The sequence below is a fragment of the Lygodium microphyllum genome, chromosome 3 (genome assembly GCF_053477565.2).
Source record: "Lygodium microphyllum isolate KBCC chromosome 3, Lygodium_microphyllum_v1.1.10, whole genome shotgun sequence".
Lineage (NCBI taxonomy): Eukaryota > Viridiplantae > Streptophyta > Polypodiopsida > Schizaeales > Lygodiaceae > Lygodium > Lygodium microphyllum.
In genome coordinates this window covers 128,623,510-128,767,688 of record NC_141137.1, presented here as the reverse complement: position 1 = coordinate 128,767,688, position 144,179 = coordinate 128,623,510, and the positions used below count along the sequence as shown (strand labels likewise).

General features: G+C 40.3%; 1 long non-coding RNA gene and 1 pseudogene across 12 annotated transcripts; both read left to right on the top strand.

Annotated features, from left to right (window-relative positions):
* The first annotated feature begins 36,636 nt into the window (after positions 1–36,636).
* Positions 36,637–140,040, top strand: LOC148038888 (uncharacterized). 12 transcript variants are annotated; one of them, XR_015690342.1, is made up of 7 exons: positions 36,637–37,756; positions 37,842–37,904; positions 58,144–58,210; positions 58,330–58,391; positions 58,470–58,536; positions 108,732–108,883; positions 139,437–140,040. It is a non-coding gene; the product is annotated as an uncharacterized LOC148038888 (long non-coding RNA). The 12 variants fall into 12 exon arrangements; XR_015690335.1 differs by lacking the exons at positions 108,732–108,883; positions 139,437–140,040 and adding exons at positions 98,259–98,567; positions 98,880–106,904; XR_015690334.1 differs by lacking the exons at positions 108,732–108,883; positions 139,437–140,040 and adding exons at positions 98,242–98,567; positions 98,880–106,904.
* LOC148038889 (uncharacterized) lies at positions 113,333–118,563 on the top strand (annotated as a pseudogene).
* Positions 140,041–144,179: the final 4,139 nt, after the last annotated feature.

The following is a 144,179-nucleotide window of genomic DNA, read 5'->3' as shown; positions in this document are numbered from 1 at the left end:
TGAGAGGACCAAACACTCTAAACTTAGAAGCCTTACAATCTATCTTGGGATTGTATCTATTAGTTTATTCTTTCCTAGGTTAAGAGTTGTAAGCTGGGTGCAATAGAACAAAACCATAAGTACAGAGGCTTGTAAAATATTTCCATCCAAAAAAACCTCAAGATTCACAAGCTTATTGATATCCTTTGGAATCTCATCATCTAAGAGATTGTTACCCAAACCCAAATGTTGCAAATGAATAAGATTCCCCATAAGAGGAAAAAGCTCACCTTCAATGCAATTATTGTCAACTTAAAATGTAAGTAGGGTAGTGGAACTCGACAACTCATCTGGTATCAATCCAATAAAATTATGTAAGCCAAACTCTACAATCACAAGTGGAAGCTTTGCTAAATATGGTGAAATATCACTAGTTGAATAATTATTTTCTAGAGGTATCTCTCTTAGATCTGTGTAACCCTTGAAGTTATTAGTTAATAAGTTGAAGATCCCCACTTCTTGATATGTTAAACGGGCAATTAGCATACCAATATATGATGCGGTCTTGATTGATTCGTATCATGTTGTCCTATGTTGTATTTGGCTCAATATGAGGGATTACATCATGGATCAAGCTACCTAGAGCATTTGGAGTTTCTAATAGTAGTAGGAAGTCATGGTGAGAAGCCACCAAAGGTAAGCCTTTATGATAGCCTCTTAGCGATTGCAAGTAGGATGGATGCATAAAGCAATTTATTTGGGAAGGCCTATCACATTAATAGAAGTTTTGGAAAGGAAAAAGTTCTAGCCTCTCTTAATGCACATTGTTACACAATTAGTATAATGAGCTATATCATTGAAGTTCCTTTGCTCAGAATCATAGCTTTATATACATTTATCTAGTAAAATTAGAAACTCAGTTTAAATCCAATACTCCCTACATGGTAACTAGAAAAAATTCATACTTTTACTAGGTAAGAGTCATTTTACTAGTTATAGTTTCATTCCTATATAGTAAAATTAAAAACCTCATTCATTTACTAGATGTGGGTATTTTTGCCATCTAGTCTTGACTAAAGTTCCTTGTGACACTAACTATGAATGCTTACTATCCAACCCAAAATTGTTCTATTCTTTGTAAAATAGGAAAGTGAAAACTATAAAGAATCAACTCTACAATCCGGGGGTCCACCTGTAAGAAATCATCTATATAGCATGTGTTCGAAGGATATTAAAAAATACCCTATCTTTATATGCTATAAGGCCTTAAAATGATTCCTTTTACTTTACTAACCCGATAGATTTTTTTCAAATTATAATTTTAAAACCTCTTTTGTTAATATAATCTTGTAATTTTTATTGAATATAATACCCTTTCTTTTGAACTCATGCAATATCTTATATGTTCTATAAGGTGGGCTCCTCAAACTCTACAGTATGTAGCTCTCATCATGTTGTTTGTTTTGAGCTCTAAAACATCTCAATACACTGTCGTATGCAAAAGTTATGGCCAAAATATGAAAGTGATATCAAGCTGCCATAGTTGTCCACGACTTTTGCTGCATGCTTTGTATCCACTCACAATCAATAGAAATGAATAGAATGGCTCCAATGTAAATTTATTTTCTCATTTTGTTGTGCATATTTTTGACAGGAAGAAAATGGAAGAGAATGTTGATTTCTCTTCTCTATTCACCAAGTTGTGCATCAATGTTACTCAATCTTTTTAAGCATCCAAAGCCAAGTTATTTTACATCCAAAGTTGTGCATCAATGTTAGTCAATCTTTTTGAGCATACAAAACCCTTTTCTAAGTATCCAAAGTCAAGTTGTTTTGCATCATTTCCAACCATTTATGGCTTCCCAAATCAATGCCAAAATGGGCCATGGCAATCCTAAATTGAGCCTCAATGGCTCAAGCACCACATATCAATTGAACCATTTTTATTAATAATAAAGTATTATTCAATAAGAAATAATTATCACAAAAAATAGTGAAAGAACATTCCAAGGGAACCCAACTATAAAGTACAAGGCCATTAAAAACTCCAAGGGACCCAGTATAAAATATTGTGCTACTACTAGTTGACATATATATTATGGAATCATCCACTAATAAAATCACCTACATACACAAGAGCAGGTATCATAGCCTAAAATGACAGGTGTTTTCATCCAATTTCTACCCACCAAGGAAGAACCATTTAAGTCCATCATTCCCTTGAGAACATGTCTTGTACATATAGGATAACCATTTAAGACCATCATCCATGTAGCTAGTGTCTTGTGTCAATAGAAATGATCAATGTTTCTTTGAGCCAGGATTCTTTATAAAGGCTTGGATGCATGTGATTTTTGTATTTTTTAAGTAGCAAGTCAACCAAGCTAGAAGCATTTAATCATGAATATTCCCTAACATATTCCTAGGATACTAAAGTTATATACCATGTATGAAGCTTTATAAATGAGTCTCATTATTAATAAACCTATGATCCTTATTGGATGGGATCATCAAGAGTAGATTATCAAAGCTATATATAAGGATCCCTTATAGGCTCTTGGTCCTACGGAAATTGCTAAGAGAATAAGATGCTTTTTATTTATTTATTTTTATGGATTTTTGTTGTCTATTAGTGTATGATCATGACTTATTATGCATGGTTCCTCATATGACATTGGTTGCATTGTGCTTGGTACATAGATGGCAAGAAACTAATGTGTTTTGTGTAGCAATGAGCAAATTATTCGGTAGAGTTAAATGAATTAATTTTTTGAGTTTTATTTATTTTTGGGTGCTTTATTAGTATGGTATTATTATACTTTTCTAGAGCACTTCTTAGTTCAAGGTTATTATATACACTTCACCTATGTCATCTTCACATATCAACAACAAAAACTTCATTAGATAGGCCACTGAAAATTTTACAACCTTCAATAGTTCAATGCCACATAATTTTTTAAAATAGTAATTATTTATTATAGAATTTTTAAAAAATATTATTAACAAAGCTTGATAACCAAAGCTTTGTTAGAAGAGATTTAAAGAACTCAAGTAGCCAATTGTTTTCTAAAGGAGGGGAAATTATTATTACTAGCCAATTGTTTCTTGCTAAGGTTTCAAAAGAACATGTATAAGCTATTGTTCCTATGCTCCTTGCAAAAATTCTTTTTGACAAACACTTATTCATTTGTAGAGAAAATTTAGTTTCAATTGCAAATATTTATATTTCATCAAAAGACTATTCACACATAGGAACTATATCTTGTGGAGATTTTTTATTTTCTCGGATTCCTTGAAACATTGTTCCAATGCATGGGCTTCTATTTTCACCAATATTGAGACCTTCTAACATCGATGAAGTAAATATGAAGTTTTCTCTTCTTGAGGTAAGATTATAGTCGCAAATTGATCTTCATCAACATAACTTAAACAAAGGTACTGAAGTGTTTCAAGAATGGATAAGGCAACAAAATTTATCCGTGCAAGACAAGAATGATCGCATTGCTCACATCCTATAAGGTGTCTTCACAAAGCACAACAAACCAAGAAGCATCATAAAATTAGTCATAAGTCCCTTCAATTTTCTACATTTGATGATAAAAACGATGGAAATTTTGTTTTGTCTTGTTGAGCTAGTTGGATGACTACTTCGATGAAGAAGATTTTTTGAAAAAAGATAATATCAAGTGTGCCACCAATTATAAAGCATCACTTTGGTGGAATGTCCTTCATCATAGAACAACTGAGCAAAAACATGGAGTGAGTTTTAAGAAAAAGTCAAAATCTGTCCTTCCATATCATTCCTATATTCATAGAAGGTATACTTGTGTAAATTTGATGTGGCTACCTATATCAAAAGATTTTGGCAATGAATTTTACTATTTTGTATGCTTGAGAAAGTTTATAAGAACATGCTGCAACACAAATACAAATATAATCTTCAATCCAGTATCCAAGCATATCTAGATTCTCTTAAACTCACTTCTATTTAGGATGTCTTTTCCTATGCTCGTGACGCAAAGTCCAAACCATCATCCAATTTCTTCATGGAAAACAATCTAATCCATCTCGATCCTTCAATGATAACTAACTACAACCCAATTCTTATTGCCCTAATCTTTTTCTGACCAATCAATCTTTAAATCTCCACCCAAAAAGTGGACCTGAACAAAAGTCTAGAGATAACAAGGCTAAATCCCAAACTACAAATCTCAATGCCCAATGCAAAAGATTCATGTCTATTTGCTACCATTGTGAACAAGCGGATCATTTTCGAGTAAATTGCCATGTGAAACTTCCATTCAACAACAATGATACCACTCTTCAATTGCACAACATCAAGGAGGTACGTGATTACACACCAATTGAACTATAGATTCCTTAATGAAATAAGAGGTATCAAATGATGGAAAATCAAGTGCGCATATCTCTTTGCATATATTTAAGACATAATTTCCATAATTTGGTCATTATTAATTTACAATCATGCCTTTTGGTCTTAGAAATGTATTGACTACATTTGCACAAATGATGAATAGAATATTCTTAGATTATCAAGGTTTTGTTATTCTTCTCTTTGATGATATTATTATTTTTAGTAAGTCAAAAGAGGAACATAAGAAGCATCTTAGAATTATTTTTAATTTACTGCATAAAGTTCTCTTGTATGCAATTCCTAACAAGAGTTTATTATTTCAAAATCAAATTGAGTACTTAGGATATATAGTTTCTGTTGAATAAATCACTATGGATCCAAAGAAAGTTCAAACAATAAAAGATTGGCTATTCTTAAGAGCATGTACAAAGTTAGATATTTTCTTAGTTTAGCGGGTTTGTATAAAAATTTTGTTCAAAATTTTTCATTGACTGTCTTACCCTTGATTATGTTGTTGTGTAGAAACATTGTCTTTCAATGGGATCCTAGCTAGTAGAAGTCTTTTGGCATCTTAAAATATCTTTTGACTTATATACATATATTCCAATTGCTATATTTTTCTTATTCTTTCTTTTTAGTAGTAACCAATGCTACCAGTTCAGGCTTAGTGTGACGATGTTGTCCTAGTCCCACTAATCTGTAGACGATAGGTCCGCAGATGAATCCTGCACAAGTAACATGGTTTGCAAGGCATGCAACACCATGTCTCATCTTCTTGAACATAAAGGAGAAGACAAATCACAAGATATGCCAAGAATACGCCATCGTGTCACAGCATGCACCCTCCGTAGTGTCATGTTGTGCCACGGGCCATTATGCCTTGATATCCCTCCCGCATCGTCATGGCTCGCTCATAGCATGCATAATGCATTTGTCTAACTCGCACATGGGTAAGTTGGTGCTTGGAGCCACTGAATTGCACCACGGAAGAGTTCCGAGAGCTCACAAGGATCCACATTCAACCATCTTGGACCATGGCGCCGCGGGGGCGACATGAGTCAAATCCCACCTCTCCTTTAAAAAAAGTCATTTCAACTTGAACTCGAAACAGGGGGCCTAGCTGCCTCGCTCAAAATGAGAACCCTGCATGCTGGGAGGGCAAAAACGATGGTTGCTCCATGAGGCCTGGCCACCATGGAGGAGGGGCATAGGTGCAATTTTAATGAAAAATGAATCCCTATTGCCCACCAAAGCTGAAAACTTAAACCTTCAGAACAAAATCATAGCACCTATGATAAGGAACTATTGGCTATAGTGCATGCCTTAGACATATGAAATTTTTTATCTTATGGGATCAAAATTTCTTATCAAAATATATCAACAAGTCATCAAACTTTTATTGAACCAACACTACAACAGAATGGAAGTAGAGACATGGAGGTGTGAATGTGTAAAAGCAGGTGTGTTTAAATATATGATTATATTAGTGTTTATCCTCATGACGACATCAAGTGTTCTCACACAAATTTATATGTGCTTCTAAATGCATAAAAAAGTTTCGAATATTAACGCATACTTAGGCATATTTATAGATGTGTGAAGTTTGATAATCTCTACTATCATTATAAATTGTAAATGTAGCCTTTGCATATTCTTAAACACATTTTTTACATGTTTTAACAGAGCTTTTATCAACATTTTTAAAACTAGTTTAATAGTGTGTTTAGAAGCAAGATTATGAATATATTTATCAACAAGCTTACATAAATATATTTATAAATATTCTTCAATTAAGGGCATTTATGGGCACATTTTTCCTTGCCTTGAATAGCCACACCAAACATGAATTTAAATGTGTAGCTGATGATAAGAAAATGAAAGGTGCGAAGAAGTCATTTTTAATTTTAATTTTTCTTATTTTTCTTCTTCTTCTTTCCCTTCTTTTTTTCTTTTTCTTCTTTTCTTCTTCTCCTCCTCTTTTTCTTCTTCTTCTTCTCCTCCTCGTCCTCATCCTCTTTTTCTTCTTCTTCTCCTCCTCGTCCTCGTCCTCGTCCTCGTCCTCGTCCTCCTCATCCTCGTCCTCGTCCTCCTCCTCATCCTCCTCCTCCTCCTCTTGTTTTCTTATTCTCGTCTTCTTCTTACTACTTCTCTACTTCTTTCTTTCAATAGTTAAACTAGTTTAATTTTTTATTTTGTTTGTTTTTAAAAACGAAAAAACAAAAATATAAACTTGCAAGCAATGGTAGTGTTAAATGTGCAGATAATCACATAGTTAATTGTGTAGTTCATCATGTGAATTATAATACAAATAATAACATACATATTAACGTAAATAACAGTGATGATAATATCCATGCCAATCTATTTTTGCATTTTGATATCTATTTATGGTCGACCTTGAAAAGGTCTAATAGTAGGTGAGGTAAATGTATTGAAGGCATAGGTAGAAGATTGATTACAACAATAAAGTGCAAGGATACATTGGAGCTCAATAGGGGTAGGGAAAGAGGATGTATTTTTTCTCCATCTTCATACATTGAGCACATATATCTAGATTCAACATGCAAGGAGATATGTTATACATTCTCTAAAACTAGTCTTTATTTTGTTTTATTATTTTTTCCTATCACCTTATTTCCATGTTTCTCCATATGTCAAGACATGAGGATGCAATCTATGTATTTTTATAGTAGAAGCCATGGTGTTTAGGTTCATTCTGGCTTAGGTATTTGTGAAAAAAACATAATTCTTCCCTAACTTCCCAAAGTTTCTCAAGCCTAAGGCTTTTAGCAAAAAATGGATTAAAGAACTAGGGAGTTGCTTGTTGCAAAACTATGGTAGCAAACCCCTATTTTTAAAACCAATATTAAGTGCATTATTTGCATGTTTATTTGAGTGTTTATATGTGGATCTTTCGATGCATGTATCATATATTAATAGGTATCTAAATTATCAGGAATCTACATATGGAGCACGTTTATTAGGGAAAAATAGCATGTTTATATTGCGTGAAATAAGCATGATTTCGGATGTAAGTCTTTTTCTAGGTTTTTAATCATAACTATAGATGTGATTATAAGTTTTTTGAGCTAGTTCAAAAATGTGTCAATTTGGTCAACTATGGCTCGTAAGTCTTTGAAGTATAATTAATCATCTCTGACTACCATATCAAATGGACACCCTTCAATCAAAACATGCATCCAATGATACAATACAAGCTTGGACATATGTGGTTGCATATGCATTGAGTTGTAAACCTAATGAAAGTGCTTCTTCACATTATGTGCTTGGTTTTGATAAGTTAAACATGTGTAATTGAATTATATTTCTATTGTTGAAGTTCAAACTTTTGATACCATGATTTCTATATATACATTAGATTTGATTTTTTTACTGTATAGCATAGATTTTACAATAGAGTATCATTATTTTTTATCATTATATGTATCTCAATGGATTCATGCATTTTCCTTGTATTATTAAAGAAGTCGTGTATTAATGCACCGTTTACAAACATTGCAATGAATGAAATGCATGTACTAGCTTATATGGGATATAGAGGCATTTGATCTACTATATTTCCGTGTAAGAAATATTTTTACTAGCTTACAATTAAGTATAAGATTGCTAAATTTATATATGAATACATTGTGTCAATATTGTAATTCTTCATCATACGGTAGCAAAGATTAATTGAGATTTGAATCAACTCACAAATTGGAAGAGCAAAGAGAATAGAGAAAAAGTGCATGACATAATCAATGAATAAAATCTCCCCCCACACATGAGTGAGCAACTCTGTAATATATACTTATGGACTTTTTATTAGCTTTTTTGCTCAAAAACATTGAAATGGTATCTCTTTTTGGACTCTTAATTTTCTTTTCTTGCATGATATACTTTTGCCTAAAAATATCAAATTATAGAAATATTTTAATATTTTTACAATTAGCTTTTCTAAAATTTCTTGTAAATAGATTATAACTAACTAAATAATTTGTGTGCATGCATACAATAACCTTGCACTTAGGAGTGCTTACCAAAATATAATAATCTTGTGTTGTTGATAAAGCATATAAAAATAAATAAAACTCGTACGTTATGACATGCTCTACTAAAAATATTAATTAATCTAAGTACTTTGTTTAATAATTTTCTCACCACAATACAAGATACATTAGTTCCTCACTATCTACCTACTAAGCACAATTTGACATGTGCCATATGTGGATCCTTACGTAACAAGTTATATGATTATATGTCAAATAAACAAAAAAATCCATTAAAAATAAATAAAATTTGTTTTATTTTTGTAATAATTTTCATAATATTCTATTGTAGTCCTTCATCATACAATAATAAAGATTAATTGAAAATTGAATCAACTCACAAATTGTAAGAGGGAGAATAGAGAAAGATTACAAGACACAATCAATGGATACAATCTCCTCTCGTGCATAAGTGAGCATCTTCTCCATGTATATATTTATGAAATATTTATTATGCTCACTATATATTAAAAGGGTATCTCTTTTTGGGCCCTTGCTTTTTTTCTCTTACACAACATGCTTTTCCTTAGACATATCAAACTATAGACCTATTTTAAGATTTTTACAATAAATATAATATTTTATCTTTAAAAAATAAAAAATTACAAGTAAATAATTTACACATGTACACATACAACGACTTTGTGTTAGGAATCACCTTTAAAATTTTAATAATCATGTTGATAAGGTATCTATAAATAATTAAACCTTGTGTGTTGATATGCTTTACTAAAAAATATTAATTTACCTAACTACATCTAATAATTTACTTACTACAACATAAAACATAATTCACTCACCTAATAATCTACTCACCATAATACAAAATACATTAGTCTCTTATTTTTTATCTACCAAGCACAATGTGACCAATAGTATACGTGAGCCCACACATAATGAGTCATAATTATGATTTATAAATATAAAGAAAATCCACCAAAATATCTTATTTTAATAGCAAATTTCACAACAATGCTTGAGGGTTTAAAAGCAACTATCCTTAGTTGATAAACAAACAAAATTACATGGATAACCAACCGCAAACTAGTGCTACCTCATGTAGTGAATTTGCACTACATCAATGAGGTTATCAAAATATAAATGTACTTCTTATGTAGTGAATTTGTACATATCTTATAAAAATAAGGTAACTATATATTTTCACAAAATACCAACTCATGTGATAAATATATGTTTATTAGACATTAATGTGATTATAAGAGGTAGGTAGTTATTAGACAATCATAATTCAGAGTTAGCATTGTAATGAATCAAGCTGAGAGGAGAGAGGACAATAACTGAAGAGAGACAAAGAGAGCAAAAAGAAGAGAAAAGAAGACTAGAAGAGGAGAGAGAAAGATAGAAAAGAGAAAAGAAGGAAGGGGAAAGCCATGGAAGCAGGAGATGAAGGTGAAGAGTATGTTCTTGATAATAACTTGTTACCCTAATCTAGGACTCTTACACCTTATATACCCCGGTCAGTGTGATTGGGTGTCTAACTCCTAGTCGGTGTGTATCCCGCTTGTTACAATCCATCCCCACCCTGAAGATTTTTGCCTTAAAAAACAAGGAAAAGTAGAGGGGAGTGATGGGTGAGCTAAGGGAGGGTTACAGAGTACTACTCTGAGCCCTTTTACAATGAAAATTGGGTGGGTAAAGATTAAGGATAGCATGATGTCCCGAACAGGCCTATTGAAGTAAATGGGTCATAACTTTTAATAGGCTACTCCAAATAGGGTGTACCACATGTCAAAACGAAGCTTATGACGAGTACTTTTAGCCTATGCAGGAGGCACATGTCTAAGATTTGGGTAAGTACAAAAATGTTCTAAAGCAGTGTGCAGTTTGCAGGCAAAAAGTAGTCAAATGGGGCATGACCAGCTAGGCTTCAGGCCATGGGGTCTCTTGGAGATAGGGGAATTCATTAACAATGGTTATTGGGCACCAAGAGGCTTCTTATAGGGGTGGGCCTTGCCATTTGATGAGGTATTCTTTGATGGACCGAGACTGTAAGTGCTTATTGCACTACCCAATGATGGCCTCAGGGATATACTGAGTGATGTCTTCTTCATCTATTGGGGGAGGAGTTCTTCCACATAGTCCACTGAGGAGCCCATGAAAGGTTTCAGTTGGCTGACATGAAACACATTGTGGACCTTGGTGATGGGGGGAAGATCTAAGTGGTAGGCCAAGTCACCAAAACTCTTCAAAATCTAGTATGGGCCATAGAAGCGGTGGGCCAGCTTGTTATTGCTACCCTCTTTGAGAGTTGAGTAGTGGGACTTAGGCACTTTTAAAAGGACCAATTCCCCTTCTTGGGACTCCAAATGCCTTCATTTCTCGTAAGCATAGAGCTTCATGTGTGTTTGGGCCTTCTAAAGGTTTACTTTATATTGCTGAAGAAGTAAGGCTTCAACTCAGCCTCACTCTGAGGGTTGATCTTATCCTTAAGTAAGATTGTGGGGACAGGAACCTTATACCCATATAAGTCCTCAAAAGGGAAAACTCCCATGCTAGAGTGGGTGGAGTTATTATATGCAAACTCAGCCAAGCGGAGCCACGTATCCCAACTAAGTTGTACATCATGGCAAAAGTGCCTCAAATATGTTTCAAGCCATTTGTTTACTCTTTCAGTCTGGCCATCAGTCTCAGGGTGGTATGCATTGGATGGAGCAAGCTGGGTCCCCATGGAGGCAAAAAATGTCTGCCAAAAGTTGCTCATAAACTTTGCATCCCGATCATGGACTATGACTTGTGGTAAGCCATGAAATTTGAAGACATTTTCCCTAAATTGAGTGGCCACCTGAGAGGCAGTGTATTGGGTCTTAGTGGGGATAAAGTGGGCACCTTTGATGAGACGATCAACTACCACATAGGTGTTGTTCCACCCTTTTTTGGTCACGAGAAGGCCAATGATAAAGTCCACTGTGATGTGGGTCCATTTCCCTTCAGGGATAGGGAGAGGCTATAAGAGGCCAGTGAGTCGGAGTGTATTGTCCTTGTTCTATTGGCATGTAACACACTTGGTCACAAAGTCCTTAACATCCCTCCATAAGCCTTTCCAATGAAAGTTCTTGGCAATCCTGTCATATGTTTTGAAGATACCCAAGTGACCAGCAATAGGGCAATAATGCATCTCTTCCATTATCTTCTGCATGAAGGGTGGTGTGTGGGATGGCAATCTTGCCATGGGACCAAACAAGACCATGCTTGAGCTAATTTTGGGAGTTTTCAACCATGACACCATGCTGTAATTTCTAGAATATGTGGCTGAAGTTATCATCTAACACGTAAGCCTCCTAAAGCTCTTCAACCCAATCATTGTGCAATTCTAAAATAGAGGATACTCTGCATGCCCACATTTGAGAGAGTGAATCAGCCACAATAGTATCATTTTCCCGAGCATGTGAAATATCAAAGTCATAGTTTTGTAAGGTTGCCACCCAACACCTTTTCTTAGGAGTCAAAGTGGACTGAGTCAAAAAGTACTGGAGGATTCGATGGTCACTTTTTATTTGTGATTGCCATACAAATAGTGGTGCCATTTCTTGATGGCATGGAGGATGGCCAACATCTCCTAGTCATATACATTCATTTGCATCTTCTTCTCATCAAGCTTGATGCTCTCAAATGCAATCATACCATGCTCTTGCAACAATACTGCACCAATATCCCTGCCACTAGCATCACAATGAATGGTAAATAACTTAGAGAAGTCAAATCAGACAAGGATGGGGGCAAAAATAAGCGCTTCCTTTAACTATTGGAAGCTATGATCAGTCATGGCATCCCAAAAGAATGCCTCCTTTTTTAAGCGATCAATCAAAGTGCTCCAATGGTGGCATAGTGCTTAATGAAGCATTTATACAATGAAGAAAGACCAAGGAAGCCATGCAAGGAAGTGGTGATGGAAGGAGTGGGCCAGTCCCTAATAAAATGCATCTTCTTCGAGTCAATCTATATGCTATTTTTTATTATAATGTGTCCCAAGTACTCCACAGATGTCTGCATGAAGGTGCATTTTCGCTCCTTAGCAAAGAGTCGATGCTCTCTCAATATGTCAAACACCCTTCTGACGTGTATCAAGTGCTCCTCAAATGACTTACTATCCCAGGGGTCCACTAGGGTTTACCGTATGACACCACGTGAGTGTAAGGGAGGGGGTTATTTAAGGGAAGGAATGTACATTTTATAAGGTAAGGTCCCATAAATAGGGGGTAGATAAGGGGTATTTTCATATATTTCTTGCATGCAGGTGACGTCTCCTTATTACTACTAGTGAATCCCCCGTGCTTATTGTAAATGAGAATGTCATCAAAGAAAACAAGCACAAACTTGAACATAAAGGGTTGTAGGATTTTGTTCATGAGGCTTTGAAAGATGGGAGGGGTGTTAGTCAACCCAAAAGGCATAATTAGAAAACGATAAAGTCCACGATCTCCTAGAGGCCGTTTTGACCTCATCTCCCACCCTCATACAAATATGATGGTAGCCAGAGCGCAAGTCAATCTTAGTGAAAAAGCATGCCCCTTTCAACTCATCTAGCAAATCATCAATCTATGGGATGGGGTAGCGATTCTTCACCATAATTTTATTCAAGTCTCTGTTGTCAGTGCACATGCGAAAGGAGCCATCTTTCTTCTTGACTAAGAGGACAAGGGATGCATAGGGGGAAGAACTCAGCTCAATGAAACCCATCTTTAACAACTCCTTAACTTGCTTTGCAACCTCTTCACACTCACATTTGGAGAGTCTATAAGGGGGCTTGTTCACGGGATTGAAATGGGGCTCTAAGTCTAAGTGGGTGGTCCGCTTGTCTCGTAGGGGGAAGGAATGTAGGCATCTGAAATAGATCAGTGTATTCCTCAAGTAAGGCCTGCAAGGCTGAATCATTAGATACTGCAGAGGGCTACCAGAATTGTCCTTATTCAATTGCAAAATAAAGATTTGTGACCGTTTCTTAAACTCCTGTTTGAGTTGCTTTGTTGTAATGAGTTGAAAATCAGCATGATCTTGAACTCCCTCTAGGTGGATAGGTTGTCCATGCATCACAAACTCCATGTAAAGCTGAGAGAAGTCCATAGCAAATTTTCCCAATTGTTTTAGCTAATCACAACCCAAGACAACATCAATGGGGCCCATATCTAGGGCAATCAGATCAACTAGTGCCACATAATTTTCAACCAAGCATAAGGGAAGTGCAGGACATACATGTGTGCTAATTTCTTCTTCTCCATTTGCTACTTGGACCTTCAAGGGATGATGTAGTGCCATAGGGGTGCATTTCAATAGATCAATGGCTGATTTATATACAAAATTGTAAGTGCTACCACTATCCACAACGATGAAGACATGCTTTGAATTGATACTACCTTGAATGCGAAGGGTGCTGGGGCTTTGAGAACTCATCCAAGCATCCAAAGAGATCAAGCAAAGGAAAGTGGTAGGTGGGTGGGATGTCAAATCAAGTATCCGTGATGGATCATTGCCCGGATCAAAAGGAAACCCATCCTCCGGGTCATAGAATTGCTCGTGATCAGCATCCTCCATAGGCTCAGCCTAGTCAATGGAAATGTCATCCTCCTTGGTATTGGGCCAATCTTCTATTGAAAGGTGATAAGGATCAAAGCTTGCTTGGAAGTGAGCTATGGCAGAGAGCAAGAGTGAGAAGAGCGAGAGACACAAATGGAAACTCTAACAGTCACAATGTGTGGCTAGGCCTTCCTTTATTCAAACTGTCACTAAAAGAATAAATAATAAACTAACAGTGAGACGGGTGCCCGCCACCTGCAGTGTGCAGTGGCGGGTAATGTCAGTGTAGTAATACACGGGCGGCTAGGCAGAGGTACCTTTACCTCGAAGCTTGCTTGGAAGTGAGCTATGGTAGCAAAGAGCAAGAGCAAGAAGAGAGAGAGACACAAATGGAAACTCCAACAATCATAATGTGTGACCGGGCCTTCCTTTATTCAAACTGTCACTAAAAGAATAAAGAATAAAGTGACTGACGGGCTCCCTCCACTTGAAGTGTGCAGTAGCAGGTACTATCAATGTAGTAATACACGTGTGGCTAGGCAGAGGCACCTTTACCGCCAACAACCTCCCACTTAAAGGTGAATCTATCCCAATGAGAAGTGAAAAGAAAAAGAAAAGATAGTACAATGTACACATGTACAAAAAGATTAGGAAAAACATCATCTCATCTAATGCCCATTAGTCTCCTGAGGAAGGCAAAGCGCTTAGTAGTGAGGCTTTTCATGAGCAGATCTGCAAGATTTTCATCAGTGGAGATCTTGACAAGGTCAACAAACTTGTCCTCCACAACGCCACGTATGAAGTGATACCTCACCTCAATGTGTTTCGTTTTCGCATGGAAGATCGAATTATTGGCTAGTTCAATAGCACTCATAGAATTCGAATGCAGTGTAGGTAAAGTATCAATCCCAAGGTCATAAACCAAACGGCCCAACCATATGGCCTCCTTGCAAACCTCAGTGGCCACAACATACTCGACCTCAGTGGTAGAGAGAGCCGTACACTTCTGAATCCTGGACATCTAGGAAATAGCACCTCCATCATAGGTAAAGACATAGCCGGAAGTGTACTTCCTACTATCTGCATGTCTTGCATAATCGAAGTCTATGTAGCTCAAAACTCCTGTATCTTGGTTGCCATAGCAAATACACATATCTACTGTGCCCTTCAGGTATCTCATGATACCCTTTACAACATCCTAATGCTTTTTGCCAAGTGTAGCCATATAGTGTGCCACAACACCAACTGCAAAGGCAATATCTAGATGTGTGGCTATCATGGCATACATCAAACTGCTCACGACTGATGCATAAGGGATCTTGGCCATCTCGGCCCTTTGCTCATCCGTCTACGGACAATCGACATGTGAAACCTTCACATAAGAAGGTAATGGATAGCGAATAGGCTTTACGTCCTACATGCGAAAATGTTCAAGGACTTTATGAATGCACTCCCTCTGTGAGAGGTAGAGTAGTCCTTGATGCCTGTCGCGCTTAATGTGCATACCAAGAATGTGAGAGGCTTGTCCCAAATCCTTCATCTCAAAGCTCTTCTTCAACTGAGATTCAAGAGCATCTAGCTCATCATGAGCTTTCCTTGCTATCAGCATATCATCCACATAAAGTACCAAAATAAGCAAATGAGCCATCACAGGCTTTTTTCATGTAAAGACAAGGATCCGTAGCACTCCTGTTGTAGTCGTGTGACTGCATAAAGGCATCAAACTTATGATACCACCCTCTAGGTGCCTACTTCAAGCCATAAAGACTTTTCTTCAACTTGCACACTAGGTACTCCCTGCCAGGTTCTACAAAGCCCTTAGGTTGCTCCATCTATATCTCATCATGCAAATTCCCATGCAAGAATGCAGTCTTGACATCCATCTAGTACAAGTCCAAGTCAAGCTATGCGACTAAGGCCAAAACCAAGCATAGGGTGGTCATCTTGACCATAGGAGAAAAGACTTCATCAAAGTCAACTCCATGCTCTTGTTTAAAACCCTTAGCGACAAGTCTTACCTTATAAGCCGGCTTGGGGTTTCCAGGGGTAATTTTTAGCTTTTACATCCATTTTCATGGCAAAGCCTTCTTACCTTGAGGCAGTGTAACCAAATTCCAAGTCATATTCTTGTGCATGGAGTCTATCTCAGACTACATAGCCCTCTCCCAAGAGTGACTGTCACCCCTGCACATATCCTCATCATAGATGAGAGGCTCTCCTGCATCTATAACCAAGACATAATGCATTGAGAGTCTCATGGTAGGCTCTGTGCGGCCAGTCCAACACCCTGGCCATGTGTACCAACTACTGCTACAAGATGTCCAATTGGCTACGCAGGAGCACATGGCTTCTCTTGGAATATAACCCTGTGTATCTCTACCACCTTCTCAAGCTGCCGATGTATCTTGTCTTCATGGAAGACTACATCATGAGATTGTGAATGACTTTCCGCACTTGCAGATCCCAAAGGTGGTAACCTATCTCGCTTGCATCCCCATAGCCAAGGAATTTGCATTTGATACTCTTAGGATCTAACTTAGTATTCTTGTCTTTGGGCACATGGCAGAATGCCTCACATCTAAAGACACGTAGATACGCATAAGACAGAGGTATCCCAGTACATACCTTCTCTGCAACCTGAAAATTCAAACCACTAGAAGGTGATCTATTTATGACATGCATAGCTATACTGGCTGCCTCAACCCAAAAGCTCTATTGTAAGCCTGCATGGCTAAGCATGCTGCGTACATGCTCCTGGATGGTTCTATTCATCTGCTCAACCAAACCATTTTGGGTTGGGGTATAGGGGGCAGTTAACTGTCGCTTAATACCCCTCTCGTCACATAGTTTCTCAAAAGCACGTGACACTTATTCTTTCCCATTGTCAGTCCTAAGGCATTTCAGTCTATGCCCAGTTTGGTTCTCGACCAATGCAAGCCATCTCTAAAACACAACCAAGACTTATAACTTAAGCTTAATGGGGTGAGCCTAAACTTTATGCGAAAGATTGTCAATGAACATCACAAAATACTTTGCACCACCCCCATAGATTGACAGGGCATGGGTCCACAAACATTTGAATGTACCAATGCTAGGGGCTCACTCATGCGTGTCCTACCAACCTTCTTATGTGTATTCCTAGTCTGTCTGCCATAAAGGCAATGCTCACATGAATCAAAACATGTGTAGTCAAGGGGCAGTAAGTACCCAAGGGGTCCACTAAGGTTTACCGTATGGTACTATGTGAGTGTAAGGGAGGGGGGTTATTTAAGGGAATGAAGGTACATTTTATAGGTAAGGTCCCATAAATAGAGGGTAGATAAGGGGTATTTTCATATATTTCTTGTACACAAGTGACGTCTCCTTATTACTACTAGTGAATCCCCCGTGGGTAAGTACTGCAAACTAGAAAGCATTTTCATTCCCTTCAAGGACATATGGCCTAAACGGGCATGCCAAAGAGATACATGTGGGATGGAACCCACTAACAAAACATGGTCAATAGAGGACCCATCAACTACAAGAGGATAGAGGCTGCTCGCTTTGGCACCTCTAGCAAGCACAAGTGCCACAGGTGATCTTCCAGGTAGAATCCCCAAATGAAACATGAAACCCAGCATCATCAAGATGCCCTGCAGACATAAGACTGCGTGTAAGTGCAGATACATGACATACATCCTATAGTAGAAAAGTACTATCAGTAGAGAACTGCAGCTGTATATCCCCAATGCTAACAATAGCAAGTGACCTGTCATCACCCAAGTGAACTGAACCACTAGAGACAGTGCGGTAGGAGTGGAACCACACATGGCATGGTGCAACATAAAATGAAGCACCAAAATCCAAAAGCCAGCACTTCGTATACATAGAGTGAACATCGATCACAATGATGTAGCATCACAAGAACTAGTTGCAAGTATGTACTCCCCATCGGAGTCATTAGTCTACATGACATTTATCTCCTTGATTTTCACATTGGATTTCATAGGTATAATGCTGCAATCAGAGGACTTTTCCTGTACTTTTTCTTTCCCCTTCTCTTTGCACTTCTCATTGTGCAACTCATGACACTGTGGGCATATATGACTCTTTTTTCCGCAATGATGACATGTCACATTAGCATTTCTCCCATGAGACTTACTACGCGACTTAGACCTAGACTTTTGTGAGTCTCTACCATGGCCATTCCCATGGTCGTTCTTGCCATTACCATCTCTGCTTCTAAAAGTCAAAGCATGCGATACACGAGAGGCATCCAAGTTCTTATGGTTTATCTCTTCCTACTACAGAAAAGCACTCTCTACATCATGCAAGTTCAAAATAGTAGCAGAGCACATTAGGCAGTGCAGAATACATCCCATGACTCACTTAGAGTCCCAAGCAAAAACAATGGAGTAACCTCATCATTAAAGGTAATAGCCTACGAAGTCAAAGTCTTGAGAATAGCATGGAACTGGCTCAAATGAGCAGACATTGTCATATTCTCTTTTATGCACCGGTCCATAAGTTGCTTCAGCCAATACATCTAACTTGTTGGACTTTTCTTGTCATAGAGGTTCTTAGTTTTATCCTAAAGCTATCAAGCACTTTGTGCTTCCTCAACCACACAGTAATGCATATGTTTAGTCAGAGACAAGATGAGGGTGGACTTGCATAACTCGTCAAGCTCATCCCATTCGTCATCAGTCATAGTTTCAGGCTGCTCGTCATGCATCCTTAGTGGTTTTATCTATGATTTTTGCACCAATACATGCCAAACTTGGCTCTTCCAATAGGCATAATTCGTACCATCAAGCTTAGTGATGTTGAAGATAGCACTATCAGTGGAATAAGAACCCATAATGCAATCCAAAATAGTGCAGACAGTTCAAAACTACTTGTTGTTTTCTACTGTAAACAGTCAAAATGCCACCAAAATCTAAGCAAAATGACCACAAAGAACTGATAACTAATGTTGTTGTCCACCAAGTACCATCAAAAGTACATAAAATCAAAATGATTCAGCATGAAAATTCCACACTAGTCCATACATAACTACTTGCTGTAATAAATTACAGCCAGGTATAATGAGAGCAAACTATATGCAAAATCAATGTACCAAGTCAACCACTGACTGTCAAAGCATAATTAGCATCAAGCGGGCATAAATCAGCATATAATAGTCATACGAACATCAAGCAAACACCCAAGCATGTCAAACGAATCCGTTAGTAAGTCGGCACACCCCTTGTATAATAGGGCAAAGTGTACACAACGCTGGCAAGACCTGACACAAAGAGGTTTATGCTTAGGGAGTGCGAAGCCCAAATCAGCTCAAGTACATGTATGTAGACCATGGCATATCAACCATGCAATATCCAAGTGAAGAAGATCCCAGTCTTAGAAGACTCAAGACTCAATAGCATAAACCACCTGCTCAATGTCTATCAAACATCCAACAATGTTCCTGTTGCTGGCACAAAAGCCATATGGATCAAGCCAAGAAGCTCAAGAAAGGCATATGAGAGCACTAGTGATGAAAGATCCAAGATGAGACATCAATAAGACATCATGAGCATATAGGCTCTGTAGCCTCCAGTTAGCGCATCCATAGACATCAACTGTATCCTAAATACAACTCTAGTAAGACAAGAAATATCCCAAGCAAGTTTTGGGAAGCTAGATGCAAGCCAAGGCAAGACACTAGTAGCAATCGGCTCCAAACAACTCCAAACAATGTAACTAGCATGTAGTATGGCATAGGTCAAGCATGTCAAGAACGGTTAGATATATGTAACATACATGCTACATGTACATCCAAGACAGAGCATCAAATACATTCCAAAGCTGAGCTCAAGCTCAAATGAAGATCCAGAACCAAAGACAAGCTCATTGTCATATCTCGAAGGTCAATACTTCATTGTATATCCCAAAGACATAGCCCGAAACTAATAGGCATAACCAAACTGGAGGTAAAATAACCTGTCAACCAAGGTAGCATAAATCCCAACCAACAATGAAGTGTCTGTATCCAAATCAAGGCTCAATAGCTCTCAAATAGCACATCCAGGCATAAACCATGATGACCAAGCATCAATACATCCAATAGGACACCTGAATGTCAATAAAGAGCATTATGCATAAGCCGTCCTTGATAAAACCTTGCTGTACAACAGTAAATCCCTACAAAAATCAAGCTATGGAAGCTCAAACCAAGTCCCAAATCATCTCAAATCATTGGGCAAACATCCCCAAAGCATTTGGGCATCAAATACCAAGCCTTGTGAGCATTACATAAGCTAAGACCATGACATTTTCTTGTTATAAATTAACTCAAATCTGTTGCAAAAAAAGTTATGATCAGAATTTGATAGATCCGACATCGCCATTGCATTCGAAGCATGCAAAAACCCCAAGTTAGACTATTATCTTGCCTAAATTAGGTTCTGAATGCCTAACATATGAGAAAAAATGGGATTTTTTAGTCAGATTTTGGAACATGCGCAAAAAAAACGTGAGCCGCTAGTATGGGGCCTATTGGGTATGCTAAGGATAAGGGGGCAAATGGGGGCATACAAGGTGCCCAATGAAGCCAAGGAACACCTGCAAGGAGTCTATGAGGATCGAGGAGAGACGGGAGATGATATCTTACCTCGGGGGGAAGAAGCCATGGCTAGCATTGAAGCTCCAAGCTCTAGGTTTTTAATCTAGGCTGAAGTAATGCCGGTCCAAGCTCCATGATCAAGCTTTGATCCAAAGCTCTAATACCAATTGAAAGATGAGAAGAATCGAAGCTTGCTTGGAAGTGAGCTATGGCAAAGAGCAAGAGCAAAAAGAGAGAGAGACACAAACAGGAACTCCAACAGTCACAATGTGTGACCGGGCCTTCCTTTATTTAAATTGTCACTAAAAGAATAAATAATAAAGTGACGGTGACGGGCGCCCGCCACCTGCAGTGTGCAGTTGGGGGTATTGTCTGTGTAGTGTTACACGAGCGGCTAGGCAGAGGCACCTTTACCCCCAACATCTTCCATGACATACATGCTATGAACTTTGACCTTAGCTATATTGTATGGGCATTTGGAGGCATGATCAACAATGTACTTATCTCCACACTTAAAGCGTAGGCCCTTTTCCTTTCGTTCCTTCACAACATCCGGGGAAATGAACTGTTGGCTTGCTGGATCCATGGGAAGGTGATGCAGTAGACTGTTTATTTTCAACATACTTATTCTCAGCATGTTAGAGCCAAATGTTGTCCCAAAAGTGTCCATTTTTCTTTCAACATCATGGAAGGCAGGGTAAGTGGGTACTTTGGGGTTGTTATTAGGCATAGAAGTGCCTCAAAAACCACATTTGTATGGGGCTGATCGTGAAGAAATGCAGGGTGGTCCAACACCTTGCTGAAAATGTTCATTCTTACGGTACTTTCTTGCATATCTCTTAGCTAATTCAATTGCATCAAACACTATGGTAGGTTTTTGGGCCATGACATCTATCGATAGGCTCGGTTCCAATCCATAGATATACTTGTACAATTTAGCGTCATTGCTAATGCTCTCCACATACATGGTCAAGTTCATGAACTGATTTGTGTACTCATGTATAATGAGGTTACGTTGGTCCAAAGTGTACCATTGTCTTGCCAACCGCTCTTTTTCCATCGGAGACACAAAAACTTGGACCATATGCATTTTGAAATCTTTCTAGTCAATAAACTGATGATTCTCGCAATTGATATATTGCCACCATGTGTGGGAAAATCTTTCAAGTGGAGAGAAGCAAAAAGTATTTTCTGATCATCAGTGCAAGTGTAGATATTGAGGTAGGACTCCAACTTGGATGTCCATTCCTCCAAGTCAAATGGTGAGGGGGATTGCCCATTGCACTTCATTAGGATTATCTTGTCATGTAGATCATTGGGGCCATGTTGCCCATACATCCCTTGGTGGCCATACATGCCTTGCTGTCCATACATCCCATGTGGTGCATTAAGCCCATGTTGTCTGTTATAACCATGTTTTCCATGATTGTCATGCTAGCCATTTATACCATATTGTCCTTGATGAGACTAATTCATATGGGGTGCATGGGGCCTCCTAGGGAGAGCGGCGGAAATCCAACCAAGGGTGGGAGAAGGCCTCAATGTGATGTTAGCTGCATGCTGGACAAGGGAATTCAACAGGGGCTCATCATGCACATGAGAGGGTTCACCAATCTCATAGATAGAAGGGAAAATTCCTTTAGCACCAAGTATATCTTGTGGACCATGCAACGATTCTTGATGTGGAGGACGTCTAGACTCATGCCTAGACTCATTGCCTTGTCTTGGGATGAAGCGGTCGTTAATTGAGCAACAAGAGTAGTGAGCTGCTCCAAGGGCTATTGATTCTTCGAGTTTGAGGGAGCTAAGTGCTCGATTGCTTCATCAAACTTGGACATCATTTGGTGTGGTTAGTGACCATGTCAATATCCCATTCCATATGACAAAGCTTATGCTGACAGAGGGTGTGATTGAGCACAGTGTACGGGTCCGTTTTGGGTGTTTCCTCCTATATATCACCATGGTAATCTTGTGCCGAGCTTGGTTCCTCATTCACGGAGGTCCATGAGTCTCTAATCTCCCTCTGTAGTTCTTCTTGGGCCTTGCTTTTTCCTTTTTGGCAAGCCATCTAGATGTAGTCCCCATAGGACCTACTCTCAGAGGGGTGTAACTTTTTGTAGGAAACTCCGATTGATGAGATTTTTGGTTCAAGTCAAAGAAACAATGTCCTCTTCGAGATGAGCTATTAACCTTTGTGATAGAAAATTATTTGAATTTTCTATAATGGAAGCGGCCGCCATCTGCACATTGTCCACATTGACCCTAGTGCACAAAAATGTGAATAACTTTCAAACCATAGCTCCGATTGGGAAGATTTTTTATCCAAATAGGAGGGGACAAGCCCTCTTCAAGGTGAGCTATAGGGTTCACTTCTAGATTCAAAACAATTTTTTTTGCAATAGAATCTTTGTGACTGTCCTGTAGGACTGTGATCGAAAACACTACCTATATCTTATTGCAAAAACCTTACATGGATAGAGCATAGTCCGAGAGGCCTGATCAACAACATCAATAGCATATTGAACATATTGAGCATTATCCCAAGCATCATTGCATATCCATCTTCTCTCTTGTCAATGCATAAGTGAGTTCACTGCCATACATCTCTTTTGACTACATGCATTTCAAGTGTTATACATGGGTGCCATGAGCATTGTGGGGGTGTCCAAGGGGTATCATTGCATCAGGGAGAGTGGAGCTTATAGAAGGTACCTGCACCTGCATACAAGTATCGGGCTCTGGATTACTGGGAGGTGGGTAAGGTTCCCCCCGGGCCTAATTGTGCACCCCTTTAGGGTCTTAATTGTGGTAAGGGAGGGTCACCTCTCTTTTGTCTTACCACCTCCCCTGGCATCGGCCTGCAATCACTACAAGATATAGGCCTTATATCGATGTTAAAAGCGACGAAAATGTAAATAAAGAAATTTACCTCCATCGTTGCAAAAAGCATCATTTTTATTAGCGACGCTATAGAACAATCGATATTAGCGTCGTTATCAACATCGCTATTTGCGTTGATATCATACCGATGCAAATAGCGACGTTGATAACGATGCTTTGAGATGCTAATAACGATACCAATAACGACGTGTGCAGTAAATTTGCGACGCTAATAGCGACATACTTTCTGTACTCTGTACAATGCTCGTGTAAATAAAGTCAAAGTGTACTTAAATCATAACATTGATACATGAAATAAATACATGATCGCATAATAAAAGTGACTGATACAATCAGAGCAAGATATCACTACTACATAGAAAATGTCTACACAGATCACGTGACCAAAAAAGAAGGGTATGTGAGCTCCAGGGATCCAAGGGCGAGCTATAGATCATCGCCATCTGAAAGCTCGTCCTGCCGCAAAGGTGTATTGAACGAACTCTGCAAAAAAAGAAACAACTACACATCAGTCCAACATACAATAATGCATTCTAATTAAACATGATAACTACGGACAAGAAAGATGAGTGACTTACAAGGCCGCCGCATCCATACGATCGGTCGATCGATACAGTGAGACCATGCCTCTCTGCATATCGAGCCTCAAGGCCGGTCAAATCGCGAGTTTTAATGGAGTGTTGCAAAGGAAACAAATACTAACTGTTAGAAACACCATTGTCAGTACAAGGGATATTGTAAAAAAATAAGTAAGCAAAACAAAAGAAAAACTTACAAAGTCCTCTAGATATGTCATGTGGCTGTCACTCCCAAGATGATGGACCACTTCGACCTCTAGTTGTGCCCTCGCCGCCTTGCGCTGCTGTATCCAACTTCTTGGAGAATCTGTAGCCTCCTTCCTCAGTCAGCGCCAGTCGTCCGTGTCTAGCCACTCGGGCTTTGCAGCCCCACTCTTGAGTGCCTTGCGTGCATCCGATCGTCTATATGATATATATGCATGCATGCACTCCATCATCCAGCTTGTAGAAAACCTATCTGTTGTGGCTGGTACTAGAAACTCCTCATGCAAGGATGCTATTATGTAGTCCTTGCTCCCCTCTGATATATTTTTCCAATGATCCAAGACGTTGTGTCAAAAAACTTGTTGGCACAACTCTCTCATGCGAGCTATTACCCTCCCCTCATCATTCATGATGATGGCTCCTGACTTATCATCTACAAAAGGTAGGCATACCCCTCTGGGGTATGTCGAAGATAGGTCCTCTCCCACCTGCGACCACGCTCCTAGGCATATCCAAGAAACCCCTATACATTTTGTGTATAGACCGGGGTAGTATCTATTGGAGTAGCACCCATAGGGGTGCCACTTACAGACGGTTGTGAGCAAAAGCTGGAGTGACTGGAAGAGACATCCCCACAGGTGTGACAAATCCCGAAGGTGACGCAACTCCAGCTGAACGATGAGACATAGACACCGCCTACGTGCCTCCACAGCAACCACCTGAGCCATGCTCTCTGGAATCGCCACAAGAGTGAGGAGTAGCACTTGTATCCCGAGTCGACCGCGGGCTCACTGTATCCGTATCTCTACAACATCCCCTTGACCCTAAAGCACTCCCTTTGTCTAACCCAGGTTTGGAGCGTTGACCTCGTCTTCTTGAAGTTGAAGCATCTGATCGCGTTGAAGTAGATCTAATAGAGTGGCCCGACGATGTTCGAGACAGCTCCTGGTTTTCCATGTCTCAGAATCTCGCCATCTGATCTGAAGACATGCATGTAAAGATATCCTGCAACTCCTCATCGCTCATTCCTTGACTCATTCTAATGATCTAAGTATCCACAAAGATTACCTGCACATACAAAAAATGATGTTAGCATAATCAATTTAAATCATACAAAGCACGGTAATATAAATCTTTTAAAAATGATCTTACTTAAAATGCATATCTTATATACCCTTATAAGCGATTAGTCAACGAATTGAATAAATGGATGCTCCAAGTATGAAGTATTCTATGGTTCCATGTCAATCTCCTGACACAACTCAGCATAAACTGGAAGGTCGATAGACATGTCATCACAAAAGAATGAGTCCACCTCGTTCTCAAAGAATTCTTGGACTCCTATATTTCCATCATTGTTACCCGATGTTGGCTCCTCTACATGCTCCAAGCTTTCGGTGGCCTCCACTCCTTACAATATCAACCCCTCTATGTGTATATTATCCTCATCTATGCTCGGAACATCGCTTTGATCATATACTCTCGCACTTCGAGGAGCTGAAGGTATAACATATCACCATCGAGCTTGTCGAGGGTTTGGATAGAAGATTACATGTTCACAAACACGTACAGGAGAGATTTAACTATTGTGACATGTTTCATGTCGTAATACAATTAACAAACAAATGAGTTCATGCACCTATTCACAATGGGTCAGCGCAACACAAATGTGTCGCACAAATCCGTCCATTTTTTTCGGAATCTATTTCGAGAAATCCAGATGGACCTCGTCGAACTGTTGCTCTAGCTCCTTCAAGTATCACTTTGAACCACTACACATCGAATAATATCATGGATTAGCTATGGTAATCCACCGTAACAATACTTTGTAAGTTCCCAAAATACTCCATCTCATCTATAACCGTGTTTGGATCCGTTGCTCGTCATCGGTTCTCTTGCTCAAACCTTGCCATGATACCAGAGTCTATTGTGGAGCACATTTTGTCAATACACTCCACGCAGAAATGCCGTCCGTGCGACTACGTTGTACTATATATTGAAATACTCAATTATTTGTCACATATAAAATATGGATACGACAAATCCTAAACACGTCATCACCTTTTGGACTACATCCCCTCGAGAATTCCGACTCCTCGGTTGAGACCCCCGCCCCTTCGCAAGATACTGCGGTGAAAGCTCCATGCAACCATCGCGTTGATATAAACTGTAGCATCTCCTCCATGCCCTCGGGATATCGAATCGGTCAATGGCGTGTACTACGTCGAAATTCAGATCCTGCTTTCTCTCAATCTTGCCTAGCTTGCTGGTACCTGGAGAGCCACGTCTCCATAGAGGCATGGTGCAACAGACAAAAGTGATTCACTTTCTCCTCCATTGCAGCATCCATTCTTTTTTCTACCCCATTTCCAACCACCATGTTTCCGGTCAGTCTATCATCATTCTTCAACGACCATAGCATACTGTTGTCTGGATCCACCGTTGATAGCCATTGTGAAATATGCACTAGTGTCTTAAACACCAACTAACCTTCAGCCATGCTACCTTCTGGCCGAGTCCGTTGTTGTACAAAGTCTTTCAGGGTTTTCATGAAGTACTCCAAGAAGAACATCCATCGCGTATGGACAGCTCCAGCAATCTCCACTTCATCTACAAGATGCACAAGAAGGTGGATTTGTATCATGAGCATGCTGGTAGGCAGGTATTCTCAAAGAGATAGACCGTCTTCACTGCTCCCTGTCTTAGGATTCAATGCGGATTCAATAGAGGACGTCTTAATCTCCTTCTGTGAGATCCATTGTACTAAAGTCGACAACCTGTAAATGGCCCTGCATATTTCTAGAGTAAGGCATCCTGCAATTGCGATCGGTAGTACAAACTGTCACAAATGAGAAAGCATTATGAACAATGACTACACTCTAAATAGCAAAATGTGTAGGCCACTTACAATCCATTTGTAGTACAAACCTGACATATCTTATGCCAATCATGGGATTTTAGCCCTGATAATTGGTCGTCTTTAGAAAACACAGACTTGAGAGAACGCATCATACCCGTCGGAGTGCGGATAGACTTGACTATTTGCTTCACAATGCGCTCTTCTTTAGTGGACAAAACCCAAGGAGCGTGAGATAGCTGTATGTGACCATTAGTAATCGACTTCGACCAAAGTGCCGTCATCTTGCCTACCTCCTTCAAATCCATTCGTGCCTCTATAGTGTCTCTCTTTCGTGTGATATGGTCCCATAGCAAGCTGTCCACGTTCTTGAAAATATGCATAGGATCCAATAAGTAGTCAATTTGTAAGTAGGTTCAATATGGTAACTCATAGAAAACTGAGAATTATCGCATTCCGTTTGGATGTGACTCCACGTGGATCATTTTCAGCTTGTACCATCTTTGGGCATTCATACGTATTAGAGATCGTCCAAGAAAACCTTCCCTGAGTTCATGACCCTCTGGCAAGAAAGCGGTGTGTCCTTGATATATCATCTTATTTATGGTTCGTGACCTTCGGGAGTCTAATTGTGGCCCGCACAATGGACATGCATGATAACCTGAGGTAACTAGACCTGTCCCAACACCTCTATCCAATGAATAGAAACTTGAACGAGCTATGATAGATATTACCAACGAGAAAGGAAGCTTATTTACTTGAGCACTCTCCGAATCCTAGAAATTCATGCATCCTCCACATGAGAATGGCTCGAATATTGGCGGACCGTCGATCATCGTACTTGCTCATATCTTGCGCGGTGACCCCCTCCTCCCACAGAATCTTAAGCTCATTGACTAATGGACGAAGATACACATCCATATTTTTTACTTTATAGTAGCCGAGGACGAGTAAGCTAAGGATGAGATGTCCTTTCTTCGTAGAAAGCCATAAAGGGATATTGTAGTTTACAACGACTATAGACCACACACTATAAGAAGTTGAGCGCAGACCAAATGGATTCACGCCATCCATTGGAAGACCAAGCTGAAGATTCCTTGGCTCTCGAGCAAAGCGTGGGAAGGTAGAGTCAATGTGGCTTCATGTGTGTGAATCTGCTGATATTCGTTAAGCTCCATTTTTGGACCTATTCTGTACATGCCACATTGTCAAGCTCGCCATGTCGGACGTATGAAACATGTGGTTTATGTGGGGGATAAGGGAAAAGTGTCTAAGAACTTTTTGAGAGATGGTTTGCCCTTGCAAGTCCTGTCAATACTTGTGAGAACCACTCTTTGAACATGTCTCCATAGTCTCGTATTCTTCTCGAAACAGTATGCAATCGTTGATACATGCATGGATGATGTTGTAGTCCATGCCAAGCTTTTGTAAAACATGTCATGCATCATCACGAGACTCATGCATGGTATTTGTAAGTGATAATATATGATACTTCAGTAACTTGAAAAAAATCATAAAACACCTTGAAAAAGCACAAATATTTTTAATGATATTGTCGAAAAAAATTCAACGAAGCATACGTACAAGGTACCGGATCAACTCAGTCACACTCGCATTGCTCTACCCGTATTTTGCTTACACACTTAGAAGTGCAAGCAGTGTCTTTAGGTGAGATACTCGACACCCATCATATAATGGTATGGATGCTTCCTCTTTAAGCAAATTAGAAGTCTCGCCATCCATGGAAATCAATGTATCGATCATTACCTCCATCTCAGGCTCCAAGATTGTAGGTAAGTCTCGAAGGCTATCTCTCTCCTCTAGTATTGATGGTATAGATTGGGTAGTACCTTCCAAGTGGTGGATTGGCTCAAGCACTCCATCCATCGCACGCCCACGAACTCTTCTAATTGGCCGCAAAGGGTGTACTCCTCCTTGGGACAAGACGTCACCTCCCTGGATAGAAAATTTGTAAGCCATACCCAATCTTTTTGTATATGGTATTCAATTAGCTTACGAGTACAATGAATGATTGATATTAACTTTTCTTACCATTTGTTGAAAATCCAAGATTGTCTAATCAATTATCTCAAATTGAAACTCACAGAAGCGTCATACGTGTTCTATAGACAATCGACGTTTTCGTCTAATTGCCAACTTACATTGAGAGCAAGGACATGGGACACGCTGATTAAGATACGCCTCTCGATCTGAACATCAAGACCTTCATTCTTTTTCATTTTGTCTACGTTACGACAAACAATTTGTTTTTGTTATCATTTTTTTTCTTTCTTAAATTATTTGAGAAGGGATTTATTCTCTTGTAACTTAGCAAAAATTAACGTATGTAAAAGTCTCCACCCACCCACCCACAAATTAACATATGTTGAAGTGTTTCCCGTCTTGTAGTATTGCACCGGATCTCGCCACCATTGTCTCCATTCATTATCTCCTCTCCTTCCATCTCTCTCTCTCTCTCTTTCTCTTTCTTTATTATGCTATATATTTATTCTCTCTCTCTCGTTCCTTCTTCCTTTTTCTCTTCCTCCCCCTCTCTCATTTTCTTTAACAAAATATATATATCTCTCTACAACAACAACAACAACAAAAAATATGAAAACCACTACTACTACTACAACCACGACCACGACTATGACCACAACCACAACCTTACGACCACTACCACTACCACTACCACTATAAGACAAGAAAAGACGAAAAAACAACAACAACTACTACTACTATTACTACAATAAATAAGAAAACTAAACAACAATAAACAAGAAAAGAAAACAAAAACTACTACTACTACTATAACAAACAGGAAAACAACAACCTCTCCCTTCTCTCTCTCCCTCCCTCTCCCTCTCCCTCTCCCTCTCTTTCTCTCTTTCCCTATTATGTTTAATGTTTTCTCCCTCTCTCTCTCGTTCTTTCTTTCCTTTTCTCTCTTCCTCTCACTCTCTCATTTCCTCTCCCTCTCTCTCTCTTTCCCTATTATATTTAATGTTTTTTCTCTCTCCTCTCCCTCTCTCATTTCCTTTTCTCTCTTCCTCTCCCTCTGTCATTTCCTCTCCCTCCTCACCCTTACCCTTTCTTTCTCTCTTTCCCTATTATGTTTAATGTTTCTCTCTCTTTCCTCTCTCTCTCTCTCTCCTCTCCCTATCTCATTTCCTCTCCCTCCCTCTCCCTCTCCCACTCCCTCTCCCACTCCCTCTCTTTCCCTAAACTGGTTTAATGTTTTTTCTCTCTCCTCTCTCTCTCTCTCTCTCTCTCTCTCTCTCATTTCCTTTTCTCTCTTCCTCTCCCTCTCTCATTTCCTCACCGTCTCCCTCTCTTTCTCTCTTTTTCTATTATGTTTAATGTTTCCCTCTCTTCCTCTCCCTCCTTCTCCCTCTCCCCCCCTCTCTCATTTCCTCTCCCTCTCTCTCTCTTTCTCTCTCATTTCTTCTCCCTCTCTCAATACACATGAATTTTAACAAAAACAAGTAAAAGAGAAAGAGAAAACACAAAAACAAAGCAAGAAGGAATAATGCACTCACCCGTAAAGGCTCAAAGAAGGGTTCGACGGCTCATCTTTGCCATCCGTACACTTCCTCCTCTTCTTCGCGAACGGCGGCGATGGTGGTGGTGAGAAGCCTTCTTTCTCTCTTCCTCTCCCTCTCCCTCTCAAATGTGAGATGTTCACTCTTTCTTTCGTATATGTGTGCAAAATAACACACTCGGGTTTCGGCCCGTGTTTTTTAAATCTAAGTACCGTCGCTATTTGCATCGCTACTTGCGTTGCTATTAGCATCGTATTTTGCGATGCTAATAGCGATGCCCCTATTTTGCATCGAAAAGCGCCGTTGCTATACCTCCATATTCTTGTAGTGAATCAGCATGAGATGCATTGGAAATTGGGGCTTATCCAAAATCACAAGACAAAATGGGGGTTAATGTCAACCAAGATAATGAATTTTAGGAAGAGATATAATGCATGTATACAAAGGGGATTTAGCTACTAAGTCAAAGTAATTTTTTAATCTCTCCAAATAAGGGATTAAGCTCGGAAAGTGGCTAAATTTGAGAGATTAAGATCAAATTGACATACCTCTTCAATGCTTGGGGAGATCGTTGAGGCATAACTCATCAAGACCAATTGGTTGGAGCATTCCCATGGAAGAAGACTTCAGCAATTCGAATGCTCTCGATGATGATGATGGCTCCTATGCTTGTTCCCGAGCTGGAGCTTCAAGAAGGAAAGATTTAAATGAAGCTTTCATAGCTACCCCACAAAAATCTCTACATGCTGAGCTACATGTCTTCAATCCGATTAGGGAAGGGCAAAAAGGGGTTGAAGGGTCTCTTGAGGGCTGAGCTCTCGAGGCTGTGGGCTAGGTGAAGAGCTTGAGTTGAGCTTTAATGGCTACCCATATGCAATATATAGTAGGCTACTTGATCATGGAGGTAGGCTAGACAGAGAGGGGTCAAGTTTACCCAAGGGACGGGGGTTTGCATGCCCCAGGGGTTTTGGACCAAGGCTCCAAGCAAGGCAAGAGTAGAGCTAAGGGCTGGGGAAGCAAGCAGCTAAGTGCAAAATGCACTGCACTTTGCAGGCTGCTGCATATTGTCCCACATGGTCTAATTCTGGTCACCATGGTGTTTGCCAAGCAAGGAATCACCTTGGGGAGCTTGTGGGGTGGCTGAATGTTGAGGCTAAGGGGGCTAGTTGCAATAGGAAGAAGGGATATGGGGGCAATCGACCATGGAAGCTTGAGGCAAAAGCTTGGTGGGGAATAGAGAGAAGTCTAGAACAAAAAGTAACTATGGTTTTCTCCTCCTCTAAATTGCTGAACCTCCAACTTGCCCTGGGACCCCTAAAATTTGCATGAAAAGAAGTGACGACTTGACACTTTAACCATTTTACCTCCAGATATGTTTGAGTCTCTAGCCATATCTCCTGCTTGCTCCAAAAAGCTGAAGTTAACTATAGTCCTTATTGCTGTACATGTACTTGTAAGTTGAGTAATTAGGGTTTTTGAGATTTGAGAAGAAAGAAATGGGAAAGAAGGAAAGGACCAAAGCTTGAAGCTCTGATACCACTTGTAATGAATGAAGTAGAGAGGAGAGAGGAGAAGAATTGAAGAGAGAGAAAGAAAACAAGAAGAAGAGAAAAGAAGACTAGAAGAGGAGAGAGAAATATAGAAAAGAGGAGAGAAGGAAGAAGGAACCCATGGGAGTAGGAGATGAAGGTGAAGAGTATGTTCTTGATAATAACTTGTTGCCCTGATCTGGAACTCTTACACCTTATATACCCCGGTCAATGTGATTGGGTGTCTAACCCCTAGTCAGTGTGTATCCTGCTTGTTACAAGCATTGACTTTGGAATCCTCTAGGGTTCCTCATAGAATGGTATTTGTATTTAACTAGATACCTATAATACCGATGATCAATTTTACTAGTGGTTTGGTCATAGTCAATGATAAGTCCAAATATGAGAATTTATGTATTTTCCTCTTATAATGGAGGGTCATCTATAACTAGAGTTATTTGTGGGATTCCCTTACAAGATTTCAACAAATTAATGTGAAATGAATTATGAACCTACTAATGAGAAGGCTTTATCCAATCTGAATGCATTATCATTGATCTTATGAATAATATAGAATGGCCTTGGAACTAGTCTAATTTTAGAATGCCTTTCAATGGATTCCAACCTCCTCTTTTCAATATGCAATCAAACTAAATTATTTTGCTAGAATATAATGATCGTACATTTTTTATTTGTCTAGCCTACATATCTCAATTAAGGTTAGTAATATAGAAATTACTATAAAAATAAAGTACTTTTTTAACATTTTAAATGGATTCATTTTTTTAATTTGCCACATTATCATGACTTATTATGCATGGACTCATGTATAACATTGGTCATATTGTTCTTAGTAAATAGATGGTAGGGAACTAATGTTTTTGTGTTATGATAACTAGATTATAATGTGATGTTAAGTGAATTAATATTATTTATTATAATGCCTATCATAGCACACGAGTTTTATTTATTTTATGATGCTTTGCTAATGTAAGATTATCATACTTATGTAGGCTGCTTAGTTCAAGGTTATTTTATGTACATATGCAAATTATTTATTTCGTTGTAATCTTTTATAAGAAAGCTTATAAAGGCTGAAATATTATATTCATTGTAATAAGAACACACTATGCATATGTAAGGTTGTTAATTTGAAAGATGAAATAGTGCCATATAAAAAGAGGGATTGACTTCTATAAAGGGATGCAAAAGGGATTCCATCTAATCTTCAAGAAATGTAGAGAGGGGTTTTCCAAAATACACACAAACATACCTCTTCAATGCACATGCAATATAGTGGTTTATATATTAACTCTTTTAACTCTAATTTATTCAATATTCTTTTGGTATACTCTAGCATGGGAGAGCCAAATTTATCTAATCCTAAGGACTAACACCTTCTAAGCATTGTCCTCCATTTGCTCAATTATACATTTCTTTTGGTTCATAAAATATTCATTTCTCACATTCTATCTCTTATGTTTTCAATTATACCTTTAGTTGGCTTCATAAAGTTTTTTTTCTCATGTTTCGTGTCTCGAACTTATCTTTTGCTCTACATTCTATCGTGTTATGTTTTGTTTCAAGAAGGTTGGTAGCACAATCTTTGATATATCTATATTTAACATCATGCAAATGCACACCTAATGCTTGGAATGACAAAGGGCAAATATATACATGAAGGTGACACTATAGAGGTGTTCTTACAAAATAATGTTTTTTGTTACATTGCATTTTGTGCCAACATCCACGAAGAGATGCATGAAGAGACTGTTATATATGGAGTCTATTGCTTTGTGGATGGACATGTAGGTCGAATGGCATACAGTTATCGACAAAGTCCCTGTCAAAATATGATAAAAATAGATACATGGAGAGTTGGACATATGTAGACCGAGTTATAGGAAAATGAGAGTCTTATGGCCTTGCACTTAAAAGTTTGTTGGGTTGATTTATATGTGGACATAAAACTTGCAAATTTGAGAGAGTAGATGTAAGAGAACCAGGATTCTTGATAGTCCATACTACCATGATAAAGACCTAAGGAATACATTACACTATGGAGTACTTAGAAATAATGTCGGCAACAAAGCAAAAGCACTACATGCATGTGAAAAGTTATCTACAAGTAATGAACAATTGGAATAGTGTGGTTAGGTCATAAAGACCATATAAACATAACATTGGGTACATGTAGTCCTATCATATGAGGTAACTACAAAGGTGACAATGTCGATTTTTCACACCTTCACACACATATACCATGCATCCATGTACATAACCCAACTTTTTGTAAAACTAAAGCTTTAGAAAGCTAAAGTTGATAGAGGAGAAAAACCTATACTAGCGCATAAAAGGTAGACAATTTTTCTCTTAAGAGTGATGTTGTGGGTTTCATTAGACTAAATTTGATAGAGGAGAAAAACCTATAATAGCGCATAAAAGGAAGACAATCTTTCTCTTAAGAGTGATGTTGTGGGTTTCATTAGACTAAGATATTCCCAAGTTTCAAAGCCTTCTAATGGTTAGATCTTATAATTGTGAAGAATTAACATCATGAAAGATTTATGTGAGTCTACATACAAGAAAAGGTTAATATATTCAAAATTTGAAGCATCATGCTAGAAGTGCTTTTGTTTATAAGTAGTGGATGTAGACCACAAGGAACAATGGACCCTTTCTTGGAAACTTGGGATGCAAATTTATGATCATTAGTGGCAATTTAGAGGGAAACTACTTCCATGTAGCAATGTGAGAAAAAACAAGGTAGAAGATGTCCTTGCTAATGAGGATAGAAGACATTTATTTTACAGTGAGTTGGAATGGAGAATGAAGATATCTTTGCTTCAAAACTTGGCAAATTCATTTGTGTTAATTTTGTAATATTATTTCCATAATATAATTGCACATGAATTAAAGAATTTGGTGAATGCATGTACAAGTTGTCATAAGTCATGAATGTGGTATACAACACCGTTAGGATTATTATTGTGTGGCTGTTCACAAACTACTTTTGAGGACCAAATTTGAGAATTTATTAAACTTTTTGTAAAGGATTCATAGGGGATTGTAAAGCAACATTCTTGACAGAATTGTTTCGAATGTAAAGTGATTGTCCCTAAACCCTTTTTCGTGAATGTAATCATTTTTTTTTTGAATAGGAGGATTAAAGCAAACATCTACTTTTTTCATAGGGTTAATTTGTATATTGAATCATAAAGTTATGAACTAGTTTCTTTTTGTGTGTTAATTCTATGAACTAGAAATGAAATTTGCTCTCAATCCATTCTTGAAGCCAAGTCAAACCATATATTGATCATAATTCATGAAATCCTTGAAGCACCTCCTTTAGGATGCATGTGGGTAGCTCAAATGAGTTGAGTGTAGGTGTTGGGTTAAGTTTTACAACCTCAAGAGGTATGAAACTTGAAAGGATGCTTAAAAGCAAAACTTTTAAGAGGGCTGGGCCCTCGGAAGGAAGAAAGGAAGGGATTGAAAGAGTCACGCGCAGGTTTTTGGTCCGTGAATCCGTGCCAAATGGCCACTGGCCACAGAGAGGTAGAGAGTGGGGGAAAAGGAGCCTCAGAAATTAGAATTTCAATGAGAGAGAGAGAGAGAGAGAGAGAGAGAGAGAGAGAGAGAGGGGGGGGGGGGGGGCGGGGGGGCGGTTAGCGTTTCAAAGCTTCACGTCGGTTGTCGGTATCCTGCAAATCGACAAGAATAATATTATAGAAAAATGGGACAAACGCGTCCAAAAATGTGCGTGCGACTTTTTCATCGTTGTACTATAGCAACTAGCATCGCTGCACTTGTGGAAGTGCGCATGCTGGCAGTTGCACAGCAGGAATGCGGGGCGAGGGGGGGGGGGTTGTTCAGTTCGATGGCGGACAAATTGCCCCCATCCAAAAGCCTGATAATATTGGGCAACTCTAGGCTCTACGTTATGCTGTGCACTACATATTAATGTGACCCCTACCTACATCACGCAAACCATTATTCTTTCCTAAGGCGCATGTGTTCAGTGGGGCTCCCAGTTCCAACTCCCTTCGCTTCAGCCTTCAAAGTTCAACCTGTTTCGATAGGTACCTACATATATGTCCGTTGCCTCGAGAAGGCAGGCCGCACATGATGAATCATCTCCCTCTTTCTCGTTTTAGCAAATCAGTCCCTTTTCAAGATTAAGGGGTAGATTAAAGGACAATTGTACTTAAGCAGCTCGCAATCATTGATGCGGGCTTCTGCATTACTTTTGTTCCTTTGGTTCATCAGTAGGTTCCGATGACTGATTACATTAGTATAATTGTTATTCGGTTCCTATTTGTGAAATGGGAAATAGCATAAAAAGATTATGTAGCTTTTCCCGTATCCTGGCTTCCTCTTTTTACCAAATATCCCATCCAAGCGACACAGTCGACAAGAAGCCTACTGGCGCGGTCCACACAGGGAAGAACAGCAGGGGCAGGGAGAAGAACGAGAAGACGAAGCAAATTAAAAGGTCTCTAAATCAACAACAACAACAACAGCAGCCTCTGACAAGAAGAGCATCCAGTTTTTGTCGTTGCGTGGGTTTTTGCTTTCCGTGATTCTTCCACCTCTCCCCCTCTCTCAGCCTGAACTTTGAAGAACCGGCCCCCCGCCCTCCCCCCCCCCCCCTCCCTGAAAGAGTTATAAAAGGATATGGGAGCTTATATATCGTTGCAAACTTAGCTAGGGTTTTACCTTCACCTTGTGGCTGCCCTGCTTTGCCACGTTTGGTTATCGCTTGCCCAAGGGCAGAAGAGAGAGAGCACAGCCCTAACAAGCGCAAGACCTAGGAATACAAGAATAGCTTGTATGTTTACCGTCTGTGGTATACATGCACATGTTTGCTTTGTTCTTTTAGTCGCTGCTCTTGTGCGGGGCTGTGCTTCCTCTCTTCTACCGTTGCTGCCGGCGCTCTGACTTTTGTGCTCCTGCTGGATCGTCCTCACTTCTGCTGCTGACTTCCAGGTGTGCGTTCTCTTTCTGTGGTGAGTGCAGTGGTAGGTACTATCAAACTGCTGCGGACAATCCTGGAGAGAGAGAGAGAGAGAGAGAGAGAGAGACTCAGAATACGAGGATAGGGAGCCGCCGTTGATCAGTAGAAGTCTTTTCAAATGGAACTCTCGTTCTGAGTGTACTTGATGCGCATCTCTCTCTCTCTCTCTCCTTCTCTGTCTCTGTGCTCCGCCGCGTGCACTGCTGTCACTGCAAAGCTCAGGATCTGTGACGACCTTATCTTTTCAGTCTATTCTTTCGACAGTCGCATTACCGGTGGAGAGAGAGAGAGAGGAGAGAGAGAGAGAGAGAGAGAGAGAGAGAGAGGCAGGTCAGGGTTTAGGCTGCTTCTCCCTAACAAGATCTGCAGAATATATTGTAGCGAACTTCGAGGATCGAGCAACCTCTTGTCATCCCTTTTACAGCCTCTCTCTTCACATCGTGGCTTTCCTGTCTCTCTTTCTTCACTCTCACACACATACATACGTATCACATGCTTCACGACATCCATTCCGAATTCTTTCTACCTGTTCTCATATTTCTGCAAACATGTCGACGCTTCCTCCAATCGTGAATAATGAAATTGACAAGTGATTCTTTTGTTGTCGGTAAGCTGAAGGCTGAAATTTATGGTCCGTTTGAGCTAAAATTAGAAGTTCCCCTGTTAACATTTCATATCGTCAATTTCTGCAGGCCAAACAATTGTTGATGGTTGGAGAATCTATTAAGACATCTGAGGAAACATATTGGTGAGAGGTACTGTTTCTGTGAGCGATTTGTATTATCATTAGGTCTCTGTGGTCTGGTTTTTGTTTCCGTTGTGTGCGTAATCAGATATCACGAAGAGCTATCCTGAGGTTACTCGAGAACATATTGGTGAGAGGTACTGTTTCTGTGAGCAATTTGTATTGCCATTAGGTCTCTGTGGTCTGGTTTCTTTTTCCGTTGCGTGCGTATTCAGATATCACGAAGAGCTATTCTGAGGTTACTCGAGTTACCAAGTCCTCTATGGTTGATCACTGCATAATTTGTGATTCAATTTTATCCATACGGTTTCATCGTCACACCAATAGTCTTGCAATATTGCATACTACCATGGGTAACCGAGCGAATGTTATCATCAACCGTAATATTTCTAAATTACCTGGTCGTAATCACGCATAAATGTATCATTCTCTCTCCTTCATCAAGAATCTGAGTATGCAGATGCCAGACCTGCGTCGCGTATTCGTCAGAGACTCGGATATATGAGTGCTGGATGAAAGTAATGAGGCTGCAAGGGATTTGATTGTGATGCTTTTGTCGTGGAGTGAAACTGCAGTTATGATTTACTGCCTAGCAAGTGGTATAATACGAACTAATGAGGCGGCAGGGGATCTGATTGTCATGTTTTTGTCTTCGAGTGTAGCAAGTGGTATGGTACGAACAAATGGGGTCGTAGGGATTAGGTTATCGCGTTTTATCTTCCTTTTTGTATGTGTAACGCAGAAAGAACAAGTACTTGTATAATATTGAATAATTATATATATGCTGCTGTGGGTCCATTTTAGGTTAGGCCTCATCTAGCTTTTGTCTCGTTGGTACATTCTGATAGAGATTCATGTGGCCCCTAATTCTGTGTTACTTTTCTCCATCTAATGCATCCTTTACCAACCTAGTTTGTTGATGTGTCAAGTTGCCAGGGCCCTTGAAGTTGGAAAGAAGCTATGCCTTATGCCTTTATTGGCCAAATCATGATGGTAGAATTCAATTGTGTCTATTAAAGGTTAGGGCTCATCTTGCTTTTGTCTTGGAGGAACATTCTCATAGAGATTCATGTGGCCCCAAAATTTGTGCTATTTTTCTCCATCTAATGCATCCTTTACCAACCTAGTTTGTTGATGTATCAAGTTGTTAGGGTCCTTGTAGTTGGAAAGAAGTGATGCCTATGGTCTAATCATGATGTTAGTATTAATTGTTTCCAATACGAAATTTCGGAGGGAGGTGATGATAATCCTTGTAGTTGGAAAGAAGTGATGCCTATGGTCTAATTATGATGTTAGTATTAATTGTTTCCAACACGAAATTCCGGAGGGAGGTGATGATAATAATTTGACAAGGATGATTTTTGAACATGATGTTGACCAAAAGCTTTCTTCTTCATCTAGATACGTGGAATGTAAAAATCTCTCCCTTTGGATACATATAAAATTTACATTTTTATAGTGTTACTATCCTCTTGGGGTAAAAAGCACCTACATAGTAAGCAAGGTTGTGAGAACTTTCTATGATAGCTCATATCCTCATTTTGTGGGAAGAGAGTTGAAGTTGCTTCTTCTTGCATCCAACATTGAAAAGTTTTCACATTGTTGGAGGGGGGAAGAAGAAGTTGAAACTCATCACATTTATCTTAGAAGCTGCGAAAACTTCAAAAAATTTATATTGTATAGCATCAATGTATTCTTGAGGTAGGAAAGCATTAATAAGTAAGCAAGGTTGTGAGCACTTTCTACATAAAGGGTTTCAAATAGGAGGAATGAATAGATCTACATATCTCAACTTCTTAGGAAAGTTTGTATCCTCATTTTGTAAAAAGAGGCGAGCTTGATTATTCTTGCATCCAACACTTAGGCTTCACTTCTTTCGAGGGTGGAAGGAGTTGTAACTTATCATGTGCCCCCTTGAAGGCATGATATTTTTATAGAACATACCATGTTCTCAACCTTTTTCATAGCCCCTTGAAGCCATGAAATATTTATAGAACATACCATGTTCTCAACCTTTTTCATACCATATTTTGGTGAAAGTGTCATAAGATTTGGCCAATTAATTGTAAGGGCTTTGTTAAGAATGGTGACCCATCTAGTGGACTCTTATAGTAGTAGGCAAGAGATAAAGTTTCTTCTAATTCAAGAGGCTTTAAACAACATTAATTAAATGTAGAAGTGTTTTGATTAAATAGAGTGGCTACAATCATACAAGGCTAAGAAATGACAATTATTCATGCATCAAGTTGTTCCACTAAGGGCACCTTGCATATTCATCATGTATAATATGGGCCCAAATCATTTTTGAAAATATTTGATATTAAAAGCATGTGTCTTTTTGGAGAAATACCTTGCATATTCTTCATCTATGATATGGGCACAAACCATTTTTGGAAACACTTAGTATCGTAAGTATATGACTTTTTGGAGAAATAGCTATATGACCATAATTGGTGCTTTTGGTTGTAATATGGCATTTAAACCATGTTCAATCATGCTTCATACTTGTGCATATATTACATGTAGGAACATAGAACAATAATTGTGTTTTAACACAATTCAATTATCTTAATCTTGATAAATTCTTAGTTACCACTACTATGCCTTAAGGTATCTCACAAGACACTCCACCTTCTTGTATGCACTTTGTAACTTTATCTCTAGCTACAGTCTTTGTGTTTCATGGCTTCTAAATTTTCATAATATATATGATTGTCCAAAGCCCACTCAACTTCTTCATCATACACCCTTAAGTTAGTGAGATTCTTTAAAAAATACAAGATAAGTCTTGTTGATCTAATCCTTTTACAATGGTAATTTTTTTAATTATAGAAATTGACTATACCATTTCCCTTACAATGGGGAAATATTGAATCATTAATAGGCTCACCAATCCTTGCTTCAATTACTTAGCAAAGTGACTTAGCCATTTGTGGCTATGATCCTCATTAATGAAAGATTGGAGGTTAGCCTGTATCAAGATATACATCACTCATTTCAAGTGTACGAAGTGCCTTAATAGCGCTCTAAGATTTTGCAAGGGAGCTAATTCTTACTAGGGTTGTCATCTCTTTTTACACACTAGATCGACTCAAATTATATTAATTTAAGATGAAGATGTTAAAGTATTAAACTAGTTTTGGGGCCTACTAGTGAAATAATTCTAGAACCTATTATTTAGCAAGAAAGTTTGGTAGAGTAACTATGCATCTATCAAAGATTAGATTTTTTGTGTTCATCATGTTATACTCGTTTTTGGGTCTATTATCTAGTAAAGTTCGGTAGATTAACTATGTATTTTTTAAAGATTAGCTCTTTTCCTTAGGGGCCTTAATTGACATACAACTTAGTTGTGTCAAAAGCCTAGACTAAATATGAAAGTGGTCACAAATGTGATTGCATTAGACATATTTGCTAAGTTGAGACTAAAATGTATAGCATAATACACTTTGACAAAGATACAATGACGATAGAGTCACATCACCAACTAAGTAAGTGTACATAGAGTAGACTAAGACTTGGGAGTGACTTATTGCATATAATCTTGTTGCTTCTAGGTTAGGTATTTTATTCATGTAATGAAGTCTCATTCTTGTGACTCTTCTTGGAGTTGGCTATGGCCACTAGGCTTCATTGGTGGGCGTTTGCTATTATTGCCTCTAGGTCAGGTCCTTTAGCATGATTGGCTAGTGAGTTATTATTGCATTTTATCAACTAGCATGTTGTGATAGTTTATCAGAATGGAATTGAAGCATGTCTAATTTGTGGATTGTCTAGTCTTACTTTTATATTTAGTTAGAATTTCTTTTTGATTTTCTTAGAGGTAGTTGAAATCAAGCCAAGTCACTCCTCATTCAACCAAATTTTGTAGTCAAAATTTTGCTTGTATGCTTAATGAAGGTTCCACTTGGTCATATTTAGTAGGGAATTTATTTATATTATTTGTTTTTGGGGTTTCATGAGGGTGGAATATTTGACTTAGCAAAAAATGAAGTGCCCATTTTCTTTGCTCCCTCTTCCTCTCTCCAATTGAACCTCTGTTTCTATTACTCTATCCATTGTCCGTTTGTTACGCTTCAAATTTAGTTATCTAGAAGGGAAATGTAAGGATGAAAGAAGTGTAGCAACGACAATGATTGAGCCAAAGTTGTAGACGAGACTACAACTTCCACATCCAACACTATTGTAATCTTTAACATGTGGTATGCTCTAGGTACATATGTAGGTCATTTTGCTACTAATTCAAAGCCCACAAGTGTAGAATATGGTGTCCTTTGTCCTAAACACTAATTTATGGCGTGCTCTAGCCCTCAAATTTGACGGTTGCAACACCCTTCAAAGGGGTTTTGACCCTTCTTTAGAATGCTAATAACTTATGTGACATTCAAAAAAAATGCGCTTCATGAGAATGATCTTCAACACTTATGTGACATTCAAAAAAAATGCGCTTCATGAAAATGATATTCAACAATTGAACTGTAAAACTTTTATGAACTTCCAAAAGAAAGTTGGAAAATAGAATCAACCTTCAGAAAGGATGACAAAAAATTTTACACTTTTTAAAATAAGGGTACGTTCTGATGAAACACTTCAAATAAATTTTTAAAATATAATAATGATTTTAATTGCAATTGTGAAAATATTCATTGATATTATTTTAATATGCAAAAAATAAATGGTTTTTAATGAGAATGACAAATGCGTCCTCTCTCCTCTTAAATTTTAAAATAATGAATCATGATCATTATCTACCATCAATTTGACACCCACCTTCCAAAATCTTTTCCTATCTCCCCTTTTCCAAATTCTTCTCCTCTCTCTCTCTCTCTCTCTCTCTCTCTCTCTCTCTCTCTCTCTCTCTCTCTCTCTCTCTCTCTCTCTCTACATCCAACGAGTCTTGGCTCTCAACTTTCCATCCACCCAGGTCCTAGAGGATTGCACCCACTACCTAGGGGCCGATCTTCATTTGCCATCAAGACTCTTCAAGAGCATCTATCGTTGAGACTCGAGCTGTGAGTAGAGCTCAAGCTGTGGCAACATGCGTCGAGCACCTCTCTCCCTCCTCGAATCTCTCAAGGCTCACAAGTGGCTCTAAGTAGGCTCGCCTTTGGGCCCTCGATACTGCCGGAGTCCCATCCTTGCCTTCTCCCCGCTATAGCACAACAACAAGCTCACCCCTAGGCCCTCGTGACTGCCCAAGTCCCATTCTTGCCTTCTCCATCGTTGGCACAACGATAGGCTCGGCTCTAGTCCCTCGAGTCCCATCCTTGCCTTCTCCATCAATGTCGTTGTGCCAACCTGCACATAGCAGCAACAAACACTCTCTCAGCTCATTGTTACTCTGATTTCGATGTGCCTCAGTCCCCCCCAATAATGCTCCAAGCCTTTATCCACTCATTCTCCTTCTCCAATGTCCCACATATGGAGAAGGCTTGAGTCTCTACTTCATGTGCAGGCAATAGGTCCGTCTCTCTCTCTCTCTCTCTCTCTCTCTCTCTCTCTCTCTCTCTCTCTCTCTCTCTCTCTCTCTCTCTCTCTCTCTCTCTCTCTCTCTCTAAGAAGGCATAGGTTGACAACTAGGCTACCAAGCTCTAGCATCGAGTGTGATGTCAATTCTCCATCTTGCTTGTGGACGTGCAGGCACCAAGCCTTTCTTAAGGCCACAAAATTGGTTGACATAAACCAGGTACAATCCAAACTTCATAACATATATTGATAATAGTAACGCAAGCTTTCAAGGATCTTGATTCTCCACCTTGGTCTAGTAGCTCTTTGTTGTGCTTGAGTAGCAAGCTCAAGAGCTCTCGTTTCCATACCTTTACATTTTTGTGAATACTCTGAATGGAACATTTCCATCTTTTCTTTGATGAGTCTAGTCTTCTCATTCTAACATACATCTATTTCCATGAAACATGCACTTTCATCTTGATTCTCCATCTCTATTCAATGCACAAGTAGACAACCAACAATCTCTATTTTTGAGAAGGTGTAGGGCCCACACAACAAGTTCTTCCAACTAGGCATCTTCATCTCTCTCTAGTCTACTTAGACACAGCTAGATAGCAAGCTCTATGCTCTAGCAATCACAACCAAGCCCCAACAACTTCATTTGCCTTAGGCACAAGTCACAAGTGAGTTACTGTCATGTTTTTTGTTAATGCATGCATACCACATATGAATAGATAACTTTCAATCAACAAGACTCAACACTTATACTATCATTACCTACATGGTTTAATCAGTCCCTCTCACTCTCTCCAACTAGGTGTTTGCATAAGACTCGTATGAAGAATAGGTAAGCTACAAACTTAAAGTTGTCATAAGCAAATAAGTAAGCTTGCTCTATTTTATGTGATAGTAATTGAGTATGATGTATCAATGATAGCTCTCTATTCTACAATTTCATCCACATGATTAAATTTATCAAAATGTAACGAAGGGAGTGGATGTGTATGCATATCAAGTGTTGCATTTGTTTAGGTTATTTATTTACATGTTTTTTTATTGTATGCATGCTAGTTTTTAAGTCTTGTTAATATGTTATTTTAGGATAGGAAGGCCTAGAAAGGATAAGTGTCAAAAATTGCTTGAGTAGATCAGGATTACTTTTCCAAAAATCTTCATTTTGTAAATCCTCAATTGCATATTAATCTAATCCAACTTTAATTGTGTTAGATGTGGATCGACTGATCTACTCTCATACTACAATATATGATAGCTGAAGTAAACTTTAAAAAACATCCTTTAACTTAGAAATGCCCATGAAAAATGTGCTTATCTAATGAAGGTTGTTCCATATTTTTAGCCATCATTTTTGAAGGGCAAACTTTTTTTTGCCTTCAAAAAGAAAAGACATGGTACCCTTCAAATTTGAGGGCTGGCGTGCTCTTTGTGAGAATTCTTAACGTAGAATGTGCTGTATTAAGAGTCTAGGACTTGTCGCTACTGATTGTGGGCTGAATGAATAATCTTGTGACTTATGCACAAACGCAACACGAATCACCTGACGCAAAACTACACCTAGGCCAGGAGACGAAACTAGGTAGCTCAACCTAGCTCAAGACTCAAGAGGCCAATTAGCACGTAGGTCACATTTATACTATAGAAGTCGACGTGCTAAAGAAGGAGGACTTTCTTGCTACATCTCGCAGACACTAAAGTCGAAGTTGGAAAGCGTGTATGGATCTATAAGTATAGTGCACTTCTGTACGTGACCTTTTGCGACACCATAGCATAGCATGGAGGACTGTTTCACCGTGTGAGAGAAGCAGATGCAGTCTCGCCAGCAAGTCGTCGTTTTGTGCATCGGGCAACAAAACTGTTAATATTAATCAAACTTCTACCGTCTGTGTGAAAATAAGTCAAAACTTGTGTGAGTCGATTTGGCACATTTTAACGGACAATTAAAAGCAATGAGTGGTTGCGTAACTTCACTATTGTGGTGATGCAAATCATCATCGTCGTGGAAGATTTTCAAATCGAGGGGTGGTGGTCCGTGTCTGTTGTCATCCCCCGTTTGTGAGCGCCGTCGGTATTTTTAAAAGAAATCGTGTCCCAGCATTTCAAAATTCAGTCTATTTGTAGCTTGTCAGGTGCGTTTTCCTATGTGGCAGGCACATGTGTGCGCAGTTCAACTTCAGCCCATCCTGGGTAGGTCGGCAGCAGGTTGGCCAAGTTGGCCTACAGTCGACTGGATCTGGATGCCTCTGCCTATACGGGTTGATTCCCATTGTGCTTCCCTATCTCATTGCAATTATCACTCTCTTCTTCCTCATCTTCATCTCCTCATCATCGCTTGCACTTTGCTCTCCGACTACTTTTTTTAATCAAAGTTTTGTACCTCCCATTCTCTTTGCATTTGTTCTCTTACATTCTCTCTCTCGTTGTTCCCGTCCAATGGCTACCCTAGCGGTAAGCCGCCTTCACCCACTGAGACACGATTCCAAATCTCCTATTTTCTATATCTATAACATGTAGTACATGACTATGTCAAATGTAGGATTTGAAACCCAAGATCTTCTTGTCACCACACCTTGAACTTAACCAACCAAACTATGCTTGTTTGGCCACATTATGTCTGTGTATATGTGTAGTCATGGTATCTAGTCTTGTCTTGTCTTCCATTATTCTCATGTTCTTTGGTCACCTTGTAATCTCGCAATACGAGATCTTGTCTAGTATTGTCTTTGTATTTTGTTCATCCTCTTTGAGGGAAAAATTGTAATACTGATATCTTGTATCCATATCTACGGTTTCGGGTTGTGGGATCCTCCATACCCTATCAAGTCTTGTTGTCTATACCTATGGTTCTAGGTTGTGGAATTTTTAGTATCTTATTAAGTTATCATTGTATGTGGGATTATCTCATATTTAGAATTCTTGTAACAAATCTTGCATCTAGTCTAGTCTCTCGGTTTTAGTCTAGTGCTCCTATAATAGTTTGGCAAGGCTACTTTTTAGCCCTACTAGGCACCATGGAGGTGATCCTTGAAAGAATCATGGCCTCCCTTCAAAACCTCGAACAACAAGTTCAAGACTTGAATGAACGTCAAGCCCAAGTTTAAATAGAACACCATATGCATCTAGGTCCTACACTTTATCAACTCTCAACAAGAGGAGCCAAGATCAACATGCCATAGAAGTTTAATGGTGATCGTTTGAAGTTCAGGGGATTCCTACAATAAGAAAAGCTCTATATCCACATGCAACTAGATAGGTATCTAGATGACACTTCCAAGGTGGGATTCATTAGGAATTTGCTTTCTGGTCAAGCTTTATGATGGTTTGTTTCAATCTTGGAAAAGAATATGCCAATACTTCATAACTATGAGGCATTTCTTGGCGAGCTCACTTCCACATTTGGAGATATAGACATTGGTCAAGTAGTAGAAATAAAACTTTGGAAGCTACGACAAGGTAACCACCCTGTTTTTTCTTATGCATCTGAATTCAAGCAATTAATCTGTGACCTCACTTGGGATGAGGAGTATTTTATCAGCCAATTCGTATGGGGGCTTCGAGATGACATCAATGACCTCATGCTCATTATTCTTGAGGTAAAAACACTCAATGATTATATCATGGTAGCCATCCAATGTGACAATAGATTGTTCGAGAGAAAGCAAGAAAAGTGAGAAGAATTAAGGCCTCACCAATGTAACCTAGTCCCAATTAAAGTCCCCCATTAGAGAAGAAACCAAGCTCGAACTGATGCAAATAGGTAATATTAAATTCCAGCCCTTAACCCCACAAGAAAAGTAAAGATGAAGAGATAATTATCTATGCCTATGTTGTGGAAACCTTGGACACATCGCCTTAAATTACCCAAATAAGAGAGTAAGAACTCCAAGAGTTACTGCAATCACCCTCAAGCAAGAAAATGAGGATGTCCAGTTGTCAATGAGATTGTACAACACCGGACCTTGATATAAGAAAGTGTCTCTTGATTCCAGCCACACCCATGGAAACTTTTCTTATCACAATCCAGATGATCCTGCCAAGAAAGACTCTTTTCCTCAAAGCTCTCCTCGACTCTGAGACCTCCACATGTTTCATTGATGATTGCTTTGTGAATATATACTAGATTCCAGTACTCCAAAAGACCAATCCTACCCGACTGAAGTCATGGATGGAAGACCTCTAGCATGTGGAGATATTACCAAGAAAGCCCAACCCCTCATGGTGACTCTTAGTGATCACAAATTTCATGTATGCTTTAACCTTATATCCAATCCCGTAAATCCAATCATCCTTGGGATGCCTTGGCTAAAGAAACACAACCCATAAATTGATTGGGTTAAGCAAAAGATTACACGCTATGAAAATCAAGGAAAGTTGGTATATCTAGGAGCCAATGCCTTTATGCACATATCAAGGCAAGAACCAACCTACGCGATATATCATATACCAACTCAAGAATCTAGTAAGGATGAGTTAGTGAAGCTACCAAGCAATTATCAAGAATTTCAAGATGTCTTTGAAAAAAAAATGCAAATATCTTGTTCGAGCACAAAGCATATGATTGTGCTATAGAACTCCATGAGGGGACTCAACCACCTTTTGGACCTATCTATAGGCTATCCCCTGATGAACTAACTGAACTACGCAAGAACATTGATGAGAACTCAGCCAAGGGGTTGATTAGGCACTTGAAGTCTCCTACTAGATCTCCAATTCTATTCGAAGAAAAAAGATGGGTCACTTCGAATGTGTGTCGTTTATCGAGGACTCAACAAGATAATAGTCATGAATCGATATCCTTGCCATTGATACCCACACTCTTAACACCTTGGAAAAGCCAAAATCTTCACAAAGATTGATCTACAAGAGGTTATAATCTTGTATGGATCAAAGAAGGAGACAAATGGAAAACAATCTTTTGCACAAGGTATGGTCACTTCGAGTTTGTTGTCAAGCCATTTGCTCTCACCAATGCTCCTGTAGTGTTTCAACATATAATGAATGATATCTTCTGAGAGCATCTAGATGATTTTGTAGTTATATGCTTGGATGATATCTTGATATTCTCAAAATATCCAAAGGAGCATGAGCACCATGTAAAATTAGTTTTGGAAAAGCTCTGAGAAAAAGGACTATATGCAAAACTTGAGAAGTGTTTTTCCATCATATAGAAGTGGAATTCTTGGGGTATAATGTCTCCCAAAGAGGAATCTTCATGGATCCCAAGAAGATCGAGACTATTCTTGATTGGTAGACACCCACATGTGTCCACGATATCCAATGTTTCCTTAGCTTTGCCAACTTCTATAGGATATTTATCAAGGATTACTCAAATACAGTCACACCACTCATAGGAAACTCAAAGTTCTCATGGATCCTAAAAGCCAAGAAGGCCTTCTAGACCCTAAAGACCACTTTCACCACATTGCCCCAATTCTAGTCCATTCAAAATCTATAGAACAAGCAAATCAAGTCTTAGTATCTCTACCGCACCATCAACTACCATCAGAGTGATTGGTTTGAGCTCTTGCCCTTTGCCAAAGTTTGCTTATAATAATAGTAACCATGCATCTACCAAGCAAACTCCTTTCTTTGCAAACTATGGCTAATATCCAAGGATGGATGTACATCTCTCCAATCAAGTAAAGAACCCTGCCGCCTGAGATAAAGCCTAACACCTAGTTGATATCACCAAGAATTTAAGCAACAAATCCAAAAGGCTCACAATTACTACAAGCACTATTCAAACCGACATTGTCTCCAACATCCAACATACAAAGTTGGTGATAAATTATGGTTACTCAAGCATAACCTCTAGACAACAAGACCCTCCACCAAGCCAGACCACTAGAGATTTGGGCCTTTTACTATTGTAGCCCAAATCAATCTAGTTGCTTATCGACTATAACTCCCCAGCACCATAAAGATCCACCGAGTCTTTCATGTTTCCTTGCTTGAGCCATACCATACCTCACCACCACCGAGGGGGGAGAGATCGAATCCCCCACCACTTGTCTAGATTGAAGATCATGAAGAATTTAAGGTCAAGCATATCTTGGACTTGAGGATATTTCAAGATCGATTGGAATACCTTGTTCACTGGAAATTTTATAACATTAATGATCGCACTTGGGAACCTAGAGAATATCTCCAATGAGCACCTCTCAAAGAATTTCGTAAGAGGAATCTAACGAAACTTGGATTAAACCAGCAAAAAGCCGCTCCTCATGGAACTCACCGCTAGAGGAGGGGTTGACCACTAGAGATTTGGGCCCTTCACTATTGTAGCCCAAATCAATCTAGTTGCTTACTGACTTTGACTCCCCAGCACCATAAAGATCCACAGAGTGTTTCATGTTTCCTTGCTTGAGCCATACCATAGCTCACCACCGCTGAGGGGGGAGAGATCGAATCCCCCACCATTTGTTTGGATTGAAGATCATGAAGAATTTAAGGTCAACCATATCTTGGACCTGAGGATCTCTCAAGATCGATTGGAATACCTTGTTCACTGGAAATGTTATAACATTAATGATCGCACTTGGGAACCTGGAAAATATCTCCAAAGAGCACCTCTCAAAGAATTTCGTAAGAGGAATCCAACAAAACTTGGATTAAAACCAACAAAAAGTGGCTTCTTGTGGAACTCGCCGCTAGAGGAGGGGTTGATGTCATGGACAGCGCACGATTGTGTATGGATTAATTCTTACTCATGCCATATGGATCCATGCCCCATGTGAACACACCCTTAACAAGACATCCTTGAGGCAACCATGTGAACCCAGCCTTGCCATGTCATCATAGAACCTTCTAAAAGAATTGACATGCCATTGCTTGCATAATCAATGATGTCATCTTAGAACCTTCTAGAACATATATCATGTCATCGCTTGCATCATCAATGATGTCATCATAGAACCTTCTAAAAGATATCCCATGTCATCACTTGCATCATCGATGATATCATCATGAAACATTCTAGAAGATCTTTAGCGGCCCTTCAATAACTATAGAAGGAGGGAATCGCCATAGAGCTCCCCAATCTTGCCAATGCCAGTCTTGGGAGCTTAAGGAGTCGAGACCTCCAAGTAAGTAAGTTCAAGTTCGAGTTCTAATTCTTGTCCAATCATGGTATGTAGTCTTGTCTTGTCTTCCATTATACTAATGTTGTCTTGTCACCTTGTAATCTCGTAATATGAGATATTGTCTAGTATTGTCTTGTATCTTGTTCATCCCCATCGAGGGGGATCTTGTAATTCTGATATCTTGTAGTCATACGTACAGTCCTAGGTTATGGGATCCTTTATATCCTATTGAGTCCTATTGTCTATACCTATGGTCTCAGGTTGTGGGATTTTCCATATCTTATTAAGTTATCATTGTACCTTGTGCCCTTGCATGGGATTATTTTGCAATCAAAATTCTTGTAACAAATCTTGCATCTAGTCTAGTATCTGGAGCATAGTCTAGTGCTCATAACACTATGGATATAACTTGCAAGATTGTGCTCGATAATGTAGAGCCTTCACCTTGTACGATCTCATATTTAACTCTTGTGAATATGTAATTTGAGGTTCCCTTTTGCCTTTTAGTTTCTCTTTTATTTCTTTTAAGTTGTGCAATCAAGAGTAATGTCATATAGTTTCTATTAGAGCCAACTTTTGACAATGTAGGTAAGAGTAATCGGAGTATTGGAACTTTATAAATTTTGATAATTTAACCAAGAGTAATTGGAGTTGTAGAATTTTAGATATTTTTCTTTTTCTACATTTGTTATAGTTGGATTTTTTTTCCATAGCAGGGGCTTCATATGTAATGTACATGGCCCTAGTTAGTAGGCTAGAAGAGGCAACCCTTCGTAGTCACTTGAACATCTTTCTGTAGGTGGCATTGGTCATCAACACCATTGGAACCCCATGGGATGCATGGACTTAGTTGGTTAGTTTTTGAGTCTATCTCACAACAAAATGTGAAGGCCTCAACCCAATGGGACCAAACCTAAAGGTTCCCAAAGTTGTAAAGTCACCCTAAGCGTATTGTAACCTTTACGAATGTTATTCCTGCTTAATCATTGAGAACATGATGAGGGTTTAGGATATAGTCTTAAGAAAGCTAACAATTCTTATTTTAAGTTTAGATGAATCTCTCGCTTCATGATCATAATGTAACCTCATGCTCCACTTGCATGGTGGAGACTATATCCAAAATTTCCACAAGCACCATTGTTAACTGGTTTTTCTTTTTTTGTGGACCATCCAAAATCCTAGCTCCCACATACTTTAGGACATTTGAATCATGATGGTCAGGCTTATTGCAAATGTAACAAGTTCTACTTGTAGTTTCTGCTTGCTTTCAACATTTTACCATTAAGCAGTACAACTCATTATTTTCCTAATTCTCTTGGGCTAGTGCTACTATATAAGGATGTTCGTTATGGGCTTAACTCGATCAAGCTATCTAGGAGAGAGATTTGCCTAATTGATTTAAGGTTCTCATTGAAAGAAGAATTTAATTCCTAGTAAAACCTAGCAATCTGTTGGGCAGTAGACATTTAGTGAGTGTACTTTTAAAGAGTGACAAACTTCGAAGAATACTTGTCTAGTGATAAGTTAAGTCACCGAAGACTAGATAATTCCTTCATTTTAAGGATTCAAATGATATTAAAAGATATATTTTTCTTACCATAGCTTTTATCTCGTCTCAAGTCATTGACCCTTTTGACATTGTGTTATCTTGACACCATTCTCTCCATTATAGCGTATCTTTGCAAGTCAACCATTATAACATATCTTTACTAATGAGTTGCAGAGACACTATCATGGACTTATGTATTGTATTAGTCCCCAAAATGGAGAAATAATTATTTGTGGTGTCATGCTAAATTTTCCCATCCACTTCTACTTTGGTTTTCTCACTTTTTAATTTTGGTTGTTTAAACCTAATTGAGAAGAAATTTCTTCTCTTTAAGGCTAAGCTTTGGTGCTATCATAGCATTTTTAAGGTCAAATCTTGTCTTAGAGACATGAGACAATTATGAAGCTAAGTTCTATAAAGATCAACACATGATAACTATCCATAACATTTGGACCCTTGTTGTCACTTTACCAATTCATTTCCAACTTAGTCCTTATTTATCCCTTCCTTTACCAAAAGTCCCTTCCTTTATTGGAAATCTACATTACTTCACTTTTCAACCAAAATCTTCCTAAGGATGACACTGACTAAGTCTCCACCTTTGAAAAGTGCATCCTTTCACATAATGTCAACAAGAATAAGACACTTGTTAACTTACACTCTAATACCATGTAAAAGGTACTTATCCCTAGCTAGGAAAGAAGAGGTAATATTTTGTACATGCTCAAGCACCTCTCCATGAGGGGTATTGTCTGGATTCCATAAGTTGCACAGTTGGTTCAATGTCAAGTGAGACAAGAAGCTTGTCTACACTTTTGTGAAGAATTCCCCTGAGGAAAGACATTTTTTAGATACTTCATGTGCAAAAGACTCTAATAAGTGACAAAGTCTTTGGCCATCTATTCTTCAACAAGTTACTTTAATGGGTTACGAGTTGTAGTAAGGATAAGGGATGAATGCTTTCAATAGAAGCAAGACTAGGGTGTGGATACTTACTTCTTACACTTTAGTAAATTGCAACTTATGAAAATTTTCCATCATGTTTGTCAATAAGATTGCTTTCAAGTTCATGGATAGCTTGGATACCTTAATGTTAAATACTGTGGAGATACAAAGTTTGGTTGCCTAGGAGCACGCCTGTGTCACATTAGCTACTATCTTCAAGAAGTGAGAGAAGTGCAAGAAGGTCAGACAATCTAAATAGTGTTTTATTGCAATGGCCAAAGGGAAGGGCAAAATTAGTAGTGAGGAGGCTCTTACATAGAGACAATGACATGTGATGCAATATGATATGTATAGGACAAGAACGTGTGTTACAAGTGCAAGGAAAAGGAACATGGGTATGGTGAGTAACCTCAATGGAGGTGATAGGATCAGAATTGGACAAATGGGTTAGTTCATAATAGTAGTGACAACTCCACATTAGATTTTGATAGTAACAAGAATGGTCTATCCATGAGCTATAGATATGCAGTGGTGGCATCATTAGAGTAGTGCAGGTAAGAATGGAGAGTTGCCACAATGTGAGAGAAACAACTTAAAACTTTGGTGAAGGATATGCCTCCATCACACAAGCCGTAAGAGACAGAAGAATAACATGTAGATAACATAAGATGAGAGATGTTGCAACATGGCTCCAATTTACAAAGATTGTTCCATTGAGATAGACTTGTAGAGATTTTGCTAATAGCTTTTACAAGAAAGAAGTACATTTACAAATGGGTTGGCAACAATAACTCTTGGTACTATAGCTTTAAGAACCATAGTAGCACTCATAGGATATATGATGTTTGTTGGGACATAGATGAGGAGTTTGCATATGTTTTAGCAATATAGGTACTTGGTGGCTCTTAGAGGGTGTGTTTAGCTAGTGCTAGTCAAGGAAAGAACCTGAAGACAACCAACATTTGGTCGTTTATTGGGACATAGATGAAGAGTGAGTGAAGAGTTTACATATTTTGTAGAGATATAAGTACTTGATGGCTCTTAGAGGGTGTACTTAGCTAGCCCTAGTGGGAGAGAGAACCTCAAGACAACCATCATTTAATCGTGCTAGCCATGAAGGAATGGTTAACTAGAGGATGAGGGATATGCTTTGAATGTGGGGTCCTCTAGTACAATAGAAGGAGAATAGAAGAGGGAGGTTTATGCTTTGGATGACAAGGACCCTCTTTAGAAGAAGGTAATGTTTGTACTTGTCAATTGCTAGTAGTATAGGTCTTATCTCCTGTTGCAAATTTGATGCCTACTACAAGAAAATATAAGAAGCAAATAAATAATGAAGATCCCATTGAAATAGATGGATAGAAGGCAAGTTTGCAAATGGAATGTGAGAGAGAAGTTGGAAAGAGTGAAAATCAAAGCTGGGTATAGATTTATGCTGACAATGAATGTCATAATATTTAAAATGAAAATTAAAATATATGAAATAAATCTTAGAAATGTACATACACCAAAGTACATGCTTTCAACAAATTACCATTTGGTTAGAAGAACGATTATGAGTTTTTATCAAATTTGGCAATGTATTATTAAAGTATGCAAGCTCACACCATCTATTCACTAGGGTGTGAATAATAATTTTGGTTTAGCAAAGATTAGTGATAATATTACAATGGTAACATGATATAAAAGTAGGTACCTAAGGTCATACCTTGGATATATGAGTGCACTTTTTGATAGTACACAACACGTGGATATGGACTGTAGAAGAGTCTCTTTAATAAAGGAGAAATTTTTGGTTACCACATTTTCTATAAGTAGTTTTGTAGAGCCAATATATGTTAATTTGATTGTTGACTTTTATAGGAGTAAAAATATGAAATGTTTATATTTTTGTATACAAAGACACATTGGGAACTTCTAAATTTTCTCTATAAAGCATTGTATGTAGCCATTATGTTGGTTGGTTACCTACTAAAAGAAATGTGGACTACATCTACCTATCTACTTGGGAAGCTAAATATTTGGAGCTACAGCCATTATCTCATGATAGAGTGTGAAGAAGAGTTGTTCCTTACATCATGGAGTATCCATCTACCGAAGGGTTTCTCAAGATTCACTCAACATAGAAAAATACATCAACTATTCTATGTATCTAGAGAGCACTTTGCCCTAGACTACAAGTGTAACATTAGACAGTAGAACACCATAGAGTGTAGTACTAGGAGTACAAAGTGGTGTTGCATGTATATATATTATCACATTAGAGATAATTGAGCTTCTTACTAATAGGTCTGGGTTTGGAGATTAGCCCATCACTTGTACTTAGCAACCACAATTGCTTATTTATTTTGAATTAACAGTTTAGTGACATTATTTCCTTTACACTCTTTTATCAGTGCTAATATATAGTCAAGAGTATTTGTCCAAAGTAGTATTAGGACTATTGTAACTATTCTATTGGTTACAATTGTGTCTCATTTCCTCTTCCTCATTGAATCTTCTCATGGTATCAAAGCATGCATTATAGATCTTGCCAAGTGGAGCTTTGTTTACGTGAAAATTTCCATTGACTATATTGTTTGCTTGAAGCTGGAAATGACACCTAGTCTACACAATCTTCATTTAGAGGGAGGTGAGAAGCTCAATGGGACCAACCATACTTGAAATGTGAAGATGGAGTCACTTCTCTTCTTCAAAGATTGTTGGGACGTAGTCTCTATGAATAAACCAAAACCAAATGAGATTACTGGAGAAGATTTGGCGAGAGGGAACAAGAAGGCCATGTTGATTGTGTCCACCTGATGAAAAAGAGTTTCAAAGATAATATTCTCAGTCATCTATTGGATGTAAAGACTCCCAAGAAAGCTTGGAGACCTTGAAGAACATATGTGAATCAAAAAGTACATCAAAACCAATAGACTTGAGAGTTGAGCTAACTATCACAAAGAGAAATGAAGGAGAGCTTGCTAGAGAGTTCATCAAGAGAGTTAAAGATCTATGTCAGTATCTGATTGCTATGGAATGTAAAATGATAGACAATGAGTTGTATGTAATAATCATTCATGGTTTGAAGGAAGGATATGAAGGGCTTATTCAAAGCATCATTATTTTAAGGTAAAACCCTCACTTGATGAGAATGAACAAATTCTTAGAGATGAAGATCAAAGGCAATCACTTATAAAGGACATTCATATATTGGCAACTCTACAAGTACTTCTACAAGCACAACTAAGGGAGTCCCATTTTCAACAAAAGCAAGAGGAATATTCAACACCGAAAGAGGAAGGGGAAGACATCTCTCAAACCCAACCTAACCACAACAATGATCAAAATCTCATGAAAGGAATTAGTCTTCTTATGGAAGTGGAGACCATTCCTCTAGAGATAGAGAAAGAGGTAGAACTAAAGGCTACCATAACTAAATTTTATGTTATTATTGCTCAAAATATGGGCAACTTCGGAGAGATTGTAGAAAGAAGCAAGCTCATTGGAATAGAAGATTAGTCAGCTTTGTTGATGGAGAAAGAAGCTTTCGATGCTTCTCTCAAGACAACTCTGCACTCTCTATCTGCAAGAAGGCAACACAAGCTAGTAATGTGGGTTGTGGAATCAAAGAAGAACCATGGTGGATTAATAGTGGAGCAAGCTCCCACATGACTTCTCATGCGAAATATTTTTCTAAATTGAAGTCTAGTTACAATTATAATATATACTGTAGATAGTACTGCTAATGATATTACACATAAAGGAGACATACTTATCTAGCTCAATACCAACTTGAAAAAGACACTTGAATATGTTCTCTTAGTCCTTTCGTTGACCAACAACCTACTCTCAATTGGAGCCATGATAGAAAAAGTTTTTTTTAGTAGAGTGTAAAACCAACAATGCCCTGTCAAAGACATAAAGAATCACTATAAAGTAATAGCTAAAGGAAATAAGCATGGGAAATCTTCAAACTTGATAGGTCACCTTGAGCATTTGCAGCCAAACAAGTTGAAAGAAAACTCCCTCTTTCTTCTACCAAACAATGGTATAAAAGGTACGGACACTTGAATTTCAAAAGCATGTGTATGTTGAAGTCTCAAGGCATGGTTTGTGGGCATACAATCACTACAAAGAATTAGCAAAGTTTGTGAATTATGTTGCATTGGAAAGCATTATAAGAACTAGATTCTCAAGGAGTACAAATAGGTCAAAAGAAGTCATTGATCTCATTCTTGCAAATGTATGTGAATTAGCACATACACCTTGAATAGGTGGACATACATATTATATTAGTTTTATTAATGGCTTTTCCAAGTATACTTGGGTATTCTTCAAGAAAGCCAAGGCTAAAGTGATTGATATCTTTGAGCACTTTCATATTCTGATTGAAACTATGGCATATAGAAGAATCAAGTTGTTGAAGTCAAATAATAGAGGAGAATTGTTAACCGAAGAATCCAGCCAATAAACTGGTTCCTGCCACCTGATTTTGGCCCCAACTCAAACCGCTCGGTATGGAAAATCCCGGTCCTTTTTTCCATTGGATGGGAAAAAAGTTTTTCGCGAGCCCTGGACGAAATTGATCTCCAAAAGGTGTGATCCGCACTAAATATGCTGTGTGGCATACGTAACTCTCTCTTGGTAACTGCAGCAGTACTCTCGAAGTTGGCGAGCAAGGGAGACGTGCGTAATACGAGGAGGAAAGTCTCTTCAAATGGAACTTTATCAGTCCCGTTGTGAGAATCGTACATAGGCTAGTGTGATGGTCAGTGGTGAGAGGTGGTATATATACATCTCTCTCTTTTTTCGCAGCGTACTCTCTCAACAGGACCGTTGAATGTGCCAACACCCAGAGAGAGAGAGAGCGAGCGCGCGCGCGCGAGAGATGATAGACCCGAGGGCTCTCTTGGCTCCTCGTGCATGACACTCTCGAGAGTCTCGAGCAGCCAGCCTCTTTTCATTTCATTTCATCCTTTTGACACTCTTTTCCCACCGCGTTTTTCCTGCTTCACACACACACACACACACACACACACTTCAGGACATCCTTTTTGTGTTCTTTGTACCCCTCCTCAAGTTTCAACTTTCTGCAATAATAATGAAACTGATGAGTTGCTCTCTTCTTTTCTGTCCTTGTTGCTAAGCCCAAGTTTGAGAATCACACTCGGTTGAGCGATTATCGAAGGTCGCCTATGAACATTTCATTTCGTCAATTTCTGCAGCAAAAGAAATCGTGCTGGTTGGGAATATATAAGGATGTTTGAGGAAACAGAAACGGATTGCTGAGAGGTACTGTTTGAGCGCTCTCGGCTTATGTACTTGTCGTTAAGCTTATGACTAAGGCTCATGCTCGTTTACGCAATTATTGAAGGCCGCCTAAGAACGTATATTGTCGTCAATTTCTGCAGGCAAAAGAAATCGCGCTGGTTGGGAGTATAGAAGGATGTTAGAGGACACAGGTTATCGAAAGGTGCTGTTTGAGTGCTCTCTTCTTGTGTCTTTGTCGCTAAGCTTTCGGAGTGCCTCATTAACATCCCATGTCATCCAGTTTCTGTAGGGAAAAGAAATCTTGCTGCAGTTTCAGCGGTGCTTTCTGTGAGGAATTGGAATTGCAAGTAAGTCTCATTGCTAAATCTTTCTGCTTGTGTTCTGTCTCTGCTGTTATAGTCATAAATGGCCATTACAAACGGTCTCTCTAGTCTTTTTTAAATTCCTCAACTTAGCACGTCTTATTTGTTTGATCATTACAGACTTGGTCCAATATATGTCCTTATGCTACATCTTGATTCCTTTGATTCAAGGTTTCCCTATCACATGCACACACCTACTCTTGCATACGACCACAGGATACGAAGCGTTTGTTTATCATCAACAATAACATTTTTCTAAATCTTCCTTGTCCTAATTATGTATGGTGGACATCGTGCCAGTCCTACGCTGTCTAGTCGTGAGAGATACTTTGAAATCACTCTCCCATCATTTGTTGCTCAGGACGATACTTCAGCATGAGACTGCTGGGGATTATACAGCCTTTGCCTTTTATCGGAGTGTAAGTGCAGTTATGATTTGCTGCTTTACCAAGTTGCATGGTACGAACGAGTGAGATCGCAGGTCTCAGGTCATCTTGTTTGTATGCTTTATTTCAAAAGCACAAAAACAAATGCTTACAGGAGTTTCAGACGGGGTTACAGATTACCGTTTGCCAAGAATCTCAAAAGGGAGCCCTCATATCTAAACGATACCCATTAGAGCAAATGTTTGCAAAAGGCTGCGTAGTTTTTTCAAGCGCATGCAATAGATTTGCAACATTTAATGCAGAGAGCAAAGTTTCTCCTGTGTGCGAAAGGCCTCAAAATCCATAAATAATGGGTAATCTTGTATGTATCTGGTAGACTAAGAGGACTAGCTCTAATCATTACTCAATTCCGGTTATCAAGCCCTTTCAAATCCAAGCTTCCAAGCCTGGTTTCAGCAGACTCGTTACTATTTTGAGGTGTTGGAATTGATTTGGTTAGCAGATTCGTCCCTTTTCTCAGGTGCTTGAGCATTTATCTACTCATCTTTACGTGCTCTGAATTTGGACCAGTTTCGTGTGTCAAAGACATGCAGATGAGGTCTTGTCTGTTTTGTTTTTGAAAGTGATAACTGTAAGTATTCTTGTCAGTAGCCTTTATATTTTTTAAACTAAATCTGTTCTGGCACTTGAAAAAATATAGGAAGGATGCGAAATTTACAAAGAGGGATATCCTGCCCGAAACTAGGCCAGTTTATAAGATTGTGACGTAAATAGCTTTGATTTTAACATTATGAAAAAATATAGCTTTGACTCGATAGATAATGCTTCGAACAATTCGTCTCATGATCCATTAAAGCTGTACTGACTCGGACTATAGTAACACCTTGAGCTTTGGAGCTAGGCAACTTAATAGCACTATGGGAGAATAAGCTTGACTCCTACTTGAACTTGCAATTGGTCTTATGATTTGATAAAGTTGTAATTATTGAAGCTATCATATAGCTAGATGGCTGATAATCAAACTTATGCCATTGACAATTTCACTCCCAAGTATACTTATTAGAAACTTCATATTAGATTGTTGACAATCAACCCTATGGGAAGGCTACATCTTTTATGCATGGTATTTGTGCATTTTTTATAGGAAGAACTTCAAATAGAAGGAAATGCTTTTCTCCATAGCTTGATCTTCCACCATTTGGTAGATATTTTCATGCTCATGCTAAGTTGGTTGTAAGTAGTTTCTATTGAAAATTTTTCAAATAGGAGAAAATACTTTTCTCCATAACTTGATATTTCGCAATTTGCTAAAATATGGCATCCATATAATCAAGTTGGTTGCAAGTATTTTCTACAAGAGGACCTTTAGATAGATGCTTGACCTTGCATTTGCTAGATTGATTCATGCTCCATGCTAAGTTGGTATGATTATTAGATATGAACTTATGCTAGGAAACCATATCTTTCTTTTGTGCAAAGAGTTGTATCATGGTTGTGACTAAACAATGTCCATCCAAGGTGCATTTGATATCCTATTTTAGATTTGACATCCTATTTTAGATGTGATGCTAATATCTCATTTGAAAATAGAGTTTATATGACACATGACATGTCATGCTAATTTTACTGTGATCCTTCAAGTATGGAGAAGAGATTAAATATTTTTATATTGTTAGTGCAATAAAGATTATGTTTAATCCTTGTTTTCATGCTTCATGGCTCTAAAACCTCCATGGGTATCATGATATGTGGATGTTTTTCTAATGAAACCACAAGTTAATTTATTATGTTTCATTCCTAACTAATGATATTAAATACCTAAGAACATTTAGAGCAAAATTATTTAATATCATGTTAAAGATTCTATAAGGTAATTAAAACATCATAATTTAAGTTTAAGCTCATTCCTCAAGAATTTTTAATTAATATGCAAGGTTAAAAACCTACTTAACACTTAATACCATTATTGCAATGAAAGCAAAGAATGGAAGAAGAAAATCTATACATTGAATGTTGAATGAAAGTTGAAAATAATATGGATTGGTTAGTCCCTACATGTAGCCTAAGGTGTCAATTAGGGCACCAGATTAGGTTGATGATAGAAGGTAGCATCGGAAGACAAAGGAGAGTCTCAAGTATTGAGTGTACTGAATTTTGAAAAGTAAAATGATCAACCAATGGAGGAGAACAATTATAAATGGTTGACTAGTAAATAAACTGGTTGATTGTTGTATAGGAGTGTTAGAAATCTGGCAAATTGCATCAATAATGAAGAAAGTGTAGTCATCTACAGTATGAGTTGATTGACACAATAATAGGTGTAAAAACAAAGTTGCCTCCTTCATCAAAACACATGATAGATTGAGTGTTAGAGCTCCTAATGTCCCCGTTTGACTTAGATTGATGCTCACTAGTAGGAGATGACTATGCATGGCACACATGATTGCTAGCTCTCCCTCTATATCTTGGATGTGGCTCAAGACTAAAGAAGGCAAAATGGATCCAAGTGTGGTAGAAGTACTAGTGCTGATGAAGTCTTTCGATAAAGAAGCTCTCCACTATCTTAGGAATCTCCCTTTGAAACATAATGGGCTAGTGAATCCATAGCCTCATCACTGATATCGTGGCCCTGTGAAAGAGATGGGAGGATTGAAGGAATTACTAGAGAATATGGTCATAGATGGGATGGAACCTATGGGATAGATGTTGCAGAATCGAGAATGGGTACAACAATGGAAGCTTGTTGCGGGGGGGCTTGTACAATGAATGGGGATTGAAACCTATATTGCCCTCTCTCTTGCCAACTTATGGCTAAAATGGCCCTTCGAGCAAAATCCTCAATAAAGATGGCCAACTTGATGAAAACAACTTGAGTACCGAGTTTAGCAAGGCCATGAATTGAGAGGAGTGCGAAGCCCAAGTCTAGAAATAACAACAAAGTGTCAACACCACTAATAGAGACTGAAGAAGTATCACCAACAATGATTATACCCTCTGATGGATCAAGATTCAGCAACAAATCTCGACAAGTGATATGATATGAATCGAGGCCTTTTGTAAACAAGATAGCTGATAAAGAGGGCTCCTCGATCTTATGGATATGAAGGAACACAGACTCATGTGTAATAGCTGGTGAAGAGATAGAGGAAGGCTTAGATGATTTAGCTCCATCCTTCACTCCCAGACAAAGATGAGGGTATTTTTTCCAAATCTTCTCCTCGAGATGGGTACCCTTTCCACAGTGTGGACGTTTAGACTTCACTAAATTCATGTTAGAACTTGAGGAAGACTCTAAATGTTTAACTTCCTTCTTGTTCATGTTCTTGGCTTTTTTGTCTTCTTCTTGTTTCCTCCCGAACTTAGAGTTAAATCCTTTATAAGGTTGAATTCACTAGTATTAGTCTCCTTGAGTCACTTTTCGTACTCCAAAACTTGCTTGGCAAAATATTTTGAAAAAGAATAGATATTATACTCATTGATAGTGGCTTGACCACATAAATAAGCCATTTCACATCAAGAGGGGATTTTGTTCACACACCTCATTAGATATTATGCTCATTGATAGTGGCCTGATTACATAGTTCCCACACCTCATTCCACCCTTTCATCATCTATTGGTGCCCATATGACTAAGTGGAAACTTGCTAGAAACGTGCAAATTTCTGCATGCAATTGATATCATAGATCTCCATTTACACTATTATCTTGACATTTAGTTAACTATAGTTGAGGGTTATTGTTTTGCGATAGTCGAAGTATATTTAGCAACTCCTTGAGGATTTTCAAATACAAGACTACAAGGCTATCTCTACTTCACTTCAGACAAGCCACATGTTTACCCTTGAGGGTGCAAGAGATCCATTTGATGCCTCTCTCTAATAGCAGGTTGTGGGATTTCTATTATACTAGTGTAATGCATAATTGGATATTCTGTTTGGGTTTCTTACTTGACATGCTTCATGCACAGCCGTGGTACTAAGCATTGGTAAGCAATAAACATGTCTTTTGTTACATGAAAGGGATTCAATCATTAGCAAGCAATAGAACATGTCTTCTATTGCCTTAAAGGAACTCGATCATTGGGCCTGTGAAGAAGTGCTCTGAACATAGAAAACATAAAACCAATTGTATGACAAAGCACAAATTGATAATCAAGAACACAATTAGGGTTAGGGTAAGTTAGAGATAGTGAAGACAATGAATAATGAAGTGAAATACTATTGAATATACGATGTCCATGTAGCAAACACACTAAGTAATGAATATTAAACCTTGAACTCTCGTATTTTTGGGATCAAGGTAGAGGTTTTGAGTAGGAGAGTGTGTCATACTTTTAAACAGATCTCAAAACATAGCAAGGTAGCCTTTGTGTGTCAAACACCAATAAATACAGCCTAGAAGACTAGATTTGATGCAAATAGGCAGTGAGAAAAGAGAGAGACTTAAAATGCAAATATCTGAGTAGAGAGAAAAACTAGGTGATATAGCATATGAGTGTAAAGATTTCCACTAGAAGCCAGGTGATAGGTAGAAGAGAGAGAGAAAACACCAAATGTAGATGTGGGATGACCAGATGATAGGTGGAGAGTAATGGCAACAGCTCCAACAGGTGGCGACAATAGTAAACGTAGCTTCAAAGGATCATATGACAACTCTAGAGTGATGGTGACAACCAACAGGTGCAAATGGAGACTTATCATATACTAAGGGAAAGGTCTTGATCATAATGTTCTCCGTGAACAGGATGTGGGCAGCAAAGATACAACTCTTGAAACCTATAAAAACGAGATTAAGGGAGAATGTTGCGTTGCATGCCTATTTATAAAAAGCTTGAAACACCCAAATTAGGGTTTGAAATGTGGGACACAGTAACTCTCTAGGATCGTCTTTCTTTTTAAAATAATAAGATTTCTTCATAAATGAAGCATATTTTGGGACTATTTAAGTCAAGCTAATGTATTTTAAGCTCAACACTCCCTGTTAGGTTCAAAATTTAGCCATGAGAAATAAGCACTTATGTTTATTTTCTTTTACTTCGAGATGTCCCATCCCAAAGTAGCTAGGGTATCGGACAAAGGGTGCACGTTGGCTATCCAATGATCTACTAAGACTAAAGAGGCAATGATTATCTTAGCAAGGGAGCTTAAGTGATCACCCTAGAGAGGCTAGCGCAACGAACCAAGATTGCTCGTCAACTATCCAAGGGCCTATCAAGTCCTACAAAGGTGGATGGAATGGACACTGGACTTTTTTTAAAGAAAATGACTTTGTTTTAGTTTGTTATAAGTTTTAACATTCAGGGTTTAAAATTAGTGTTTGTCCCATTGATTCATTGTGCTTCAAGGTATGGGAAATAAGGATGGATAGCTCCACGACCTTCATGAAACATGTAAAATAATTTTGCACATTACTAAGATAAGTGCTTAGGGAGTACCTAAGGGTGTGTGTACCAATCATATGGAGAATATGTAGAGAGATAAGCAATGACGTGTGCGTAAGCAAGATAAGCAAATCTAGTATGCAAGCATAGGGAAAAAACTACATTTGGAGATTGCCATGTGCAATGTTACGAGTATTATTGATCTTGAGTTAACCCATCCTAGGGTGATTGAAAATGGATTAATACACATGGATACATGTTTATATGAACAGAATGCCAATGCATAGGATAATATAAAGGAAGATGAAAGTTTTCATGCTCATACAGAATGCAATGTAATGGTATCACTAGGATAGTACTCTTGCAAGGAAATTGTTCACTTGTCCAAGCATCCTTTTACAATCATGTGATCTTGATAGTGTGGATGAAGTTATAAATATCCATAATGTACAATATAAAATAAATAAATGTCTGAGGGTGAAAAACTATAAGCATCATCATTGTCAGTATCAAGGGAAGGAAACTGAAACCAGCCTTCCTTCTTGGAATGGGTGGTGATAACCTGATTTAAGAGTTAATTACAGTAAAAAATAAATGCAAATAAAATAAAATACACACTTTACCATAACATTCTTGGACAATAGACTCCCTGTTGGCCCCAAAATTGGCGCCCCTTGTTGTATTTCTTTAGTTTTCATTCAATTGGAAGGAGTACAACTCAAGATTCTTCAATCTCCTCCTGCTATCCAATTGCTCTTGCTGTCATAAATGACCAACAAGCCTTTTGGGTCATTTGCCCCTTGATTCACCTAGGACTTCTTCTCCAATTTGACCCTTGGCTGGCCAAATGTCACCCCAAATCAATTTGGGATGGGCTGGCTCCTAAAATTCCTTGATAATCTTCAATTATCAGCTGTTGATTTCACTCCCTTGAGCCTTCAATCTCTGGCACAAATCCCAAGGTGGCTGCTAAACCCTAATTTCTGCTATAAAATAGGGTTTATTGTAAAAATTACAGATCAACCCACCTAAAATGGTTGAAATCTCCTCCAAATGGCTGAGAATTGCTGAGAATGGTTGAGCATAGGTTGAAGGAGATAAGAGAATGCTGTAAAGAGAGAAAATTTTGAGATTTGTCGCGAAGAATTGATCAAAATGAGTTGCTGCCCTGATGTACCAGCCCCAAACGGATGCACCAACAACAATAGGAGTATCAAAGACTCTGATCTTCAGGAGAAAGTGCATTAGCAGCAATTGCCAACTTCCCAAGGTCAAGAATATGCAATCTCCATCACCAAAATGGTCTCCAATGGCTGGGAAATGGCCCCAGAAGCTGGCAGCAACAATCCAACACCTCTTCCCAACAGCTCCAAAATGAAAAAACAAGATTTTCCTCTTTTCAGCTCTATTTAGCCTTTCCCCCACTTGCATGGGAAAGTTTTGCCAAGTGGCAGCTTTCTTAATCCATTTTCAGCAATTTCCAGCCATTTAATTAATTTTTAGAATTAATTAACTTTGAAAATTAATTCAGCCCTTAATCCATGCCCTGAAAATTGACCTTGTCCATCCAAAAATTAATTGGCTAGGCCATTTGCAACCCAAAGTGGTCTCATGTATTAATTGACCCTTGGACAAGCATTAATCCATTAATTAATGCCTAGTCCCTAGTGTCACCACTGACACTTAATGGCCAATTAATGGTCCTAGGGGCAAACTGACACCAAAATTCCCCTAGAATCTAACAAGTGTAACTTGTTATAACTTTTGCCTTTGACACCCATCTTTTTCATAGGGTCCTTGGGCCTTTCAACTGTAAAAAAGTAGCTTGCACCTCACATGTGCATCTTTTGATTGTACATTTGATTAATCCTTTAATCAAATGTCAATTAAACATAAGCAAAGCATCAAATTTTCATGTCCTCGTGATAGACCACCCGCTTGAAATCCTTGCAATCGTCCTCAATTGCATTGTAATGTGTCAAAGCAAACAATACTGCATTGGAATTTTCACAAGGCATCATAGTCAATACAACATTGGCCACTGCTGGCTAACTATCTCATATACTCACCATTTGTTGAAAATTTCCAACCAGCATAAAGCTCCAACAAACAATAGTCCAGAATTGTTGCTAGAAACTCATCGGATGCATCCCAAACTCTTGTTTCTCAACAATGCTGACTACACAACCATAGTAAAGCATAAACGGAGCCAAAACCATGACTGAATTATCAATGGCATTCAATACACATGCTGCTGTCCATAAAGCCAACTGAATACCACTGAAACTAATGATTATACACTGAAAACCAACACTCGATAATTAGTCTCTCATGATCATAACCTGATGCAAATGTATAGTTTCAGAGTTGTAGTGAAAACCATACCCATCTGCATACATACCACAGTGACTAGTACACTGAATAGTGATCTCATGGCAGACATACTATCAGCACAGTACCTTGGATGCATGCTGAATACATTCGAGATCCACTATACAGGAGAGCAGTCCTTTCCTGGAGGAGTGGAAGTGCTACCTCCTCCTTGAGTATCAGGTAGTACTCTGGACCCTTGCCCTGCTGAACCTGAAAGAGCCTGATCCAAAATCAGCATCAAGGTAAAGTTGCAACAACTGAGGATGGTCTGCCAAGTCATCCTCTTCCATCCATTTAGCATCCATTGTGCATTCCATGAGCCATACCCGAGTGCATTGGGTAATGCAAGCCATGCATTGGTTGTTGAAAATTATGGGGAGGTGTGCCATACATTCCCACATTTGGTCGCTCACCCACCATAGCATGAAAAATTATGCTACCACCAAAGTAAGCTAGCTGCTCTAAATTCTCATGCAAACCTTGCTATCCAAAAACCATAGGATTAGCATTTACATCATGAACTTGCATTTGCATTTCTAGCCCAATTGGCACCAACTGCTTTTCACCATGAGCATCTTGAGAAGGCTTTGGCTTGTTCTTCGGTGCATCTTGTTGTCCTGAAGTTCTAGAAGAGGAATTTCTCTTCTTGCCCTTGTTGTTTTTCCTAGGAGTGTTCAAAAATCGAGTAAATTGAGGATCTTTTGCCAATTCAGCAAAGATATTGGCTGCTGCCCTCATTCGATTCTTGAATGCATCATCGAATTCCATTTCCCCTTGTTGATCATCATCCTCTTTCTACACCCAACATCTTGGCCTTCAGCCACATTTTTAGCATGTTATCCATGATTCGTGCCTTGTCCAAGATCAGGCATTGCATTTTCTTCTTCCCCATGTGAATGTGCATCATGAGAGGCGTCATTACTGCTTGATTGCATCCCACTGTAAGAAGACATCTTACTGTAATTTCTCAGCTGAGCACAAAGATCAACGAGGGGGATTCTTCTGATTTGGAGAATGAAGAGGTATTGGTACTAGGTAGCTAACACACACACACACACACACACACACACACACACACAAAAAGATAATAATTTGGATCTTAACGAGTGTGATGGTGTCCTCATCGAAGATGTTGAGGAAGAAGACATTGTAGGGGTAGACCATTTTCAGAACCCCGAATCCTCTGTAGGCCCAGAAAAAATCTTTACTGACCAGCACAAAACTTTGGTTTGCAATCAGGTGCCTCAGGCCCACCAAATCAAGAGATTTGATGTATCCCAGCAATGGAACCATGAAACCAGCCTTCCTTCTTGGAATGGGTGGTGATAACCTGATTTAAGAGTTAATTACAGCAATAAATAAATACAAATAAAATGAAATACACACTTTACCATAACATTCTTGGACAGTAGACTCCCTGTTGGCCCCAAAATTGGCGCCCCTTGCGGTATTTCTTTAGTTTTCATTCAATTGGAAGGAGTACAACTCGAGATTTTTCAATCTCCTCCTGCTAACCAATTGCTCTTGCTGTCATAAATGACCAACAAGCCTTTTGGGTCATTTGCCCCTTATTCACCCAGGACTTCTTCTCCAATTTGACCCTTGGCTGGCCAAATGTCACCCCAAATCAATTTGGGATGGGCTGGCTCCTGAAATTCCTTGATAATCTTCAATTATCAGCTGTTGATTTCACTCCCTTGAGCCTTCAATCTCTGGCACAGATCCCAAGGTGGCTACTAAACCCTAATTTATGCTATAAATTAGGGTTTATTGCAGAAATTACAGATCAGCCCACCTAAAATGGTTGAAATCTCCTCCAAATGGCTGAGAATTGCTGAGAATGGTTGAGCATAGGTTGAAGTAGATAAGAGAATGCTATAAAGAGAGAAAATTTTGAGATTTGTCGCGAAGAATTGATCAAAATGAGTTGCTGCCCTAATGTACCAGCCCCAAACGAATGCACCAACAACAATAGGAGCATCAAAGACTCTGATCTTCAAGAGAAAGTGCATTAGCAGCAATTGCCAACTTCCCAAGGTCAAGAATATGCAATCTCCATCACCAAAATGGTCTCCAATGGCTGGAAAATGGCCCCAGAAGCTAGCAGTAACAGTCCGACACCTCTTCCCAACAGCTCCAAAATAAAAAAACGAGATTTCCCTCTCTCTTCAGCTCTATTTAGCCTTTCTCCCACTTGCATGGGAAAGTTTTGCCAAGTGGCAGCTTTCTTAATCCATTTTCGACAATTTCCAGCCATTTAATTAATTTTTAGAATTAATTAATTTTGAAAATTAATTCAGCCCTTAATCCATGCCCAGAAAATTGACCTTGCCCATCCGAAAATTAATTGGCTAGGCCATTTGCAACCCAAAGTGGTTCCATGTATTAATTGACCCTTGGACAAGCATTAATCCATTAATTAATGCCTAGTCCCTAGTGTCACCACTGACACTTAATGGCCAATTAATGGTCCTAGGGGCAAACTGACACCAAAATTTCCCTAGAATCTAACAAGTGTAACTTGTTACAACTTTTGCCTTTGACACCCATCTTTTTCATAGGGTCCTTGTGTCAGAAGTGGAGTAGCGGTGGAAGCATAAACATATGCTGAAATAAACTGCTGAAACACAAGACAAAAAGAGAAAAGAAAGAACACGATACAGATGAGAACTCAGATGTATGCACGGAAAATGGAATCCATATATCTGAACATGAGACAGTCGCATACAACAGTGAGTCACTGGCTGCGTGGGCACTGGCACTGGCTCCTCTCTCCACAGAGTCTGCAAATGGTGAAGATGAAGTGACTGACTGAGGAGGAGCCACTGAGTATAAATAGGCTGAAAAAGTGGGGAGCAATAATGCTGGTCGGACATCATTTAATGCTGGCCGAGTGATGCATAAAATGCTCCACTGGCATAAAATGCCACATGATCGATAGAAGACAAAATCTACTGCAGAAAGTCAAAAAATCAGTCAAAAACTGCCAAAAACAGCAAAAACGGCCTGAAAAAACAATCACCCAGTCACGAGAGATGCTGAATCAGCAAAACGCAGGCTATAAACTGGAGAAAACAAGTAGTAAACTGTCGCCAGCAGCTGCAGATGAAAAACGCAGGCAGCAGAGGGTGCGTAGGCAGCAGGCGATGGCAAGACTGCAAAAAACGCACTCTGAAAACAGCCCCAAAACAGGTCGCCCTGGCTGCGACAGCAATCGTCTGATCAGCAGGGTACAAAACAGTCTTGAAATCAGCAAGAAAACACAGCAGAAACACAAATCCTGAAAACTGATACCATGTCAGAAGTGGAGCAGCGGTGGAAGCATAAACATGTGCTGAAATAAACTGCTGAAACACAAGACAAAAAGAGAAAAGAAAGAACACGATACAGATGAGAACTCAGATGTATGCACGGGAAATGGAATCCATATATCTGAACACGAGACAGTCGCATACAACAGTGAGTCACTGGCTGCGTGGGCACTGGCACTGGCTCCTCTCTCCACAGAGTCTGCAGATGGTGAAGATGAAGTGACTGAGTGAGGAGGAGCCACTGAGTATAAATAGGCTGAAAAAGTAGGGAGCAATAATGCTGGTCGGACAGCATTTAATGCTGGCCGACTGGTGCATAAAATGCTCCACTGGCATAAAATGCCACACTAGAAAAATACCTAAAATACCTAATAAAAATGCCCAGCCCAGATCAAGCTCAGACTCACACATGAGTTGACAAATACTCTGCTAACACCTTGGGCCTTTCAACTGTAAAAAAGTAGCTTGCACCTCACATGTGCAACACATGTGCATCTTTTAATTACACATTTGATTAATCCTTCAATTAAATGTCAATTAAACATAAGCAAAGCATCAAATTTTCACGTCCTCGTGACAAAAACACTGCCTCTCAAACGAAAAGAAAAAGAGCCTGATGCTTTGTTTTGACCATGGACGCCGCCATTGTCTCCTACTTACAGCTAGCCCAAGAGATGCATGCTGTGCCCAAGGTAAAGATGTAGCTACCATGGGAATGTCAAGTGTCAGGATCTCTCATCCAATTAGAATCAATGTACCCTTGTAAGTAGAAACCATGACCATAAGTTTGTTCACAATTATAAGTATACCATAAATATCTTAACACATGAAGACAAGTAATCCAACGAGACATTTTAGGTGCATTAAAATACTAACTAAGCAAACTAATTGAGTATGTAAGATATAGCCTAGTATATATCAACCAAAGTAGTTTCCCTACAACAGAGCAATAGGTGTGAGCATCAAAAGGATACCCAAGGTATTCTTATTCAGATGGATAATGGGATCAAGAGGCATGGCCATTGGCCATGTCTAATCAGTATAATGCTATTCTAGTAGTTATAGGACTTACTTTTACTGTGAGAGAAACATACTTTCTTCCGATCGAACAATCTCCATCCCCAAGAAATAAGACAACAACAACCTAAGCCAGTTATCTCAAATGTAGCACAAAGCGTTGCCTTGATTTCTGCTATGGCTATAGAATCTGAGCTAGTGAGAAGTATCTCATCAACATATAGCTATGCAATCAAAGATCAGTTAAGGAAATACACATCAAAGTGTTAACAACCTCAAGCTAAAGGTGCTCAAGAAGCTTCCATGTTTGAGAACTTAGTGAAAAGATGTCAATACTCAGTCAACTCGATTGTCAAGCCATCCTTGTGGTGATTTTAGACATTTTGGTGCTCACGATTTAAATTGATGTGATAGATTCAAATTGTAAAGTGTGCTTAGCACTCGAATACTAAGTCAAGATGTTGAAGCTAAGAGTGAAACTCAGGAAATAAGTCATGCATAAGCTCAACAATAGCGAGGAGGCATTATGAGCCTTCCATGAGCTGGTGACCTTGTATGCAATAAGTGTAGGATAAGGTCGGGGTTCCAACCCTTACACTAATCGCATAGGTTCTAAGAGTCTAAAACATGCCTCATCAAGCTTGACCAAGTGGTGTAGTTTGACCCATTGAAATGAGTCTTATTATTAAAAGCATGCTTGGCAGATGAGAAGCTAGGACCATGAGGTGCATGTGAAGGTGGAAAGGTGGAGTATGGTGGAGGATAAGATGGTGGTGGTGGATAAGAAAAAGAAGGAGGTGATTGTGGATAGGTAGAAATAGATTGTTGATGTCCAATGAGTACCGATTGATGCGGAGATACCGAAACTACTATAGTTTCATATGGTACTGAAAGTGGAGGCGTGCGATACGATAGCCCTGTCCAAATGTTGGCTAGGGCAAAATATAAAACATAATGGCGAGATGATGCACTAGGTAATGCCATAGAGGCAAACTGTGATACCAAATGATCCACACTTTAGTATGTTATGAATGCACTCCCAAAGGGGCGTCCTCTATTTGGTCCCCCTCCCCTATCCATATTTAAACTCTTGAGATTCTCAAACAAATAGTTTGTTCCACAAGGTCCATGAAGCACTTAAAATTCATCAATAATATCACCAAAGCTCGGGGTTTGTTTTATTTTCTTTAGGAGAATATGCTAATATGATTTTAATGAGGTGCAAAGCTTCACATCTGACATTTGTTAGGCTTTCGATTTTTGCAAAAGCCAGATAATCTGAAAGTGTGTGTGTGGGATCCCAATTGAGGCTCCATCATAGGTACACTCGAAAATGGGTATGTACGGGTCCTAAAGGCTATGCCTAAGTGTGCAGAAGCCTTAGTGTGGTGTGTGGTGGTTAATATGATGTACTTAATGGAAGTAGAAAGAAAGGTGCAATGGAAGATGAGGAAGGGATGGGTGGGAGCTCAAATGGATTAGTGATAGATGATGTTGTGGGAAGCATTGTTGGTTCCTTTTGTTCATTAAATGCATTAGATTGAGAATTGGATGAATTTGCACCTGCTCCAAAGTGGGCTTGAGAAATAAATTGTTTGAAAAAAAGGAAAGAAATGAATACTTACAAGTTCTTCTTTCAAGTTTTTATCTAGTTTTGAGCTCACTAAAAATATGTGTCTTTCTTATTACTTAGAAACCAAAGGTTATATTGAACAATCCCTTCTTGAAGAGCTTTCTTTGATCCAATAGAAAATATAGAATCAATTGGCATAGAATCTAATATAAAAGGGTTTATACCTGGCATCGAAGAAAAGAAGTATTGTGGAAGCGGAGTGTAATCCGAGCAAGGTTCCACTTGTGGATGGCTAGTCCATAGTGGAGATTTCCAAGGTCCTACAAGATCATTAGTTCTATGCACCGAATCTAAAGGAGATAACTCAAGGTTACCTTTAACCTTCTACTGAGCCATGTGCATAAGGATGAGATCATACTCAACGGTGAAAATCTGATATGGCCTTTGGATTCCATGCTAGTCTAATGGTTCTCTGCTCATGTTAGATAGGGCAATAGCAAGTTGGGAGACCCACTCACGATCATTTCTATCCATGTTTGGTTGTGGAGACTGAAGTGATGATGTGAATGTATTGAGAGTCATTTAACCCTTCTATTGTTCTTTCTTCTACAGATGAGCTTTTTTATCAAAGGCCAATGTTTCTCAAAGAGTATCTAGCTTTGATACCATGTGAAGAAATGCTCTAAATATAGAAAACACAAAACCAATCGTATGACAAAGCATAAACTGATAACATAGAATATAGTTAGGGTTAGGGTAACTCAGAGACTGTGAATACAATGAATAATGAAGTGAATGACTACTAAATATATGATGCTCATGCAACAAACACACTATGCACTAAATACTAAGCCTTGAACTCTGGTATCTCTGGGATCAAGGCAAAGGTTATGAGTAGGAGAGTGTGTTGTACTTCGAAATGGATCCCGAAACGTAGCAAGGTAGTCTCTATGTGTCAAACATCAACAAACATAGCCTAGAAGACTGGATCTAATGTAGATAGGCAGTGAGGAGAGAGAAAGATAAAAACTTAGGTAGTTGAGGAGAGAGAAAAATTGAGCAAGAGTAGATGAGTGCAAATGCAGCTACACTAGGAGCTAGGCAACAGGTAGAAGAGATAGAAAACACAATACATAGATGCCAAATGACCAGGCAATAGCTGAAGAGTGATGGCGACAGCTCCAATAGGTGGCGACAGTAGTAAACCTAGCTTGAGAGGACTAGGTGATAGCTTGCCAATAGGGCAGAATCAAAAATTGAAATTAGGTGCTAGATGGTAGCATAGAGCAAGGGGAAGGTTTGACCGCAATATTCTCCACAAATAGGGTGTGCACAATAGAGATACAATTCCTAAAATCTACAAAAACAAGATTAAGAGAGAGTGGTGGATTACATGTCTATGGACACAGTTACTCTCCAGGATCGTGTTTTTGTTTAAAATAATAAGTTTTTTCATTAATTAAGCATATTTTGGGGCTGTTTAAGTCAGGCTAGGGTAATTTTAGCTCAATAGGGCCTCTTATATCCTAGAAGCAATTGTATTTTCTTGCATCCATTCATAGGGGTTGGTTGTTTAGACATGCAAGTGTGCGGTAGTGGTAATTATTTTCTTGCTTGGTGATTCATACATCTCTTCACTGAGCAAGGAGTCTACAATGGCCACATCCAATTGTGAAGATGAGTACAGGGTGACCATTTATAGCTAGATTTGATTGTGTATAGCTCAAACATCTTTTGGTTGATCTTAATGTGGGATAGCAATCACCCAGTGTTATCTACATCGATAGTCAAAGTGCCATGGCAGCTGTGAGAAACCCATTGTTTAATACTTGCAATAAGCACATGGATTTTGATGTTCTTGGTCTTGCTAGGTGAGTTTGAAAAAGCCAATGAGCATTACTTTCTAACTAGTAATAGATTGACAATTAATAATGATTACTAAGTACTGCAAGGGGCACCAATATTTTGGGGCCAGTTTATGTTTGTGTCGAGTAATAGGAGGATTCAAGCTTCATTGTTTTATTCTACTAAATATTCATCTTTAAGATGAATTGATTGCAAGCTTAAGTTTAGTACATTGTCGTTCCTTGGAGGTCGATTTGAAGGTTTTGTCACAAGACATCACCAAGGTATAACTTTCTTAATGTGGTGAGTCAATGATTGCACGTGTGCAAACACTCAAGTCTTGAGTCAATCTTATTATGGTACAAAGCAAGGATGCATCTAAAATGTTGAGATCTTGGGAAAAATATTTTTCTTTGTGTACTAATGATATGCATGAGGTGTCACAAGGATATGTAAATTTATTGCTTTGCTTAGCATTTAATTAAAAGTTAATCAAATGTGCAAATGTGACTTAAACATGTGAGGTGCAAGTTAATTATTTCATAGTGTGAGATCCAAGCCCCTGAGATATCAATTGATGTCAAAGAGAGAAGTTATAATAAGTTATGCTTAATAAGTAGTAGGTGGTACCCGATGTTGCATTTTGACCTAGATGTATTTATTGGCCACTAATGTGAGTGGTGACATTAGAAACTAGGTATTAATTTTTAGTTAATGCCTCTAAGGGCTAATAATTGCTTAGGGATACTTGGAAGACAAATTAGCCTAGCTAATTTAATTATTGACTGCTAAAATTAAGTTTTTGAGCATTAGAATAGTTATTGAATTAATTTAGTAAGCTAGATAATGTTGAAAAATGGGATTAGAAGGTTGCCACTAGGCAAAACTTGCTCATGTAAGTGAGAAAACGTTTTATGTGGTTTGTGGAAGTTTATTCCAAGCATTGTGAGAGAGAAGGAGGTTATTAAAGAGCCAGAAGATTCTGTTTATGTGATTTGTAGCCACTAGGGATTAGTCCTACAACAGGTGACGACAATTTGGAGCTCTTCAGGTGCAGGTGACAGTAGCCCAAGGTTCTTTTGATATAGGTGACATCATATAGGATGGGACAATAACCTTTCTAGTGATCCTCATCTATAGGTGATAGCTTCCATGGCTATTTGAGAAGAAAATGAGCAAATTTTCAACATTTCTTGTGATGAAACACTGAAATCTCTCTCTGCAACATTCTCTCTCATCCTGTAGAATCTATCCATTAGAGTTATCGGAGGTGGCGATATTGAAAAATCTTTAATATAAACCCTAATTTATGGGGCAAAAATCAAGGTTTGACAACCACCTCGAGATGTGTGCTTAGATTTGAGGGCACAGGACTTGAATTCCAATAATTAAAATTGAGGAATTTAAGGGAGATTCAAGAGGTTAGCTAGCCAACACATATTTTTTTAAACGAGGAGGGTGAAGGCCAATTCTCAAGTAAACCAAGGGGTAAATTGATTTGAAGTGGATTTGATAGCAAGAGGCACTTGGATTAGTAGAGGAGATCAAAGGATAGTTGTATGCTTTCCGTTTGCAATATAAGATAAAGAAATAGTGCAATGGACACCAATTTTGGGACCAATAACCTGTTTATTGTCCAAGATTAACGTAGTAACCTTTGCATTTTCAGTTTATGTAAATTTTATGCTTGCTGTACTTAGTGTCAAATTAGATTTTCACCACCCTCTTCGAGAAGAGAGGTTGGTTTCAAGGTTTCATTTCTAGGATGCCATTAAATCTCTTAACTTGGTGGGCCCAAGGCACTTGATTGAAGGTCATAAACTTTGCTCTAGTGCTGAAATTGTGTTTAGTTGAGTATTTACAGCAAGGATGTCTTCAAATAGTGAGATGGGATTAAGCTGTGATGATGACTTTCAATTTGAAAAAATTAACACAAGTGTTGGGGGAAATGCAATGCTGGTAATGTTGGCATGATGCTCAGGCTTAAATTGGCAAGTTTGGCAACGCATATATGCAGTCCACTGTGTTTGGGACTCATGGTATTAATGATGGTCATACAAATGCTCCATATAGTATTGGCCATGAGAAAAAATGCAGTTATTAATGCATGCAATGCATGGGAAAATGTATCTTGGTATGGTTGGTAGTATGCAAGTTTCCATGCACAATTACATTGCAACGGTCCAAAGTATACAAACAAATTATGCATCTAGTGCTCCTGGCATATTAGGTATACATGAAGGGCTAGTTTACTGGATGCAATGTTGCATATTAGTTAAGTTGGAATTACGATAATGTGAAAGTATAAAGCAACGTAGTGCTCAAGAGGGAAAAAGGCCTAGAACCTAGTGGATGTTTTGAGGCAAGTGAAGTTAGAGGTAGAGTCTCCATGTGCTTCTAGGTGAAGTTTAAGTATTGTTTTACCTATGATGGATGCAATGAATGGAGGAGGGTGACCTAGTAGATCATCCTCAACGACGCACTTTACCTTGATGTGTTTTAGTTAGGGTCAATTTTGGATTAGGCTCATTTAGGTTTTGTAGAGAATAGAAAGTCCAGAGTATCGCTTGATGCTCAAGAGGGAGGTTGTATCTCCACTCTCCTAGTGATAGAAAACTATGTTATATAGTGGATATTTCATGTACTTGTTTTGCATCCAAGGTACTGTGTATTGATAATATTTCTACCATTGGGATCACTATTCAGATTGTACTAATCCTTGTCAGTTAGTAAGCAGATGTGTCTAGTTTGTATTTAGGCTTTAAAATTGTATATTTGCGAGGTTGTTGATATGTATGAAATACATGGATATACATTTTGATGTGAAGTACATTTGCAAGGCATGTGTGGATATATGGATGGTATGTAGGGTACACTTCGAGGTGATGGAAAAGAAGTACAATTGCAAATGTTACATATGTATGCTTTACATGTTGCTCATGTCCTATATCATTACTATGAGGTGTTGTTTATGCTTAGTTTATACATTATAATGCCTTGATGGTTAGAATAGTGTTGGATTATAGTGCCTTGGTGGTCAAAACAATATTGGATTTTGACATATAGATGTATCCCTTTTGGTTCAGACAATAGTTATGATTTATGTGTGTAAATTGTAAGTGGTTTAAGTGATTGGAATTTGAGGCATACAGAGCGCATGAGCTTGGTTATGCAACACGTTCACATGTTGTTTGACTATGATGCTAGTATATATTTCCAATAGTGGTAATGGATACTTTGGCACATTGCACTACAATTGAGAACAATTGAAAGGATTTCAACAGGGTGATGAAATTTTATTGCTTTGCTTAGCATTTGATTAAAAGTTAATCAAATGTGCAAATGTGACTTGTACATATGAGGTGCAAGTTAATTATTACACAAACCAAAATTCACAACACCTTTTAGCTCATTGATAATTTACTATGATGATACAAGTTTCATGTTTACAAAGATAATTAGAGAAAAGAGCTATGGAAGGACTAGATGGCATAGGCTAAGGATGGACTAGCCTAACTTACCCTATGAGGCCTAAAGGGAGATTAGCCTAAGGATAGAGCCACTAGCAAGCTCATCAATTGCTGGATCTATTGACTTGGGAAAATGTTATGAGTCGGTAACTCCTTGTGAGTTATGGTGTCACGAGGACCTGAAAATTTGATGCTTTGCTTATGTTTAATTGACATTTGATTAAAGGATTAATCAAATGTGCAATTAAAAGATGCACATGTGTTGCATATGTGAGGTGCAAGCTACTTTTTCACAGTTGAAGGCCGAAGGACCTTGTGAAAAAGATAGGTGTCAAAGGTAAAAGTTGTAACAAGTTACACTTGTTAGATTCTAGGGGAATTTTGGTGTCAGTTTGCCCCTAGGACCATTAATTGGCCATTAAGTGTCAGTGGTGACACTAGGGACTAGGCATTAATTAATGGATTAATGCTTGTCAAAGGGTCAATTAATGCATAGGACCACTTTGGGTTACAAATGGCCTAGCCAATTAATTTTTGGATGGGCAAGGTCAATTTTTTGGGCATAGAAATTGCTGAAAATGGATTAAGAAAGTTGCTACTTGGCAAAACTTTCCCATGCAAGTGGGGGGAAGGCTAAATAGGGCTGAAGGAAGAGGGAAATCTCATTTTTTTCATTTTGGAGCTGTTGGAAAGAGGTGTTGGACTGTTACTGCCAGCTTTTGGGGCCATTTCCCAACCATTGGAGACCATTTTGGTGATGGAGATTGCATAATCTTGACCTTGGGAAGCTGGCGATTGCTGCTGATGCATTTTCTCCTGAAGATCACAGTCTCTAATGCTCTTATTGTTGTTGGTGCATCTGTTTGGGGCTGTTACAGCAGGGCAGCAAACAACTGATTTTGATCAGTTCTTTGTGACAAATCTCAAAATTTTCTCTCTTTACAGCATTCTCTCATCTCCTTCAGCCTATGCTTAGCCATTCTTAGTAATTCTCAGCCATTTGGAGGAGATTTCAGCCATTTTTGGTAGGCTGATCTGTAATTTCTGCAGTAAACCCTAATTTACAGTAGAAATTAGGGTTTAGCAGTCACCTTGGGATCCGTGCCAGAGATTGAAGGCTCAAGGGATTGAAATTGGCTACTGATAATTGAAGATTATTAAGGGATTTCAGGAGCCAGCCCATCCCGAATGGATTTGGGATAGCATTTGGCCAGCCAAGGGTCAAATTGGAGAAGAAGTCTTGGGTGAATCAAGGGGCAAATGACCCAAAAGGCTTGCTGGTCATTGATGACAACAAGAGCAATTGGTTAGCAGGAGGAGATTGAAGAATCTCAAGTTGTACTTCTTCCAATTGAATGAAATTAAAGAAATACCGAAAGAGGTGCCAGTTTTGGGGCCAGCAAGGTGTCCACTGTCCAAGTTTATGAAGGTAAAGTGAGCATTTCAGTTTATGTTCATTTAATAATTGCTATAATTAACTCTTAAATCAGGTTATCACCACCCATTCCAAGAAGGCTGGTTTCATATGGATATATGGGGATTCTTCATAAGCAAGAACAAACAAGCTCGAGAGCAAAGTCCATAGTAGGTCTGATAGACTAGTGAAACACGCTTTATGTTTCCTAAAGGGCCCTTTAATTTAGTCTTCAAGACTACAATATGAATCTCATGGGACCCAAGCAATAGCATACGATCCATTTAAAAAATGAGAATTAAGAGATCATTCTGAGTCTTGGGGACATATGCCATGCTCTTAGTGTGTGAATTACTAAACCCATGAGCAAACAAGTGAGTATGGATTTTCTCATGCCATATCCTGTGTTGGAGCTTAGTTGGATGCAACAAAAGTTTGAGGAGCGTGAGAGTGTGATGGTTGGTGAGAGTCAGAGAGGAAGAGTGAAGTACGATAAGATTTGAGTGTACCAATAATGTGTCGGTACACAAAGAATAAAATGTATTTATACTTGGGGCACGTAGGGGTGCATTCACATGTACAGCTAAATAACGTGCATGTACTTTACACGGAGGTCAAAATATCCCAACAACCTTCCACTCAAAGGTTCGAAGTGAACCTCTAACCAACATCCACTAGTCGTATGCAATGCTCATGCTAAGCTTTGCTTAGATTTTTAGTGAGAACATCTGTAGGGTTGTCCTGTGTTTTGATCTTAGTTGATGTGATTTGACCATCTTCCGGAATTTGTCTAATAAAGTGATATCACACATCTATATGCTTTGTGCATGAATGATATATGGCATTCTTAGCTAGATACACAACGCTCTGGCTATCACATCCCAAAACTGCAGTACCCGTAGACATGCTGAGATCCTCTGCAAGTCTACTCAACCATATAGCTTCGTTAGTAGCTTCAATAGTTGATATGTATTCAGCTTCAGTAGTACTCACTGCGATGATGTTCTGCAACTTGGAACACCAAGAAATAGCCTCACTAGCAACTGTAAAGACATACCCGCTGGTGGTCCTATGAGTGTCCAAGTCACGTGCCATGTCTACACCACAATAACCCTGCAAACTAAGTGCACCTTGCCCATAGCAAATACACTTTCTTTGTGTACCCTTGAGGTATCGAAGAATACACTTGACAGCCTCCCAATGTATTTTGCAAGGATTTGACATAAACCTGTTAACTCCTGCCACTACATGAGCAATGTCTAGACGAGTAGCAACCATAGTATACATAAGAGAGCCATAAGCTGATGCATAAGGGACTCCCTTCATAGCATTTGCTTCCACATCATCTTTTGGGTTGTTAGCTTTACTAAGCTTAAGATAAGGAGGTAAGGGTACCCCAAAAGGCTTAGCTTCAGCCATGTTAAATCTGTCCAGTTCCTTTTCAATGTACTTTTCTTGAGATAAAAACAACAATTTCTGCATTCTATCTTTGTGGACCCTCATGCCCAAAATATGCTATGCGTTCCCCAAATCTTTCATGGAGAAAGCTGCTTTCAACTGATTTCTTAGAGCATCCAAGCTAGTCTTTCTTTTCCCAGCTAGTAATATATAATCCACATACAAAACAAGTATGATGGGACTGCCATCTATAACCTTTTTCATGTACAAGCAATGATCCGCATGGCTACGTGTAAACTCATGAGATAACATAAAAGTGTCAAACTTTTTGTACCACTATCGTGGTGCTTGCTTTAGCCCATACAGGCCGCGTTTTAGTTTACACACCATTTGCTCTTTTCGAGGAACTACAAATCCCTCGAGTTGTTTCATGTAGATTTCATCATCAATGTCACCATGCAAGAAAGCTATTTGTACATCCATTTGATATAGCTCTAAGTCCAATACAGCAGTGAGAGCAAAAAGCACACGTAGAGTGGTCATCTTCACAATAGGTGAGAAGACCTCTTGGAAGTCGATCCCTTCCTTCTGTGCACACACCCTTTGGCAACCAGTCTTGCCTTATTCTGCTGACACTTCTCAATATTCCCTCCAAGATACATCCATTTGTTTGGAAGTGGCTTCCTTCCCTTGGGCAATGACACAAGATCCCAAGTATCATTTGCATATAGAGATTTAATCTCTTCTTGCATAGCTAGCTCCCACTTATTGCTGAATTCACATGACTTGGCTTCTTTGTATGTAAGAGGCTCACCCTCATGTGTAAGCATCACATAATGCAAGGAGGGGTCAAACCTATGTGGTTGCTTTCTTACGCGTGTAGACCTATGTACCCAATGATCAACATTTTTAGGAATTGGATCTACTACTGGAGGTATATTATTTTGAGCATTTATTGGCTGCTATAAGCGATTTTCAGCATGCTGTTCATGCTGTACACCACCTTTATTTTCATTGCCAGCACCTGCATTTTCAAAATCAGCAAGTCTATCTTGCTGTCCATGACCTCCTTATGCTCCTATTTGTTGTCCATCATCATTTGGCTCAAAAATAATTGGCTGATCATGAGTTTCAGCATGCGGTACAACACTATGAGGCTCATTTTCTGAAGTAATAGGTGGCTGCAAACTCTGAATTTTGACATTTTGCATATGTTCATTAGAGACTAAAGTACCTTTAAGCAAATTTGCCTCATTAAACACGGCATTACGGCTGCGAATAATTTTCTTAGACTGGAAGAAATTGCTTCTCTAGTAGGTCCAGGGAGCTTGGCGCTCGAGTGGCTGTGCAAGAGGAAAGCAACGCACCATCTATGCAGCTTGAGCCACCCTCAGTACCACAAAGCAGCACTAGACCCATGGATCAGACTACAGAGCTACCCTTAGAAACACCAATGTCAAGTCCGTTGCCACTAGAACCATCACTGTCTAGCTCGATTCTACCCCAACTACCAACAGGTCTTAGGCCTTCCTATCAGCAACGTTCATTTTTATTGGTCGCCAAAAGGACCTTGCTGAGAACACGGGTGATGACTTTGTGACTTGTATCAAGCTCTTGGACAACACTTTCACCACGTTTGCTAGGAGCTATGAAAGTCTTGACCTCGGCTTGCTTGGTGAACCCCTTGCCTCTGATGTTCATTCCTTATCTTGCACTTGGGAAGAATACGAGTTCACGAGCGTAAAACTCCCCAAGGTCGCAAAGGAGTTGATCGATAATGGTGAAATCTCAAACGAGCACGCGCTCGTCAAACGGCTAACAACATCATACCGCAATCCCCAAAGCCGTGCCCACTGAGCTTGAGGAACTCACTCACCTTGCTGACTCAGACTCATTGTTCTTACAAAAATGGGGTAACCTACGTCTCCAATGGGAGAAACACAGTTGCCAAGTAATGACTAATGCTAAGCAGCGACGTGTGATTAAAACAACCGAGTATGACCCAACTTACGTAGCACCAACCTCTTTCAGGGTCTTGGCCATTACTCGAAATAAACACCCATGACCCAAGTACGTGTCAGCCCTTGTAATCTCGATCCGTGTCCTGCTCACTTGAAATACAACCGTGATTTCTACGATTGGCTTATGTCAAAGTAGATAGCACCATACTGAGCTCAACTGCCCTTGCTTCTCCTATGTCCAATCCTAGGAAGGATTCTCATCATTTCCTGAGGGGAGAGGAGGTAAAGTGATTAAGAAAACATAGGCAAGATGGAAACAAAAATACTTAATCAAAGAAGCAGGAAGGAGTAAAAAAGGGTTGGAAAGAAAATGTCAAAGATGTTTTGGAATGAATAGGTTGTTGATCTAAAAATTTCATGTCTTTAATTCAGCTTGTTCGTTCTCTTCATGAAAGCAAAATCAATTTCCTACTTACCGAAAAGCCATTTGAGGAATACTAATGTTGGACTATAGTAAATGACAGGTACCCATAATGGCAGGGCAAGATAAAGGTGGCAAGCTTCCTTTCACAGAAGAAGAGCAGACTAGGTACAGCTTGAGTGTCGAGACAAGAGACTTTAGCCATTTCACCTTCAAGCACACACTGAACTGGGATGAAGCCATCCTAGAGGAGCCGATTGTAAAGCAGCTGGTGGACAAATGTGCCCTCTGGAAGTATGTGGAGAAAGTATGGCAAGCACTTGAGTACATCATGTGCATAGAGTTCCTGAGAAGCTTTAATGATGCGAGAAACTGTGGCACAATAATAGTTAGGACAAGAGAAGAAGAACACTAAGTGGAGGTGCCCCTAAGTGCTGCAATGGTGGAGAAGGCCCTAGGTTTGGCCCCCAAGAAAGAAAAATGCCATCAAAGAGACGTGTACGCAATGTTAGGTGTAAATAAGAATGATGTGCACACAGTGGACAGGATAAGTCTCTAAAACATCCCAAACCTAGAGGTGAGGATGCAAGTGAAGATAGCCCATGCCCTCTTCTTGGGACAAAGGTACAACATATTGATGAATAGGATTGGCATGCCACTGCTGCAGAGCGTAATCAGAGGGTCCCCTAAAGAAGTGGATTGAAATGGGTTTGTCTTAAAAACCATCAAGATCTTGGCCACGGTCCTAGCCACAATCACAGCACCAGCAAGGGGGGAGTCCCCAGCCTCAATGGCTAGATTAGCGCATAAGAAGCATGTCTCCAAGGCCTCCACGATCAGATTCGGCAGAGTCTTAATGGTTATCATCCAAGAGGCCATAAAGGAGGTAGAAGGAGTTGAAGAGGAGGTAGGAGAGACACCCTAGCAGTTGACGCGCCCTATTATAGAGCAATCCTATGAGAGAAGCATCAACGACCAGGGAGAGCAAGAAGTGCAGGCTACCTAGAAGGAGGCTAGGGTACAAGAGAAGAAGAAGGCCATGAAGCCCCAACAACAAAGGAGAGAGGAGATGACGAAGGAAGAACGGGCGGAGTTGAAAAGAGCCCAAAAAGAATCCAAAAGAGCAGAAGAAGAACGAAGGAGCAAAGAGGAGGAAGAAATTAAGAAAGTGAGGGAAGAATCAGAGAGAGCTGAGGAGAAGAAGAGCAGAAGAAGAGGCTGAGGAGCTAAGCAGAAAGGAGGATAAAGACATGGTGGAGGCCATGCACAGGTCCGTAGAGGAGACTCGTGGTGCGGAACAAATGGCCACCTTCAATCCACGACATGAAGGTGAACCAAGTGGTAGTGCTGAAGCAGCCCCAGTTGTTGCATGAAAGGGCAAAGCCCCGTCACACCCCCTCCCTTCGACTCTCACACCTCAAACTGCCACCATTACCTCCACAACACAAGAGGCAGCGCTTGCCATGAACACCACTCAACTCATGTCCATGATGCAGTTCCTGGTTACGAAAGTACAAGAGATAGTGCCAGCGGCAAGAGCCAAAAGGTCGGCTACAACAAACGTGGAGTCCATGCAAGACCCAAAAAGGCAATGGTTGGAAGCATCCACCACCAGAGCACCACCTACAGTGCCCTTAGCTACGGACTACGATGCCTATGTAGCTGAACTTCTAACCCAGCTAGAGAAGGCTAAGGAGGGAAAAACGGCCATGACTATAGAACTAGAGGTCGAAAGAGAAGTTTCTGCGATGCCAAGGCTTGAGATAACACGGCAGGCCATAGAACATCAGAAAGAAATTCCAAACCTGAAAGAGCAACTTAGTGCCAAAGAAAAGGAGGCACAAGAGAATGAAGATCTCGTAAGGCAAAGGCTAGAGGATGAAGTCCAAGACTTAGTGGCTGAGCAACGGAGCCACAAGTTGCTCATCCAACAATACGCTAAGCTCCAACAATGAATGGCAAGGGTGGAAGCGATGAATATGGAACTACGAGATAGCCAATGGAAAGGAGACCAGACATCAGAAAAACAATGCCAAGAATAGGAGGATGCCTTGATATTCAAGCTGTAGTTAGCAATGGAGGAGCAAGGTAGGCTAGAGAGAGAGATACGAGTTGTGTCGAAGGAGAAGGAAGATGCCATAAAAGAAGCCACCAAGAGCGTGCACGACAACCTACGAAACACCCAGCAAGAAGTGGAGGGACTAATGGCCATGGCCATGACCGAAAGAAAACTGTGCTTGGCAAAGCTAGAAAGCCACGTAGAATTACTGAAGATCTTTCAGAAAGGCTTGCAGAAGCCAACCAGTAGTTCTCAGTGTCCGATCAAGATAGAAGAATAGTCAAAGAGCAACTAAACTACCGGGATAAAGAGAAGACCCAAATGTCAGAAGTGTGAAACGAGCAACAGTAGATGGTAATGATGCTATCTTAGGAGATGGAAATGGGTAAGGAAGTTTGGAAGAGAAGGCACAACAGTAGGAGAGGCACAACTTTGAAAGAGTGCGAGGATTGACAGAGCGCCTGACAATGGCAGGGTGCGAGACAGTGCTGACAATGGCAGAGTGCGAGATGATGCTGACAGAATCCAAAGCTGAGGCCATTGAAGCATGCTCCAACACGCAGAGACAAGCTTTTTTGAGCACAGTGCTTCATGTCACACAAGTTGAAGGCGAGGATTCGGTGGAGAGAATGAAAAGGAAGCTGGAGTCAAAAGCTAGCAGTTGAGGAAGCCCACCTTTCCCCACTCTTTTTTGACATTGACCTAAGAATAGATTGCTACGCTATGGCTAGGCTCATGATGAGGGCAACCCTGCTTCCCTCTTTTTGTACAAGGATCCTTGAGGAAATGAGCGATAGCCACTTTACGAGATGCAATCATCCTTTCTTATCAACCACACCTCTTAATGCAAAGGCTAGTATCAAGGAATACGTGTAGAGCTGCGCCTTGACTAAGTCCCTAAGACCACCTCACGAATTGTCTGGGGAAGATTAGGGTAGAGCCTAAGAGCACCCCTCGCATCAAAATGTTGGCTATAATCATCTACTCAAAAAAAAAAAAAGAGAAAAAGAAAAAAGAAAAAGAAAAAAACAAAGAAAGAAAAAGTGGAAACATATGAACCGCCCAAAAGCATCTTGAGTGCCCCAATCGCTGCATCTAGGGTTTCCATACCTAGCCCCGTCCCCCGTTGCACATGCTTAGGGCACACCAAGGGCAAGACATTCTCCCAGACATGTCTCCCTAAGCGATGCATCGCACATACGACGATACACGAACTGGGTTCTCAAGTGTGGGACACCACCGAGGGCTTGTCCAAGGACCCCATCTCCCAGTTCCACAAGCACGTGCACCACGCACCACATGGCAGAGCAAACACCCCCAAGTAGTGCACCTTCTTTTCTTTCCAGGTACAAACAAAGGCCCCAACCACCGGCTTCAGAGGCCCCATCATCCATGCAACACGCCCGCTCCCACCACCTTAATCGGATGATTCATTTCTTTCCAAGCCCAATTCCTCTACAGCCCTGTCATCATCGACTTACACGTTTGCCCTTTCTCATTGAACCTTCATCGACTCAAAACCGCAACGTCTTGGAACTAGCACCTGCCTAAGAAAGGAGCCATGTTATGCGATAACGTTTCCATGTAGGCAAACCAAGGTAGAGACAGACCAAGGTAGCCCGAGTCAAAAAGTGAATGAAAAAGCTCATTTGGAACAGCGCACGAGAAGGCAGCCATGGAGTGACAAAAGACAGATCTATCCAACACCATCTTAAATTTCAAAGATGGATCGTACCACCCGCCATCCTCCAAGCAGGATTCCGTCCAACACCATCTTAAATTTCAAAGATGGATCCACCATCCGCCTCTCTCCACGTAGGGATCCGTCCAACTTTATCTTCAATTTCAAAGGACAAATCCCCTCAACACCAGCAACAAAAAAAGGACCCGCCCCAACTACATCTTCAATTTCAAAGGTCGGTCCATCCAACACCATCCCCCGCAAGGGTCCAACTTCTACACATCAATGCCATGGATCTGGCACTAAACTATGAGGGGGGTAATGCTAATTTCGGCATAAGAAGAAAGCGGAAAAAAGTGGAGAAGCGCAAGTCGGGACCTAAAAGAGGTGGCCCACGAGGAAATTGGACACAACGAAAGAGGCAGAAAGGAGAACAACTAAAAGGGCAAGGGTGGCCTCAAAAATCAAGTCAAGGGTAAAACTGCATTTTAAAATACAAGGCGCCCCTACAACTGTTGTAAAAGAGCGCTAGGATTCCTCCTGTGCAAATCGTAAAGGTAGATAGGCGGTAGGATTGAGCTAGGAAGTTAGGGCAAAGGGAAAAAGGGCCTAGACCATGGCCGACCATGGTCAACCATGTAAAAAGGGGATGACTACCCAAGGGAAAGAGGGCATGTATATAAGCCAAAAAGTTAATGGAAACTCTCATTCTTGGTGTGTGGCAAAAAGCTTCTTCTTCTTCTTTTCTTCTTCTTGCCTTCTTGTGTGCGCTTGAATGAGGGAGTGTGAGAGAGTGAGGGATCGAGTGTGTGAGAGTGAGGGATCGAGGAGAAGAAGCTCCCCATCTCCTCTCTTCATCTTCTTCTCTCCTCTTCTCTTCTCTTGTCTCGCGCGGCTATGGAGGATAGAGCTTGACAGAGAGGGATTGAGGTTGCTTGAGCTTGCCTCAAGGTTCGTGGAGCTACCGAAGTGTAAGAAAGAGGAGGGTACTCGATCGAGCATCTAAGTAAGCTCACTACACCCCAAAGGTAGAGAGAGTGCATCGGCTATGTGAGAGGTAGCCATGGCTGCTTGACTTGAAACGCTTGACCAATAAGTGGTCTGTAGGTCTCGGGGGTTGAGCGAGAGAGCTCCCTTCAATCATCTACACTTGTCGGCTTTACATGTGTGTCCTTGATGCTACTTGAGCATGAGACATCTTTGCATCTACAAGGGAGGCTTCGGTTTCAATATGGAGGTTCTGGTGAGGCTCTCGTAGCTTTAGAGTGGTGTGCCAAGAAGAAGTTGAAGGCCTAGTATTACCACTGTGGTAAAAAGGGACACTTGTGGAAGGACTGCAAGGAGTTAGCAATTTTTGAGAAGAAGAAAAAGGAGAAGCACGATCCTAACTTCTCTGATGAATTATCCTTTTCCTCCAACTCCGACTGTGACTCTGATCTCAGGATGAAGGAAAAGTCCAAGGGGTAGAAGGGATTCACTTCTTCAAATCAAGGGAAGGGCTTGGTTGCCAATTTCTCTCTTGCTTTCTAGCGAGTTGATGGAGTTATCCCTCACGACTCACTAGTGCTAGAGAGGGTTGTGAGCTAGGGTAGTCAAATCTTATCTATACAGGTATACATGTGCACATGTTCTTGAGAGGATGGATTAATCAGAGTCAGGCATGTTCAAACCCTAGAGCCAAGATTGACATCGAGATTCATGATGAGCTAGTATTTGACAAAGAGTGGGATTGGTTTCTACTCTGAGCTCACATGAGAGGACACTTTGGTGATCTGGCCAAAGGCAGGGAATTTTTAGTAATGTATGTTCAGAGGTATTTTTGATAGGATGGTCTTATATTCTATTATGAGACATTGTTGACACACATAGAGACTTGCTATGGTTCGTCTCTATTTCGCGAGCTGGTACGATCAACATTGATATCTACGTTGGTGATTCTATGTTATATGGACTATGAGAGTCATTATCATTGTAGCATTGTATATATGAGCTCATGAGTGAGTTTGGGCCATGCCTTGTATATCTAGCTATTTTAGGCATTTTATTGTGGCATGTATGATGCATATTTGGGGATTTATTGCTGGTCGACCAACATTATATGCTGCCTAGCCAACTTAATGCATCATTTGCATTCTTTTTGGCCTATTTATTTGGGCTCCTTCTCCACATTTAGCCATTTATCTCACTTGTAGATCTAGTGTGTGCCATGGTAGAGAGAGAAGCTAGTGCCAATGCCCGTGCAACCAGTGACTCACTATTGTAAGTGATTGGTGTCTTGTGTTTGGTATATGGATTTCATTTCTTGAGCACTCTTTTGAGTTTTCTTTTTTGTAGTGTTCTCTTTTTTTTTCTCTTCTATCTTGTATTGAGAATTTTTTTTCAACACTTGCTTATGCTTCCATTGTTGCATCACTTCTGACAAGATCTTTATACCCGACATTCCCATTGCAGTTGCATCTTTACCTTGGTACAACTCCTACTTCTTGGGCTAGTCGTAAGGAGTCGTAAGCAAGTTTGCATGTTGGACAAGTACAAGTGGTCAGATATATGTATGTCTCATACACATACTTGGGAACAAAGCACATGTATTGGCTGAGAATGCAATAGTGTTTATTGCTGCAAATTTTCAGTAAAAATTGGTTGCACTACAGGTCATTGAAGTGCATTACATGTTGGAATTTTGGGGTGATTGACTCTAAACATCAAATCTTGTTTTTCAAAGCTGAATATTTTGGAATGGCAAACATAGAAGAGAAGGATACTATCACCCAGATAGTAGGTGAGAAGATGGACTACAAAAACTTTTTTTAATGGAAGTTTAGGATGTCAAACTTCTTGATTGGTGGTCGCTTCCATAGCAGAGGTTAAGTATATGATTCTCTTTGATGGCACCACTGAGGTCATCTACTTGAAGGGCTTATTGGCAACACTTTAGTTTCCATGTGTTACAATGATGGTAATCTACTATGGCCAGCAGAATGGATTGCACTTGGTGGTAGCTCTATCATCACACCTTGGATACGGAATGTTGAAGCACATTTTCATTTCTCTAGAGAGCAGGTTGAGATAAGCAATATTCACCTAGAGTTGGTGCCTTCATTAAACCTTTTTGAGGACATATTGACCAAGGCGGTGAATTGGCCAGTGCTTCAGTATTCACTATCTAGGATTGGCTCAGTGTGGGTGCATCCTCATCCACCCTTTAGATTAATGAGGATTCTAGGTTTTTCTTCTAGTTTGAGAGGGGATGGCTTTTTTCTCTTAATGGTCAAAGGGTGTTGTTTATAGTTTCTTTGTTTTCGACATTATATATTTTGTCTTTGTATCTTCATTTAAATCATCAGGGCGACTCTAATTATGAAAGGATGCTTAGGCAAGTGAACAATTACCTCGCGAGGGCATTGTCCATGTGGCACTGTTGCATAACATCTTGCATGAGCATGATGACACTTGCATTGTTTTGGATCTTTTTTTTTTTGCAAATAAAGTGTGGCTAATTATATTACTTCAAAAAAAACCTGAATACAAAGAAGTCCTTATGCTCAATAAACCAAGCTAGAGCTTGTGACAGTCACAGATACATCATATATACAAGCCTCTCAAGGCGATCTAGGGGGGATAGAGGCTAGAAGCCATGGAGGGGGGGTGTATGGCCATCTGGGGTTGCGTGCCTGCATCACGAAGAACAGGTCCTAGCCGCCCCAAGTACGCATGAAATGACCTCGAATCTCTTGATGAGCCTTGGATTCGCCTTACACATAATCCCATCGGCCTCAAAGGGAGTGGATGATGGAGATCGAGAGCTCCGCTAGGGTCGCCTGTATTGAAAGTCTCTCTCTGCCGAAAGCCACCTGACACCACGCCTTCGAGATATGCCAACCAGTAAGACTCCCTATGATTAACCATACCTCATAGCGGTCTACTGTGGGCTCCAGTACTTGGCGGATGGGTAGAGCCTCTAAACCCACCACTACGCACGACCTTGCCTGGATCATGAAAATTGTGTCCTACATCTCGACCTCATACAGAAGGTGACGGCCCTGGCTAACCGCTTGCCAACAGAAAGCACCCCAAGAGATACATCCAAAGCTGGGTGCTATGCGGCGCAAGATGCGGCATACTCCTCTCCACACAAGCTTCGCCGCCTCACAAGACCAAAGGCAGTGCTTTGGGGTTTCCATTGATTGCCGTGTGCAACACTTACAAACTCCCTCCTTCTGCATCTGGGCAAGCCAGCTTCCCACTGTGCCACCAGCTCCATAAAAAATATGATATCCTCCTCGGCCTCTAGCTGTCCCATAAGCAGCGCCAGAAGGTCTGTCCGAACAGCTCCGTGATGTTGTGCTCTGCCCAGTGCCTGCTACGTGACGGCGCCCCAATCCATGTCCTCCCGCATCAGTACGTGTCTGCTTATCCTGGCGGTGTACTCCAAGAACCTCGGTGGCTTCTTGGCGACCGTAGTGGCCGGCCAAAGCCACTCTCTCGGATCCCACTCCAACTCCTCAAGTGGCCTTCCTTTCCAGATCCAGAGGTGCCACTCCCTGAGCTCCTACCAAAAGACCAACAGGTCCAGCCGCCATGTCTTCCCCTGAAGGCCAAACACTCGGATCCTCTTCCATCAAAGGACAGCTAACCCCTCATCCTGGTGCCCTCTGTCAAGAGCCAGATGCCCCCCCTCCTGCACTGTGAAAAAGGTCCCAGGTGGAGCGCCACCCACTTTTCCTACCACTTGTAGGGAGATGCCAGTTGGTGAAAACCTAGTAGCCCATACCTCCCCGGGCTCTATCGGCTCTCGAATCGGGGGGGGCAAGCAACTCCTAAGGTATCACTGCGTCTATCTCCCTTCTCCTCAACTCCACTCCTCGCTGGCAACCTGATGCATGCTTCAGCACCTCCTCGTCCACCATCCTGTACACCTCCCGCCATGTCCTGATAGTACGAGCTAGCAACCTCCCATCCAGCCCATTGGATGTGGGGGCGCTCGCCAATCTGTGCCCCTTCCCGATCCCTAACCTGGGGGTTCCAAATCACCGGCTGACGGTCAATCTCCTCCTGGCAGCGTGGGGGGCTGTGGATAAGGGCCTTGCGGAGGCCCTGCCACACACGGAGCAAGCTGCGTAGGAAGGATAATCTAGGGGGGGTGATCTGGGCTGACGTGAAGATCCATCTCAGGGACGGCCTCCACTCACCCCCAAGCCTCGGTCTACAATCCTGAAGACTCTCCTACAATAGGACCTTCCAAGTCTGCCCTCCCGGTGTGAGGCCTCGGACAACTAGCTTGCCCAGGAAGGCCATACTCTGATACTCTGGGTCTATGATCCCAAGCCCTCCCTCTGACCGATGTCGTATAATGGTCACCCACGCCACCTTGGCTTTGGAATCCCTGGAGCCGTCTAACCTGGACCAAAGGAAATTTCGCACTAGGTGGCGACGTTGCATTATGCAGGGGGAGAAGAAGCACCAACACGGGGCGATGTACTAGGCCATCGCTAGGAGGACCTGGTTAACTACCAGGGCTCTGCCAGCTTGTGAGAGGTGAGCCATTCTCTAGTAGGTCAGCTTCCTCTGAATAGAATCGAGGACTGGAAGAAACTGTTGGGCAGGAGTGATATCGAGTCCAACCTGGAACCCTAGATACCGAACAGTCTATTCTCTGCTCACCCATCTAAATCCCAGGTGAACGCCCCACTCCGTGCTAGAGTCCAGGTCTGTGAGGAAACCAACCGACTTTCACCAGTTGATTTTCGCTCCTACTACACAACCGAACACCTTAAGAGCCAACCTTACTCTTTCAAGCATCAACTCGTCGTCCTCTATGTAAAATGCTGTATCATCTGCATACTCCAAGTCTAACAACTCGGTCTCCTCTCTTATAAGAAGTCGAAGGCCATGTAAACCGCTCACATGTGACCTGAGGAAGTGAGAGATCGCCTTTGCAAAGAGAAGGAACAGGTACGGGACCAGGGGGCAGCCCTGTCGGACCAATCTCTCCAGCCGAAACTCCTCCCCTTGCCTCCCTCCTATGAGAACCCTGCTGGTGGCCAATCTGTAAAGTGCGGAGACCCCGGAAATCCAAGCCTGGGGGAAACCTAACCTCACCATGGTGTCCTCTAGGAAATCCCAATCCACCCTCTCATAGGCTTTCTCAAAGACTAAGAGTAGTACGACGAGTCTCTATCCACTGTGCTAGGCCCACTCTGTCGCCTCAAAGAAGGTGAATACATTGTCCAGGATGCTCCTATCCTAGACAAAGCCTGTCTATGTGTCATGGATGATGTCAAGAAGCAAGGGGCGTAGTCACCTACCAATCATCTTTGCCAGCGCCTTATACGCCACCGACAGTAAGGTAATCGGTCTCCACTGGGAAAGCTCCAACAGGTCTCTCCCTTTGGGGAGAAGACTAATAAGGCATGCCGATAGACTCCATGGCATCTGTCGTGAAGTGAAAATCTCCTGAAAGGTCAATAGTAGGGGGTCCTTCACCACTTCCTAAAAGGTAGTGAAGAAAGCCTTAGAGAGGCCATCCTTTTCCGGGTATTTCTGCCCGTCCACTGGGAAAGCTCCAACAGGTCTCTCCCTTTGGGGAGAAGACTAATAAGGCATGCCGATAGACTCCGTGGCTTCTGTCGTGAAGTGAAAATCTCCTGAAAGGTCAATAGTAGGGGGTCCTTCACCACTTCCTAAAAGGTAGTGAAGAAAGCCTTAGAGAGGCCATCCTTTTCCGGGTATTTCTGCCCGTCCTGTGTATGGAAAGCCTCCTCTAGTTCCTTCTCTGTGAAGGGGGCCAGGAGGGAGCGTCCCATCTCCTCTGTGACAAGGGACAGGATATTATCCCAAACCTGCTGTCTACTTCTCTGTCCTCTAGCTAAGGCTGTCTCCTACTGGAAGAGGCGACTATAGTAGTCGATGGCAATCTCCATCACCTCGTCTGGGCAAGAACGGATCCTCCCATACTAATCTCGAAGGTTGCGTCTCTACTCTCCTAAGGTGTGAGGCTGGTGCACCCGAAAAAACTCCGTGCACATCATGTCCCCCTTCCGCGCCCAGAAAGCTGCTGAGGTGCGGAAAGAGAACTCAGAGTGCCTATCCTCTAGACCAACTATGGCTGCTCGCGCACGCACCTCCTATGGGTGGAGAGTGGGATCCCCTGGTGCTACTTGTAATAATCTTTGCATGGCTGCAAGGTCTCGTCGAAGTGCTCTCTCCTCCTCCTAGCTCTGTTGCCTGGCCTGTATGGCTGCCTCTTGGCAAATCCTGCTCGACCCAACTAGGGCTTGCAACCTCCTCTACAATCTGGCCCCACTCTCTGGTCCAAATCTGCTCTATCTGTCTGGTCACCTTCTCCCTCCTATAGATCGAGCCAGGGATCCGACAAGATCGTGAATCTAGGGCAAATGCTAGGGGATCTAGTGTTAGGAGAATCAGGCAATGATCGGACAATGTGGTGCCCACCAGCAACTGCCCAATTTGGCCGCCTTGAGAGCCTTCCCACTCTCCCACATAAAACCTGCCTAACCACTCTAGCAGGGCTCCACCTAGCCATTTGTATCCCCAAGACAAGTCCAGCGGCCTCTCCCTCCTGTGGAAGGCACGGTCTCTCCAAGCATCGCGTGCTTCTATTGCTAGTAGAAACACCTCCCATGCCTCTTGCTCCTCCCTGGTCATGCCCTGGTAGTTTCTCCCTCTGCCCTACTGGTCCTCCAAAGCCTCCAGGTTGTTGAAGTCTCCTCCAACAATCTAGGAGTCCACCTCTGGGAGTCCTTCCGTGATCTCCACCCAGAACCTACAGCGTGCCCTAACCTCCATAGGGGCATAGATATTAAGGACTCCAAGGCATGAGTCCCCGATATCTAATCTGATCCATAGCACCCTCCTTGCCACTATCGTCCCATGGTCTTGAACACAAGCAGTAAGACTCGGACCAATAGAGGTGCACACGCCTCTACTTCTACTATGGGCACCTATGGTGTACTCCCAGTAAGTGTGTAAGTTGCATGGGAGTACCTTCCCTATCCACTAGGCCTGAGCGAGGGTGAGCTTGTGCTCCTGTAGAAGTAAGATGTTGATCCGTCCAGCCAGGGCAGGCTGCAGCTCCTATCGAACAATCAATTTCTTGGAACCACGTGCCCCACTGTAGTGGAGGCTATTCACATTCTAGGATGCAAGGTGTAAGCTCAAAGGGAAACCTGTGATTGCCCAAACAGGCATCTGTTCGGTGTAGAGGCTGCTGATGAGGAGGAGCTATGAAGCATGCAGGTGCGCTCTGCTGCCGGTCTGGACGGCGAGCTCCATTCCCCCATGGTGGCCCTCGGCCGGACCATAGGGGTTATAGACGTTCCAGGTGGTACTACCAATGCATCTATCAGCCATACGGAGAGTCAAGACTCTGTGCACTGGTAGAAACCGGCCGCGTGTGCTAGGGGCCACTCCATCACATCCCTCGGAGCCCTCCACTGTGAAGAGGCTCGGAAGATAGTGCTCAGGTGAGGGACCTCGGCACTAGCCCACCAGTTAATGTCCATCATGCAACTAGGCCATTGCTGTGCAAACAATGCTAGTTCCTCTTCTGCCATCCACTGGAAGGTGTGGTCCGCCACCTGACTCTTTAACTCTTCCTCTATCTGTGTCATTGTCTACTCCCCTAAGTGAGAGGGCTAAAGAAAAAAAGCATAGTTTGGTCCATCTGGTGGTGCTAGAAAATGGACCTTGCCCCTTCTTGACTTACGAACCATGGAGATCCCCACCTATAGAGGTAGTGGGAACTCTCCACGCTCCGCAACTCTGAAGTAGGACCATGGGCCACTGCGGAAGAACTCTTGTGGCAATAGGTGAGCCTATCTCGGGAAAGTGTGACGGGCAGCAGGGGTGGATGAGCTGGTGGCTGTATGGGAGGGGGAGGACTGCTTGTGTGAAGAGGATGTAGGTGTGTGTGGCTCATCACCTCCTGCGGTCGGAGGGGGGGTGGGTCTAGGGGGGCTTGCCCGAACCAGGTGCAGATCAGGGGGGGTGCTCGGTACCGAAGGTGGTGGGGGGGAGGATGATTGAGGGATGGTGGGATGGATGGAAGTACATGGCAGGTGTGGGGGGCTGGGGTTCCTGGAAGTGGGGGGCTGTGGTGGGCAAGGGTCAGTGGGGGGGGGGGGGGGGGGCCATGGGATTTGGAGGGCGGTGGGTGTGGGGGCTGTGGGGACTCAGGAGAGGTAGTCTGTGGCGCAGGTGGTGGATGTGGGGGGTTGCGGTCCTACCGGGTGGGGTGGGTAGGGGGGTTGTGGAGTGCTCTACCGAGGGGGCATCACACGCCCCCTCGGCAGAGCACTCCATAGGGAGTAGGGGGCGTCACACGCCCTCCTACTCCTTGTCGAGGTTGGGTCTGAGACGCTGGCTGTGCCCCCCCTTGTCGTCTCTCTCTTTGTCATCTCCTAGACCCGTGTAAAACCATCAACATCCACTTGCGAGCCTATTGGCAGAGCCACCTTGGCTCCAAAATGCATGCAACCTGTTGCTTGATGCCCAAAGTCGTGGCAGCGCAGGCATTGCCCTAGCTGCCCCGTCACAATGACCTCCTACCTAAACGAGTGCCCGCCCGCCTCAATCTCTCGGAACTGTGGGATATTCTTGACCTCTTTCACTGCTACCCATAGTTTTGGGACTCATGCCGCTGTCACTGCATCCGCGAAGGACGCGGGAAGGATAGTGCTGAAGAGCCGATCAAAGTCTTCCACCAACTGGCGATACTCTATTGCGAGGCCGGGGAAAAGAAGGGTGACTGGGTGCCGAAGAAACCTATTGTGGAGTGCAAATGCCTTCATAGTAAAGCCATTGTACTAGGGGACCATGTATATGACCCCCTTCGTGGACGCATACGGTGAACTAGCAAGTAACTCGCGAGCTGTGTCATTCGAACTAAGTCGGACCATGAAGATCCCTTGGCCCAGTAGGACCGCCTCCACGATCTGTGCTGTGCCGATGCGCAGCGTGGAGTGAAGCCAGTCCCGAAGCTTGGCCCTAGCTGGAGAATGTCCTATTACCTGACCATAAATTGTTGTTTCCTTGAGCTCCATTTCCTTAGCTCAGACGGCTAAGAGCTACTCCTCAGAGAGAACGACGCGCAAGGTGTTTGATTGGGGGGCACTTTGCTGAGTGCGCCAGCATCTAACCAGAGGTTTCCATTGCACGTCCCTTCTGTGAGACAACCAATCATGTCGCGGTGCTACCTGGTAAGGGGGTGGTTGCTGTAGATAGAGGGAACAACTAGGGGATGGGGGGATCAATCGCAAGGGGAGGGGGTGGGGGGCAGCGAATTGTCAGGGCGTCGGGGAACGGCCAAGCAGGTGGGGGAAAACAACATAGGTAGAATTTAACCTTCTTCAAGCCGCTAGCCTATTGCACACATTTTGGTGGCAGCATAGGTAGATTTTCTCTCTCCTTGCATGTCTAAAATTCATCCGACATCCACACAGTGGTGTGTTCACTGTTGTCAGACGTCTTTGGGGGCTGCCTTGCTGTGTCTCAGGATCCGTTGGAGTAGACACACTCTCTAGCTTATTACCTTTGCCACAATCCTTGAGACATGAGAGTTTGAGATATAGTATTCATTCACTGCATAGTGTGTTTGTTGCATGAGAATTGTGTTATTTTGATTAATTCAATTTGGATTATTAACTGTGTTGATTGTCTTTGAGTTACATTAACCATAAGTGTGTTCTATTATTAGTTTGCATCATGTTCTACATTTTAACCTTCTTCAAGCTGCTAGCCTATTGCACACATTCTGGTAGCAGCATAGGTAGATTTTCTCTCTCTTTGCATGTCTAAAGTTCATCCGGCATCCACACAGTGGTGTGTTCACTGCTGTCAAACGTCTTCAGGGGCTGCCTTGCTATTTCTCAAGATCCGTTGGAGTAGACACACTCTCTAGCTTATTACCTTTGCCTCAATCCTTGACACATGAGAGTTTGAGATATAGTATTCATTCACTGCATAGTGTGTTTGTTGCATGAGAATTGTGTTATTTAGATTAATTTAATTTGGATTATTAACTGTGTTGATTGTCTTTGAGTTACATTAACCATAAGTGTGTTCTATTATTAGTTTGTGCTTTATTGTGCGGTTTGTTGGGTGTAAAAGCCCTTTATGTTCTCCCGTGCATATATTACTTCACACACATGAACTCAACCTAGTGGGTGTAAGTGTACCGTATCCTAAGTATAAATATATTCTTTTATACTTTGTGTACCACAGTGGTACACACCTTTCCATTGACTCACTCTTATTCTCTCTCATTGTTCAGTACTATTAAGCACCTTGATTAATTTGCCTACTCTGTGTGTATGTGTGTGCGCGCGCGTGCACTTCCACTTCTACTTGACAAACTGGTATCAGAGCATTGATTCACCAGCAGTCACAATTGTTGCACAGGCACTAGTTGTGATTAGAAATAGTCTTCAAGCTAGGCTATAGAGGCGATGGTACTGTTGAAGATGCGTGTCGACAGACTGACGGGCGCCAAGTCGCAGAGGCAACAGCATTGCTACAGGCATAGCAATCAGCATGGGCTGCTCGGAGTAGGTCAGACGGACTGATGAAGGAAGTGTGTGTGGTGGGCGCCAGAGACGGATGAAGGCAGGTCGACGGGAACTGACGGGTTGACGAGTGCATGGCGGCGATAGTCCACAAGGCCAGGCGGCAAACACAGAATGCGTAACGGGCCGACAGGGGCCATGGACAGTAAGGCAGTAGGTCAACGTTATTTTTAAAATTTGGAATTTTTCTTTTGGCTTGCTCTCTCTTCTCCCAGGTGTTCACGTGTGCAAACGGAGACCACAAATTTGTGCAAATTTGTTTCTTAAAATTTGGGGCTTTTCCTAGATTTGGTGCATGACACAACTTTCATAATTCATGATCCACAAGTTGTAGACATTGAGTACACGGCTTGGAAATTTTGGGCATTTTCAAATGCAAGTGAATTTTTTTTTCTTGTTTGAGCCAATTTCTTTGAAATTGTGCACTCTTGGACCCTGAAATTTGGGGCTTTTGCAGAATTCGTGAAATTTCAGCAATATTTGCCCGTACTTGATGCTCGGGAAGATGTATTGATGCAATTGGAGTAGATTCATTGCAAAATTTTTTGGGGCTTTTCACATTGGTGATATATTTTGAGCCAATTTGAGACTGGACAGTGAAATTTGCAGCAGATTCACTGCTGAGTGGGAGTCTTTTGACTTTTGGATGCTTCAAATGTTGAAAAAGTACAGCTTCTCTTAGCACATGTATTGCTAAATACTCACTATGCAATGAAACAGTGGTAAATACAACATTTGGGTCATTGCATTTGGAAATTTTGGTGATGTATTACTGAAGTGGGAGTTGTCTTTAATGCAATGTATTAGATTTGATTCATGTATATGTTGTAATCAGTACTTGAGACTAAAATTGTAGCTAAACATTTGCTTCTTGGACATCTTGGAAGTACAAGAGTATGTACCTCTGCTGTTACAATTTAGCAACCTTGCTATTGGCTAAAAAAGCATTCAACCATTTATTGGAGTTGTATATTGCTGAAGATGGCCGGCAGTGCATCTACATCTAACACAAAGAATCTCTTTGAGATTTGTAAATCCAATGGCAATGGTTTTAATCTTTGGAAAGATCGTATGTAGGGTATACTCTTTCTAAAGGATTATGATGATGCTTTAGCAGAACATAAGCATGTTACTTTGTTAGATAAGGATTGGGCTAAAATGAATAAAAAGACCATTACTCACATTAGAATGGCCGTCATAGATGATATCTTGGTTGATATAAAGGGGCTTGATACTACCTATGTTGTTTAGGAGAAACTCAAGGCTACTTATGAGAATACAACTCTTGTCAATCAGGTACATCTCATGCCGAAGCTGGTCAACTTGAAGCTTGATGAGTCCAAGCCTGCCTCAGAGCATTTGAATGCTTTCATTGGTATTTTGAGTCAGGTACAAGATGCAGGTTTGCCAGCTTTTGATCCTAAATTGAGGGCTATCTTCTTGCTCATGACCTTGCGTGCACGATTCATGGGAAGCATTGGTTGTGTCATTGAGCAATAACCCCAACTTGACATTTGATGGTGTGCGTGGTTAGGTACATCTCATGCCGAAGCTGGTCAACTTGAAGCTTGATGAATCCAAGCCTGCCTCAGAGCATTTGAATGCTTTCACTGGTATTTTGAGTCAGGTACAAGATGCAGGTTTGCCAGCTTTTGATCCTAAATTGAGGGCTATCTTCTTGCTCATGACCTTGCGCGATTCATGGGAAGCATTAGTTGTGTCATTGAGCAATAACCCCAACTTGACATTTGATGGTGTGCGTGGTTCTATTCTCAATGAAGAGATTAGATGCAAGAGAAGTGGAGAAAACAATGGATCAGCCTACAATGTAAGAGGAAGACTTGAAAAAAGATCTAATGATAGAAATAAAAACAAAAGTCGTAGCAAAAGCAAGAAAAAACATCAAGATGTAACTTGTTATCAATGTGGTCGCAAAGGGCATAAAAAGCTCAATTGCAGGTACTTTAAAAGGGAACAAGAACGCAAGAAGCAAGCTAATGCAAAAGGCAAAAAGAATGACAAGGATGGTAGTTTTACCCCTAAAGAGACTGAAAAAGTAAGTGTGGTATCTAGTGTTCTTATTGAGGAAATAGAAGAGGATAAATATGCTGATTTGCTGGTTGCATTTTTAGATCCGCTTGCTATGATAGTGGAGGACATGTATATCACTAAAATGGATGTGATAGATGATGTTGTTGTCAGCTCATGATGGTTTGTCACAATCGTGGATTGTTGACAACGGTGCTTCATTTCATGTAACTCCATCGTTGAAGTGCTTTTGTTCTTATGCAGAAGGTAATCTTGGAAAAGTCTACCTTGGCAAAATCATGCATGTGATATTGAAGGAATGGGCACCATACACTTGACTCTAGAAAATTGTTAAGAATTGATTCTTCATGATGTTAGGTGTGTACCTGGCATCAAGAAGAGCTTGCTTTCTATTGGGCAATTAGAGAACAAAGGTTACTTCACTATTTTTGTTAGTGGAATGTGGAAAATACAGAAAGAGTCTATGCTAGTCTACTAGAGGTGGTAAAAAGGGGACTCTGTATTATCTCTATTGCAAGGCACTTCCTGGAAAGTTTATTGCAATTGCTGAAGTACAATCACACATGGGGTTATGACACAAGCGTCTTGGACACATGAGTAAAAAGGGTTTGCGGGCACTTTCTTCACTTGGAAGATTTTATGTGAAAAACTCAAAAGCTTGACTTTTGTGATGATTGTGTTCTTGGTAAACATGTAAAGAGTCTATACTCTCATGGAGTCTTTGGGAAGGCATGTATCATGTATCTTGGATTTAGTCCATTTTGATGTATGCACCATGCCAATTAAAACTCATAGTGGTTTTCGTTATTTTGTGTCTTTTATTGATGACCATTCTAGGAAGCTATGGGTTTACTTGCTTAAGCAGAAAAGTGAGGCATTGGATGCTTTTAAAAAGTTTTATGCATTGGTTAGTACTTAAAGGGCTTAAAGTTAAAATGCCTAAGAACAAATAATGGGGGAGAGTATGTATCTAAAGAATTCAATAAGTTTTGTGATGTCAATGGGATTAAACGAGAACTTACAACTCATTATAATCCATCATCTAATGGTGTGGTTGAGCGATGACCATTCTAGAAAGCTATGGGTTTACTTGCTTAAGCAGAAAAGCAAGGCATTGGATGCTTTTTTTTTTGCAAGTAAAATGTGGCTGATTATATTACTCAAAAAATTTGATTACAACAGAGTGCTCATGCTCAACAGAATAAACTAGAGCTGATGCAAAGTCACCACTACATCATGTATACAAGGCTCTCAAGGTGGTCTAGGGGGGATGGGGGCAAGAAGCCATGGGGGAGGGGTATATCGCCAAACGGCACTGCCTACCTGCATCACGAAAAATAGGCCTTGCCCGCCCCAGGTACGCATGAAGTGACCACGGAGCTCCTGATGAGCCCTGGACTCGCCCTGCACCTGGCCCCATCGGCCACGGAGGGAGTGAATGATGGAGTTTCATAGCTCTGCTAAGGTCGCAGGTGCTGAAAGTCTCTCACCGCCGAAGGCCACCTGGCATCGCGCCTTCCAGATATGCCATCCAGTAAGACTCCCTATGATCTCCCATATCTCTGAGTGGTCTACTATGGACTCCAGTACCTGTCGGATGGGTAAAGCCTCCAGACCAACCACTACGCATGACTCTGCCTCGATCATGAAAATCGTGTCCTGCATCCCGGCCTCATACAGAAGGTGACGGCCCTGGCTAACTACCTGCCAACAGAAAGCTCCCCATGAAATATACCTGAGGCTGGGGGCTATACGTCGAAGGATACAGCATGCTCCTCTCCACACCAGCTGCGCCTCCTCACAAGACCAAAGGCAGTGCTTTGGGGTTTCTAGAAGCTGTTGTGTGTAGCGCTTACAACCTCCCTCCTTCTGCATCTAGGCAAGCCAGCTTTCCACCCCCAAACCTCCATGTGCCACTAGCTATAAAAAATACGACACCCTCCTCGGCCTCTAGCTATCCCATAGGCGGCGCCAGAAGGGCTCCGTGATGCTGTGCTCCGCCCAGTATGTGCTGCGTGACGGCGCCTAGTCCATATCCTCCTGCATCAATACATGTCTACCAATCCTAGCAGTGTATTCTAGGAACCTGGGTGGCTTTTTGGCAACCATAGAGGCCGGCCATAGCCACTCTCCTGGATCCCACTCCAGCTCATCATGTGGTCTACCCTCCCAGATCAAAAGGCGCCACTTCTTGAGCTCCATCCAAAAAACATAGAGGTCCAGTCGCCAAGTCTTCCCCTGAAGACCCACCACCCGAATCCTCCTCCATGAAAGGGTGGCAATCCCCTCATCCTGTTGCCCTCTGTCAAGGGCTAGACGTCCCCCCTCCTGAACGGCAAAGAAGATCCCCTGGGGGGCGCCACCCACTCTACCTGCTACCTGAAGGGGAATGCCTGCTGGAGAGAACCTGGCTGCCCATATCTCCGCGGTCTCTATCGGTTCTCGTATCGGGGGGGCAAGCCACTCCGGAGATATTGCTGCGTCTCTTTCTCTTCTCCTCAACTCCACTCCTCTCGTGCACCCTAATACTCGCTGTAGCACCTCCTCGTCTGCCATCCTGTACACCTCCCGCCGTGTCCTGATGGAACGAGTCGGGCCGGCCTCCCACCCAACCCACTAGATGTGGGGGCGCTCACCTATTTGTGCCCCTTCCCTATCTTTGACCTGGAGGTTCCAAATCACCAGCTGACGGTCTATTTCCTCTTAGCAACCCGGGGGGCTCTGGATTAGGGCCTTACGAAGGCCCTGCCACATGCGGAGTAGGCTCCGCAGGAAAGGTGTTGTGGGCGGGGTAATCTGGGCTGAAGTGAAGATCCATCTCAGGGATGGCCTCCACTCCGCACCAAGCCTCGGTTTACAGTCCTGAAGGCCCTCCTGCAGTAAGACCTTCCAGGTCTGCCCGCCTGGTGTGAGACTGCAAACAACTAGCTTGCCCAAGAGGGCCATACTTTGATATTCTGGGTCTATGATCCCAAGCCCTTCCTCTGATCGATGTCGTATGATGGTTGCCCATGCCACCTTGGCCTTGGAGTCTCTGGAGCCATCAGACCCCGACTAAAGGAAGTTCCGCACCAGGCGGCGAAGCTGCCTTACGCACGATGAGGAGAAACACCAACATGAGGCGATGTACCAGGCCGTCGCTAGGAGGACCTGGTTAACCACCAGGGCTCGACCAGCTAGTGAGAGGCGAGCCGTGCTCCAGTAGGTCAGTTTCCTCCTAATAGAATCTAGAACAGGAAGAAACTGCTAGGTAGGAGTGATATCAAGTCCCACTTGGAACCCTAGGTATCGGACGGTCTGCCCTTTGCTCACCCATCTAAATCCCAAGTGGACTCCCCACTCCGTGCTGGAGTCCGGGTCTGTGAGGAAACCAACCGACTTTCGCCAGTTGATTTTCGCACCCGCTGCAACACAGAACACATCAAGAGCCAGCCTCGTTCTTTCCAGCATCACCTCATCATCCTTTATGTAGAGTCTTGTGTCATCTGCGTACTTTGAGTCTAACAACTCAGTCTCCTCTCTCACTGGAAGTCGGAGGCCACGTAGTCCGCTCACATGTGACCTGAGGAAGTGAGACGGGGCTAGGGGACAGCCCTGTCAAACCGATCTCTCCAGCCGGACCTCCTCCCCTTGCCTTCCGCCTATGAGAACCCTACAGGTGACTGATCTGTACAGGCCGGAGACCCCATGAATCCAAACGTGGGGAAATCCTAACTTCACCATGATACCCTCTAGGAAATCCTAGTCCACCCTGTCATAGGCTTTCTCGAAGTCCAAGAGTAGTACTGCTAGTCTTTGCGCATTGTGCTGAGCCCACTCTGTCGCCTCAAAGAATGTAAATACATTGTCTAGGATGCTCCTTGTTCCGGTGCTGGTTTTCCCCTTGTGCACATGTGGTAAAGGCCTCAGTAGAGCCAAATCTGTTGGTTCCTATCTCCTTAAGATGCTTGTCATGGTCCAAGAGAAGCACGGCTAGCTCCTTCCATAGAAGAGTCTCACATACTGTTGATGTAAGAAGTCTGATATAGAACATATCATACTTAAGAGATGGCAATCGGGTAAGGAAAACCATCACCATATCCTCGAAAGATATTGTCAGACCAAGTGATGCAAGCTCATTCTCATATCCTCCATTTTGTTGATGTGATCCGTCATAGAAGAAGAGTCATCAACAGAGAGTATTTGAAGCTTCTTCTCCAAGCTAATACAGTGGGCTAAAGTGTTTTGATGCTAGAGGGAAGAAAACTTTGTTCACACTTCCGCCACCATTTGGAACTTGCATACATGAAGTTGGATAAAATCATGTAGGCTCATAAAGAGAAAGGACTAGGCTTGCGAATTGAGCCGATTCCAAAGGGTTGTGCTATCCATAGTCAAAACCAACTGTGGGATCTTGGGGGATAGTGACAAAGGCCCAAATATTGAATGTGTCAAGGATACACTACACATTGTAGGACCCAAGGGGGTAATTAGATCCATCCAATCGATCTTCTTTTGGTATTGAAGGGAGAATGGGCAGCTGAATAGAGTGTGCCATCATAGGCACCATAGGGCCGAAAATAGGCGCTATTGGACACATGGAAAGAGAGGGGAGGAGAAGGCTACTTGGATCTTTGAGACTTGTTAGAAGATGGTGCTCATTCAAAACGGGTCACTGACCTCTGATGTTCATGGTGATCATGATGCTTATTGGAGGGAGTATGAATGGACTCATCTTAGTCACTAGACACATTAAATCAGTGGTATTCCATCTCTGTAGACCTACAAACACACTTAATCTACTGTGTCTTGCTGTAAAAGAGCCTGAATGGAGAGAAAATTTCTGCTACACCTGAAAAGAACAATGGTAGATTCCTAGCTTTGTCAAAAGCCCCTAAGTAATGTAGAAAAATGTACATTTTCTGCAGTAGACAGCAGGCTAAAGATCTGGGTTTTCTAGAGCAGTGTGGTCTCCTTTGGCTAGAACCTCAATGTCCTCACGTAGGCGATGATACCATGCAAGAGAGTGCAACAAAGGAGAAACATAAACAAGGAGAGGAAAGAGAGGAGAGAGACAACAGGAAGAGGAGAGAAATTTGCATTGGATCTAAAATGAATGCTGAATACAGCCCCTGCACACAGCTCAAAGCATAAGTGAGGGCACCGGATCAGGCTGATGAGGATGGGAGCACTGGAGATGGGAAGTTAAGGCTAGAGCCAAAGTGTGCAACTTGCAAGACAGGAATGTAATTTGCCTCAATTGAGTGGCTGGTTATATATAGCCATAAATGATGAAAATTGGCCAAACGGCAAACAAGCAAAGAAACTGCAATTGACCAGCCTGCTCGGGAGTGAAATATGCAGTGTGAACACATCCAACACTCACTGAAAAGGAAATGCACACTAATTGAATGATGTAGAAACGGAGATGACTAACGGACAAAATGGTAGGCTAACAACAATGGCTATTGCAATGGTTGCAGTGGTTTAGGGGCTGAATGGGTTTTACAAGAAGGAATATACTTTGCACAAAAGAAGACATTGAATGAGCATTGAATTGCTTTTGTGTGTAGGTCTTGATGTAGGTTGTATGTGGTTAGTGAAATGGGGTGTTTTTAGCTTGAGAAACCTTCACACAATTTTTGATTAATAATTTTGGATTACGGATTCTATATGGGGTTTCTTGTAAGTGAATTTACAAATATGTATATAATCTCAATTCTTCTACATCACGAGTTGCATATGGGTCTTCCTGTAAGTTGATTTACTTTGATGTATAGTTACATGGGCATCAAACTGTTTGATGTCCAGAAATGTATAGTAATCTATTACTCGCACCTTGGAATCAATTGTAAGTAGATGGAAAACTTCAAAACTTGCATCTACCTCTCAATTATTTTGGTACAATACTGGGCAATTCTCATGTTACATTGGTTTAGAATTGTTTTATTAGTAGCAGGGGAACCGCATTGTACTTGTTTGAAGCCAATACCATACTGGTACCGTACTTGTTCTATACGGCATGGTACCTTTATTCTCGAATCACCATAATGTGATATTTTGATCCTTAAAATATAACCGACGCTCAAAGTATACGCAGGCATCCATGGCCTAATTTGAACACCTATGGTCAGTGTATTGACGAACGGAAGATTAATCAAGAACGTGTAAATATATATAGGAAAGGCTCAATGTTTATGCAGACCGCTTTGGAGGCTGCCATCGTCTAATCTATCAATAATTCGCAATAACCCTTAAACCATTGTCATACAGGCTAAAGCATACATGTAGGCAGTCATCGCCCAAACTGATTTGCGCTCGTATGAACAAACACACTAGTTATAAATCACTCTTTGACGTTGTAAAGTGATAATCCTGTATAATTTGAGCAATTTAAAAATCTATAGAGGACTGCTGCAAAAAGATCCATCTGTAGGGATGTCATGTTTGCGGATGTTACAGATCACCACCTGATCACCTGAGACCTCAACCTTCCACTGAACTTTCTACACAATTGCAGTGATAGAACGTTATCAAGGGCTGTTGGACTGATCGAATGTTTTCAAGAGCTGTTGCATTGATAGAACGCTGTTAAGAACTGATAGATTAAAATGGCACTGATAGAATGTTGTCAAGAGCTGTTGGACTGGACCTTTGTCGAGAGCTGTTGCATTGTAGAACAAAATTGCACTCATAGAACCTTCCTTTCTTTGGGAAGCTGTTAGACGTGCGCAGGGTGCCCGGCCACAGAGAGGGCAGATGATAACTTGATGCTAGCAGATGCGAAGTTTACATGGCGCGGCATCACAGAAAACCTCAATGGATATTAACATACTAGCCATATGGGCACCTTAGAGAGCATGGTGAGCGCTGGAGGTGGCTCAGCTCCCTACTAGCTTCAGTTTGGTTCGAGCATGATCTCGTCAAACTCCTTGGCCCTCTAAGTCTGGACTGACACATTGATGCTTGGAACAAGTGTTACCTTGGACCGTCGACTGCGTGAACAGGTTAATGAGTCGTAACAGCTCACTGGCAGTCCTAGTCGGGAATTGGTATGGCTGGAGATGTTTGGCATGCCTCTGACTTCCACTTTTTTAACTTCTAATGGAAGCGCCCTCTGTTGACCATATTCTTGACCACCTCAGCCGTGAAATCAGCCCAGTTCATCTCATTTCTGCGCACCAAGTAAACCTGTGTGAAAATGGACTCCCATGAAGGATTTCGGCGTTTTGGTTTGGTACAGCTGGTTGTAGAGTTGGTATTGTGGCTTGTAGTACTGTCGCTTTGCGTTTTTTAGGAGCTAACTGAAAGTGTTGTAAGAACTTCAGGTTTTATGGAGAGACCTCTGTGTTTATCGATTTTTTAATGTCTTTCGCCATACCGCTTGTGAACTTACTAGGTCAGCAGGGTGAATTGTTCCTTAAAACGTTTCCTAATAAACTCTCTAAAACCAGAATGAACACCCCAAATGTTTGACTACTGAAACTATAAAGAGTCATTCCTAACATAAATCATGCAACTAGTAAACCCTAAACCAATGATGGACATGCAATATTTCGTTGTATAACAAAACACATGGTTAGCTGACTCCTTATCTATACCATAGCATTAAGAAAAGAAATAAAAGGAATATTATATAAATCTCACGAAGTGAATTCAAACACAACATGCAATTAGAATGGTGTACCAATTGCACCAGCAAAGGACAAAGTCTTCTCATGAATGAAAACCTAAAGTGATAGGACAACTCATTAAAAAGTTGGATAATGTTCTTGTATCCACCTTCATAGGGATGGTAGTTATATATTTGTTAATACATTCTAGATGGTATGCAAAGTATGCACACTACTCGTAATGTACTTATGTACTTTTATTAGTTATGTCATGATGCATAAGTCAATTGATTGTGAAAACACGGGATTTTGAGCACATACATAAGGGTTACAACGAACTTTGCACTTATTATTCTTTTGTTTGTATAATAATGGATAAGCCAACTATTTGTGTCAACATTGGATTCTAAGCACATACATAAGGGTGACAAAAAGCTCTTTTAATGTATCTCTCATTAAAATTAAATGTCTCAAGGCATAGCTTGTTGCATTTGATGAACTCAATTTAGTTAGTAGGTTAGTTACCAGTTTTTTGGTTAATACAGAAGGCTCTACTAAGGGTTTTGTACGTGCACTTGGGCTCATGATAAAGTGCATGTAGAGTGCCCTTGCATTTGATGAACTCATTTTAGTTAACAGCTTAGTTACCAGTTTTTTGGTTGATACAGAAGGCTCTACTAAGGGTTGTGTACGTGCACTTGGGCTCATGATAAAGTGCATGTAGAGTGCCCTTGCATTTGATGAGTGAATGGACATACCTCACAAAATGATTTTACAAGGCATATATTTGGTCCAAGCATTTGGTGTACCAATCAACAAGGTAAGAAAAAGGCTTGGTAAAACACATTTGATCTTACATAGACTTTGGTAAGAAGAGTGACCATTCAAATAGGAAGAAAAACTTTTTGTTGCTATTGCTAACAGAATTGTTATGTTATCAAATACTACTAGTAGTTATGGATCAAGTAGAAGATAGAAAAGAGAGTTTATGATTACTGATATATGAAATATTGATTCTAAACCAAGGGGTTTTGCATAGTATGCTCAAAAAGGCTATGCATTCATCACATGCAATGCAATTATGATTGTTTTGTGCATGACACAAAAAATCTTTGGATTTAAGGCTAGCAAGAATGCTGCTGTGAGAGATGCAATAGAAGAAGATGAGAACTTAGGGCAAATGGAAGATAACATTTGCAATAAAAGAAGAAAATGGAAGAGAGAAAGTTGCAATAAATGCCAAATACAATGAGGACTAGTCAAAACCCCCCTTGCATGTAGCCCTAAGCATCAATGAGAGCACTAGATCAAGCTTATGATGGAAGAAAGCATGGAATGATGAAGGAAACCCATCAAATGTTGGAATTTGTTGAATCTACAGAAAATTGATGTGATATCTACTAAAGTTAACTATAAGGAGTTCAAAATGTTGAAAAGCAGCCATGTTGCTCGAGGAGTGCCATAAATGCTAGCCAACTAGGTAAGCAATCATAAAACAATCATCAAATGTTGATTGCTAGAATAACTATCTATCACCCTCATATCACAATGTGAAACTAATCTCCAATCACGAGAAAAGAAAGGTGATAAGATGAGAAATAATCTCAGCTAGTGTGAACACAATAAAATAGATTGAAGAAACACACTTAAATTCATGCTTAATAAATAGGTCCTATAGAAGAATCCTTAATAAATATAGTTTTCTTAGTGAAGACAATATGAGTTCTAAGTTTGATAAGGCTATGAGGTTAGAAGAGTGGAAAGGCTAAATTGAGAATCTACAAGGCTTCCGAAACGAAACTCAATGGATGGTTAGACAATAGCGGTGAAGTGCTATTAAGAAGAAATTTCACCAACAATGATAATATTCTATGATGGATGGACATCTTATAAGAAACCCCATTTAGGAGTATTATGACTTCAAGCACCATTATTGATGAGCCAAGCCCTCTCTTAAGATGACATAGCCACACAAGAAGGCTTGAGCTCATGGACATGAAGGAATAAAGACTCATAAGTAATAGTTGGGACGGAGATAATGGAAGGCTTAGATGATTTCGCTCCGTTCTTTGCTCCTAGACAAAGGTAAGGATATCTCTTCCAACACTTCTTGGGATTGGTGGCCTTCTAGACTTTTAGGGTCCCTTTGTAAATCTATGTTAGAGGTTGAAGAAGACTCAACAAGATGAAGGAACTATAGGGTAAACTTTTGTTCCTTGATCGTGAGTAATGGTGCTAGCTATGGAGGAGAGAGAAATGACAAACAGTGATTGTGAGTGAGCTGAAACAAGAGAGTGGAGTGTACTTTTAGAAGTAAAAAATGAAGTGAAATTACAACTCCACTTTTGGTCATAGGTTGACCTAACTAGCTTTCCACCAACTAACTATAGTTATGTTTTTTTACTCTAGAGCCTAGTGACATGAAATAGATATCCTACATTGATACATGAATAAGTGTCCAAACCATAATAAATACATTGGGTATTGCACAAAATTGACACATTTTAATACCTCCCTATAGTGCCAATTTGATGAAGTACAAGGATGATCAATCATCAAAGGGTATGGAGCTTAAGGATTTTAAAAAAACCTCAAACTTCTCAAGTGGTAAGGCTTAGGTGAACATGCTTTCAACAATTTCCTATGTGGGTACACACATGAAGCTTCTCTCCTACACATAGCATCTCTCTTTGAGATAATGGTAATGGACCTTAATGATTTCATGCCACTATAATAGCTTTTTGACTATTAGAATAAATGGGTGTACGACCCTCTGATGGTATATGTAGATGAATCAACAATCTACGCAGTCATACACATTCTATTATTATGGTGAAGATTGATGTGTATTTAACCTCACAAAATGAGGTAGCTATTATCCAACTATTTTTTACTTAGCTATGAAGTATATGAACGGTCTAGAAATAAATAGTGTCAACACTAGCCCAATCTGAATCACTGTAAGTCTATGGAGTCAAGTCTCTCCCCTTAGGAAATAATAATGCATGTGATTAAGTATCTTACAAATATGTGAAGATTCGCTTAATACCTTCCCAAATGTATGGTCCATGGGTTGTGCATATACTTGCTCACATGAGATACTGCATACTAAATGTTAGGGTGTGCATTGCAAAGATAATTAAAATAAAGAATAGCTTGATTGTAAATTGCACGTTAAACATCTTGTGGGAGCTTTCGCTCAGCCGCCAAGACCCACGAACCGCTTATTGCTTCAAGTATTCCAAGTCGAGCACTAATGGCTACCTCACACAAGCCGACGCGCCATCCATATCTATGGGTGTAGTGAGCTTACCTCCATGCCGATCGAGTTACCTCCTCTTCCCTGCACTCCGGTAGCTCCACAATCCAAGTGCAAGCTTCAAGCAAGCTCCATCCTCAAGCTCCACGCTCCAAGCTCCATAGCCGCGAGCAAGAGAAGAAAAGAGAAGAGAAGAGAAGAGAAGAAGAGAGGAGAAGATGGAGAGCTTCTTCTCCCCAGTCCCTCGCCCTCACACTCTCACACTCCCCCTCTCAAGCACAAGCTCAAGCAAGCAAGAACAAGAAGAAGAAGAAGAGGAAAGCCACTTTTGGCCACACACAAGAATGAGCTTCTCATTCACTTTTCAACTTTACATACAAAACCCTAAATCCCTTTTGGGTGATCATCCCCTTATCCCCTTTTTTAAATGGCCAGCCGTGGCCTAGGTCCTATTTCTCATTATCCTTCTATCTTCCTAGCTTCCTTTCCACCGCCCGTCTACATTTACAAATTGCACAGGTGAGAGCCCGACGCTCCTTAAATTAAATCATGATGCGCTTGCGCTCTTTTACAAAAGTATTGACTTGCGCTTTTCCTTGTGCATCTTTTTTCCTTATTTAGGACTTTTCTGCGCTTCTTGTGTTTCTAGATTTTTCTTGGTGCGCTTTCGTCTTCCGTTTTACTTTGCCTTGGCCTTTGTCTTCTGCTTTAGCTTTTCCAGATTTTCACCTTGTTCGTCTGATGGTTAACACATCTCTTTACCATCATGCTTGGACAACTTTGGGCCTAGCTCCACAAGAGTGCACATAGGTTTGCAATCTTGTATGTTATACTTATGTAAAAGCTTGTTCACAAACTGACTATGACATGATGACACCATCCTAATTTTGGGTGAATTGAATTCCTAAATAAGAAAGCTTGTATCTAACATAGCAAATGCATATTTTAATTTAGCCTAAATTTTTCAATTTCATCCTCTGTAGGTCTTGCAAGCAATATCTCATGTAAATAAAGAATGATAATCAACAAGTCTCCCTCTTCATACTTAATGTATAGAGTGGGAACAATTGAACTATTTTTGGACCCTTTGCTAGCCAAATAAGAATCAATTTTAGAGCACTATGCAAGAGGAGCCTATTTGAGAACACAAAGAGCCTTATGCAATTTGTAGACCATGTGTTCATTTCCCTTTATCAGCAACTCTGAAGATTATGAAACATAGACATCCTCATATTGGCCCCCATTCAAAACTGTTTTCTTTATATCCAATAGATGTTTTTTCTAGCCATAATTTGCAACCATTGCAATGACACATCTCAATGTATGTATACAAGATATAGGAGCAAGGGTTTCTTCATAATCTATGCTCTTCTTGTGTGCATAGCCTTTTACTAGTCGTGCCTTGCACTTGTCAATAGTGTCATCGGCTTTGCATTTGAGTTTAAAGATCCATTTGTGCCAATAACGTCCTTACCAAGTGGTAAATCCACAAGATCCAAGGTAAAGTTAGTTACAATAGAGTCCAACTCTTCCTACTGTATGGCTTGCATCCAATCTACATCTTGGTGAGCTTCATTGAGAGAGGTAGGCCCATCATCTAATAGTGAGCTCATGAACATAGGCTCATCACAAACATCATCTAATAGTGAGCTCATGAACACAGGCTCATCACAAACATCATCTACTTGCATAAGATCAGTCAAATGTGTCCCCCCTACATTTGATGTTGTATATTTAACAACCCTTCTAGCATGTAGAGGTAAGGGAGCATCCATTCTCCTCTTCCAAAGAGTTTGTAACAACCACCTAGAGACACTTTTAGTTGCAGTTATAGTAGTCCTTTGATATTGTATTTTATTTCCCACTGCATGAGGTAATCCAAGATCAAGTGTTTGTTGTTTGAGAGCATATGGTGCAAAAACTTCTTATTCTAATTTGTCAGATGGACCATTTATAGTAGGTGTACACTCCAAAGAAAGTGACAAAAGACTCTCAAAGACATCACGTATCATGGATGGCTGGCATCCTCAAAGTGATCATGTGAAAATGCAACGTTTTCAACAAGGATAATATCTTGGTAGGCCAATATTTTATTGGTGTATTGATCATACAAATGATGACTATTGCTCTTTGAACCATAACTAATAAAAATATGTTTGACAACTTTGTCATCAACCTTTTCACAAATCTCTTTAAGAGCATTTGCATAGGCTATGCCTCCAAACACTCAAATGTAGTCAATGTTGAAGTTCTTGCCATACCAAGCTTTAAATGGTGTGATCATCTCTAGTGCTTTGGTGGGTGCAAAATTTAAGACATGATTCACATACTAAAGGTCCTCAAGCCAAAACTTGTGTGGCAACCCCTTGCTTTTAAGCATATAGCAACTTGTTTCCACACCTTTCATAGCATACATGCAGTCATAACTACCAATAGAGACAAGTAAACTTTATACGCTCTCTGAATTTTTTTAATGCTATGAGCATAGATGTACAACCATAGATAAACCAAGAACTCAAGACGTAGTTGTTTTAACAAGGTTTGACAAATCAAACGATATGCTCTTTGAACAGCTTGTGAAGAGATACTCTTGTCGGTTGCTAGTTATGGGCTTGGAAATGTGAAAAGAAGGGCTTTGTCATGCTCATCTTTGGGTGCCTTGGCATGCTCAATGCAATGAAGCATGGCCGAGATTGGAAGCACCAACACTTGGCATATTCACCACCAATTAGAAGTTATGAGTAGAGGAGAAACTCATTCATGAAAGGGGCTTCCAAAATTGGGTGCATCAATGCTTGGAAATGTGAAGAGGTCTTTAGAGTATTGTGGCTCTCACTTTTTTGTGACTAGTTGTTCTCTACGAAGATTTAAAGAGATAAATGACAATGCCATGCTACCCATGTTATCAGAGCGTGCTCCTGGATAATCAGAGCGTGCTCCTGGATAACCATCCTTTTCCCATAAGGAAATTCGTCATTCTAAACTTCCATGCTTGGAAGTTGTTCTTGTCAAGCTTTTCAGTGATAATCTGTGAAAGAGAATCAGACGCCATTATAGAATACTACAAAAAATTCTGTCACTACAAAGAACACAGCTTCAGCCTCACAAGAGCAAATCTGCAAAACTGATGAAAGTGGTATTTGACCACACAGTCACTTTCTAGTGACGATTTTGCATCAATAGGCAACAAGGATGATTCTGTAACTCCCAATGTCTTTACGCACAAGCATATGATGCAATTTCTACAGTAATTTTTCACCGACTTGTAGAACAGTGGTCACACAACATAAAACAGGGCCTTTTCCTAAGTGTGTGTAGAAAGCTTTTGCCTCCAAAACAAGCCCCGAAATGGCCTCAAATAAAAAAAAGAGAGATACCAAGGGCTAAAGCCCTATCCCGCAACATATACTGCCCTCTTGCTATACTGCGAAGGGTGTCTCAATCTAAGACAATGCACTCTTGCACTTTCCGGCGGTGCTACCTGCAGAGACTTGCTCCCAAACAGAAAAATGAAAGCAACGCTGGTTCTCTTACCAGAACACCGCGAACTTGGCTTGCTTTCTTGAGCTCCTTACCATGAACAAGGCTCTGATACCATGTCAAGATTGTGGAAGAGAAGGAAGGAGTCTCACTTGTAGCTTTCTTGCTTGCACAATGGGGGAATACACACATAGGTAGAGGCTGAAAACAATTTTCCTCTTCTTAGTTGTGTAAGCCAAAAGAACTCAAGTACATAAAAATAGAAGAACCCTATATATGGGTCTTAAACCAAACTCAACTAACTAAGGTGGCATACTAACTGAGCCACGAACTAGAGTAGATAAGGATAGTTGTCATCTAGCTATTATTCATGGGCGGTGTACCAACCGCATCTGCACAACTGACAAGTCGGTGACATAAATGCACAACGGTCACCCTGGCATATCACGAGTGGAGCTCGATATCTCAACAATCAAAACAAGGTATTTGTCATATTCTCATTAATGTTTATAAGCTGCGAAAATTAGTACATCTATTTGATAGTATCATCTACATGGTCTTTTAGATACTCTATTTCCAACCATACAATCCTCATGCCATAGAGGACAAGGACAAACCATTCATACTGATAGTCCAGGATGAATGGATGTTGCAAATGAGTAAGAGGTTCTCAAAGAACAATGCTTGGGTAATCGATAGCACATTCAAGACCAATGTGTTTGGTCTTCCACTTTATGCGGCGGTTTTACCAAACCAACATGGGGTGGGTATCCCTATTTGGTTTATGCTATACACTAGTGACAATTGGTCAAACCAAGAGATTATGGCTTTGCAAATCACCATGAGACTAGTCCTCTCTAGGATGGGAGATATTCGCCCTGCTGCCTTGGTGATTGATAAGTCCCAGCCAGAGCTGGAGGCGCTCTCGAAGGTTGTTCTGGAAGACCCTCATTGTTGGACCACTGACTACCTTGGTGGCAACTGATAAATGATGCGGATCTAGGACATGACACAAGCTATGGTGGATCAAAGATGAAGACCAAGTTCATAATGACATGGACAAGTAGAGACCAACTATTACACAAGTGAATTAGGTTCCAAGATAGATTAGCTTGGACTCATAAACACAATCTTGTGTAGAATTGACAATGACAAGACACTTAACTGAAAGTACCAAGCATCATGATATTGTATTCATTTCATAGTCAAGTACAATGCTTTATAGGCTTTGAGTTGTTCCACTCTCCTCACTGTGCATATGGCATTCAGGACAGCTCCTCTTGGAGCATACATCATTTGTCTATTTCTCAACACCCCCCCTCAAATGATGAGTCCCTACACTTGCTGGCTTTTGCCCCCCCTTCATGATAACATGGCCCGAAAGATTAGCTCATAGGCAGCCTAGTCAAGTTAAAGCTTGAGACTTTACATCTTGGCAAGGGTTGTACAAATCAAATTCACTAAGGAAAAAGAAAGATCCACTATGGGAAAAACATATGAAAGATACAATGAAAATTCTTCAAAACAATCTGTCAGAGTTGTTGATGGTAGTGGAAGCATATTCTTCTTCTTCTCTTTCTTCCATGTATTGGTTCTGGTGATGATCACTTTGCAATTGTTGGGCTCTCTTCTTGTGGAAACATTCACTGGTTACATGGCGAGTCTTACCACAATAGTGACATGTAATCCGATCCTTGTTATTGTTGTTGATGAATCCTCGACCTCTTCCTTTAGGTCCAGTAGCTCCTTTGGTGTACAAAAGATTTTCCCTAGATGATGAGACATTGTCTTTTGCATTCTTGGTTTTTACTTTGCCTTCTTCATCGAGTAGTGAGTGCTCAATATCTTTAAGTGTGAGGCTTGGAACATTACTCAAAGTGGACACAAGATTTTCATATGGATCCTTGTTTACACTTGCAAGCAGTACGGCTATTGCTTCATCTTCCTCAATATTCTTTTTAAGAGATGCATGTTGAGTTTTTAAACTCTTAAACTTATTAATGTGTATGGTCATAGAAGCACTGTCTTTGATATCCAATTTATAAAACTGCATGAGAAGTTTTACCTTGGAGTTCTTTGCTTGAGTACCAAACATTTTATCAAGTTCCTCCCAGGCGGTTCTAGCATTTCTAATGCCAGATATATGATGTAACACGTCATCACTTAGTCCCCAGGCAATGATGCCTAGTGCCTTATTATTCATCTTCTTCCATTCTTTGGATTTGAACTGTCCTTCTTCAACGAACCCGTCTTCATCATCTTCCTTCTTGTTATCTGCATCATCTTCAAACAGGTCCCACAAGTCTTTCCGCATTAGGTGATACATGGTCTTTTCCTTCCAGGCATGGAAGCCTTCTCCATTGAACTTTGCTATTTGCTCAAGCTCTGCCATGTTGCTAATCTTCAGTTAACCAGCAAAAAATTGTATTTTAATGTGTCAAGAGACACAAGAGAATCAGTGTCAAATTGACACTAGTTGAGTGTTAATGGATACTAGTCGGTACTTGATCTGCTTCCTCTCAGGAACTTCATGGGTGGCTTTTGAGCTTCCTTGGACACTTCCAGACTAGTAATGAGCTTCAGAGAGTATTCCTCAGTTATCAAAATCACTGTTGATGATGGTAATGAGAAAAAGAACAAGGTTACCAAGCTTTTCAAATTTCTGGATATGGCTTCCTCTAGGGTTTCAGACATCTGACTGTTCTTTCAGTTCGTGCAGCTCAACGAGTTGACCATTGCCCAAGATATTGCATGGGGAGTAGGCTTGCATAGTGAGCTTCAAAAGCCCTATGCTCACAAGGTCGACTGTGAACCGTACGATTGGCGTCAGCAGTACGATCGTGGACATGCGCAGACTAGACAGCGCGTTTCGATTTCTGTAATGCTGGAGCTGGGAAGCAGTAATGCCATCGATTGAGGTGCTAGGATGAAGCGTCTTGAGCAAGGAAAGATACCTCCAAAAGGAATCACTTGAAGATATGGCCCGTAGAGAGAGATCCAAGAGCTCCAAGGTGGGCAGGTGCAGTCTGGCTATGGCTGCCACAAGGTCCAACTGAGATTTGAAGTTGAAACTGGAGATATGAGCTGAATGTGGGCTGGTTAGAGATTACCAGAGGTGAAGGGAGACTAGAGATTCAGCATATGAGCTGTGCCATGCCCAACTGGGCTCTGATACCATGATAAATGATGCGGATCTAGGACATGACACAAGCTATGGTGGATCAAAGATGAAGACCAAGTTCATAATGACATGGACAAGTAGAGACCAACTATTATACAAGTGAATTAGGTTCCAAGATAGATTAGCTTGGACTCATAAACACAATCTTGTGTAGAATTGACAATGACAAGACACTTAACTGAAAGTACCAAGCATCATGATATTGTATTCATTTCATAGTCAAGTACAATGCTTTGTAGGCTTTGAGTTGTTCCACTCTCCTCACTATGCATATGGGATTCAGGACAGCTCCTCTTGGAGCATACATCATTTGTCTATTTCTCAACAGCAACAAACGTCAACGTGCATGCCATATTATTCTATGCTGGTTTCACACAAAGAAAGCATGGGTTGAAAATCTCTTGCCATAGGTACACCTTTTCAATATCATTTTACTTTTAAGCATTGTCTTTTTGTGAATTCCATGAGCTTGACAGTGAGTACTTCACATGTTCTTGCGTGAATCAAGGTCCCTACAGATGAGCGCGATCATGTGTATGCCTCTTTGTCCAATCTTATGCATTGCCCTACAGAGTTGTAGTTTGATGATATGTTTGAGCAATTGCTTCATCATTATTCCGCTCATCCAAATGTGGTCCGATACGTTACCAATGGATGGTGTGGGAAAGATTGTATTTGGCATGCAAGATGGCCCAAGTTTGGTTGCATGTTTCCACATGGCAATGTCGACACAACCAACCTCATTGAGAGACTTTGACAATATATCAAGTACACTCTACTTGATGCTAGGATTAACAGGTCCATTTTGGATCTACTGCACGCCCTTGTTGGTGACTCGTCATCGGGGTCTAGAATGGGTGGAATCGGCTTTGGAGTTTTTCAAGCAAAAGCAAGAGATAGGTAATGTGGTCAATTTCCTTGCTATTTCCACATTTGACCTTTCCTTGAAACACATTGTTGTCTTATACATGTTTTTTATGCCAGCTGATTTTGAGCGCTTCAAAGTCTATGGGTCAAGCAAGAGTCATACGGCTAGATTGGCAACAAGGGAGAAGATTCTTCAGCGGTATGAGCAAGATCCCTCCTCTCTTCAAGTCATTAACGAGGGGATCATGTTGTTTAAAATAGCAAGCACAACCCAACATGCAAAATGGTATCATGTAAGTGTACAATCAAACTACTGTGATTGCCCTGATTGGTCGATTGACTGTAAACATCTTCATGGTATGAGGCTCATCTTGAAGAGCTATTTTCCTCACCTTCATGAGGTTCTCCCCATCATCGATAGTGTGCATGCCTTTGATGACATAAAGGAAAGACCAGGTGGTGATGAAATCCCAGGATTGGAGAGACCAGGTTCCGATGGTGGTGTGCAGGAAGAGGATCTCGTGTCCTCCATCGCAGACTTTAGAGGGCTCCTTCAGAGGATCGAGGATGGGATTCCATCCTACACAGCGGCACAAATGGATGCTTGTATGCGCCAATTGGAAAGTGCTAAAGAGTCTCTTGTTCACATGTTCACACCACAGGAGATTGACGTGCCTAAAAAGGGCAGGATCTATCAGATCCAGGAAAATGTCACACAGACATGCCTAGGGCATGGCAAGGATCATCGTCATGGTCCAAATGAGAGGGGGGAGTCTTCATCACAACCCAAGCGTCCATCTATCACAGGCGTGTTACGGCGCAAGCATCAACGAGGGAGGGGTCGTGTAAGATTTAGCTCAAAACCACGGATATATTGTCCTCATTGCTGCACCAAAAAAATTTTGGTGGACCCTCTCGCAGTGTATTCATGCCATACTTGCCATGCACTGCTCCCTCTATCCTTGCGGTATGCTCCTCGTCCAACGGATTCTATCTTGATCGGCAGGGCTGTGTAATTGTATGGTGAGTCTTACATTGGCACTTGTCGTATTTTGTATTGCACCTACAACAGTGAGAATGAGGAGTGACTATTTTCTCTCTTGTTCCCTGATGGGTCCACGATCACAGAAGTCTTGGCATCTAGGTTCAGAATGTTTGTATTGTACACATGATTGTCCATTTAAGTGAAATCCCATTGGCATCTCATTGTTGATTTTGGTGTCTCATTCTTGCATCTGTTCTATTCATTGTCCAAACACTAAAGCCTGAACCATTACCCTAAACCATATCCTAAGATCCTAAAGCATTAACCATGTGCTCGTTGCGCAAGGATGCAAGCATGTGCTCGTTGCTTTCGTTGCATTCGTTCTATTCATTGACATAATAAACAAAGACATAATAAACCTTGACACAATAAACTTTGCATTCGTCTCTAACAATGTGTATGGCAAACTTTGCATTCGTCCCTATCAATGTGTTCACACAAACTTTGATGGTAGAAAATTTGCATATAATTGTATAATGTATGGCAAATGACGACAATTCATCATGGGCACATAGATGCATACAAGGAAACTTTACATATTCACCTCCAAGGATAGGTCATAATTTCAATATAAGCCTAGCACTTAGATAGCTCTAGAACTTTAAGACTTGTATGTAGCTTTCAAGTTCTCATTTGAGCTAAAAGAGGATTTAAGATCTCTTCTTAATCCTGAGTTTACTTTGAGTTTAACTTCCACACCTTGTTTGTGTCCATGTCAACCGAACCTCCTTCTTTCTCATGCAACTCTTCGTTAAACCTTGGAGTCGCATCATCTTTCATTTTGCATTTGAGTATTTTGGTTCATAGCTCTTTTTAGTTTACTTTATTACATGTTTCATGGTCGGATTCAACTCACTCAACTCTCTCAAAATAAAAGCAAGTAGATGGAGGAGAATAGCTCCACGACATAATAAACCATGACGTAATAAACCCCAAAACATAGCATAAAAGCACTATCTTGACATAAAAAAGCTTAACAAACGAAACCTTGCATAAACCATGACGTAATAAAAGCATTACCTTGACATTAAAAAACCTAACAAACGAAACCTTGCATTAAAAAACTAAGTAGTGCATGGAAATAAAAGCAAGTAGATGGAGGAGAATAGCTCCACGACATAATAAACCCCAAAACATAGCATAAAAGCATTACCTTGACATAAAAAAGCTTAACAAATGAAACCTTGCATAAACCATGACGTAATAAAAGCATTACCTTGACATTAAAAAAACCTAACAAATGAAACCTTGCATTAAAAAACTAAGTGTTGCATGAAAATAAAAGCAAGTAGATGGAGGAGAATAGCTCCACGACATAATAAACCATGACGTAATAAACCCCAAAACATAGCATAAAAGCATTACCTTGACATAAAAAAGCTTAACAAATGAAACCTTGCATAAACCATGACGTAATAAACCATGACATAATAAAAGCATTACCTTGACATAAAAAAACCTAACAAACGAAACCTTGCATTAAAAAACTTAACAAATGAAACCATGACGTTATAAACCCTAAACCATAGCATAAACCCCAAACTTGCCCATGTGAAACCATGATGTAATAAACCCCAAACCATAGCATGAAAGCATTACCTTGGCATAAAAAAACTTGACATAAAAGAAACCTTTACATAAAAAAACAACACAATTAAAACCTTGCATATGTATCATTACATAAGAGACCATAAGACCTTGACAAGTGAGTACATGTCTGCCGCAAATCAAGTACATGACCATAAGTGAGACCATAAGTCCATGACTACCACAAACCAAGTAAATGTCACAAATCAAGCAAATCCACATAAAATCACCTCTCCAACACTCCAAGTGTCCACTGGTAAAGGTCCTCCTTTAAAGTTGTAACGTAGGTGGCATTGAATCATTTTCTTGTTAACTGTAATACGATAAGTTGATTATGGATTGACATATGCACACTAGACCATTCAAAGTCGCATAGCAAAAGCAATTATACGAGTATAGGCTTACCCAGTTTTTGGTTGGTTTCCCAACCACGCCACCCTCGATGAGTAGTCTTATGAAAGCCATCACATAGAATCCACAGTCTACTGCATTTGTTTGTTGAGGGGCCTGTGAAAAGGGATTCTAGTCATCTTTATCTGAACTTCCCTATGTTACATTTCTAACTGACAGCATTACTTTAACACTATAGTGACACACCTTAATGTGGATGAGCTTCATTTTATCCACGTCTGATAGAAACTTGGCGCACGCTGGGTCAGTACAAAGCCTCGATAATGCAAACACAGCCCTGAAACATAGACACAAAAGAGATAAACATAATACATATGTGACACAATATATTATATGGATGCATATAGATTGTTAAGATACATGTGTACATAGGGTAGACATGCCGTGAAATCAGTGCATTCCAACGAGTCAAGGCATAGGATAGCTCCCTGATCACCAGGTAATTTTTCAACCCTTTTTAGCATAGGTTTGAAGACCACAAAAAGGCACCAATGTGACCTATACATCAAAGAATGTTATTAAAACTAGTGCATCAAAGGGCTATGATTTGTCATTTCCATTAAGTATGCATAAAGGGACTACAAACCTCACAAGCACTGGACAAAATATAAATGTGGCCCTCGTGGGATCGTAGCTATCAAAGTAATTTCTCAACGAAACACTATCATCTTGTGGCTCAACCATATTGATGTATGGAAACCATAGACTATCCACGAAACATACATCATGCACGTGCTCTCTTGGAATCACATACTCCATCCAACTATGAATGAAAGCCAAAATTAGTTTAGTAAAATAATAAAACCCCTAGCCCTAATCATCAAGCAACAACAAAGAAAGCTATAACTAGTTTAGTAAACTTACATGGCGAACAAATTCATAGTACGGGTGGATGCCTCCTCTACGCATCGCAATGCATCCAACAAAGCATGGTTGACATCTACACAGAGTTTTGAACATAGAGCCATGAACTCGATATGTACTGATATGTACGAAACTCTCTAACCTAAAATAATACCAGAAAGCAACCACACACAATGCAACCAAGCACAAGTACAAGAAATACAACACAATGAAAGCATTACAATTAATAAGAACGCACCTTGAGGTGGCACTTTTTTGCCCCTTCGTCTTGACAAGAGAGCCATTCTTAAAGATGTCAATCGAACTACATCCAATTGTGAATATCCAATGAGGAGCGTCGCTTGGATACTCAAGAGGGGAGGAGATGGTGATTGGGGTGGGTCGAGGTGATAGGAGGAGCGACGTGAAGCACTTACTCCCCTCGCCCTACAATGCCATAACCATAAACATAACCATAACCATAATCCTAAAGTATTAACCTAACGTGACATAACATAACCATAACCATAACCTAACATAACCATAGCACAACCATGACATGACATAACCATAATCACAACTATAACCATAACCTTAACATAACCATCGTAATCCTAGCATAACCATAACATAATCCATAACCATAACCATAAGCCACAAACTTGTCCATAAACTAACCTGAAAATCCATAACATCGCCAGTGGATGGAGGACCAGTACTTGACCCTCATCATCAATATGAGGCACATCCTCAGACTCTCGTGTGCGAGGTCGTTTCTAAGGAAGGCAACTTGTGAGTGAATATCCATATATAAAAAATGATAAACTCAAGGCCAAGGTAATAAAATTGCATTCGCATATGACACTATAGAAGAAAAAACAATATCGGATAAGAGACTTACATGTTTTTGGTAGCCATCCGGTATTCGACTCTGAGTTTTCCGCACACGCTCATCTCTTTTGGAATCATATTTGCCCATCTGTTTACTCACAAATGCCTCCACCTACTCCTGCCTCTCCATGGTACGCTCAGCATCTTCGACTAAGTCCCATAATGAGCTCGCTCTCACATACTAAGCCTTCTCATACTTACTCCGGGCCAAACTCAACTTTCTTTCAAGGTTAGAGAACCGAGCCTCTGCCTGGCGGTGCCAAGCACCAACAGTATGGCGAGCATGCTGTGTGCCTATGGGACGACCGGTCTTTCGACATGGAATATCATAATGGATACCATGCTCATCCTTCAAATGATGTATCATCCTTGCCCGTCTCTTTATGTTGACATGCCTCTTCAGACAAAGAATATCAACACGGCACTGACGGGCAAGAGACCCATCAGGCAGTGTGATCTCCATGTATGGTGGGTTTTCCTATGTAAAGTGACATTCTATTAAGTATCACATCTTAGGAGTATGCTTACTAACAAAACCGAAAGTAGGATAAACACTTACCTGAGAGTAGCTCGGCACATCTCTTTCGATGGATGTCTGAGATGCACTTGCCGCCCGAACCCCTCTACGAGTATGTCGAGGAGATGATGCAACCTAAAAAAAAAAAAGAAACGGAACTACACAATATGTGAGAAATCAATAATGAACGTCAAGAAAACCCTAAACAAATATTAAATAAGGCATCTTACTCTGGTATTTTTTCGCGAATGGACATCCGACGAAGGATGGTTGCGAGTGCATGGAGCCATTTGCCGGAGGTAAAAGCGTGCGTACCTACTCATAACCATTGGATGATCCATGTCACAAAACAACAAAAAGTGAGAAGTTTATAACTACTCATAACCAAGTACATATCAACTAAGTGCAAAGGAAGTGAGTACTCCATGATATAATCCATGACATAGTATCGTACATAATTACTTATAATCCATTAAAAAATCCATGTTACCTAATCCATGACAAGTACGTTACAACAAAAAGTGAGTAGTCCATAACTACTCATAACCATGACATAAACCATGTAACATAAGAGAATTCATAAAGTAATCCATCATGACAAGTACATGACAACAAGAAACGAGTAATCCATAATGCTTCCCAAATATTGTGAGCCCCATCCTAGATTAGCAAAATAATCAACATGCTCTTCAAAAAATGAGTAGCATGGCTTACTTTTGTGGACATGCTTGATGAAAGACCAAATATTGAATATGTCATGATTTTTGACCAATGGTGGATACCACATCCAATCTAATGACTAGATGTGTTCAATTTAATAACAATAAAAAAGTCCATCCATCAAATAATTGATATATCCTATTCAAAAAATTGGTAGGCTATCAATAGTAGGTCAGAAACCTCTAATGTTACAATTATTCACCAAGCTATCACCTCACTACAACCACTTCCAAGTACTAGTGCCTTGCCTTATTGTTCCTAGTGCAATAATATATATTTTGACATTGTAACATGGTTGTTGGGCTTCTTATATGATTCCAATTAATGAATTTTGAGAAGGATTGAGACTCAACACATTCATACAGTTCCCAAAACTCGCCAAAATTGACCTATATAGATGATCTATAGGTAGATCTATACTTTGCACATGTATTAATTGCCATATCCCTAATGGTATATGGCCATTAAGTAGATTTTGGGGCATGGAAAAAGCTAAAAGTGATGATTGGTGGGCTTGCAACTACATCAAGGATAGTCTCATTAATGTGGCTGGAACCAAGATCGAGGCTCTACATTGTAATCATATTTGAAAATGACATTAGACTTGTGACTACATTAGGGGTAGTCCCATTACTACAATTGTAACCAAGATTGAGGTTTTTCATTGTGATCATATTCCAAAATGATAGTGACGTTAGGCACATAGAGACCTAATCAACAAACCTTGAATATGCCAAGTGATGGCACTTGGACTATGCTATGGTTGTTGGGATTCTTGTATGATTCCAAATAATGAATTTTGAGAAGGATTGAGACTCAACACATTCATACAGTTTCCAACACTCGCCAAGTGATAGTGATGTTAGCACATTTTTTAATTGCAAAATGATAGTGACGTTAGCAACATAGAGACCTAATCAACAAACCTTGTAAATGCCAAGTGATGGCACTTGGACTATGCTTAGCATGTATGCAATATGGTACTGCTAACTCCAAGCATTGTCACTTCCAACATAAGTAACTCTTCCAACATCAATATGTTTGCATCCAAAGAGAGCATTGTTATGAGATTATTGTGAAATTATACAAAAGGATTGAAAGATGCAAGGTTTTCCAAATATTGTGAGCCCCAAATGTTAGTCTAATCCATATTCAATCACATTGATGCTAGTCTAATCCATTTTATTGATCGAGGCAATCAACCAAGAGCGAGAGACCAAGACAAAATGAGACAAGGTGTGGCAATTTATGAATAGATAAAAAATCATTACTTGCTGACATGAGAAGGTTACAATATTCTAATCCATCGTACTGCCTTGAATCCTTCAAAGGCACCAAGAATATATAATATGGCTTCAACACACACAGAATTTAGGATCCTCATCTATTGCGTATTGAGACATAGACAGTGAAGCGTAAGACATCTACGAAGAAGACAACATGATGAGGATCATTACCTTCTGCCCTAGCACGAAAGCAATAAACAGAGGCTGCCCCAAGCGCAGCAAAGCACGCTCGAACAGCGACTAGCCGCAAGTCGTAGGCCTCAACGTGCTCTCCCACAAATAATATAACTTTGATCTTTATAATGTGAAGTAGTAATTACATTCAAAAATAAAAAGAACAAACTTGATAGAGGAGGGGCCTCGACGTCACGCAGATGAAGACGCAACAGCGTCCTTCTCCCACGGTGCCTCCTGTGACTGGGCAACCTCCTATAATGGCAGCCTCCTGAGACGCTTGGGCCTCCTGAGACGTTGCAGCCTCCCACACAGGTGTCATGCTGCAGCCTCCTGAGTCACGGTCACGCTGCAGCCTCCTGCGTCACGGACTAGGCACGCTCCTGTGGGAGGGATGAAGACAATGGATGAAGATGGAGTTGGGATCAACGTTGCAGCCTGAGACCTAATGTCCCGATGAAGACCTGATGTGGGAGATAGTGCTGAGGTTGGGCTCTAGACCTAATGTGCTGAGGCGCAGACGTTGCAACCTGAGACCGGAGATAGTGCCGATGAAGACGCCAAATGGCCACGCCGATTGTGGGAGGGATGAAGACGGAGGTTTGAGCCGAATGGCCACGTCGACTATGGGAGGGATGAAGACCACTGTGAGGGATGAAGACACCGAATGGGCATGCTACTGTGGGTCGAGGGATGAAGACGCCGAACTGTCTCCCCGAGTCTCAGACGCCGAATTGGGAGATGCGCACGCTACCGTGCGAGCTGGGGGAGTGTAGATGTGCACGCTACTGTGCTCGAGTCTTCACGAGCTAGGGGAGTTGGGATGCGCACGCTACTGTGGGAGGGTATTCACGCCGAACTGTGGGAGGGATGAAGACGCCGAGCTGAGGGATGCACAGGCTGTAGCTACTGTGGGTATGAGAGAGAGAGAGAGAGAACAAGAACGGAAGGAACAATGAACACCGATTGCATCTGGGACTTCGCATGCTCCCAGGATTAGACGTCACCTTGTTCGTTGGTGGTGGCACATTCTCTGGGCCCCTCCCAATTATAAGGAGTTAAGGCATCTCCAGTTTCGCATGCGCAGACACGTATCAGAAGTACCATCGATGGGCACTTTTCCGGCTGGACGAGTTTAAGATTGTGGGCGGGCTCACCAAACAAGGATGGGTTTACTACCCCGTGGGATCAACGTTTGCGCCGTGGTCGTGAGGAGAGGGATCAACGAGAGCCGTTGATCCCAACTCCCCGAGGTCATAAAGACCCCATGGGAGATAGTGCTGAGGCCCGCCCCCCCCACCTTGCCTTGGAGAACTTTTAAGACATGGCATCTTTCTCGAGGTTTCTCGTCCATGAAGTGTTTCAAAATTCAACCAATATATTTGAGATGCATGACTTTGCTTGTCATAAAGATTCTTAATATGTGTCTAAAGCTAATATGCAATCTGATTGTCAAACACAATATTTTAGTAAACTTGTTTAGAGAGTGATAAAATGATTGTGGACGCGCATAGCTCATCCAGTTTAGCCCAATCCTTAGCATCAATGTTTTCATATTTGACACCCCCACTTTTTAGTGGTCTAATCTACAATTTTTGCACTAGAACCTGTCGAATCTGTGTCTTCCAATAGCTGTAGCTGGTTCCGTTCATTTTTTCAATACTGAATATAACATTGTCTCGAGAATCACCAAACACATAATGAGACCAAGCAAGTGCAAAGAAGGGCAAAACATGCTACTATGATTTCTTGCAAATCGGTGATTTTTGTTCCTATTTTAGGTATTATCACAGTAGCATGCAATCAAGATATTGTAGAGAGGAGGAGACTAGGCATTACATGATGGTTGTGGTATTAAGACTTACGTTTTAATGTTAACAATAAGCCACAATACAAATCAATGATTCAATTGGTAGTACATACATGAGCTTTGGAGGTCAAAGTTTTATAGGTTATTAATAGTGCATATAGTTAATGGTTGATACAATTAATGTATTGGAGTTTACCTCCTTTCAAGCTCACTTTATACATGGAATAGAAGATGAGTGTGGTGTTATAGTCATGATTGACAAAGTTTGGCACATCAGTTGGGTGAATCCAACAAGTAAGAGAGAGTGTGTTGACATAGCATTCATTCTTTATTGAGCTCCAAAAATTTGTAATAATGGAAAGCTTTTGAACTTTTTCTTTTTTTTCCAAAAAAAGAAGAAAATCAAAGTTCCCATCAAACTCAATACTCAAGGTATTGATCCAACCATGACACTTGAGGTAATGGTCCCAACCATGAAACTTGAGGTAATTGCCCTATGGAGGATACTCTAGGTATTAGGTCACCTGCACTCTCATAATTTTGCCCTCTAGGAAGCACATGTGGTATTAAACCTTCTATAACTAGTTGATATATTGGTGTTGATAATCCATGTATTGGGCTCTTAATACTCGATATATCAGCTACACAATATATTAAGTGTGTCTCTTTTGCGTGGTAGGAATGAAAAGCATGCCAATAGAATGCCACATTAGCTTTGTAGTTGGTTCATAAGGGATATCCAAGCTTTAAATATGTTGGGAGTTTAAAGTTCTTTGATTTTCCACAAGCTAAAGTTCCACATACCACATATGGAAGGTCAAGAAATGCAAAGGTATGCACTAACCATTATCCACAAGCATGAAATGAAATTCATAAGACAATGATTATGAATTATGGAAACATTTAATCAATAAAAAAATGGAAATAGCAAGTAGCATGTATTCAAAGCTATTGACTGAATAGAGAACATGACTTTGCTTCACCTTGGGTTTTGGTTCGTATTTTTACTTTTTTACTTATTTTTCCCTTATGAAAAGAAAAGTAAGAATAAATCTAGTGTATTCAAAGTTTTCTCTTATCTCTTGTCATCATATTTTCTCAAATCAATTCCCTTCCAATTTGGCATTCCTAATCGAACTATATGTGTGATTTGGACTAGCTAGTCTTTCTTGAAGGGAGAGCAACAAATCATTCCATTCTCTTCAAGAAAATCACGAACCTCCTATTTTAACAAAAAGAGAATAAAACAGGCAAACCAAGAGAGTATATTCTGCCTTGGTCTCAGCAATGGAATAAAAAATGTTGGTTTCTAAGCATAAGGCTACATGAATGTGCAATTGTTCCATAGAAACAGAACCAATACTCCATAGAAGCATAGGTGCTTGGCATGTTTGAGCCTTGTTGATCCCTATGCTGAATGCTAGGCCTAACTAGTAGTATGGGGCAATGCCATTATGTTGATTGCTAGGATGGGGTTGTGCATTCTAGGATGATGGGGCCTTGTAGATCACACTGTCATTGTCTGTGTGTATACCAAGATGGGCATATGCCACTATGTTGATCACTAAAATTAAGAAACAATATGATGGTACACTAGTGCTTGGCATGTTTGGAAAAATGAAAAAGTCACGATACATAAACTAGTAGCATATACTCTGTGATGTTACACTAGCATTTGGCATGTTTTTGCAAATACAAAACTACTAGCTTTATGTAGCACAATGTAGAAAATTAGTTTAATTGGGTGCTAGGAAGGATTTAGAACTGTGGGGAATTACAACTTAGGAGAAAAGGCTATCATTATTTGAAGGACACTAGTAGAAGTAAAGGAATAAGAATCAAAATGTCATGGGCACAAGGCCAACAAAAATCACAAATATGTAGGTAATGGGTAAGAGAGAGAAGGCGTATGGGTAGCTACTTTCCATGGCCATGGGGCTTATTACTCTAGTCTCTTGAGTAGTAGGGGTCTTTAGACTTATGGCCTTAATGCCATGGGTCTTGCCTTAGGTCTTGCTAGCGTCCCCTAAAAGGGTGCAATAGTGCTTGGCATATTCCAGCTTGTCTTTAATTTGGCTAGTTGGCAATTTTTGTGGTCGTTGTAGTATGCTATTTGAAAGATAGAGGTTGAATGGAAGCACACAAGTGAAAGAAAGAGTAAAGCAAGAGCTATGGTGGTGATGGAGCAAGAGAGCAAGAGAGAGACACCATATGTGGAAACTTCAATAGTCAGAATGTGTAACTAGCTTTGCTTTATTCAAATGTCATTGAAATAATAGAGAATGAAGTGATAATGATGGGCACAAGCTACTTGCAGTGTACAGATGTGCATGTATTGTTAGTGTAACGAATGCACCAATGATAAGGAACATGTGTGTGGATGGTTAAGCACAAGTATCTTTACTCCCAAGACAATTTCCCATTCAAAGGTAAATGTAGCCCTAGTAAGAAGAGAATGAAGAAAAAAAATGACAAAGTATAAATGTACATAAAGTATAACATAATGAAGAATAGACAATATCTTAGTCTACGTCCATAATCATCCTAAGAAAGGCAAAATATTTCGCTAAAGAGACTTTTAGTGAGCAAATTTACAAGAATCTCATGAGTTGAGATCTTAACAAGCTAAACAGATTGGTCCCCTACTACCTCAATGTGCTTCTTTTTTCCCATGGAAGATCGTATTCTTGGCCAATTGAATGGCACTCATAGAATTTGAATGTTGTCTAGGGACCACATGAGTAATACCAAGGTCCATGACCAGACGATGTTACCAAGGAGCCTTCTTACAAGTCTCTATGGTTGCAATATACTCTACTTATAAAGGAGATAGAGCTATGTATTTGTGCACCTTGGACATTCAAGAAAGAGCACCTCTAACAAAGCTGAAGACACAGACAAAGGTAGACTTCCTATTGTCTGCATATCTTGCATAATCAAAGTCAATTTACCCCATGAATCTTGTATCTTGGCCACCATAACATATGCACATATCTTTAGTGTTCTTAATACCTCATGATACTCTTCATGGCATCCCAATGCTGCCTGCCAGGTATAGTCCTACAGCATGCCACAACTCCCACTATAAATGCTATGTTAGGATGAGTGGCTATCATGGAATACATCAAATTACCCATTTCGGATGTGTAAGGAATCTTGTTCATCTTGACCTTCTGCTCATTAGGCTATGGACAATCGTCTTGACTAACCTTCACGTGAGAAGATAAACGACAAATAATTGGCTTAACATCCTGCATATGAAACGACTCAAGAACCTTTTAAATGTACTCCTTCTATGATAAGTAAAAAAAACCCTTCAATCGATTGTGTGATGTGCATCCCAAGAATATGTGAGACCTATCCCATGTTCTTCATCTCAAAGCTCTTTTTGAGTTGATTTTTCAAGGCATCCAGCTCTTCATGAGCACTTCCAGCAATCAATATACCATCAACATAGAGTACCAAAATCATAAGGCTACCATTACAAGCCTTCTTTGTGTGTAAACATGGATCCATATCACTGGAGATATATCACTCGCAATGCATGAAAGCATGAATGCACACTAGGTATTCTTGACTTTTCTCCTCAAAACCCTTAGGATATTGCATATAAATCTCATTATGCAAGTTTCCATGTAAGAAGGATGTCTTAATATTCATCTAATCGATGTCTAGATCGAGCTATGCAACCAAAGCTAAAACCAAGCATAGGGTAGTAATCTTGACAACAAGAGAGAATACTTCATTAAAGTCAACACCATGCTCTTACTTAAAACCCTTAGCAATGAGTCTTGCCTCTTACAGGGCTAACTCAGGGCATCCAAGGGTACTCTTCAACTTGTACAACTATTTGCATGGCAAACTATGTTTTCCTCTAGGCAAAGGAATCAAATCCCACATATGATTTTTTTATAGTGAGGCGAAATCTGACTCCATGGTGCTCGCCCAAGTGTGACTATTACCTCTATGTAGTATGGCCTCACCATAGGTAAAAGGCTCACTGACATCAGTCACCATAACGTAATCCATAGAGGATGCAAACCAATCACACTGACATCTATCTCTAGTAGACCACCATAAAATACACTATGGGGCTTGTACCTCCTATCTAACATCATGGTCGTGGGCTGTCGAAGCATCAATTGCTGTAGGCTATCTAGTTGGTTGTACCATATCAGAAGGGCCCTCTTGAAATATTACCTTGCACACTTCAATGACCTCATTAGACTGCTTATACATGTTCTTCTCATGGAAAACATCATGGTTGTGGATGCCCTTCAGAGCCTATGGATCCCATAGGCAATAGCCCATCTCACCTGCATCCCCATAACATAACTTACATCATCAAAAGATACAACATAACTTACATCATCCAATCTCTCAGCCAAAACCAAACTTTGGTCAAACGTAGAACATGATGTACGTCATGCAAAGTAAATACATTGTGTGAAGGAAAGTGTAGTTGGACATCTCGAATACCAACAATATCCAAGGCCAGGTCATTACCTAATCTGACAGATCTTGTCATGCTATGATAGGAGTGGAACCACTCTCAATGAGAGGTGACATGAAATGAAGCCCCTAAATCAATCAACCAACATTGAGCATAGGTAGATAAGGGATCAGTCAACTGCTAGGCATCAAGAGAAGAAGTTAGAAGGATGCAATCATAATTAAAATTAATCTCTTCAATCTTAGTATTAGACTTGCTGGGGAAAATGTTGTGATCATTGTTCTTTTCATGCACTTTATCCTTTTCCTTTTCCTTGTGCTTGTGATCACTGAATATGACCCTCCTTCCCACAATAGTGGCAAGTCAATGCGGACTTATGGGCATAGGACTTACTATAAGACTTTCCATGTGATTGAGAACAAGATTTCTTAGAGTCCCTCCCACATTGATCGTTAACATGTCTATCATTTTATTACCTTTGACTCTTAAGGCATGAGAGGTTTAGAAAGCATCTACATCTCTTGTAATAAATCTTCAGTCAAGAGAGCACACTCTACATCCTATAATTTCAGTCTATCAGTAGACATATTTGCATACACAACACAACACAACGTATCCAAGGACTCAGACAATGTAACCAACAAGAATAAGGGATGTTGTCCTTAAATTCAATTTCTTGCAAAGTCAAGTGGCTAATAATAGAATTAAAGTCATTCAAGTGGGTAGACTTGGAGGTCCCATCCTTCATACTAAGATCCATGAGTTGCTTCAATCAATACATCTAAGAGGTAGGGCTCTACTTGCCATAGAAATAGTGAATCTTATCCCATAACTTCCATGTAGTCTGTGCATTAAAGAAAACATTATAGTAAACTTGCTTAGAGAGTTAAAAAATTATTGTAGATTTACATAGCTCATCCAATTTAGCCAAATGCTCTATATCAAAATGTTTAGGCTTTACACCCTCATGCCCTTATGGCTTAGTCTACAATTTCTACACTAGAATTTGGCAGATTTGTACCTTTCAATAGTTGTTATTTGTGGTATCCAACTTCTCAATGTTAAAGATATCACTATCATTTGACCCACTAGCCATAATGCAAGAGATGAAAGCACAATCCAGGACAAATAGACTATTGTAAATAGTAGTTAAATAGTCCCAACATCATAGCCAAATTAGAGGCTTAGCAAGAGAAACTCCTAGAAGGATGAGCTATCCACTAATTGTAATCAAGTAAGTACCCTCAGATAGAGACCATAAATTTGAAAGGATAGGATGCTGTAATAGAGCGCAACAATATGCCAACAACTTGGTATGAGTAACCAATAAAGAAAGACCAAGAACAACTGACAATAAAGGCTATCACAACTGAAGTATACCAGTAACCATACATGCGGTGACTAACCATACATGCTAAGCAATGCAAGCTCTAGACATGAACTTCATGACATATGAGTATCCAAGATGCATGAAGCATAAGCTGGAAGCATGAAACCCAATAGATTATTCAAGCTTGTAACTATGTAATCCAGTGAAGTAATGAAGTCATATAACCACAACCAAGATTAACATAATGGAGTCTAAATCTTAGCTTAAAAGTATGCCATAGCATATTGAGAAGTATACATAACAACCAAAGTAGCGATGCATCCACTGAGTATCTCGTAAAGCATCAATGAGCATTAGGCATAAGCTTTCATTGATATGTTCATGCTTCCTTGCTATTACATCACTAAAATGATAGGAAAATTGTGCTATTTTAAGCTTAAATCAGTGTGAAAAGCATAACCATACCATTCGAGCACCAAAATAGAATCCTTGAAGCATAAAAAATGTGTTATGGAATTTATTGTTTGTTGTGCAAACATGAATTGTTTTATTTTGTGTGAAAGAGAGAATAGAAAACTACCTAAAATCAACTCCGTGAGTACCCAAATTTGTAGCTTTTATTGGACTCTTTGTTTCTAGCTATAAAATGCCAAAATCTGATATTGTATGTAAAGATGTTCTTCTCAGAACTTCTACAACATGTTCTATATCCACTCAAAATGGATCAAATGAGTACTTCTCAGCTCAATAAGCACTCAACAAGGCTCAATTAAGCCTTGGGAAGCTCCTCAACAAGCATGGAACAAGCTGACAGAAGGAAAGTCTCTTTGCATACCTCGAGAGAAAGAAACGATGGCTACCATGAAACCTCGAGTTGAAGCTTTGAATTGAGACTGAAGCAAAGGATAAAGAAGCCCCTCGACTGGTTAGCTCTGATACAAGTTGAAAGGCAGAGCTTGAGTGGAGTCACACAAGTGGAAGCAAGAGCAAAGCAAGAGCAAAGCAAGAGCAAAGCAAGAGAGAAAGACATGGTATGTGGAAACTCTAATAGTCACAATGTATGAATGGCCTTTCCTTATTCAAATGTCACCAAAAGAATAAAGAACGAAGTGATAGTGATGGGTGCCCACCACATGTAGTGTAGATATATGCAAGTATTTTGAGTGTAATGAATACACATGCAGCTAGGCAGAGACGCACAAACAGTTAGGCACATGTGCTTTTACCTCAAGTACTATTTCTACTCACATGTGTAGTATATCTATACTTGGTAGATAGGCATATAGTCTCCTATGCCTCCATTTTGAGAAGCATGGTACTTGGAAGAAACATCACGCTATAAAACCCCACTAGTACTACCAATACCCATGAGAAATATGTGTAAGAGTTTCCTCTCAGAAACATGGAGCTTGGTGGAGTAGGGTTTGCTAGCACTTGGCAAATTGTGGTCTCGTTTACCTCCATGCTGAAAAGCACTCATGCGGGGCATATGTGTGAGTGCTTAGCATATGTGTAAAAGTCCATATGATTGTATGTGTAAGAGTTTATTTGAGAAACATGGATCTTGGCAATGTACGGGTGTGACAATGCTTGGTGGATTTCAAGATCACTATGTCATTGTCTTTATGTATTCCAAGATGGGACTTTGTTGGTCATTATGTTGCTGTCTCTGTATATTCAAAGCTAGAACTATATTGATCACTATATCATTGTCTCTGTTTATTCCAAGATGAGACTATGTCACTATGTTGATCGCTAGGATTAGCAACAACATGAAAGTACAACAATGCTTGGCATGTTTGGGCAAATGAAGAACTTCCCATGTACAAACTACTAGCATGTACTTTGTGATAGTGCACCAACTCTTGACACTAGTAGAAGTAAAGGAAGAAGAAACTAAATGTTATGGCCATAAGACTAATTGAGACCACAAACATATAGTTGATGGATAAGAGAGGGAAAGAAGATGGATAGCTCCTTTCCATGGCCATGGAAAGGCTAGTATTCATGGCATCAATGCCATGGGTCTTGCCTTGGGTCTTGGTGGCAACCTCGTCCAAAAGGGTGCACTAGTGCTTAGGATATTTTGGCTTGTCTCCTATTTGGCTAGCTAGTTAACTTTGCTCTCGTAGTAGGCATGCTATTTGTGATTGCATGTGTGGTGCACCAATCCTTGGCATACTAGCACATAATCTCTTATACCTACATTCTGAGAAGTGCCAACACTTGGAAGGAACATCATGCCATTGAACCCCTATGAGTTACTACCAATAACCTATGTGTAAGAGTCTGGGGGTGCACCCATGCTTGGCAAATTGATAGCAGCCGCCTATGGCTCTATGTTGAGAAGCGCCATCCCTTGGCATATCTAAGCTTGAAAGAGACTCTTTTGAGAGAGAGAGAGAGAGAGAGAGAGAGAGAGAGAGAGAGAGAGAGAGAGAGAGAGAGAGAGAGAGAGAGAGAGAGAGAGAGAGAGAGAGAGAGAGAGAGAGAGAATCATAAAAGTTGCCTTGCTTCCCTTATGCCAACCAGATCATAAAAGTTTCCTTGCTTCCCTTGTGCCAACCATATCATAAAAGTTGCCTTACTTCCCTTATGCCAACCAGATCATAAAAGTTTCCTTGCTTCCCTTATGCCAACCAAATCATAAAAGTTGCCTTGCTTTCCTTGCACCAGCTAGCAAGACTAGGGGAGAAATAGAGAAAAGAGAGGGAAAGAGAACATAAGGAATGGCAAGGGGAAGAGCCTAGATACTTGAAATAAGAGAGGTTTAGAAGCAAATAAGCCTAGATATTGAGAATAAAATATTATAAGTATTTAATGAAACTTGAGTTTAGTAATAATGTAAGGCTAGATCAAATAACGTAGCAAAAAAAGTGAGAGTCTATATTTGAATTAAATGTAAAGCTTTCACCGTTTTATATGAGGAAACAACTTTCTTACATAGAACAAACAAGGATACTAATGACATCACCATCGTTGTATTATCAATAAGACTCCTATGATATGAGATAATTCTCCCCCTACAGATGACCTCCCATGCCTGGCATTGGTTAGCATGTATGGTGGAAACTGATATTGGTTATGAGAAAATGTCATTGAGGACCTAGAGGAGGTCAAGGTCACACACCAATGTTTGGCTATAGGGACATTGAATCACTATGTCTCAAAGGATAATTTGTGGAAAAATGCTATAAGGAAACCAATCTACCTCAAAAACATTCTTTTGAAGACAATAATCAATATTCTCAATGTTTAAGGGAGGGCAACTACCAATCAAGAATTCATCACAACCACCAATTTATAGTTTTAATATTGAGTTGACTCTTTTTGTTTGTATATAGATTTCTATTTGGGGAGTTTCTGACAAATGTTTCAAGAGACTTAATTTATCCCAATTTGGTGTAGGTAATTCTCAACTCAATTTCCAAAAAAAAAAAGCCCTTCATAAGAGATGGTTCAGGTTTCGTGTTGGGAAATTCCCCCAATTTCGACATGGAGCCATTGATTTAGTTAAGTTACAATTTCAAGGAATCACATTGGATTTATGGTATCTGGTATGCTTAGTCCCTTATTCAAGTTTTTTCCTTTGGATTGATCGGTAATGGTTTTCTTCAAATTATTGTTGAGAGCTTCTATTTCATCTTAAAACTTTAAGATTTATCTTTTACTTGTGATAAGACCCTAAATTTACCCCTATTTAATGATATGATCATTACAGTCACATGATTGAGGGTATAAGGTGTTAATCTAGTTACACTAGCGTAGGAGTTGTCTTTTTGTGACTAGTCATTAGACCAATCGACCTTGAGAGGGTTTGTGTTCCAAGATGGGGCTATAAACATAAGCTATGAATATAAGTTATAAATACCTAGTTTAATAATAATAATTTTTAAATAATTAAATTAATATACAATGTCTATCTATTTCTTATGTATATCCCTTGTCCTAATACTACTAGATTTCCTTATACATCTGTCTATCCATGGCAATGAGATGAAAATTAATTGCTTGATTTTTAGCTTTGCTTGATCTTCTCACACTCGGTTTAAAGTTAAACTCCAAGAAGATGGTGGGAAGTTTGATCTTTACTACTATCACTAGGCTAGATTGTGAGTACACAGTTGGCTTAGAGAGTCAGTTTATGCAGGTGTCTTGTAAGCATCATTTGGACCGTGTGAGACGTACCTTATGATACCTTAAGGCCACATTGGATTGCGGTATCTTTTATGAGGTTGACTTCGTGGTGCAATTATTTGGCTATATTGATGTAGATTGTGTAGGTATTGTATCTAATAAGGTGATGGCTATATTGATGTACATTGGGTAGGTATTCTATTTGACAAGAAGTCCACCAATGATGGCTATATATATTTGGGAGTGACGTTGTGACTTGGAGTAGTAAGAAACAACCCACTGGTGCATTTTGGAGTGTAGAGGTAGAGTACAAGGGTGGTACTATGGCAACATGTGAGATAGCTTTAATGCTAGAGCTACTTGATGATTTGGGGATCGAGATAGAGAAGAGCGTTGACATTTATTGTGACAACATAAACAACATACAGTTGGAGGAACCCAATGTTTCATGCACACAAAAAATCCATTGAGATTTATTACCATTTCATCAAAGAGCCCGTCTTGGGAGACGTGACATTGATCTCATATATGTGAGCACAAAGGAGTAGGTTGCAGATATTTTCACCAAGGCTCTAGGATTACAAAAGTTTCAACGATTTCGAAGCTTGCTTGGAGTAGAGGTCATGGAGTTGATGAGCTTGGGGAAGAGTGTTGAGATATCAAGCTCAACGCAAGTAGACACTCGAGGACTTGGATGACGGTTTCTACATTCATATCACTAACATGGTTAGTACTTGCATCAGCATATCATTCGAGTGATACTTTACAACTGGGGACATTAGTTAGTCCACCTACCGAAGTTATGGGATATCTACCTAGTCATCTTTTGACTAAGCATGTCACACTATAGACTACTTGTATATTTTGTATGTTGTACTCTCTTATTCTTGGCAGATTATTATAGTGGAGAAGAAGAAGTAGAATTATTGTTCTCTAAGGCCAAGCTTGTTATCATAATCTCACTAGCTTCCAAAGTAGCTTCTCATCTCTTGTTAACCATATTTCTTAGCAAAGTGATGTAGCATTTTAATATCTCATTTCATCACTAGAGTGGCACAATTCATTGCATCTTTGCATCATTAGAGCTCTAGATTGATAGCCATATTTCTTAGTGATGTAGCATTTCAATATCTCATTACATTGTTAGGGTGGCACAACTCAATGGATCTTTGCATCATTAAGACTCTAGATTGATAGTTGCACCCTTAAACCATGCTCAAGTGCTTTTAACCTATGAATCATTGAGTCCACAATTCATTGTGGTTGTATTCAAGTCCATAGGCTTCATCTACTTCGTATCAACACAATGAAGCCTTGATTGTTCATCTATTGATTGCAGCAAGTTTATCGTTCACCACGCTAATCTTGACTCCTTTTACCAGTCCTGCTCCGACATCCTTCAACATGCAGCTGCCCTATCAAACATTTCTGTTAGCAGTACACTTAAGGACTGCCAGGACCACTCCACCCAGCCTCAGCACTGACCGAAGAGCCACTCTTCCTGAACACACTGAGTATAACTATACTCCCACTGAGCTGCACCTAATAGCAGGCCACAGGAACGAAGAGAGGTGCGTGACAGGAGAAAGGCTGACAGTTGAGTGCCATGTCTGCTCCGTGAACATTGAAGATTGGGGAGGATCGATATGAAGCATGCCACACAGAGTCGACAGAGGCCGACACAGAGGCACATGGACACGACATATCCTGCCACAGCATCGCCAGCAACTTGGGGCGGCGTCGCGGGGCCTGCTGTCGGTCGCCGGTAGAGAAGTTAGAAGCCGTGGGCGACGGGCAAATTAAAGAACGCCACAGCCAACTGTAGCTTGGAAATCTTAGTTTATCCAAGAAAACAGGCTGTGACTCGTGAGTCCCAGATCGAGGAGGAGCAACGTACCCTTTCCTTTTATTTTTATATCAGTATTGGCGGTGGCTTCCAAGTCTATCATCTCTCCTTTTTGTGTGGCCCAGTCTTTCGATTTTCAAACCGTCAGTCGGCTCAGATGACATCTTTCATTCCGTGAAAGTATCAATAGCAATTCTTTCACTTTTATCAAACATTTCAAAAAGTTTAGTTGGCTCAACGTCTTTTCCATGTCACCTCTCTCTCTCTCTCTCTCTCTCCATTTCTTTTGAAAATTCAAAAGGTTTTCCCTCCTTTTGTCAAACCTATTTTTGCTGTGTTTTTTGATCCATTGTGTTAATACATGCTTGGATAATAGTGTCGTTCTTTTTGGGGATTAATACATGCTCGGATAATAATGTCGTTCTTTTTTGGGGGGTTATTAATGGTGCATAATACATTTAGCATCCTCCAACAATATAAACTAATTAAACTAACCATTAAAATATTAACAATTAACCACCATCAAGGACTCATTTAAATGTATAAAAATCCCCCCCCCCCCCCCCCCCCCCCCCCCCCCCCCCCCCCCGCCCCCCCCCCCGCCCCCCCCCCGCCCCCCCCCCAATATATAGCAATTGAATGAAAATCTTTTTCCAAAACAATCGTTTAACCAAAGGGCACCACTTGCAAATGAAAACTTTGAACCCATGACCATGCAATGTTGCTCTATCCTAATTTAAACTAGCATTGCTTTGTTTCTAGTTTCTTATAGAGACTCAAACCGACCACCCTCACAAAAGCTCTCTTTTGATTTTTAAGAGATTCAAACTCAAACTAACCAATCTTACAAAAGCTCTATCATACAAAAAAATACTAATGCTTTTATTATGTTTGAGATAAAAATGCCTTAGGAAAATTGTCACATTGGGACCTTGAGACATCTCCTCACTCATTCATGTAGTCCATGGTATAATCCATCCATGTTCATCCTTTTGTCCACTATATAATCCATCCGTGTTCAGCAGTTAAAACTCTCCCTTTTGTTTCCTCTTTGTTAAGGACTTGTACTTGAAGGTCCAAAACTCGTCTTCTCTTTTTTGTACGGTCTCTAAATTTCCCCTTCCTTTCATTCCAAGGGAGGGAGGGAGATAAAATAGAGGGTTTGGAGTGTGTATTTTGGAAAGGATAGCAACACAATTTCTAGAGGCACCGGAACATCGCATTTCTCAAGGACAAGATGATGCAAGCAGTGCTGGAAATAAATCTTTTTCCAAAAAGTTGAAAAACCTTAAAGTGGGAAAGGTAAGAGGTTTTTTGCCAAAATTTAGAGGTATTGAGGGGAAAATACACTAAACTTTTCCAAGGTTAATAGGTTTTCTCACTTTGAAATTTTATTATTAAAGGTGAGTTTCAAATTTTGAATGTGGGATTAGGCTATACCTAGCTTCTTTTAAAGCATTGGTTGCAAGCTGTCAAAAGTTTTGTGGTTGTAGGAATGCTAGAGTATATCATGAAAAAGAATTTAGCACAAGCTAGGTCAAATTTATTAAGTAGTGATGCAACTACTCTCTCCCCTTCACCGCTTTGAATGACTCTTAACTTTTACCACACACACACACACACACATGCTTGCTCCTTCGCTCTCAGTCACTCACTCACACACACTCTCTCTCTATTTGTGTTCACACCGTGCACTTTTGTTTTTCTTTTTTTTTTATTTTTAGGATTCTTGTACTCACCTTTCTGAGAAGAGCTTAATATCTACTATTGGTCATTGGTATTTACTGAAACAATTGTCTACTTAATGTCCAATGCGAAGAAAGTGAAGATACTACCCAATGCCCATTAACACTCTACAAAATGATCACAATGTAATATTTTTTCATTGATGAGAATATCTATAGAGTTACCTCAAACATGGAAGATAATTCAAATGGCATAAAGCTTTCATTCTAGTTAAATGATACATTTTCCAAATGGCAATGCCATAAGGAAACATATGGTTGTTGAGTTATAGCTACAACATGGTCTTTAGACCTAGAAATATACGAATGATACAAAATACCAAATTTAGGCCCTTTGGTAACAATAGGAGATCCTTTACAATTTTTCCATACATGGTATCCAAAGATCACCTTGTAACCATAGTCATCAAATTGTTCCATACTAATGAGACTCTTAGTTAACTCAAGAGCATGCCATACATTAGCAATAGTGGGATGCAATGTAGAAGCTATGGAATGCAAGAGGATTGAGAGAGAAAAGCACTCAAGAGAGCCTTGTGGATATAATTAATGGTTATCCTTATTGTTTATTGCAGAGTGTGTATTGATACAATTGTTGTCCCCTGGTAAGTAGCCATTATCTTTTACCCCAACAATAAGGAAGCATTCAAGACTAACCAAACTTAATTTTTCAAAATCACTACAGGGCTAATTGTTAGTTATTATTTAAGATGATCAATTTTCTAAAATTTATTCACCACCTTGCACTCTCTTTATGTCAGCATAAATGGCTGAGTTATCCATCCATGGTGGCAAACCAAACAGTAAGAAGAGGGTATAAAAATAATCTCTAGAATGCATTGGATTCATTCAAGAGACCAAAGTTTTTGAGAATATGATATCTACAAAAAAATAACAAGTCTTCAAACTATGGCCCACATTCTACAATAAGCAACTTGGAAATAGGTTTCGCCAACAGTAATGAATGACCAACTATTTGCTAGAGCATGACATAGAAAGGTCAATTGTGATGCTATACACCATTCACCCAAGAGGACTAGTCAAACATTAGGTTTTTCATTCTGTACAATGGCATCCATGATCGTTCATGATGGTCAAAGTCACTCATGAGTCAGTGAGACGGGCCTTGGGAATCAACAAATAGGTTGAAAAATATGACAAGTCAATGAAAGGTATCACGTGGGAGGATAACAAAGATCTTTGATCACCTTCTCTTCTCCATTGTGGCCAATGAAGATCTAAGAGTGGTTACATAGTCCCAACTCCTTGGCCAACTGGATTCCGAAGACCCTTAGATCTTATGACTAGGGTTTTCGTAATGCATAAATTAAATAACCTCTAGCTAGAGTCAGTTGTATGCTAAGACTATATATATGCATGCCCCCTTACTAAATTGATTTTAACAACCATTGGGTATTCCGTTTGGTACAAGGACCTATGGCTAGAGTCAATTGTATGCTAAGACTATATATATACATGCCCCCTTACTAAATTGATTTTAACAACCATTGGGTATTATGTTTGATAGAAGGATCAACCCCACCAACTCACAATCAATATGTAGAGGAAGTACCTATGATTGGATAGACTAGGGAGATCAAAATAACAACCAACATAACGCTTCAGAGAGGTTTCAGAACAAGCTGAGAAATATAGTAGCCAGAAGCATAAAAACTAATCAGAAAAAAAATGTTAGAAATGTGGTTTGTAAGTTTCTTTCAAGAGGGGGTAAAATAAGAAATGCACAATTTTTAATTTGGGGATTTTTAAATAGTTTCAACTAGGGAAAGATGTTTTTAACCTCCACTCTCTCTTAAACATAGAAAGATTAATCGAGCTTCAGTTATAATACATAAGAGTCAATTGAGAATATTGCATTGCATATCCATTATCCATTATTGACTTATGTCAAAGATAGTCTTTAGACAAGCTATACTATGGTTCGGACCACATGAAACATTATGATTCGTACATATCATACAAAGAAAATTAAAATAAATATCTAAATGGCCCATGGACAATATGGATTGAGTCAAGTTGCAACATCATGATTCTCATTCCAAAACAAACTAACAAAATGTCAAAATTTGAAATGAATCATAATATATCATAAATAGCCTATAAATGAGACTAAATTCATGTAATAATCAACTCTCAAGACAAGAATAGAGACTAGATTGACAAAGTCCAATAACTAAACCAAATCCCAAAAAAGTAAGTCTATCATTCAAAATCTTGAGTCCTATCGAGTCGTTGCTCATCATCATCATCATCATCATCATCATATTTAACATTGCCCAATAGTTTTTGTTGAAAAAACATGTTTTTGGATCCCTTTTTAAAAAAAACTCACGTTTTGTACATTTTAAACTCAAAGAAACATGTTTCTTTGCTCCTATTCCAAGAAAGGGCAATGAGGCCGTTTGAATGTGACTATCAAAATGATCAAGAGAAAGAATAAGAAGGAGATCAAGAGGACTTTAATAATGAGAGAAACATTAAGGGGATGCGGAAAAAGAGGAGAGAGGCCGATA